Source organism: Chenopodium album, chromosome 2, assembly GCF_948465745.1.
Source record: "Chenopodium album chromosome 2, dcCheAlbu1.1, whole genome shotgun sequence".
NCBI classification, from domain to species: Eukaryota; Viridiplantae; Streptophyta; class Magnoliopsida; order Caryophyllales; family Amaranthaceae; genus Chenopodium; species Chenopodium album.
This window is the reverse complement of record NC_137835.1, coordinates 16,408,355-16,552,533: the sequence shown is the minus strand read 5'-3', so window position 1 is coordinate 16,552,533 and position 144,179 is coordinate 16,408,355. Positions and strand designations below refer to the sequence as shown.

Genomic DNA, 144,179 nt, shown 5'->3' with positions numbered 1-144,179 from the left:
GCTTGTACTTATGAGTCATTTGGCAATGAACAAGCAAACCATCTCTTTTTCCTTGGGGGGATCCACCAAGAGCGCAGCTGTTTCCCTCCACCTGCTTAAGTAAGATGTGAAGCCTTTATTTTCTTTTTGTTTGAGAATGGAGAGTTCACGTTCAGAAGTCTTGGCCTGAATGTTATACTTGTAACCATTCATGAAGCTTTCAGCAACATCCTCCCAGGTCACAACATGCTTGGATTCTAAAGAGTAGAACCATTGTTGACAGGCGTGCTCTAAGGAAAGAGGGAACACTGTAGGGAAGAGTGTCACATCTACTCCCTTAAGAGCCATGGTTGCAGAAAAAGCCTTCAAATGGAAAAGCGGATTATTAGTAGGCTTAAACTTGGGAATGTCAGCAGTGGAAAACTTCTCAGGAAGCTTGTCCCTTATGGACGAAGAGGCGACTGGTTGCTCCACATAAGTGAATTCTTCAGAAATCTTACTCATCTGTTCCTTGATCTTGTCCATTGCAGCGGCAGTGACACTGTTCTGATTGTCTTGCTCTACCATGTTGACTCTAGTAGTTAGTGTTTGCATCATGTTAGAAAACATTTCAATTGTCCTGTTGATGTTTTCGATATCTTCCTTAGTAGCCATTGGTTGAAAGTAGACTGGAGATGGACCTTGTGGAGATGATTGTGGTGGTTTCCTTGTACGCCTCTTTGGTATAAGAGGTTGTTGAGGTATTGACTCAAACCGTAACAATCTACCCCTGCTTCTTGACCAAGTGCTGTGACACCGAAACAAACACACCTTTAATGACCAAACTTAACCTTAACCCATCTGGAAAAATAATTAAAAATTTTGAATTTTAAAAATCTATAAATTTGAAATTCTATATATATATATATATATATATATATATATATATATATATATATATATATATATATATATTTAAATATGGGAGGATACTATCCGACTTACTCCGAAAAAAAACGACACAAAAAAAAACTACCCTAAAAAACCGGTCAAAAAGTGGTGCACGACTAACGAAAAAAGTGTGTGAACACGACATGTGAGTGATTAAGTGAGGTTATGGACGCGTGTTATGAACCTACAGCTAGACATGACACCAAACTGGACACATACGTACGCACAAAAACCGAAAAAAGACTAACGGGACAACTTGTTCTGGGCACCGTGTCACGGTGCTGACTGTCGTGACACGGTGCAGTCCATCGTCAGACGGTAGAAAGCGCCGTGTCACGGCACTGTTCACCGTGGCGTGGCAGGACTTGTCGTGACACGGTGCGAAGTTCTAGGTCTTTTTTGTGATTTTTCCAGATTTTAGTCGATTTTAGGTCTGTACTAATTACTATGTGGAAATAAAAACCCTCGGTCATGGGTTAAACAAAAAGAGTAAACACATGAAGGTTAGCACCAAACAACCATGTAGAATTTAGTCACGATGATGTAAAAAAGTTTGCAACCTAGGGTCAAAGATCTATGTTCAACTATTGGTCAAGTTTTGGGTGTCAAAAGGGTACCATGGTTAAGAGTTTGGACGCGTTAGCAAGGCAGCCTCCCTTGAGGGTGTATGCCAACGGGCGACTCCGCAAATTCGTGATGAAATCGAACTCGACTCCATGGTTTGGGTGGATTTAATAACTCGGATGAACCCTTATTGCCATGAGCGTTTTTGGGTTGATAGAGCTTAAATACCCCGGGGCTAAGATGCATGTAGAACACACACGTTTTTTCAGAAAAATCGAAGGAAGTTGACTGTGAGATGATAAAACAAGCCACCGGGCTGATTTTAGGACTGTTGTGACACGGTAGAGATTCCCATGCCACGGTACTGCACACCATCATCCGGTGCACTGTACCGTGACACGGCAGATTCTACCGTGGCACGGCAGTCAGAAAATCTGACTGGTGCCCAGTTTTCCTTCGTACGCAATCAAGTTATTCAATTTCTCCTACGGGACAGACCTAAATGCGATGTTAAAACATCTATGCTTATGCAAAAATGCCAAATTAATCACATGAATATTTTTCAAAAATCTTTCAAGTCTCATCCACTCATCTTAATTAAATACCGATCACTCAAATCGATAAATAACCAAGAATCCTCCCCAGTGGAGTCGCCAAATTGTAGGCGTCGCTCGAAGTGCGCCTACGTTAAAGCATGTGGTGAATATGTTTGGCACTCATAGGAAGTGGGAATTGACATAATACAATTAGGGACAAATAAAGTAGGGAGCCACCAACAAGTTTTTAAGGAACTTGTACACCGTTCACGGATCATAAAAAGGCAACCACAATAAAGGGACAACGAAAGGCAACAACGATTGACCCGTGAAGGTTACACCCCATTCATAATCCATGAGATTACTAACTCCATATGGTTCGGAACCACGAAAGGAGGATTGGGGATGATGGTACGAAGTGAGTCATGGAGTCACATTCGCCCGTATTGGCCTCTACTTGATTCTTATAGTGAAAAGCATTCCTGCGATCTCAAGGAATACAAACAAAATATTCAATTTGCTTCAAACTATTATTAAGCTAAATTGGTTTAATATTAATGCAACACATAATTCTATAAAATTTGTGATCACTTGATTAAACAACAAGATTAAAAAGGAACCTAAACCGGTTGTCCAAATTATCTTATTAGGCGTGATTTTTAATTAAATATTCCCTTTAAACATGCAATATGGTGATCAATAAATATAATAGAATAACATCAATATTGGAAGCAATTTAACAATAATTCTAACAATACAAAATTGTTAGAAGAATAATAGAAATAAAAAGAACATATATAATTCTTACTTTGATTCTGTTTGCTTGCAACTATAAAATAATAAACGAGTTAGTAACTTCAAGGAAATAATAATAAAACAATAATTAAATTAAATTAAATAGAATTGATTTGGGGACAAACCCTCAAACAGTTCTACCTTTCACGCCTTGGCTTAAGGACAAAACCACGAGTAAAGTATGGACTCTTGGGAGTGCTTGAAGAAGGAATTTTGAAAGAATAAGGGTAGGCTAGTGTTTAGGCTAGAGCATAGAAGAGAGAAAAAACTAGAGAAATTAATTGATGCCACATACATCAGAAATGAGGGGTATTTATAGAAAAAATGTGCTGAGGGAACACACGGAACCCTAAAATGATAAAAACTCTAAAAAAGTATCCCGCGACACGACAAAGTGTACTGTGACACAGGAAATCCCACCGTTAGACGGGAAAAATTCCCATGACACAGTGCACATTTTGTGTGACGCGGGAAATATTTAGTGAACGGGGAAGAAAACGCGTTAAGGGTTTACGCGGAAAGGACACGGAAATTCCTGTGTCACATCAGGTTTCCTGTGTCACGGGGAACCCCACCGTCAGACGGGAAAGTTTCCCGTGACACGGTGGACTGTTGCTGTGACGCGGGAATTTTCAGTCCGCTTTACCGTCTAAATTCATTTTTAACCCTAATTTCGTTCAGCATTTTAAGTGTCGATTGATAATTTCGGGCCATTTTCTGATTTTATTATTATTTGGGCTAAAATAAATAAAAATTTTGGGCCAAGATATATAATAAAAAAAAAAAGTTTGGGCTAAAATTAAGTAATAAGTTTGGGCTGAAATTAAAATAATGCTTTGACCAAACATCAAGACTAATCCATGGACTATTCAAAAATTGAATTTAATTAAATACGATTTTTTTAAGCACTCTCGGGATTAAATACTGAACCCTACCAATAGCGGCGGTGAAAGGTTGTTCATCATCGGGTTTGGTTTTGGGGAGACATTTTTAGGTGTCTACAGTAATTAACAAACTTAGCTAAATGACAGCAACTAATTACTTTGAATTAGTCATTCAACAAAACGACCTACAAGCTAGCTCAGCTCGCTAGGCTCGGCCGCTAAATAGGCCAATAGTGTAGCACACTAACAAAATAAGCTAAAGAATAGGGAGCATAATCCCACTTCCTAATTTTACTGCAAAAAATTACTAAATCACTTTATTGGCATCCTAAGCTACTGTTAATTAACAAACTTAGCAAAATAATAGCAGCTAATTACTTTGAATTAGTCATTCAACAAAACGGCCTACAAGATAGCTTTCTAGGCTCGGCCTGTAAAAGGTCTGTGGGCCTACCCATCACTATTATAGTTGTATATACCTACACCCTAGTGCATGTAATACTACCTACACCCCCACTACTCATTTTCCTACTAAAGCACAAAAAAAACGGATACAGTAATGTAGACACCTATATTGTGCCTCCCCAAAAAACCAAAATCAGTGATGAATATCTTTCACGTTATTTGATTATCGAACAAGGTGAAATGTGAAAAGTCTTGTGATGCAGTTGTTTTAATAAAAATTCTTCTTTATGTTTTTTTAAAACATTTATTTTCTTACTCTATTTATGAAAAACGTCCAATCCAGTTTAGTTTAGTCCATGATAAGGGTCCAATAATGGTGTAGTTAGATTGGGTTTGAAAAGACCTTTCCAACGATATATTATAAGCCCAATTCCGATGAATAATGAGGAAGTTATGGTCCGAATACTAATCGGGGTCTGAAATGGTTTTATTGTCCAATGATCTACTGGAGGGCCTATTAAATGTTATTTCTAAAATTATTAGGATTGATTATAATCTTCTAGAATAGTCTAGAAGGTTATGTTGAGTTCTAATGGCATTAGGATTGATAATTAGTATTTTTAGAAAGATGTTTGAATTTGGTTTGAAATAAAGCAAGTGCTTTATTATGATAAATCTGATTTAAAATTGATAAAACGGAGTTTTTATCAATTAATTATATTAAGAATAGGATTCCGTACAAAAGAGTGCTTATCTTTTCAGCTGTCGCATAATGACAAGCCTGTCGCCAAACGACAGGGCTTGTCGCCATGCGTGATTCCTGTCTGCATGTCGTGAACGCCAGAGCCTGTCGCCATGCTACAGGAATCACGCATGGCGACAGGCTCTGTCGTTCACGACATGCAGTAGTTTTATTACGATTCAAATTCTGATTTGTTTCTATCGATTCCAGACTATTTTCTTACAAATAAAGGACGTATCTCCCCGTTTTTATTCATTCACAATCACCAACAATAATCTAATTCATTTCTTTTCTCTCTTTAAGCTAGAATCTTATTCTTTCTCCCTTTTTCTCAACCTTTCCCTCTTACAAAATTCCACACTCACAAGTTCTAGACACAGCTAGCCAAGTTCGAAGTTGCCTTCGCCCTAGACGTGAAAGGTTGATAATTTATGAGGGTTTAGTCCCAAATCCCTTTGTTATATTCCTTGAAGTTACTAATGAATGTATTTTGTTATTAGAAAGAGATACGAGGCATCCAAGTAAGTTGTTTTAATTGCTCTTTATTTATAGAAATCATGCTTTAATTATTTTAATTCCTAGTATCATGTTAGGATGTCTTTATGATTCCTAGTATCATGTTTAGGGTAATAACTAAGATTTCTAATATCATGTATGTTTCTATGATATTTCCTATTCTTTCATTCTATCATGCTAGTATCATGTTAGAGATAAAGCTTTGATCTTGGATGTTTAGTGACATGTTAGGATTTGTTATTAATCTTGTTAGTATCATGCATGGGGTCTTGCTAATATTATTATGCCTTGAGATTGAGATTATTATGATGATGATTGTTGTTATGATTATGTTGCTTGATATTATATTATTATTATTGCTTGATCACGCCTTTTATGCAAGTTTAAAAGGAATTTGTACTTGTAATCACGCTTAATAAGATAATTAATAATCTTTTTTAGGCTAATATGATTATAATTCAAGTGATCTCCAATAATAGTTTTGTTTGTGCTTTAATATTCAACCAACATCGATTAAACAGGTTTAGGGTTAACCTATTAATTGCATGTTAATTAGAAAGCGCACATGAATATGAGAAGAATAAAGTAAAGACATATTTTTAGGGCAGGTTCAATCTCTTTTAGGTTGGATTTATACCTTCATCCCCGAATATCCAGTCATGGTTCCAGACCACTATGGAGTTAGCAATCTCATGAATCGTGAAGGGGTGTAACCTTCACCCTGTGAACGGTTTAAAAGTTCCTAAAACTTGTTGGCGACTCTTTTGCTCTAGCTTTCTTCCCTTTGGATGCCACCATGCTTAAGTGTATGATCACAGTGGGGCTCAAGTGTGGGATATTTGAAATATTCCCTACAGTTTTTTTGCCACTCCGGCCACTGGGGAGGATTTCTATTTTAACCTAAAATTAATTTTGTTAATAATTTAGAATGAGTAGATGAGACTCTAAAAGTTCTAAGTATTCATGTGCGTAATTTTGATTAACATTATTGGCATAAGCATAAAAAGGTCCACATTAAAAAGACCAACCGTAATGCGTCAAAAACATAGGATTTTTACAAGTAGGAAATTTGGTAAATATCTTTCACAACTAGGATCGGAAAAACGCTACGAAAAATTAGAAAATTCAAAGAACAGAAAGCTTCTGAGGCATGTAGGAACCTGCGCCGAGAAAACAGAGCTAGCGCCATGCGATGGCTCTGTTGCTGCGCGACAACAATTTTGTTTGATGACAGAGCTATCTCTTGGCGCCAGACTCTGTTGTCTTGCGCCATGTTCTTCCAATACTAAGCCATAAATCCACCTTCTTTGTTTTGACCGATTCTAGTACCGTTCGCTTGATTCTACTTCCTGATTAAGTTTTTCTCACTTTTCTGAACCCATATGTGCTCTACATATGGCCATAACCCTTTAGGAATTTACGCTCCATCTACCTAATCAAACACTCATGGCAACAAAAGGTACATCCGAGTTTGTTGAATTCACAAAACCATGGAAGCGAGTTTAACTCGCGGGGTCCCTGTAGGAGTTTATAGGTACTAATTGCGGAAACATGAATCACATTCATAATTCACCTAATCTCAAGATCATGCATAACACATAAAGAATAAGAAGTAATACCTTTGTAGCGTGATTCCACGTATGATCGAGCAAGAACAAGGGAGACAAAGAACGTCAAATGTGATTCCTCTACTTGGTCCAAGGGCACGGATTAAGACCTCAAATAATGCTAGTTAGTTGCAATTGAACCCTTCAATTGACCTTTATGGAGAAGAATGAGCAACGAACCACCACACGCGCCACTAAGGGTGGCCGGCCGTGAGTCCAAAGGGGGGAGGAGAGAGTGCCGTGAGTTTGAGAGAGAATTTGGGGTTTTGGGATTTGGTTGCCTTGTTTCACAATCTACTGTAAGTTTATTATGACTTAATTAATCAACCTTAGGCATGGATCTTATTTATAGATCTCATCTCTAAATAAGATTCCATGACAAAGCCCAAAAACCTAACTCCAATCTTACTATGCTAGCCCAATCCATGTCATGATTAGTTACTTGCTCATGAAGCCCATAAATGGGCCTCTAACTTGCTTAACCCAATACCCTTGTGTGTGACCTCATAATATCCATTCTAGCGGGCTTTGGAATATTTGACTAGCCTAAAGATCATTGATCATAGTCTAGCAACAGATAATGACGACCCAAAAGAACGAACTTATTATCTCCATAATATTGATCCTTGATATATCTAGTAATTGCACTTATCGAAGACATAACTCCTTCAATCTCCTACTTGTCTGAGACAAGTGCGCAATATTCAAATTCCTTAAGTCAATGTGTGTTGATTCGATAATATGATTGCATCTCATGTCGTGATCATAGTGATCTACAAATATTTTCTTGAAATCCGAGTTAGAATTACAAAACAAATGATTACTATGTAATCCATTTGAGCACGACCATGCATTTTCTGAATTCTCCCTCTTCAAGGGGCCAAGACACATTCCTACTTAAATAGGTAGACTCAATCCAATCTTGTGGCAACCAAGGCTCCCACTCAACTCATGAAGTAACCAAGAAACACCCTTTATAATCTCCAGTTACGGGTAGACGTTTGAGTGTACACAGTTATATCAATCATTGAATGGTATCAATGTTCCACTCATGTCAAAGGAATCCACTAATATATCCATAAGCTCTATCTTGAACTTCAAAGTAGGTCTATAGTTCGATCATGCATCATTCAAGCATATCATATCCATGTGATTGATTGAGCTTCACTACGCTCCTATAGCCCCTGAAACTGCGTTATCCAATCAATCATACATTCTAGTCCATTTAATGAAATCATTTATGTCCACTTTAATGATTCCGATCTAGGAACTTAAATATTATACGGATTTTGTTCACCTGTGAGGTTTCATTCACCAGGTCATCAACCTGATGAGCCCATTAATCCATAATTATTTTGGACATTTTATTTAATATCAAAAACCATAATTAAATAAGAGAAATAATGAATTGCTAAATAAACATAATTCTACCAATGAATGTATTACATATGTAATAAGTTTTTCTATTAACAAATACAACTTAAATTACATCATTAGCTTCAATCCAGTTGCATTAGCATGTTTCTGATGCTTAGGCAATGGAAGGGGTTTAGTAAGTGGATCAGCGATATTCTCATCCGTATGAACTTTTGCACATCTTGACATCTCCTCTGCCAATGATCTCTTGAATGATATGATACTTCCTCTCAATATGTTTGGATTTGAAGTGTGAGCTAGGCTCCTTTGATTGAGAAATGGTGCCATTGTTGTCACAATACAAATCATTTCCCTTTTAAGCACTTGGTACAATTTCCTTCTCAATTAGGAATTTCTTAATCCAAACTGCTTCCTTAGCTGCTTTAACAGCAGCCAAATACTCTGATACTGTCGTAGAGTCTGCGACAGTGCTTTGATTCGAACTCTTCCAGCTTACTTCTCCTCCATTCAGACAGAAAATGTACCCAAACTGGGATTTGAAATCATCTCTTTCTGTTTGGAAATTCGCATCCGTATAACCTTTGACAACCAACTCATCTTCGCTGCCATATACTAGAATCATTCCTTTAGTCCTTCTCAAGTACTTAAGGATGTTCTTGGCAGCTGTCCAGTGTGCTTCACCTAGATTTGCTTGAAATCTGCTACACATGCTTAAAGCATATGAAATATCCGGCCTTGTACAAATCATGGCATACATTATCAACCTTACTGCCGAAGCATACGGTATAATAGCCATACGTCTCATCTCATTTAGCATAAATTAACATTGAGATTTAATGAGCGTAATGCCATGGGACATGGGGAGAAATCCTCTCTTGGAGTTTGTCATCTCAAACCTATCAAGAACCTTATCAGTATTAGTCTCTTGACTCAGTCCAATCATCCTTCAAGACCTGTCTCGATGGATTTTGATTCCCAAAATGTACTCGGTGTCACCTAAGTCTTTCATGGAGAAACAACTCTTCAACTATTCCTTGACCGATTCAAGCATTGGTATGTCATTCCCCATGAGAATTATGTCATCTACATACAAGACTAAGAAAACTATGTTGCTCCCACTGTACTTCTTGTACACAAGGTTCCTCTTTGCTTTTAAGAAAACAAAATTGTTTGATCGCTTCATCAAAATGAAGATTCCAACTTCTCGATGCTTGCTTCAATCCATAAATGGAATTCTGAAGTTTGCATACTTTTCTAGGATTTTCTGGATCTTCAAAACCCTCAGGCTGTGTCATATACACTTCCTCCGTCAAGAACCCATTCAAGAAGGCGGTTTTGACATCCATTTGCCATATTTCGTAATCGAAAAATACAGCAATCGCTAGAAGAATCTGAATGGACTTAAGCATTGCTATTGGGTAAAAGGTTTCATCATAGTCAATACCATGAATCTGTCTGTACCCTTTTGCAACTAGTCTTGCTTTATAGATGTAGGAATTTCCATCATTGTTTGTTTTAATCTTGTAGACCCACTTGCAACCAATGGGTTTTACCCCATCAGGCAATTCTACTAGGGTCTACACATCATTTTCAGACATTGATTCCATTTTGGATTTCATGGCCTCAAGCCATTTATCTGAGTTGGGGCTCGCCAAAGCTTGCTTGTAGGTTGCAGGTTCCTCATTCTCGAATAGGAAGATTTTAGAATCCTCAGTTAACAAAACTTCAACAAACTGTTTGTTTTTAATTCTGGCAGACCTACGTGGGGTAGGAACAACAATAGAAATGTTCTCTTCAACTCTTTGAAGATTTTCGTAAGAATTAGATTAAAGTGCGACGATAGGAGTCTAGCTAGTTGAATTAGATTGCTCTGACACATGATTATGCGCCCTCGCCTCTGATGTGGTGTTATCCACATCCAATTGTTGCTCGTTTTGAATTTCTTCGAGAACTACTTTACTCCCACTTGGATTTCTAGAGAGGAATTCCTTTTCTAGAAAGACACCATCGTGAGCAACAAACACTTTGTTATCTTCGCGATTGTAGAAGTAATTCCCTCTTGTCTCTTCGGGGTAACCCACAAAGAAACATTTTTCTAATTTAGGGTGTAGCTTGTCACCTTGTAAACGTTTTACATAGGCTTCACATCCCTAAATCTTGAGAAAAGACAACTTTGGAGCTTTTCCATTCCATATCTCCTATGGTGTCTTTTCAACTGCTTTAATTTGGACGGGCTTCTATTCAGTACTTTAGCAGCCGCTTCTAATGCATATCCCCAGAATGATATGTGAAGATCAGTAAAGCTCATCATGGACTGAACCATATCCAGTAAGGTCCTATTCCTCCTTTCTGACACACCATTTGACTATGGTGTCCCTAGAGGGGTTAACTATGAAAGTATTCCACAATTAATCAGATATTCATCAAATTCTTGGGTTAAATATTCAGCACCACGATCAGATCGTAATGCTTTAATTATTTTCCCAAGTTGGTTTTGTACTTCATTCTGGAATTCCTGGAAATTTTCAAAGGCTTCCGACTTTTGCTTCATTAAGTAAATGTAACCAAATCTACTTAAATCATCAGTGAAAGTAATGAAGTAACTAAATCCATCCCTAGCTTTTGAACTCATTGGTCCACACACATCTGTATGTATGAGACCTAAAAGGTCACTAGCTCTTTCACCTATACACGTAAAGGGTGACTTAGTCATTTTACCAAGCAAGCATGCCTCACAATTTTCAAATAATTCATAATCAAATGATGAAAGGAGTTCATCCTTATGTAATTTCTGGATGCGCTTTTGGTTAATATGTCCAAGCCTACAATGGCATAGGTATGTTGGGTTTATACCATCTGTTCTTTGCTTTTTATGATCTATTTTGTAGGCATGATTTGTATAATTTAAGACATACAAGCCATTAAATAATTTCACTTTAGCATGTAACATATTATCTTTGGAAAAAAAAAAACAACACTTGTCTCTTGTTTCAAAAGAAAAACCTTCAGTATCTAAAACTAGAACTGAAATAATGGTTTTGGTAATTGTTGGAACAAAATAACAGTTATTAAGCACCAAAACAAGACCAGACGGAAGTCTCAAATGATAATCTCCAATAGCAAGTGCAGCAACTTTTGCTCCAATTCCTACTCGAAGTGTGACTTCCCCTTTTTCTAAGTTCCTACTCCCTTCTAGGCCCTGCATGTCATTAACAATGTGAGCACCGCCACCGGTATCGAATACCCAAGTTGAAGAATAAGTAAGATTAATTTCTACAACAAAAACATAGGTAACTCTTTACCTTCCGTTTTCAATGGTGTATAATGGGGACACCCAAGCGTGTGGCAAGACCACCTACCGCAATAGAAGCACTGGCTTCCCTCCTTCTTCAAGTACTCCTCTAAGTGGTTGACCAAAATGTTAACTAATGTCACTGTCGAGCCTTCATTATCATGAATAAGCTTGACTAGATCAAATCCATCATGGAGCGAGAACAGGATAGTATCATGTGCAGAGTCATCATCGATCGGTCTTCCTAGGATATCCATCTGATTGAATAAAGCAATCAGTTCATTAACATGGGTCCTAACTGACTGACATTGAGTTTCTTAGCCATAATCTTACAATGGATATTGTAAGTCTCAAACCTTACATTGTCGGTCCAGGAGTAGTAAATCTGAGGGATCGAATTAACGATCTCTCTTACATTATGGTCGTTGATGCCTCCACTTCCTAATGCCCCAATGCCACCTCGATAGATGGCACGAAGACATTCTTGCAGATTGGTCAACTCATAGTGCCTGAACCTTCTTTTCCAACAAGTTGGAATAGATTCTAAAATGAGATTCCTGATTTTCTCTGCATTCGAAACATCTTTTGCATGCCTTTCAAGAGTAAAACCAACAGTATATCTGCACTCAATTGGTATATATAAACGAGCTTCAAGCTTTTGACTTTAGAGAACATTTTTAACTCGTTTTCCATTCCCTGAAGTTTCTGAGATTTAGCATTAAATTCAATTTGTTTGTCAAAATAGTGTTGTCGTAAAAGTTATTCATCTACAAACAAAAACAAAATGAGGCAAAGTTCAATAATTATGTTTAATAAATTTAAAGTACCATAAGCGATATAATATTGGTAACTTTAAAGCATTTATTCAATATTAATTGATCCCTATTGAATTAAATGATTCCAAGACCTTTTATTTGTTTAATAGTTGACCCGTATGAGGCCCTACCATCAAGCATTACATTTTCAAGGTGAGTAAAGTCTTTACTGACTACAACTCTTGTAATTCTTGTTTGAATAATTACCCATCACATGTTTAATTATTACCCTTAGCTTCAAGGTTCTAAATGCTTTAGGTAACCTTGTTGAGTATAACCAATTAAATATATAGAACGTGATCTACCCCACAATCCTAAAATAACAAGTGATACTCTGCGGAGGCCGACCTATCACTCACCATCTAAGAATTGTTGAGTATTCAATTGGAAAAGCAACCTCATTATTACTGAGACCTAGATTTATTATGTTGTGATTATTTAGTGAACTCTAGCGCATCATCAAACAACATAAAATAAATTTAACATGCGTAATATACTAATGCATAAATAAAACATGACATAGTGTGGCCCCTTAGTCCTAAGAAAACTAATAAAGCAGAAAAGGCTCCCACTTGAATCTTCATGGATCTCATCCATCTTATTCCTTTGGGCCTCCACTCCATTGGCTTCTTGGATCAACTGCAACTTGTAATATTATTCTATTCTATCTACTACTTAAATAAAATAAAATAAATTACAAAAATACTTAACGATACGCAGACCGTATTTAGATTACAAAAATACTAAACGATGCGCAGAACGTATTTAGAATCTATGGGCCATACTAGTCTATATATAGCAATAAATAAATCATATATTATAAAGTGCCACATAATAAATCACTCATCATGCTTTTCTAAACTACAACATCAAATGTTCATAATTAAAGAAACATGGCTCTAAATATCTCATATTTTAATTAATTACTGCAATTAGAGAATATTATATATTATTTCTAACCAACCACAAAATATCATATAATCTATTTTAGGTAAGAGAAAGAATCAAATCATATTTTAATTATAGAAGATAAATCATATTTATTTTCCATGATTATCCTAACTAATTTAGGAGATTATATCATAATTGCCTAGCCAATCACATGATTTTAATTCAATTATTACCCAAAAATAATTATGGGATAATCTCATTATTTAATCAATTATTATCCCCAAATAGAATCTTTTGCTCCATAATTATCCAATCTTAACAAAATTAACCACTAATCTCTTTTAATTTTAATTTTGAAAACAGATTTTTATTAAAATAAAATAATTTTTTTTAAAACCTTGCACCAGCCACCGTGGTGTAGCCAGCCGAAGCCGGCCACGGTGGTCGTACACTGTGAGGTGTAAACTGCTCTACAGCGGTGCACAACAGCAGCAGTAGTGCCGCACAACCTTTGCACGGTGCTGCTGTTGCTGCCCCTTGTTGACGCGCCCTACTGCCCACCCCGACCCTCCCTTCGGACCACCTGCAGCGACAGCCGCCGTGGCTGCGCTACCCAATCGCGGTTGCCGCGCATAAAAACCTTTTTTATTTTAATTTAAATAAAACAAAATGATTTTGTTAAAATTAAATTAACTTAATGTGGTCCAATTAATTTCAAAATTAAATCATATTCAATCTTGAAATTAGGGTTCTTCATGAAATTAATCCCTAATTTAATTTAACTCTTATATTAACTAATTTGATCATGAAAATTCATAATTTACATGAAATCAAATAGATTAATTTCATTAATCACATAGCAATCGAATTAAATCAAAACCAAAACACAAATTTCATAAATTAGGGTTAAGGGTTTCAAAATTTTCAAAATTAGGGTATGGGGGGTCGAAATTTTCGAGTAAATTAGGGCAAAATTCGGATCTTTTGATGGCATATTTAGAGCAAATTAAACAACTTTTAATGATTCTATATTGTTAAATCACTTTTAAAATAATAATTGACCCATAATTAAATTATTTTCCCTCCTAATTGAATTTAAATTGTGGACTATCAAAGAATTAATATTCAATATATGTACATGTATAAGCTAAATGATACCATTGTTGGAGTTTATAGGTACTAATTGCGGAAAACATGAATCACATTCATAAAGCACCTAATCCCAAGATCATGCATAACACATAAAGAATAAGAAGTAATACCTTTGTAGCGTGATTCCTCGTATGATCGAGCAAGAACAAGGGAGACAAAGAACGTCAAATGTGATTCCTCTACTTGGTCCAAGGGCACGGATTAAGACCTCAAATAATGCTAGTTAGTTGCAATTGAACCCTTCAATTGACCTTTATGGAGAAGAATGAGCAACGAACCACCACACGCGCCACTAAGGGTGGCCGGCCGTGAGTCCAAAGGGGGGAGGAGAGAGTGCCGTGAGTTTGAGAGAGAATTTGGGGTTTTGGGATTTGGTTGCCTTGTTTCACAATCTACTGTAAGTTTATTATGACTTAATTAATCAACCTTAGGCATGGATCTTATTTATAGATCTCATCTCTAAATAAGATTCCATGACAAAGCCCAAAAACCTAACTCCAATCTTACTATGCTAGCCCAATCCATGTCATGATTAGTTACTTGCTCATGAAGCCCATAAATGGGCCTCTAACTTGCTTAACCCAATACCTTTGTGTGTGACCTCATAGGATCCCTTCTAGCGGGCTTTGGACTATTTGACTAGCCTAAAGATCATTGATCATAGTCTAGCAACAGATAATGACAACCCAAAAGAACGAACTTATTATCTCCATAATATTGATCCTTGATATATCTAGTAATTGCAATTATCTAAGACATAACTCCTTCAGTCCCATCCACTCATGCCAACCCTTCCAAAGGTAAGGCTTCTGCGTGGTGCATCCGGACTCATAACCATGGACCCTCTTTGACTAACCCATATCCTGAACTTTAGAGAACTAGATCCATGGTTAGGTTGCAAACTCGTTGCATCACACTGCGCCTACTTGACGACTTGCGCATTCTTTGCTTGTGCATAACCTATATGTGTTTACACTAACTGTTTGTTTGACTTGTGAGTGAGTTTAAATTAAACTAATTAATGAGTAAAAGACTTTGCTTAATTAAATTATTAATTGATATAAGTAATTAAAGTCTAAATAAATTGATCAAACCAGACTTAGTACGACTTTAGGCTTATCCCTTTAGAGTAAAGTACTGGAAACAGTCCCAGACTAATGTTCCAGCAATGGAGCAAAGGTTTAGATTGTGGCGCAACACACTGGTGTTTAGCGCCAGGCGACAATGTTGTCGTCTGGCGCTAGGCTCCAGCGTGTGGCGACTGTCCAGTTTTCTGCTCGAGTCTTCACGACAAGTCTAATAAATCAGTTTATTAATCGGTTTAACCAGTTTATTAATGACCGTAGTCATGTTTAGTTCTTAATTGAGTCTAAGCACGTAGTCACATGGTCATGACACGAGTCAAACATGTCATCTACACTCATTAGTCTTAGCACACACTTTGTGTATATGTCACCATGACCATGTTTAGGTTCATGCATGGGCCCTTTTTTGGTTCTTTGAGTTGGGGGCCTATTCTATTCCTAATTCTCCCATATTTCTCTATCAACATCATTTTTTTCACTCATATCATTCTTCTTTTTCTTCCATGATCTCTTCTCATTTATTGCATGTTGAATAGATCATGAGTCAAAAATAAAAATTTACCCCCAATTTCCCTTTCCACAGCACTTGGTCAAGGAGAGAAGGGCGTTTAACCAAGGATAACACATTTGTCCAAGTACTACTTTTTAATAAACCGATTCGACAAAAGAGAAAAGCTAAGAAGAAAATTGTAACACCCTAGAAATTCCTTTCTTTTAAAATACCTGTTTTGCCCTATTTAAAACTTTAAATAGGAATATCTAAGACATTAATGCCACCTTGAAAACGGCTAAGGCAACTATCAAAGACACACAGCGGAAGACTAATTTCAAAACCATTCAAAACAAGTCAACTTGAAAAGTCAACCAACAAAAGTAAAGTCAAACCAAAGTCAAACGAAGTAAAATATAATTAACCTGCAACTTGGAACCATTGTAGGCCCTTATTAATAAAACCAAACCGAACTCAAAACCCTTTTCGTTAGTCACGCATAATAATAATTTCATAAATAAATAAAGCAATAAACACATCATACACTTATAGAAACTAGCATGATTCGCTCTTCACTCATGTCCATTCATGAATATGCTTCATCACCTGAAAAGCTTCTCTCTACTTGTTTCCACTACTCTCCATTAAAAATGGGTCATCATAGGGCCAAGATAAAGACAAGGCCAACAAACACACAAAACACACACACAATCAGCAAAGCTGAGTACATAAGCGTAATTAACACACTAGCATATAATTTCATATCAACACACAACTTACCTCGTTGCACCTGTTTTCAAGCATACGAAAATCAACAAAAGTTCTCATTAGACACTACATAATTTATTTAATGTTGACTACGCATCAAACGGGTTTCCCCCTAACCTCCCCCAAATACATTGAGGTTACTAACACGAGAGCTAACCGTGCCAGCATCAATAACCACTCATAGGTGGCGAAATTCCTGCGCATAATAATAATAAAGGAATGTACAGCGTCCTGTACTCCGGTAGAATTTATGGTTAAACATAAAACCCCATAACTCCCCCCATATGTTCATACTCAAGGTATATACGTTCCAAGAGTTTTGGTGCGTAATCTCTTTCACTTTACGTTATTTACAGATTATTAAACTTGGTGATGACTCTCAAACCATAATCATTCAATCAACAATAATTATTCAAACAATCAAATATACCAATTTAATTCTTGAATAATTAGTGACCATATAATATTTAATGTTGAACCCCTTTTAATTCTACATCTGTGTCAATGACACCTTAAACGCATAAAGCGCCACAAAACCTATCCCTCGGTGTTAAAAACACCTTAAGTGCACTAAGGCACCAACATACAATTTATTCCTCGTGTACATAGACACTTATATAGCTCCTTTCTCATGCTTATAGCATCTATAAAAATTATATGAACCATACTAAAATTCCTTTTCAATATTCTAAACCAAATTAAACATTTAGTTTAACTAAACATGCTCTCTAACATGCCACAAATAAATATGTGGTTCATAAACAATATTCCAAAATATAATTTTCCATCCAATAATCCATCACAAATAAATCATGCTTCATAATTTAATCACCAATAGCATCCAAATCATAATTTCCATTCCAAATCTAGCATGATTCACTTGTAATCAATTAAACACATTTAGCATGCTACTACATCAATATAATTATTCTAAGTACGCGAATGTACCTTGTATACGACCTTAAAATCGCCATGACTAATAGAAATCGCTCACTTCAAAGTCTCCTACAATTTAAAATCATAGGAGAGTATTAAAATCCTCTATACACAAATTTCCTTCATAATTTAATTAAAATAAGCTAAAATTATATTTAAAACATCATACTTTAATCCCAATTAATGGGTAATTAAAATTCCTTAAAGAAACTTGAATTTTAATACTCTACCAAAAATTCCAGCACTATATTTTAATGAAAAGTTGATGTAATTAAGCCTTAAAACACTTTAATCAAAGGTTTAAACCATTATACATCATAACCCTTCAATAATTTTTAAATCAAGAACCTAGGGTTTCAAAAATTGGGGCTTTTTAATTAAAAACATAATCTGAAAATTAATTAACATATTACTCATAATCAAACATCAAAATCAAATCCCAAAACTCATAATTAACAATTAGATCTAGGATTAAATTGATTTTTAAATTAAAGTTTGCTGCTACCGGCGCCGGTGGCTTCCTACTGCCAGCGGCTGGCGCTGCTGGCTGCCGGTGGTGGTTGGCCGGCGGTGGGGGGGAGCCGAAAAAGGGAAAGGGGAAAAAGAGAGAGAAAAATAAAGAGAAAGGGGAAAGAATTTTACCTTGGGTTTTCTCTACTCTGGGCAAAGTTTGATTTGCCTCATGTGTTGAATATTTATACCCTTTCTCTAGAAACCCTTCACCCTAAACTTTCCTCTTTTAATTTTCCTAATGCCTTCCATAATAAAACTTTACTAAAATAAACTTTCCTTAAATTAAACCCCAAGTTAATTAAAATAATTACTTAAATAAAATTTCTTTTTATAAATATTTCCAAATTTATTTAAAATAAATAATTAAAATACTTTAAATAAAATAATTCAATTTAATTAAATACTTCTCAAAATACTTATTTTAATTAAAATGCATATAAAAATACGAGGTATTAAAAAAATGGCATCTCGGGAGGAAGTCAATGAACTTAGGCAAAATTTGGCCAATGTAACTAAGATGATGAAGGCTATGGCTCTTCAAATCAATGACCCTGTGAAACAACAACAAATGGAGCGAATGCAAGAAAGCTTGAGCAAGCTCTCCAACGACTATAGGTTCAAGGGCATTAGCTTACAAGGGGTTTCAGTGGACAAGGAGCTTCTTTTGCAGAAGTTCAATACCAATGACATCCCTAAGTTCATGCCAACTAACAATCCTAACTTTCACTTAAGGGCTTTTGAAACTATAATGAACATTAAGGGGATTGATAGGAATATTTTTCACTCTTTGTTCTCACTGTCTCTAGAAAACGTTTGTCAACATTGGTTCTTTTCTCTTAATAAAGAGAAGACCTCTTCTTCGGATTCCATAGTAAACGCTTTCATAGATAGATACAAGTGCAACATCCAAGTCAACATGGACCATAGACAACTTGAGATGCTAAAGCAAATAGAAAACGAAGGGTTCACCTCTTTCTTCAACAAGTGGAAGGAAACTTCCGCTAATATGGTTGAAGTTCCTACTAAAAAGGAGTCTGTAAGGATGTTCATCAAGAACCTTCAAGACAAGTATTCGAAACATTTGAAATATCAACATAGTTTGAATACTTTCAAGGCCTTCTATGACATAGGTATTGAAATCGAAGATGACCTTGCAAAATAGAAAGCTACCAACAATAGAAACAATAGTGGCTGGAAAGGAAAGAAGAACGGAAATCCTTCTTCTTTTGAAAACACCCACTCTAGCAACAACGTTAGTACCTTTGATCTCAATTAATTCTTAGCCATGGATAGTCAGAGACCTAAGAAACAACTAAGGAAAGAGTTCACCCTCATTGGGATGAACTACGATACCGCTTTAGATCGACTCCATGCCAAAGGACTCATCACTCCTATTGGACCTCTTCAAGATCCAGCACCCGAAAACAGGTCACCCAACTGGAATGCTGACGCTCATTGCAAGTACTATCAAGGTAGGGGACATACTACTGAGAGTTGTTAGAAGCTAAAAGAGGTCATCTACTATTTGATCGATAATAATAAGCTTCCCACACCTCCAGCTGGCAAAAAGAGCGAGTGATGATAAGGCACAAGACAAGTGGCGAGCTTTAACGACAAGATTTTGTGACCTCTTTTCCTATTTTTATTCACCATTTCCCCAAAAAGTCTAGCATAGGCATTTTTTATTTTCCTTAGATTTTATTTTGTAGGATTTTTCTTTCTCTCTTTAATAAAATAAGCATTTATTTTCCTGCATATGACTATCGCATTGCATTACATTAAAAAAAAGTCAAACTAAGCACAAGGTATACTAATGATTTGAGGCACCCCTTGTAGCCTATCATATCACCTTCACCTTTCAAATTAACAATCCTTTCTTGAGAAACCACTTTGAGCCTCGTCTAACGATAGACCTCTCTTTTTTCAACTCACATTTACCTAACCTTGGGATGGGATGGTGTGAAACTTATGCAAATAGAAAAGCTTGAGTGAATAAAATAGAAAAAAAAATAGAAACAATAAAAGTGTGCAAAAAGGCAAGTGTTCCAATGTCATTGATATGAACATATCTTTGATGTGAACACGTCTCAGATTGCGTCTCTTATTGAGTGCTCGGTAGTGTGCCTGAGAAACATGAATGCCAAGTGAGTGATAGACCGCATGATTGAGATTGCCCAAGCTTATCAAGATTTAAAAAAAATGCAAAAGCAAAAAAGAAAAAAAAAAGAGCAAAATATAAAAGAAAAAGAGTTCAAAAGTGAGAAACCTCGAGCATACAAATACAAAGATTCAAAAGCAAGGTTGCACACCTTGGGGGCTTATCTAGGGTCTTGAGCCTTTATCCCCTTCTTCTTCAAACCTTTAGCCTAACCACGTTACAACCCTTAAAAGACATCTTTGAGGTATACACACACTTGGGCAAGGTTCGGCTAGAGCTACGTTCGGCCTGATTCCTAACGGATACGTAGGCAACCTCACATTGAGGTGCGGCCGTAATAAAAATATATTCGCGTTCATGCATGATCATATCAAGGGATCTCCAATGCTCATCCCTGTCCATTAAGAGCTAGACTTGGGGGCTTGATCCCTACATTATTAGCTTACTTAGCCTAAGAGTCACCATTATTTGACTCTTTTAAAAATATATATATATTTCCATACACTTAGCCTTTGCAGCCTAGCTTTAGTGTCTTTTTCACACACATCATAGATACATAGACAAATAATCCTCCTCTTAGGAACCTTTTGTCATGAAATCTTGACACAACGTTGAAGTACGCTTTGTCAAATCAAAATCACTCATCATCATGCATGATCATCATTACATCACTAAGTATGAAGTACTTAGCCTCCACGCCTAAGTTACCTAAATAATTTCATCATTGAGTCAACAATTGAGATATTCTAGGCTGTTACGATCCTTGCACCATAAGCTACAACGATCAATACATACACTTGATTAAGCTCATTCAACATGCACCATCAAACACTAACTTCGATTCTTTTTTATGTATTTCTTTTTCAGGAGAAAGTCAGTACCCTCCACAAAAATGACGGAAAATTTTTGCTTTTCTGCATTTTGAGTCAAGCACATCACAATACAATACACACACGAGTCATGCACATTGAGTCATGTCATGTCATATCACATCAAGTTGAGTCTAACACACGTGTCAATTAGAGGTGTTCAAAAATACCCGACCCGTTTGACCTGACCCGCTGACCCGCAAAGTACCCAGCGGGTAATTTTGTTATTTATTCCAATTTTGCAAGTTGGGTACCCGACACGCTAAAATATCAGATTTGCGGGTCGGGTAATGGGCCGGAATTTGAGTGTTGCGGGTACCCATTAAATACCCGGATTTTTTTTCTTGGTTGTAACTCACATTAGGGTTACTTACTTTCATCTACTCTTCTCTCTCCTCACTTTCTCAGACAAGCAGTAGCAGACTAGCAGCCGCACTCTGTTTTCCCTCACTCCTATTCTCTCTCTCAATTCCCAAACAGTCAAACACACACTCTCAACTCTCAGGCGAACGTCCTTCCTCCCTCTCAGGTGAACGTCCTTACTCCGTTAGTTCCCCGTCCGCCGCGTAATGTTGGTATTGTTTTCGAATTTTTTTGGTTAATTTCTTTGCTTATGTTTGATTATACTCAAGTTATTTTGTATTACATTTTTAAGGTTTTTTGGTTGGTTTTTATGGGTTAATTTCGCTATGTACGATTGAGGAATACTAAAGTTATTTTTAATTACATTTCTTAGGGTTTATTTTTTCGAATTTTGTTGGGTTAATTTGCTGATTATGTGTGATTATAGTCATTATATTGAAGTAATTTTCAATTACATTTTTTGGGGATTTTTTTACGAATTTTTTGGGGTTAATTTCCTGATTATGTATGATTATACGGTTATAATTATACCTAAGTTATTTTCAAATACATTTTTTTGGTTAATTTCACTGCTTATATTTGATTATACTCAAGTTATTGAAGCTTTGCTTGTTAATTCTTTGATCAGAAAATGTCTTCTGGTGACTTGATGAGGGAAAAATCGAATCAGAATAATGGAGATGATGAATTTGATGACTTTGAGATCTTGGAGGAGGCTTCATCAATGCCTAAGAACATTATCACTTTTTGTTTTTAATGAAAAAAGTTAATTTTTTAATAAAATCATCAGGTTTAAGTCCATATTATTAAAGGTTTTTTTTTAAAAAAAAAAAAAAAAAAAAAAAAAAACATATATGTTAAAATTTAGGGTACCCGGTAAAAACGGGTACCCAATAAGCGGGTACCCGCTTTTAGCGGGTCGGGTAATGGGCCGATAGAATAACTACCCGCACTTCCGGGTACCCGTACTTTTGGGTACCCGCACTTTCGGGTACTTGAAAACCTGGGTACCCGGTTATGAGCACCCCTAGTGTCAATCACCTTGAGTCAACCTCAAGTCAAAGAAATCATAATGTCAAGCACAACAAACCTTGGGTCAACCCTAAGGAAAACATAAGCAAAGTCCTGTAGTCCGAAACATATATTCAAGTTCACTAAGTCCCAAACGGAAAAGTGATCTTTACAAAGATTTAAGATAGAAAACGCAAATTTTCAAAGACATGCAAAGCTATCACTTCCAAGGCGACAAGATGAGAAAATTTGAACAAGACGGCTCAAGGCATGGTGGTCTTTGACAACATTCCCTAGGATGCAAAAGTTGTCACCCTATTTGAGAAGATAGCTCAAGGCGAAGCAATCTTGGACGGCGCTCCCCAAGATGTGGAGGTTGTCAAATAAAACAACTTTGATTCAACAAAAAGTGATTATGTCCTTAGGCACGGACGGCTCGCGTAGCAAGTTTCTCAAGACGAAGAGACTCATAATTATCGGACAAGTTTTCCCGAGAAGAAAAGAAATTGTCTATTAATGCACACTTCCCGAGGCGTAAAAGTTGGCGATTGCATCCCAAGGCGTGGGTACTTAGCGGAATTTCACATAAGAGATATTCAAGGCGTAGGAGCTCACGACAAGATTCTCAAGGCGTGGAAACTATTAAACTATTAAAATTCCCAAGGCGTGGAAAATAATCATTCAGAAGACTGCACAAGATGAAGGAGTCTACGACATGAGGCAAGGAAATTTTTCATCAATCATTTGTGAGTTGCTCAAGGCTGAGAAGCTCATGATAAGAATTCCCAAGGCGCGGAAGACCGTCATTCGGTGGATCGCTCGAGGCATGGTGGTTTGCGATAGAATTCCCGAGACATGGAAGGACGTCACAGTAAAATTGAAGATAGCTACAAGCAGCGGTCTTCAACGATGTCCCAAAGTAGAGAGGAGATTGTCTATAGAGGCGAGGCATAGCAGTGGCAAGTCACTGCCACAACCCCTGAAGATGGCGAGGAACGGTCACCTTCGACGATGTTCCTATGATGTGGAGGATTGTCACAAATAATCGAAGATAACTACAAGCAACGGTCTTCGACGATGGCGTTCACGAGGCACTATGGAGGTCGTCACCAACAAATGGAGCAAAAGTCTGTTACCCCAGAGACGTGTGCTCGACGGTGCAAGATACGCGTTTCTTAACTCTTTTATGTGTTTAACTAACGCTAGTTTGTAGGTATCGGCGTTACAAGAATGGTTTAGGACTGCAGAATGTTCTGAATCTTCTCTGTCCCTATCGTTACTTTGACTTTTGTTTTCGAAACTTGCGTTTCTCCAAACTCAGTCAAAGTGGGGGCTTTTGTAGACACCTCATTGTGTCTCCCCAAAAAACCAAACCCAGTGATGAATATCTTTCACGTCATTTGATTATCGAACAAGGTGAAATGTGAAAAGTCTTGTGATGCGGTTGTTTTAATAAAAATACTTCAATCTGTTTTTGAAAACATTTCTTTTCTTACTCTATTTATGAAAAAACGTCCAATTTAGTTTAATTTGGTCCATGATAAGGGTCCAATAATGGTGTAGTTAGATGGGTCTTGAAAAGACCTTTTCAACGATATATTATAAGCTCAATTCCGATGAATAATGAGGAAGTTATGGTCCGAATTTGTCGTAAATGTTCATTTTCATTTTGGCGATAGATATTCATTATGATATTAGTACATGATCAATAACATTATTACCTTAGATCTACTTACCCTAGTTTGTTTATAATCATTCAAGTATTAATGAATGTTTACTGGTATTAAAATAAATGTTCATTATTTGATTTAAAATACGTACATGTTCATTCTCATATTGAAGATATCCACATAAAATATAATAATGCATATTTAACTTCATATTAAATTAATATATGCTCATGAGCGTCATTTGAATATAATACTACATATATACATTTTAATCTAATATTGTTATTGTTTATTTGAGTTTTATGCATTTAGATGTTCATTTGGATATGTGTATATTCACACATATATTAATGTATGTTCAATTGTTCAATCACAAGTTAAAAAATGTTCATAAATAAATCATATATAGTTCATTTATCATAGACCTTTGATAATTCCATTCTAAAATATAATATATTCTTATGGTATCATCCATATATAATATCAATCCACGTATTTTGATATATTGAATTATTATTAATTTTCATTTAGTATTAATATACATGCATTTGGATTTTGAAATATGTTCTTTTTTATATTAATAAATGTTCATTTAGAATTTAATAGATATTCAATTAGATTTTATACATTTTCATTCTCACATTGAAAGATTTTTATATCTTTATCGTGTGTTCAATTCTGTATTCTTAATTGTTATTCATGTGTTTCCCTAAAAAAAATTAAAAAAAAAATTGTTATTCATGTGTAAATATTCTTTTGTTTGGAATGTGTTGTTATTATTTTTTTTTTTTTTTTTTTTTGAAATTTTTTAATAGATCTCTTATTGTATAGGATAATCAAGTGAGGAAGTTAAATACGACATATATATTGTGCTCAAATTATATTTTTCATGGAAAACACACAAATATATGATTAGAAGTGCAACAAGAAAGATAGATATACACTTTATTATACCAAATATAACAAATAATATCATTTAATTAACAAGACACATATGTACATTTGGTACACTTTCATGTTTATAAAACTATTACATGTAATATTATTGTAATATTATAGCTGTATAGAAATGCATTATTATTGTAATCAAATTAAATTCATTATATAGTGGAAATTATTTTTTAACAACGTTTTATTTAAATAAATAGAATTCTAATATGTATGTATTTGCATACATCTTACTAGGAAACTTACACATAGCTCTTGAAATAAACATGTGATGGTATAAAAATGAACATTTGTTGAAACACGAATAAACAAAAATGAACATTGGATGATGCAATACTTCTTATAATAAAAATGATTTAAACGCAGCAAATTCTTATAAACAAATCAGCTCTCATTTTTATTTATAAAAAATTCTTGAAATTCAATTTAAAAAAATACATTAATTTGAACAAATAACTCCTTGTCATAAAAATGAACATCTAGTGTTACATATATGAACATTTACCAATACAGAAATGAACATGTTATAAAAATTTGTAGGAAATTCATAAATGAAAAAGGGCTGGGCCGGGGCACGCGCGGAGGGTGGGGGGGTGCAGGTAGTGTTCCCTGTCGTGGGGTATAGGTAAAAATTTGTATCACTATTATACGACAAAATATCATAATACAAAGGAAAAAATTAGAAATATTAATCCCAACTTTCACTAATTTATGTAGAATAATCTCAACTTTCGTTAATGCTGGAATAACCAAAACTTTATGGGGTCTTGAATTTCTTCAATCCCTACAGGTCACTTAACCTTCAAATGCAGGTAAAAGTCCTACGTGGCATTGATTTTGTTTATTTCTTTATTTTTTTTATTTGTTTACTTTTATTTTTATTATTTTACTTTACTTTTCCACTTTTGTCCACCTTTATTAAAGACCTTTCCCCATTTTAACGGCTACAAATTGTTTCCCCTTTCTCTTCTTTTTCTCTTTTGTTGCTCTGTTCTAGTTGCAAAGCAAATTCTGCGGTGTTACAAATCATGGCAAGTGGTAGGTCGTTTCAAGGTGGTTCATGTGGTTCGTCTGCAAACTCAAGGGGTGGAGGAGGTTGTTATTCAACAACTAAGTGTAGTTGCGGGTTGGATGCGGTGGTGCGAACTGTCAAGAAGGGGCATAATATTGGTTCGAAGTTTTATGGTTGTCCTAAATGGCCGGTATTTTCCTAATTATTAAGGAATTTGAATTGTTTGGAGTTGTAATGTGTTCTTAATTGAGTGTGATTATAGTATTGGTAAAATACAGAACTAGGGTTTCATTGAAGAATTTTTAATTTAATTTGGGATTTTGTGCAAGATACAAATTGCAATTTCATGAAGTGGATTGAAGCTAGCAATGAGGATGAGCTGCGATTTCAAATATTTGAGAAGGATACTACTATAGCAGAGTTGGAGTTTCAGAAGACACTGTTGGAAGAAAAGGTGAAGAAATTACAAGGGAGGAAGGAGAAACTAGAGGAAGAAGTGAAAGAATTAACAAGGGAAGTTGGGCAGCTTGGGATTGAACTCATGCATTGTTCAAGGGCAGAATCAAATTTCTCTAGGACTCTGATTTTTTTTTTTTTTTTTGTATTTTTGTTGGCATTATGGTTGTGTATTTGAATTAGGAGTATGTTGTTGTTGTTTGGTTTGTATTGAAGACTTGTACCCAATTTAGCCTATGAAATGAAATCAATTTAAGCTTTTATGTGCAAAAGTGTGGAATTAGTTCACTATTGAACTCAGTAAAAAATAGCGAATAACATCACTTCATAAACACATGACATACACTGTCATTGCCAAAGTGAATCCAAAATTACATATAATAATCCCACAGCCACACATAATGGCAAAATACTGACTGCGATATTGTTGTTCACAAAAAACATTGAGCCACCCTAATTACTACTGAGATACTGGCATAATTGTTTGCAACAAAAAACAACAGATTCACAAACATATGCCCCATTCTAATTATTCTACTGGTTCAAAGTTGAGTGTTGACTTGATTGGCTTCCCATAGTCAGGTAATTCAAGGCTCCTTGATTCACTGACATACTCCTACCACCTCTACTGCTGGTCCTATGGGTAGGAGCCCCCCTTCTGGCCTGTCACATAGAAAAGGCAAAGTAGAGTTACAAATCACAAAACCTAATTGCAAAAAAAGATTCAATCAATCATTACATCAGCAAATACATACATTGGTGATTGCAGAACCATCTTCTGCAAAGAGCACTCCAACTCCCTGTAGAAGAAGTGATCTTCCCCTACCTCTGCTACCCCCACCTCTGCTTCCCCTGCCACTCACACCTCTTCCCTGGCCTATACCACCAGTAGACTCTGCACCTCCAACACATGTTTGTTGTGGTTGGCCTCTCCCAGCAGAAGAATGAGCACCTCTGGACCCTCTTCCTCCTCTTATAGCTCTCCCACCTTTCCCTAACTGAGTAGGTTGTGCAGACATTGAAAGGTGTGTAGTCTCAGAAATTTGATGTTGGTGAGATGGCTCACCATCAGCCCTAGGCCTTCCCCTAGACCTTTTAGCTGGAGGTTCAGGTGGCACAATATTCCCCTTCTCAGGACATCTTCTTTTATTATGACCTTTCACTTTACACAATGAGCAGATCATTTCTACACCTGTTTTGGTCAACACACCAGGCTTCTTTGGGTTCTCATAGGGGTCCTTAACCCTTTTCTTTCTTGGCCTTCCTGGCCCAATTTTAATGGTTGGTGGCTGCAAAGGGCAAGTAACCTTAGGCCAATACCTTTCACCAACTAAAGGTGGAATTGAGCCTGGTTTAAATGACATTAAACAAGCATTAGATAGCTGAAAAACATAAGCAACTGATTAAACCTGTACAGTAAAATGATTTAGTCAGAAATTACCTGCATAAGCTTTCAAGTAGGTTTCCTTGGTGTAACATTGGTGCACAAATTCTTCTACTTCCCTGTTTAGGAAGAAGATGCAGGCAATTGCATACCTGCATGGTATGCCTAGCATATCCCACTTCTTGCAGGTACAGCTCATTGCATCCAAATCCACAACAACTTGATCTTGTCCACATGTGACATTAAATAAATGCATTGATGATGGGAGAACCTCACACTTTGAAGCTTTGTCTTTCTCTTGATTCAGCTTGGTCTGGATCCTTGGGCAAAGCACAGATGTGCACTTCTCCAGTCCTTGCCTTTTCTGAACCAATCTTTGCATCAAGCTTGTTCTGATATCCTCAAGCATGTGTAGAAGGTGCTTTGTCCTTGCATTTATAATATAGTCGTTGAAGGTTTCAGCCATTGAAGGTGCTTTGTGTAGAAGGTGCTTTGTCCTTGCATTTATAAATGCATCAAAAACCATTCCCAACTCAACAGGTTCTCCCCTTCAGTTACAGCCCATGCCACAGGGTACATCTGATCATTAGAGTCTCTCCCAATAGCAACTAGGAGCCCCCCCCCCCCCCCCAAAAAAAAAAATGTTTTAAGGAAACAACCATCAACAGCCAACACCCTTCTACATCCCTCAATCCACCCTTTATCCAACCACTCAAAGCAAATAAATAACCTCTGAAATACTGGGGGGGGTTGCTTAGGCATGACAGTCACTAATGCAGAGTGGGAGTCAGGGCTGCAACTCTCCAAAGAAGCCAAATACCCCCCTACTTTCTGGTAATGCTCAAACATTGAGCCATGTAATAGCTTGTGAGCTGCATATTTCACCCTATATGCAAACTCTCTAGGAACTAAGACCTTGTATGCTCTTCTTATGTAATCAACTATTTCCTTGGCAGGCCAGTGGGGTCTGGTCTTAAACACATCAAGGAATTGTTGTGCAACCCATTTTCCTTTCATTTGCTTGTACTTTTTCATTGTTCTATTACAAGTATGTTGTCCACAAACCCTCTTCACTATGTATGATGCCTTTCTAGAATGCCATGATGCATATATGTAAAAAGGACACTCACCACTGCACTTCACTCCCAACCTTTGCTGCCTATTCCTATTCCCAACAGTGAAGGTCAAATTTTTCCCTTGAACAACAGCATACTTAGCAACTGACTGTCTGAAATCTTCCCTTTTTGCAAACCTGTAGCCAACTTTCCATTGAAACTGAACGAAATCAGAATCTGGACTGACTAAAAAAGATGTTCTCCTCTTCCTCCTACCATCATCACCCTTTTCTTCACTAACATTTGGTGATAAAGCTTTATATTCACTCTCCTCATACTCACTTAGACTTAGACCCCCTTCATCATTTACAACACCTGTTACTTCTTCATCTGCAACCTTCTCCTTAGCAGCTTCTCTTTGCTTTTGCTGAGCTAGTTCCAACAAATGACTATTACAAGCCTTCATTCTCTCCTTAGCTGTAGCAAACTCCTCATCACTGACATCAGAATCACTTTGCAACTCCTCTTGTAACAAAGCTTCATCAAATTCATCCTCTATTTCTAGATCTCACTTCTCTAAGTCCACCTCTTCACCTATATCACCTTCAAACTCATCCTCCTCAGTCTCAACATCAGTATAAACTTCACCAAATATGCCTGCACCTTCTTTTGAACTCCCAACAGCTACTCCTTTCCCTTTGTCTACCCTAGAATCATAAGGTGGGTCTTGCTCATCACTGTCATCAGTGTAATCTGGAATAAGGTCATTTATTGGGATAGGAGAATCACGCCTGTCATTATACCAATCAAAATCAGGTTCCTCAACTGGTTCTTGGTTTGGGGAGGGTTTCTTTTTAGCAAGGGAAGAAGTTGGGTTCAGTGAGGATTTAATTGAAGTAGCAGGAAGCACAGATTTTAGATATAGGCCATGAAGATAAGAAGTGGGTGCAACATTAATATCTGGCTCTTTTATTTGGAGTGAGGTGGAAGATGCTCTCTTTTTTGGTGGGGAAACTCCTTTTGATATTAACTGTGGTTGAGTGCTTTGTTTCTTCCTAGGACTTGACCTTACTTTAGTAAAAATACCTTTTTTTTTTTGGCCCCTTTTTTGTTCTAATTTTGGATATTTAGAAGACTTAGGTGTACTTTGTGAAGCTTGTGCTACTAACAAGGGTTGAATTTGGATTGGCTCAATTTCTGGTTCTTCTGGGTCATCATCTACCACCTCTTCAGCATGTGAGATATACAGCTCAACACCCCTATACTTCTTCCCAACCATTCCCAACTCAACTGCATCATCATCAATATTAATTCTCCTCAACCTATCACTCATACTCAGTCCATGAATCAAATAAAACAGACCCCCAACAACCTTACCCTTACAACATTCTTTCCCCAACTCCATAAGGTCAAAGTAAGATAATTCATCAGGGTCCATTGACTTTGTCCTACCTGTACCACCCTCATATACCAGTTGACCATTGTGTAGGGTCTTAAATAACCCTCCATACCAGAATTTCAAACTGATTTTCTGGAAAAATGAACTCATTCCAACCTAATAATTCATCACAATCAAACAACCAGCAACAACGAAACAAAATTACTACAAATCTAACATTCAATTAAAGCAAATTCAATTAAATCCAAGCATAATTCAACACAATTAGTGGAGTATTGCTAAACCCAGTAAATCAAGAACAAATCCAAATCCAAACCACACAAAACGAAAACATACTCAACATAAACAATCAAAATCATAGCTTCCAGGAACATTTCACAACCAAAAAAAAAAAAAAAAAACCGACATTCGAAAGGTTTTAGGGTTACCTAAACTGTGAATCAAACAGTCCTTCTTAGTGTGGTCCTTCCTCTCGTCAAGTTCCAAGCTTTCCAAAAATCGCGATTCGCAAACAAGGACAATTTCAGAGTGGTTGTGTTTAATTATGGTGGAGAGTACGGTTTTCTAACTCTCTTTTATAGAGAATTAATGGCGGGTTTAATGTTGAAGTTGATGGGTTGTTGAGTGTTCCACGTCAGCTATTAGTTTGGGAGGGAAATGAAGCCCTTAAGTCAACAAAAGGGTCTTACTCAGTTAATTGGGTAATGTTTACCTACATAACCGGTACCAAGTCAACTGGGATTGAAGAAATTCAAGACCCCATAAAGTTAGGATTATTCTAGTATTAACTAAAGTTGGGATTATTCTACATAAATTAGTGAAAGTTGGGATTAATATTTCTAATTTTTCCTAATACAAATAATAGAAACATTGAACTTACTATGAGTTAAACACTACGAGCTTTATGACAAACCATCATTCATTGCATATATAGTCAACAGAGGCGGACCTTCATTTTGGCTCACATGGGCTTGGCCCCTGAAAGCTTTTTGAAAAAAAAAATGAATTGTTTGACAAAGAAGCCCAAAACAAGAAAAGCACCCTCAACTACCACATAAGCTTAAATATTAGTAAAAGGAAGAGTTTCTTTTAACAATCTGACAACTAATAATAATAAAGTGGGCCACTTTTACTGTTTTATTATTACTAACTCTCCTCACTCTATCTCTATGAGCATGCAACACTATTGCAATGATAGAGTTTTTTTTAACAATTTGACAACAAATTTGTGAATGATTGTCAATTCATATTATCAAAATTTACTCAATATATGGTATTGAAATTCTTTAGTTATGTAAAAAAATTGATTTTTTCCCATCAATTTTAACGTAAATCAAACTTTATACGGAGTACTATGTATATTACATATAAGTTCAGACACTACAAATCATAAATGATTATAAACGCAAAAGTTGATATTACAATTTTTCTTGTTTATCACATACGAGTAATTGCTTGGTAATCCAGTAATAACCAGTGTTATACTTTGTCACGTCTCATAACATGAGCCAAACTTATCAGATATTTGCTAGGTACGAAGTATTAAATTTAATTTATTTAATATGTGTGAAATGCCATGATGTATATTGTATAATAGAAGATGTTAAGAATTTTCGGCCCCTAATAAAAAATGTTTTACTCAACATCATAATTTATTGTATTTATTAAGGATAGCCCATGGGCATATGGGCTTTGTCATGGGCACAAGGCCCATGGACTCAGGTCATACCTTATTAGTACAATATACTACGTATAAACTAGTTTTGTGATACATTTCTAATGCACAAGAGGTTTCATAAGAGGATGAGTAGTGGCATCATTCCTTATACTTCCTTAGTTTTCAATCCTTCTTTCTTCTTACCATATAGCGAAAAAAATAAAATATAAAAAGTGCAAAACAAGAACAAAAACTAATGCCCAAGCACAGTGGCCATGAGATAGGTGCGCTTTTAGGAATATCTTACCTATAAAATTAGTCGTTCTACTCGTTCATATATTTTATATTGAGCACGACTAGAAAACATATTTTCTTTAAAAACAAAAAGAAGATATGTATTTTTTTTATATTACAAAATAAAAACACTGTTTGAAACTTGAGTCTAAAATTAGTATGCATACTAAACACATAAAATGCTTCTCATTTACACTCTTCTCACTTTAACATTTAAACTAAATTAAATCATGGTGCAGTATTAGTAATTTAATTATAAATATATACTTAACTCTACTAATTAAACTATTTTTTACAAAAAATAATTAACATTGAACTAGTGTAATATACGAAATAGGTGATTTTTTAATTATAATAAATCAAATTGATAGGGAAAACTAGTGATTGTAGCTCAAAAAGCCTCCAATTGAGTTAGGACTAGGTGATTTGCTTTTACTTCGGAGTGAAGATTGTTTTCTTTGTCCATTGTTAGAAGTGTTTGTCTCTTTTCTTTCGTCATTGAATTAGGGCTTGTATTTTTCTTTTTTTTTGAAGGGGGGAGATTAAATTCATTAATAATAAGCCATACGGCACTTACATAAGAGATTGTAATCGAACAATACAAAGACAACCGAACCAATTACAAGTTCGAAATAGAAGAAACTACAATTGCACACGCAAAATGACTTTCTTAAGTACCCTTGGCTCATATAACGCTGTCCTATGCAGCCTCTTGCAAGGGGGTCTGGCAATATGTTGTAATTTCTGACGAGAACCTTCATTGGCTCAGAATCCCGTACTCCTCGACCTGAAATCAAAATTGGTGTCGTACACTTCACCATAGACAAGACAAACTCCGATTCAAACACGGATATCGGCATGGAAGCAAAACCCTTTAGCCCAAACCAACAGAAGATCAAACCGAAGCCCCATAGCCAAAAAACCCGGCTTAAATCCTGCATCAGAAGATCGGTACACCGATCTGCAAGCCCCATATCACCCCAACACACCACACAAACAGAAAAAATAAAACAACTAAAAAGCACACCAATACTTCTAAAAGAAAAAACAGAACAAAAACTAAAACCTAAAACAAAGAACGAAACCCTAACATCCCACCCCGCCGCCAAACCGAGCCCCACCACCAACGCTCCGGGGTTCACCGACCCAGCCCACAAACCGCCACAAAGAACGCACGGACCACCGAGACCCGCCCGAGAAGCCCGAACCCCACACGCCCCTGAGCCGCGGCAACGACGGCCCTACACGAGGGACTCAGAACGGCCCTACACGAGGGACTCAGAGGGAGAAAACTCCCCCTCCCCATTCTCGTACTCAGCGTCGCGACAACGGCCAAGGAGGTGGGGCGTAGGCGCGGCGGGGAGGCGGTACAAAAAAACGGCGGCTGGCCGGCCGCATGGTCGGAGATGAACAGCGGCGGCGGACGAAGCGGCGCGGCGCAAGATGAAAGGCTGAAAAAACGAAAAACCATAACGGAAAAGGAAAGAAACAAACTAAAGGGGTAGATCGGAGGTTCGCCGACGCTGTGCCATGGGCGGTGAGCCACACGCCCGCCGGCGAGCCTCATAGCCGGAGAAAAAGAAGGGGAGCGGCGGTTTATGGGAGAGGGAGAGAGAGGTTTCTAGAGAGAGAAAGAAATCCCAACCAGTGGAAATTAGATTTGTTTTTATTATTAGCTGAACTAAAATTGAATTAGGGCTTGTATAGTTTAACTTATTTTTACTTATTTGAACTTATCTGATCTGATCTAATCTGATTTAATATGATCGTCAGATTTGACCAAACTTTATCATTAAGTGTACAATGATGCTATAAGAAAAAAAAAATTATGTAAAAATGTATCATGTGGGGTCTTGTTACATTTGTAATAATGTATACGAAGTATTTATTAATATGTAATTTTCATAATTAGTTTTTTTCATTACCAAATTAAAGATATTTAGCGATAAAAAAATGCACATAAAACGATGATCAAATTTGAACTTATTTTTTCAGATCTAATCTGATTTGAACTTATTTTTTCTAAATTTAATCTAATCTGAACTTATTATTCCATAAATAAATAAAAATAAGTTGAACTTAACAAGGCCTTAATCAACATATGTATCGCATACATTTAAGGTTGATTTTTATACTGAGTGTAATCAAAGTAAATTTATTTAGTAGTAGTTAACCATTCAAAGTTTTTTTTTTCTGTAAAAAAATAATTTCTTTTTAATTTTTTTTTTAAAGTTAGGAAAAGTCAATGTTAACATTTTGTTTATAGGAAATTGTCGATGTTACTCCCTCCATGTTTTAGGCCCCGTTCTCTTCACCTTAATTTTGCTGAACTGAAATTAATTTTACTGAATTGAAATTATTTTTGCTGAATTTAAATTATTTTTCCTGAACTGAAATTATTTTTACTGATTTTCTATTATAATTTTTCTCTAAAAAAACTGAATTTTACTGAAATGAAATTATTTTTACTGAACTGAAATTATTTTTACTGAACTGAAATTATTTTTACTTAATATTATTTTTTTAAGGTGAAGAGAACAGGGCCTTAGTAAGTGTTACACTTACCAACGTGTTTTAATTTTAATAAGTGTTACCCTTTCTTTTTTGGAAAAAAGTTACATTTAAATACTATATCTTTTTCCTCTTATGAAACCACACCCAAACCCGCTACCTTTTTTTAATATTATTATTTCTTCCCTTTTACATTCATTACTTATCAGTAAACTTTAATCCCATTCCTTTTCTTTTAGTAGTACTTATACAATTTTTGATACTCCAACTTATTTTATTTAAGTCAATTAAATTGTCTAAAAGTATGTGTCGGTTAAAATGTAACCAATAACAATATAGTAAAAGACACACCGGCAATGACACGTGTCATCTCCTGGTGTATCCTTAAATTTTTTTTTGTAAAACAATTTGTATTCAAATATTATGCAAATGTATGTAACAATATATACTTACTTATTCAATATTCTAGAAGATTTTATATGTTTTGCCAAAAAACCAAACATGTAAATACTAATATATCCTTCCAAAAAAGCAAAATTTTAAATATAGCAGTATACTTAGGGCCTGTTCTGATTGACTGGACTGAGCTAAACAAAAGAGCTGAACTAAATTAAACTGAACTTATTGGAGTTGAACTAAACTGAACTGAACTGAATATTTTATGAGAGAAGGAAATTAAGAACTGAACTGAACTGAAAATAATCTGAAGAGAACAAACCCTTACTATGTATATTAGAAAATCCCATATATTTTTCCAAAAAAATACACCATGAATTAATTAACTTAAATACTTAGTATTTTTTTTAATCCCTCCTTTCCTTATTGATAGTCCCTTATGGGAAATTTTCACGGGAATTAATAAGCATCATAAATAAGATGTAGTAAAAGTACGTTGGAAAGTAGAGAGAAAGTAATAAAAGTACATGGAAAAACAAAATTTACATGGGAAAGTTAAATTTGCACAAATATTGTTGCAAATTGGAGAGAATTTTAGTAAAAAAATTAATATTAATGGTACTTGAAAAAAAGCAAATGAGACTTTCATTTTTGGACTTAAATTTGGCTATAAAGGACTATTGATAAGGAACGGGGGAAGTATTTTATTTTATTTTATTTGAAAAAATTAACTTAAATATATTCACACTTAATAATGACAACTAAAAATATCGTTTGATATATCATAGCATGTAATATTATAGTTGACTCACATACAAATATAATGCTTTGAAAATCTGAATGAAAAAATGGTAATTACTCATACTACAATACTCTCAAGTATAAGTTAGCTTTTTTGAGATATATATATTCAAGATATGATTTACTTAATATCATCTTGATTGTATTAGTTGATATCTTTTATTTAAATATCATACTTAATTAACTTTATATTTTACTTACTTTTGGTAACAAGCTAAGCAATTAAGTATTCTATTCTATATGATTATGTATTACTACTATATTTTAATAGAGATGAGTATATAATTAGCTTAGAGAAAGTGAAATATTGTTATATTCAAATATTTGTGTTAAATATATGTCAAATCTTTATAATGTAACTTAAAATGAAAAATATTTGACATTCTTTTAATACAAATATTTATAAAGCTATGAAAAAAATTTCTTAACATAACTTTGATGAGTTTCTACATCATTTTATGTTTAACATATCTTTCATAATCATTCATTTTGATCCAAATTTGTCAACTATGATTTTAATATTTTTTTTTTATAAAAAAACTAATTAAAAGATAGTTTAATAATATTATAGAAAATTATTGTGCATGGCACGGGAATTAACCTAGTACTTATTAAAATACGGAGGGAGTATCATAATTTTGTTTTTTTGAAATAAAACTGATTCATAAATAAGTCATACGACATATACAAAGAGATTTAGATCTAACAAATACATAATAATTGAATCAAATAAAAACATTGTATAAGCAAAGCTACGATTGTTGTTGCAAATCATACATTCTTTATTCCCTCTTTCATATCGCTGTGAATTACAGCCTTTTTCGGCAAAGGGATCTATCTATCTGTTGTAGCCGTCTAGAAAATTTTCGTCTGATTCATTGGGTTGTCGAAATATTATTCTCTTTTTCAATCCCGCACAAAATTTTACCCATGAACAACTCTATAGCAATCCATGAAATAATAAAGCAAATCCTCCCTCAAAAGAGAGAAGAAAAACCCGGTCTTTCCAAGGAGCCAAATCCTCCTAAAGAAGAAAAAAAAAATCCTATCTTTCGAGGGAGCTGAGAAATATTCCTCCTAGAAGAGGAAGAGTTATTATAAACCTAAAACAAGAGAATAAGCACACAAAAACAACGATTGGGGCTTTCCATTGGTAAAGCCCCTTCAAAATTCAACAATGGAGGTTAGGGTTTTAGAGAGAGAAGAGAGGAGAGAGAGGCTAGGGTTTTTATGTCAGGGAGTATCATAAGAATCCATTGTAATGATATATTAAAATCTTTTCCTCCGAAAAAAAATTAAAATCTTGCTAAAAAAAATGAAGTAAATAATACTCTCTCCGTCCCTAAAAGTTCATGGGCAACTTTTACGGGCATTAAGAAAGTTAATAAGAAGCAGTAAAAGTACATTGCAAAGGTAATTTATATGGGGTTTACATAAAAGTAGAGGGTGAAAGTAATAAAAAAAAAATACGTGTAAAAGCAAAAATAACCTAGGAAAATTAATTTTCCCAACACGTCCTACTAAGGATAAGCAACTACATCATATCATGAAAGAAGGTATATATATATATATATATATATATATATATATATATATATATATGTATATATATATATATATATGTATATATATATATATATATGTATATATATATATATATATATATATATATATATATATATATATATATATATATATATGTATATATATAAATAAAATATTATCTTTGATATCAGAAACTTTATCTAAATATATAACAAATTTTAGCACATAAATATATATATACTAGATGAAGCCCGTGCGATGCACGGTTTGTTTGATTTTTTTTTTTGTATTTATGAGCCTAAAATTTGTTATATATTTAGATAAAATTCCTAATATTAAAAGATAATATATAATATTTAATTAATTTAAACTTAAATATCTCATTCGCCAATTTTGCTTACATGGCATTTAAATTATTTAATTCTAAAAGAAATTAATAATCTCTTATTTAATTGGCTACTACTAAGATTTATAATCCTACATGGCGCGCTGAGAAAATTAGATCCTACGTGGCTCTCTAAAAACTCGGGAAAAAACTCCCCTTTATATATATATATATTAGATTAAAAAAATTATGTAAATATATTCAAACAAACCATGCATTGCACGGGCTTTTCCCGAGTTCTTAGAGAGCCACGTAGGATTTAATTTTTTCAGCGAGCCATATAGGATAATAAATTATAATGGTAGCCAATTAAATGCGAGATTATTAATTTCTTTTAGAATTAAATAATTTAAATGACACGTAAGCAAAATTGGCGAATGAAATTTCTCAGTTTAAATTTATTAAATATAAAATATTATCTTTGATATCAGGAATTTTATTTAAATATATAACAAATTTTAGCACATAAATATATATATATATAATATTTTACAAAATTCAAACAAACCGTGCATCGCTCGGGGTTTATCTAGTATTATTACATATTGGAGGGTATTTTGATGCAATTAGAATGATCATTTTAGGACTAAATTTTTGTCGAAATTTTGGCCTTTTGGGGACGGGGTAGTAATATAAGATATACTATTGTCTTCAAAAAAAAAAAAAAAAAAAAAAAAAAGATTTACTATTACTCACTCCGCCCACATTTATCTGCACCAAAGACAATTTTTACGGACTCCTAGGCAAAACTTTTAGTGTAGTTTAATTAAATTTGGGTACGTTTAATTAAATAATAAAAAGGAGGGAAATAGGAGAGAGAGAAAGTGATCCTATATGTTTAAGTGTGATAGTGAGTTAAAGTGAGTGGGAAAAAGGAGAGAGAAAGTGATCCCATATGTAATTAAAAAAGGTTAAACAAATTTAAAATAAAAAAGTAAAGGTAAAATAGTCTTTTAGCACTTTAAATTTTGCTAAAAGAGGAAAGAAAAAAATTTAATAAAGAGCGCCCATTTATGACAAATGTGGGCGGAAGGAGTTATAAAATAATGAGTTTCCAAAGGACATGAACATGAACACAAAAGAGATAATGGTAATTTAATGAACATTAAACACCTTGCTTAGCGTTGCTTAACCTCCACCGTCACCGTCATAGTCAAATTTCTATATACCCTCCTAACCGTCTTTCCTTACTCACTAAGGAACTTTCCCAAAGAACCAACAAACAGATTTTGAACATGGGTCTGCTTTCTAACAGGTTTGATCAATCAATTTTTTACCCAACTTCTAATTTTGTCTTAAGTTCCAATTTTTATTTGTCTAATTATGAATTATCCTTTTCAGGGTTGATCGAAACAGTCTTAAACCTGGGGATCACATCTATTCTTGGAGGACCGCTTATATTTATGCCCATCATGGTAATTTTTTTGTTTTGTATTTAATTTGATTGTTTAATTTTAGAATTATGATGTTTTTTTTTTTATTTTGGGTGTTTGTTTATTTTCATGTTGATTTGATGTTTGGTATTTTATGAAATTAGATAAGGTTTGTGGGTTTTTGAGTTGAAGGGTTAATTTTTGGATTTGATAGTTGGTCTAATTATGTGAGATTTTCATGAAATATGAATTAATTGCTTAAAGGTATAGTGGATCAAAGAGGAAAACAAATTAAAGTATTGTTGGGAACTAATTAATGACTATTAAATGAGGTTATGGAAGGGTGGTTTTCTGAAGATGCTGTTAGGGTCTAGCCCCTTGTTTAACATGCTCGTCGATCAAGATGAAGTAGATCATGCAATTGAAGGTCAATGTTAAAGTGATTGAAGAAATTACACCTGCTCGAATCATTATAAGAAATGAAAGTGCTCTTTGGTATATAGATATCGAGATTTTTGATTTAATTGTCATGTTTGAATTCCCAAATGGTAGACATTGTGACTGAATTTGAGTTGGGGTTGGTAATGATGCCAACTATTTGATTGTGGTATCCTTATTATGGTGTTAAAATGTGGACATTTCACCTTTGGTCTAATATTTAGAATGGAAGGTTGATCTTTATCCCATCCTAGAGTCATTTTCTATTCTAGTATCTGTTTTCCTTGGCTCTTTCAATGCTGCCACTTCTGAACATTTTTGTCTTTTACAGTTCACTATTAAATGGATTGTATTTTAGGTTAGATTGGTGAGACATGTTAGTGGATTCTAGTTAGTTGGAACATGGGAGTGATCGTGGTAACTTAGTTGCCTCTAATTTAACAAACTATATTTATGATGCCTATCAATGCCCCTTCTCTATCGTTGTTCTTCTATATTGATGTAGATATGAAACCTGATGTAATGGTCTGTCAAAACATTAGGACACTAAAAATGCATATCCACCAATCTTCTTAATATGTTGTTACATAAGGAAGTTATATCTCTTTTTCTTAATGTGTTGTTACAAAATTGTTTTGTTAGTAGTGGCTAGGAATGAATAAGTTTTCCATGTGTGCGAATGTGATGGCTCCACGCCGTCGTTATTGTCATCAAATTTGCACATGTTCATGTGACATGTGCTGGTTGTCCATGTGCATTAGTGAAAATTGGCTCATGTATTAGACAAGTGACACGCTTAGTAATAACGGAATGGATGTAGTCATTTAAGTGTTAGTCATGTGGGCAGTATGCTCCCAGTTCCATGTTTTGTCGAGCTAGTATACACGTGTTATCTCTTTGTTATAGACTTGATGAAGACGATTGAGTTGCCTTTCTTTTGAGGTCGTCTCAAAAGCTCCTTTTCAGTATGCCCTGGCTTTCAGTGTTTATGGTGATCAGGTTTGTGCAATAATTTACAAGTTTGTGTGACTAGTTTATGTTGTTTGTAATACTTACTTAGTGAGAGCATAGTATGTGAATTCAGTTTGTAATAATTGTAGTTATTGCTGGGATTAAGGTTTCAGGCTCTCGCAGAATTGCAGATTTGAGTGGCTGTGGCCCTGTTTCATGTTAACTATGAAGTATTTTTCATTGTTTATTTGTTATGGAATTGTTATTTGGCATTTCTGGCAGACCAATTAAGCATCTGAAAGTTTTGTTTGAGCCTTGAATGAAGTAGTGCCACCATGGGCTTTATAATTTACTTTGAAATTTATGAGTTAATGTCTAGAAGCCTGAGAGGGGTATTTTATTAGGGTTAAACTTATGCGCATTGTATAAGGAGTTGAGTGTATCTATTAACTTGCCAATCAATTGATTAACTGACTGATAAGATCATGTCTATTTGATTCGATATTCTTCAGGGAGGAAAAAAAAAATTGATTTAGCAGGCATGACAGCACTTTTGATCAACTTAATTTGGGGCCTAGTGTAATAATTTTTTTTTTTATTTGTTTTTTAAATGGCTTGCGTGCATCAAGAAGTGGTCCTTAATTATGTGCTTTGAATTTTTAAGATGCCATAACTTCAAGGTCATGCCATCTTGTAACGGTCTTTGAAATCTATTTACTTCACTCTTATTAGTAGAGAATTTGACTTCTAATACTTATTCCTCTTACTAATCAATGTAGGTATTTTTGTTGGGGATAATAAAGTGATCCACTTCACTAGGCGTGGTCAAGAAGTAGGAACAGGGACTGTTTTGGATGTGCTGTTAGTAAGCTCGGGACCTACTCGATCCCATGTACCATGCCCTACTTGTATTCCTCCCGAAGAAGGCCATGGGGTTGTCTCATCTTGTTTAGATTGTTTCCTTGCGGGTGGCATCTTGTATCGTTTTGAATACGATGTCAAAGCCCCCCTTTTTGTTGCTAAAATGCGTGGCGGGACATGCACTCTCGCGGCATCAGATCCCAATGAAACTGTGGTGCATCGAGCAAAATACCTACTTGACAACGGCTTTGGCTTTTACAATGTCTTCAAGAATAACTGTGAGGATTTTGCTATATATTGCAAAACAGGGCTTGTAGTCATTGACCAAGTGACGATGGGCCAAAGCGGGCAAGCAGTGTCACTTATTGGGGGCCCACTTGCAGCTGTTCTTTCAACACCATTACGTTTTTTAACTGCCAGCCCCTATGGAATGGCTGCAATGGCGGTGGGTGTATACTGCACAAGCAGAGTTGCAGCTGATATTGGCATGAGGAAGGATGTCATGAAGTTGGAGGTTGAGGACCTAACGAGGCGGCTAGCAATTGGTGCTCTTCAGGTACTAAACCCACAACTTCCAGCTCCACTTGTCAGCTAGTGCACTGCTGCTTATCGTGATTGTCTTTTTAACATGGGATTTGTTTTATTAGTTTAATAACGCTGTTTAAACTCTTAAATTAAACCTGATACCGTGCTAATAGTGTTTCGGAGTGCAAAATTTTGATCGCTAATGATTATGTTATATTCAGTTGGCGTCATTCATAACTGTTGTAAGTAGTGCTGTCAAATTTTAAACCGAAACCGTTTAACTGCCCGAAACCGACCGACCCAAATGAGAACCGAACCGATTAAAAACCGATTTTTTTGAAACCGAAAACCGACTTGAACCGTATTTTAGTAAACCCGAAACCGAATCGACCCAAATAATGTTAAACCGTATAAGAACCGAACCCGTTAACAAACCGAACCGAATATAAACCGAACTGAAATAAAACCGAACCGAAAAAGAACCGAACCGTATCTAACCCGAAGCCGGTTCCAACCCGAAACCGTTTAAACTGGCAAAAAAACCGCTTACACCGAACCGTTAGCAAAGTGCTACCCGTTTGCACCGAACCATTTAAAAACCGAACTGATTATAAACCGAACTGGTTATAAACCAAACCGTTTATGAACCAAACCGCTTCTAAATCGAACCGTTTACAAACTTTTTTATATAATTAAATGGATTTTTTTTTTTTTTTTTTTTTTTGACGGGGATATAATTAAATGGATTAAATATTAGAAATCTTAGAATATTTTTTTTTAAATAGCAAGGCAAATCATTCATTAAGGTCTTAAGGATAATCAGTGTTCACAAACAAGAGCAAAACAAGCAGGCTCAGGCCCTGCCTCAAACTATTAGCAACACTACTGCCTCTAGTCATGTATACATTTGAGGTGATGAAACCAAATGAAAAAAAAAGCTTGTAATATTAAGTACCAAGGCTTGGCTGAAGGTGTAATAAATAAAATTAATTCACAGAGACTATTAAGCATATGATTACATTGATTTTGTGAGTAATAATGAAATAAAGATGGGAGTGTGCTAGTGACATGAATATACTATTAGGCTATGTTTTAATTCAGATTCAACTATAATTTAGTAAACTTGAAATGGAATCGATATGAATAACGTTAAAGTGGTTAAACAATCGAAGAACCGAACAAGTTATAAACTGAACTGAAAAAGAATCGAACCAGTTAAAAACTGAATCGAAAAAGAACCGAACCAGTTATAAACTGAACCAAAAAAGAACCGAACTGTTTCTAACCCGAAACCGTTTGAACCGGGATAAAAACCGTTTACACCGCACCGTTAACAAACCGCAACCCGTCTGCACCGAAGCGTTTACTACCCGGACTGTTTACAACCCGAACCGAATTAAAACCGCTTAAGAATAAACCGAAACCGAATCGAACCGATAACTATTTAAACCGAACCAAAACCGACCCGTGAGACAATTAAACCGATTCCAAACCGACTCGATTAAATACCGAACCGATTTCAAACCGAACCAAAATCGAACTGTAAAACCGTTTTGACAGTGCTAGTTGTAAGTGATGACATTTTGTTATATTTGTGATCTATCTAGTTTGTTTAATGAAACAGATATGCTACACTTTTACCTGATGTGGACGATTCATTTGGTTTTCCTGTGATTTTTGTTGAAATAAGTCACGGTTCAGGAATGTTGTATCGCCTTCAATATTAATACAATGTACAAAAGACTACAACGAATGTTAACAAATTCAAATCCACAATTATTACATGATCACACCCTCGGAGTCGAAATGGGAGTAAAGTATAATAAATTCAAATAATAAACTCAAAGTTGTTCATAGTATAAAGATTCAGCTAATAGTGCACGTGTTTCATTATGCTGCCATAATCATTTCATGATAAGGACTTTCAAAAGCTAAAATTAGTGGGCAACATAGGCTTTAATAAAGCCAATGTTCTCAAAGTATTTCTGCCTTAAAAAGTGTTCTCTTTTGTTTTTTTACTTGATCTGTTTCTTTTATCACGCTTGTCAATGCAAAACTTCAACGATTAATAACTTTAATTCTCCATAAGTAAAAATTATAAAAGTTATATATTATGATAGTACTTCTTGAGACGAATTCAAAATATTCAACATGAACATATTTTTCCTTACAAATTATTCACAAAAGACGGTCAAAGGAAGAGTGGTGAATAGTGTAAAAGTCAAAGCGGGTCAAGTAAAAAAGAACGGATAAAGTAAGTAATATCTTTAGATTACGTTTCAATTTATTTTTAGCTATCAGCATTGTAGCATATAATACTACTTACTAACTAGGTGTCTATCTTTCAAAGTTCAATTCATCCAACGTTGCTTGCTTGTTTCCTTTGTTTTATTACTTTTTGTTCAAATTGTGAATTTTTTATGTAAATTATTAGTATCAAGGGTTATACTAGACTAAGCATTTAGTATCTTTTCTAATTTGGTATTAATTTAGGACTGTATGACAAAATCACACGCAAATTACTGTAATTAATTTTACATTTTCATTTATTTATTTTTTTTTTTCATTTTTACTCCTTATATATGTAGCCCTAAAGGCTATGTATAACATTTTCCTAGTATCAAAGCCAAATAAGTGAATCATCTTGTTTTTTTAATTAATAAAGAGATGAGCATATATTACTTATAAACGCATATATGTTAAACTTCAATCTTGATTTAGGGTAAACTCCGTGTAGATTGAACACCAAGCTATAGAAGAAAGAAAACTTCTTGAACATATTTACATACTATGTACATTTTTGCAATTATAACCTAACAATAGAAATATAACAACTTGCCGCCTTAAAAGTTCACAAGGACATTCAGAGTCTCTTAAACTATTTAGGGGCTCAATGCTTATTATAAAGTTAGGCCCCTAGAAATAAAGTCATTATAAGTGCAATGTTAATTGATCATTCTAACAGTATATGTTATTATAAATGTTAGTCAATGTGAGTGTACGATTTGAAGATAGTTGATGAACATATGTGATGAGTATAAAAGAGTGAATTCCTCCCTTACTAAAAGTATAATAAAACGCTTATAAACAGTGGTATGACAACTATATATCTAAAAATGTCTATTTATATATATACCCCAATTTATGTAGTGAATCAGGACAAATCTAACTAGGTTTTGTTGCCTACGCCTCATTTTAATTACTTATTCTTGTTGAAATCATGTCCTATGCTACTTGGACTAGGGTATCCCATGTCTGACATGGGTACGTGTCCAAGCGTCCGACGCGGCTATTTTGTGAAAAAATTTCATAATTTTAACTAAAAGTGAAGTGTTTGGGTATCATACCCATGTCCGAGTGTCGAAGATCTGACACGGGTACGTGAGGTGAAATGAAGAGTCCGGTAACATAGATCATGTCAAACCAGATTAGATGATCTTAATTCCCTTTGATTATTTTCATATATCTTTAATTTGTAATTGTAAAAATAATTAAAAAAAAAATCCGTAATAGATTTTAAAAATAGAAGTTGCGACAGTTAGATAATACATATAAAAATAGATATTGTCAGATCTACCGAGATCTCACTTGATAATTATTTTTCTAATTTACGGATATTAATATATAATTAAGGTAAAATTTGGTCAAATTATAAAATCAAATTAAAGAAGATCAGAAAAATCCAAACCTCACAAAACTTTATGAAATTCAGACTAAAACATCTTATATCAAGGAAAGAGAACCAGGTCTAGATCACACATTCACACATGAGTATGTTTCCTTACATATTTTACATATAGCACAAAAAATGATCAAAAGATATTGCGTTAAAGTTCAAATGATATAATTTTAAAAAAATGGAGAAAATAGTATACACAAAGGATCATGGATGTTCCATTACAATAAAAAAAACACGCAATGGCCGTTAAGAGCACGTAAACCAGTTAGTGTAAAAGCATTAACTTCCAGAGAGAAACAGGATGTGGACGTCAAATGATAACAAGTGGCAATATTAATCCATAAATGATCCTAATAGCGCCACTTATTGCTCGAGTTATCCAAAGTGATCCGTCAAAACTCAAATTTAATTTGTAGCGTACTTGGGAGCATACATTGCACCCTGATAATATCTTGGATCTTGCTAACGAACGTCCTCGAAGAGTTAGATAAGCATTTAAAATATTACTTAAAATAGTATTAATTTAGAAAAGCTGAATAAAATCACGCGTCAATTGGTGTAATTAATGTTAATTTTAATTTAATCTTTCTACCTTTACCTAGCGCCCTCGGAGCGTTCGTTAGCTTTTGCCTAATATCTTTTACTTCATCTGCTTTCAAATAAAATGCTCTAATTAAAATTTTCAATATTTACCTACATAATTTTGAACATTTTTTTTTTACGAGGACTTCCTTTCTTATGCTTTATACTTTTATAGTAAATAAGATTAAATTTAGTTTTATAAATGTTTCTAATTTTTTTTATTAATATTAATAGTTATTGATAATTAAAGGTATTATTAATTAAAGTTTTGTGTTTTTATTTATTAAAGTTTTGTGTTAATAAATATACAATATTAAGTGCAAAAAAGTATACTATACATAACATATACTATGCTGTGTATGATTCCAATCAATAAGGCAGAGTTTGTAAGTGTAGTTTCTCCGAAAAGGGTCTATGTGTACCCCAGGTAGACAAATGTTTTTTATTGGCTGATGAGCTTGGCCCACTTGGTCCCACCCCAATAGTTTTGAAAATTTCATTCTGAAAAATTTTGAAAAGAAAATTTTGAAATTCAAATTCTAAATTTGAAAATAATTGTACTTTTGGGATGAATATTTGCGAGTAGAGACTTAGGATGGCCGACGACGGTGGCTTAAGGGTGAGGATCGAAGACGGTGGGTTTAAGGCGAGGGTCAACGACGGTGGCTTGCTTTAAGGCGATGGTCAACGACGGTGGGTTTAAGCTGAATAAAGTGGCTTCAAGGAGAACGACGGTGTGTTTAAGGCGAGGGTGGACGATGGTGACTTAAAGACAACGGTGGCTATAAGGTCAGTAAGGAGGTTGAGAGTAAAAGAAGGGACGATGGTTCGATGTAATGAAAAATTGATGTGGTTTAGAGTATGAATTGATGTTCGGCGAAATCATACACTGATGTGGTACATAAGATGGTGTAGAACAACGAAGGGTGAAATAAAAGGTGCCGGTGAGCAAGCGAAAGAGACGACGGCGATCAAGTGTATTGTTGTAGTATTGAAATTGTTTAGAAAAATTATGTAATGCATCATTTGTGTTATTTTAGTATAAAAATATATTGTTTTAGGAGTATATGTAATATATTTGTATAAAAAAGAAGAATGTTTTATTTTAAAAATTCATATCAAATTCTTAGTTGTAGTTATGGATATAAATGACAAAAAATGTTATGATGTATGTTGGTCAATTTTGTTAATTTAATTGTTAGACTAGTTGTATAATATGTGATTTTGAACTTGAGAATGAAAAGAGTTTATGAATGTAGACTACAATTAGTGAATTTAGAAAAGTTAATTATTGTAGATCTGTTAGATGATGAATTGTGTTTTAGTATAGAATTGAAAACATTTGAGAAGAAATGGTGGGCATGTGATTGTTGTTGAATTGGTGATATGAGTTGATGGTAGACATATAAATGGAGGAAGTGTTACCATTATGGTGGTTTCAAAATAGGTGTAATTATTGTTGGGTAACTAAATTATTATGAAAAATTGAATAGTGTAATGTAAATTAGAATTTGGACATGTATATTTGGTGAAAAGTTATATAGTACCTACAAGAGTACAAGGTGTGGAATGAATTGAATTGATTTGTGGGTTATTAGGCCTAATTAAAAGGTTAGTTATTATATTTGTGGGTTAGTGTATGTTCTCATCAGATTAATTAATTAGAGTTTAGTTCATAAGAGTTCAGTTTATGTCTAATGATATTGCTAATCATATAAAGCCACATTTCATACTTTTAATTTAAGATTTTATGATAATAATAATTATTATTATTATTATTTTATAATAATAATAATAATAATAATAATAATAATTATTATTATTTTATAATAATAATGACTATTAAAGTTTTATTCCATATTTCACTTAATGACAATTATACCATATTTCATTATTTGACGAGGTAGGAGTTAAAAACTTAAAATATGATCGAGTTAGTTTTTAACTAAGACCGGGCCAATTGTTTGGTTTTTTTTTTTATTTGTTACTAATTTATTTTTTTATTTCGAGAATTTTTTAAAAAGAGTTTTGTGTTCATTTGTCATTTTAATATTTGATTTTTTTTTTTAATTATGTAGTATATGTTTTTTAAATGTTTTGGGGTTCCAACTCTTTCAAATGGATGTTCCAATACAATGTTTTTTTTTTTTTTTTTGTATATATATTTTTTTGTTGGTAGTTTATATATGAAAGGGGAAATTCGTTGGATAGTTGGAAAAAGAAAATCGGGCTTAAAGTAATGGGTCGAAATTATATTCGGTTTGTAATTTGTCTTTTTGTTTTTATAACCCCAAACCGAATCCAATATGTAATCTGAACTTAGGGTGTGTTCTATATATGCACCTCATTTTGTCTATTCTGAATTTCTCTTAACTTATCTGAAGTTGCATGAACTTATCTGAACTTATTAGACGTTATTCAAAGTTATTTTAGATGTAATTTTACTTTAGTAATTCTTATCTAAACTTATTAAACTTGTACCGACTAATGTGAACTTGTTACACCTAAAATAAGTGAAAATAAGGTATACTAAACATACTCGTAACTTAATTTATCTAAACTTGTTACACCTGAAATACGTGGAAAAGAAGGTGAACAAAATAGATCTTAAACTTAGATAAGTTCTCTGAAGTTTAGATATGATAGTTTATTATTTTAGGTAAAATGAGTTTTGATAAGGGTTATCCATCCTTTTTACTAGACTCTATTAAACTCAGTAGAGGAAGCCGGTGCGATGTATCGTTTGTTTGAGTTCTTTTTATCATTCATTTTTGTTTATGTGCTAAAATTTGTTACATATTAAGATAAAATTCCTAATATGAAAAGATAATATTATATATTTAATTATTTTATACTTAAAAATCTCATTTGTCAATTTCCCTTAACTTAAAGAAATAAATAATCTCTTGTTTGTTTGGCTGCAACAAAAATTTATAATCCTACATGGCGCACTAAGAAAATAAAATCCTACGTAGAGGTGTTAATTCGGTTAACCGAATGGAGTTTGGGTCGGGTCTACTCGAGTCGGGTATGTTCGTATCGGATATATTTGGGTCAAAATTATTCTTTTAACTCGGATCGGGTCGGGCCGGATCAAATTCGGATCATGGTAAATTGATTCTGGGTCAGATATGAGTCTGATCAACTCTAGATCGGTTCACTTTCGGTTCGGATTCAAAAGGGCTTTTACCGGGTTATTTCGTGTCGATTGGATTTGTGTTAGGTTGATTTCGGTTCGGATGATTTCGATTCGGTCAAGTTCGGTTTGATTAAGATAAGGTTGATTTGTACCCTTGATTCATCATTAGTGTTCAATTTCAATTCAATTCCTTTTTGTGCTTGGCTGGATTTTGGTCGAGTTGACCAAATTCATATCCGAATAAGGTTCCTTTTAAACTAGAGTTATTATTGAGTTTTTACCTTATTATTGGGTTTATATGAAGTCGTATCATATAAGTGAAACGATAAAAAATATAATGAGCTAGTGATATATTGACAAATGATAGTTACATATAGTGGTATATAGTATACATATAAGAATGTCATCTTTTTAAGGTTATTATAAATCTTGAATTGTACAATCTTCAATTTCATCTTTTAGATGAGACAAATGTAAAGCTTAGAAAGTAATTTTATACAATTGGTATGTACATGAAGTAAACTTGTTACTCTGGAATATTTTTTTTGTAGTAAAATAAGTTAACTTATTTGTAATTAGTTAATATAGTAGTATAAGAACTAAAATAAAAAAGTCGATAATTAATTGTGATCGGGTTTTTCGGATCGGGTAAAAATCAAATTGAGTTAAAATCGGGTCGTGTTTATCAGTTCGGGTCAAAACAGATCGGATTTGATCAGTTATTTTTTGGGTCAACTTCGGATCGAGTTGTACTCGGGTCGGGTTAAATCGGTTCGATTTAAGTTCAGGTCGGGTCAAATCGGATTCGTGTTGTGTTCAGTTTGGATCAAATCGGTGCCGGGTTAAGTTCAGATCGGGTCAAGTTCGGATTCGGGTCGAGTTCGGTTCGGTTACTGATCGGGTTTGGGTGTTGATTTTATCGGATCAAATCGGATCGGTTACAGTTCGAAACCGATAATTATTTTTGAGTCGGTTCGGTTTTGACACCTCTAATCCTACGTCGTGGGTCTCTAAAATGAAATCCTACATTAGATTGGAATTTATAACACCTAATTTAGCTTTATTGGACCTTATTAAAGACCTTTTAGAAGTTATTAGACATTATATAACTTATTGGAATTTGTTAGGTGTTATTTATGTTATCATAACCTATTGGACTATATTGAAGTTATACCACTGTATTTATACTTGTTAGAGCTTATTAAAGTTATTGAAATTTATTAGACGTGAAAAAACTTATGTAATTATAGTTAATTTAATTTCCATGTTTAGTTAACAAATATCTTCCAAATTATTTTATTTGATATATATTATACCTTTCATATTAGGTAATTCTTAATTTTCAAAAATGATTAGATACAAAATCAACATCAACAATATAATATAAAAACAGACATCAGAAATGACACGTGTCAATTCCTAGTGTGGTATTTTCCGTCCAAAAAAACCCTTCTCTTTTTTGCTAACATTTTTTTTGAAAAATTTGGTACTCCATATAATATAATTATCATAGTATTATTTGAAATATTTTATACGAACTTTTTGTACTGACTCCGTTTTTACATACTTGTTCCACTTTCCTTTTGCGGCCGTTTTTAAATACTTGCTCCATTTTCTTATCTGGAAAGCTTTTATAATATGTAATTCATTTTTCTCAACTAGTAGGACCCAATTTTATTACTTTTAAATTATCTCTCCTTCAATTTACCTTCCACTAACCCCACTACCTCTGTATTTTAATACTTTCTCCAAATTCTCCTAAAACTCCGCGCATGGAGAAATGGAGCAAGTTTAAAAACGGAGGGAGTAGTAGATATATTGCTTTTATTTAATTGTAGTACAAATGTTATTATTGCAACCCAAATCATCAAAATATATATATTAAACGAGCATCAACAAACACTTTGCACCCTATGACGTTTGACCCTTTGCTTTGTTTATACCCCCCCCCCCCATTTTACATTTAAATCTTAATCGTTGCATCATATGGTACATTGTCTCATACTTCCCTACCCCTGTTCGAGTAACACCTTCGTCCTTGTACTCATCCATTAGTTTGCTAGTTTCAGTGAAGAACATGAAACCCTTTTTGAAAGCATAGTCGTGGCAAAACTGGGCATACTCTTCTCCTGATACAAAGGTCATTCCAACTTCTGGGTCATTTGCTATTTCCTGATCCTCTTCTTCACAGTCCTCAAACACCTCGTTTAGATCAATGTTTCTTTCTGAATTGCCCTCCACATTTGCCATTACACTACAACCCAACCCTGCACAGCACAATTAAACTCATAAATAATTCCCCACCACAATTAAATAATATACATGTAATAATACATAATCATACCACTATAATTATATTCATACTAAAAAAAATAATTTCACACAAAGATTGTTTAAAATCAATTTTATAAACTCACGATAAAGGTACATTATACATTATTAACTACAAATCAATAACTTTCATATTTTTTCATAATTTAAACCATGGATTGGAATTAAATAGCAAAACTATAATCATATCTATCTTCTTCAACCCAATTATATTTCCTTATAAACAACTTTTTCATCAAACATAACATATTACCTAATTACTCACTATAACTATGTCAAATCAAGAGAAAAACTTTCAATTAAAAATACTTACTGTCAATGCCCCCAATAAAGTTTTGAGCTTCTTACTTCAGCTTCGATTCAACAAATGACTTGAACTTCATTCGCCAATATCGTAGAAATTGTTTCTAAAACTATATTAACATACCTTGGTGGACTGAGTAATCGTACGCTGAGAAAGGAGAATACCCACTTCTGGTCGAATAATTGAAATTTTTGAGTAATACTTTTTAGCAAAATAGCGCCATCTAAAACTATATTAACATACCTTGCTCGACTAAGTAATCGTACGCTGAGAAAGGAGAATACCCTCTTCTGGTCGAATAATCGAAATTTTTGAGTATTATTTTTTAGCAAAATGGCGCCATAATTTCATCCTTACCGCTGCTCTCTTCTTAGGCGGGAATCTCACTCATTTTTAACGCTCAACTATCTCGCTCAACTCTCTTTCTTTCTTTTTTTACAAAATTGACGTGTCATCATTTCATTGGCTGTCTATGTGGGGCTACACATAGACTTTGTCTATGTGTATCACCTCCCTAGTTTCTCCCCTCTTTATTAGAGTCTTCATCCTAATTTGAATCAAAACCTTATTATTATTATTAAAAATTTGAAACCTCACCATACGTCATGCATGAGTCATTTATTACAAACTAGATGAAGCTCGTGCGATGCACGGTTTGTTTGAATTTTTTAAAATAATTTTTTTACATATATATTTATGTGTTAAAAATTGTTAAATATTTAGATAAAATTCCTGATATTAAAAGATAATATTTTATATTTAATTAATTTAAACTGGATAATCTCATTCGCTAATTTTGCTTACGTGTCAGTTAAATTATTTAATTCTAAAAGAAATTAATAATCTCGTATTTAATTGGCTACCACTAAAATTTATTATCCTACGTGGCGCGCTGAAAAAATTAAATCCTACGTGGCTCTCTAAAAACTCGTGAAAAAACTCCTCTTTATATATATATATATATATATATATATATATATATATATATATATATATATATATATATATATATATATATATATATATATATATATATATATATATATATATATATTAGATTTAATTTTTATTTTATAAAAAAGAAAAAGACAAAAGAAAAAGGAGATATTAAAAAAAAAAAAAAAAGACAGATGAATAAAATGGTCAAACATAAGCAGGAAAGTCACAATCACATTCAGAGCATGCCCAATGGTTAACCAATTGGGTTGGTTATTAGGAGAGAGAAACTGAAAAAATAATAAAAAATTGAAGAGAGAGAAAGTTGGGGGAATTTGTCAATAACCTGGTTATTCTCATAACCGGTTATTTGAGGTTGGTTATGCAATAGAATATTGCAAGTGGGTGGTTTTTATGACAACTCTTGATGACGTGACACAAAAGGATTGTGACACCTATTTCCTTAATCAATGGCTGAGATTTGCTCTGATTTTTATTATCGTTGTAATTTCGTAACGGCCATAACTTTTCAAATACAATTCTAAAAAAAAAAAAAAAAAAAAAACACCAACGGCTTTATTTTAGTTTTCTCTATAAAATGAGCCCAATATTGAGGTATTTTGAAACAATTTTTTTTTTAGTGAATATTACTCTCTTTATTATCAAATTGTGTAAGAAATGAATATTCCAAAATCTAATTAAAAAAAACCCACAAAATCTCAAAACTCATCACAACCCCAAAATAATCCAAATCTTCATTAATTAACGAATTTAGTAAAGTTGCAATTATTGTGTATTTCTTAATTAACGACTAATAACTTACTAATTAAATAATATAATACATTAATTTTAAACATAAGTCATTTTAATTAATGTATGCTAATAATAATTATCAGTTTTAATTTATTATTACCAAGTGTATTAGTTATATATGATAGGATTTAAGAGAGATATTGTGTGGTGGGGTTGGGTAAAAGTAGGAGAAAGCAAATGTATAACCAAAAAGTTGTGGTTAACTATTGGGAGACATTGGTTATTAAATGGGTATAAGAGTGGTTATAGATGAGGTGGATGATGTAGAAATTAATAAAATAAGCAATAACCACAATGGTTGTGGGCAACCATTGTGTTTGCTCTCACATGAAATGTGTCAAAATTTTCTTTAGAAAGGGCCACGCATGGTCGCCTGCCAACACTCGAAACGTGTAAATTAGGGTAAGATTATTTACAAAACACTTGCGCAAACTAACTGATCACCTCCTATTGGCTCACCATTGTCCCACATGTCGCCCCTTTACTTATTCTACCATTACTCCATTCCTCTTTAATAATTGACAGTGGCGGATCTAGGATTTTATGGGTAATAGGTCACTATTGTGCCTAGATAGCATACCAATCATCAATAATGCATTGTTTACAAAGATAAAAAATTAAAATTTTTGTTATTTACATTTGGTATTATTCGTGATGATTAAGAAAGAATATAGCGAAAAGCGGGTCTGTTCTTTTCAGCTTAATTTTCATTTCATTTCAATTCAGTTCAATTCGGCTCCAATCAGTTCATTTTGGCTCCAATCAGTTCAGTTCAGTTCAGTTTAATTCATTTCAATTCAATTCCTAATTTCCTTCTCTCATAAAATATTCAGTTCAGTTCAGCTCCAATCAATTCAGTTCACCCCAGCTCAGCTCAACTCAGTAAATGAGAACAGGCCCTAAGTACGAAGTACCACTTTTATGATAACGTACCTTAAGTAAATGAAGACAAGGTAAAACGTGGGATATATAACTAGATGAACATATGTAAAATAATGTTGACATTTTTTAGGGAAAGTATGAACACGTAAGGTTGGAGTATTATGTAAAGTTTTATAAAAGGAATAGTAAAATAAAAAATGCTCAAACCCGAATACGTAAAAGGAACCAAAAATGTACATATTACAACCAATTAGATGGATTGAACAATCCAATTTATCATATTAATAGATACTATACTCCATAGTAACAATTTGAATTAGATTAAATAATCAAGTTTATAGTGATTAATGATTATTGATGATCATATCTACTTATGTTGTATTAGATTACCTATTTCAAAAAAAAAAAATAAAATAAAAAAACCAAAACTATACTAAGTATTTTTTTGTAAAAAAAAAATGGTGGGTCTTGTGACCCACCATGACCAAGCTTGCATCCGCCAATGATAATTGATACAGTTAAATTTAGGAAACATTTTTATTATTTTAGTGGGGATTATTATAGAAAGAGGGAAATAATAAAATAATTTAAGTGAGTTTATTTTAAACTAAGGTCCCGTTCACTTCACCTTATTTTTGCTGAAGTGAAATTATTTTTACTGAAACAAAATTATAGTTGCTGAACTTAAATTATTTTTACTGAATTTAAATTAATTTTACTGAAGTGAATTGCTGAACTGAAATTTTTTTTGTTGATTTTCTATTATGATTCTTCTTTAAGAAAACTGAATTTTATTGAACTAGACTTATTTTTACTGAACTAAAATTAATTTTACAGAACTGAACTAAAATTATTTTTACTTAGTATTATTTTTTTAAGGTGAAGTGAACAGGGCCTAAAAGGGAAATAATAAACTATAATATGAAGTTACCAAATATAAAAGTGATGCACTTATAAAAACACCTACAAAATGAAAGTAATGCATTTAAAAAAATGGAGAAAGTAATACATTAGTTTAACCTTATTCTTATTAAATACACGGTATAAAATATTACTCCGTAATAAAAAGTATAGTATGGAGTACAAAATAAAGTTATATTAGAAATGTTTATATTAATATCTATCTAACAATGTATCTCATGATAACTAGTAGTATGATTTTATTACATTTATAAAATATTACTCCGTACAAGAATAATCAAAGTTAATACTCCCACTAAGTTTTTTTGTGTTAAGTGTTACATTTATCAAATGCGACCGTGTTTTAAATAGTGTTACACTTTTATTGTTGGCAAAAAGTTACTTTTAATATTTTATCTTTCTCTTTTCATAGCCTCCACCCAAACTCAATATTGTTTTATTATTATTTTTTTTCTCTCATATTTATTACTTTTCAATAAACTAATAACTTCATCATCTTTTTTTTTACAATTTGATAACACTCTAACTACCCTCCTTATCTCTTATTTTATATAAGTCATTTAAATTGCCTAAAAATATTGTCAAATTGTAACACTTATTAAAACACAAGGATATTATATAAATATTGACAAAAGTCCAACGTATTCAGTTATTGTGGAATGAATGGAGTAACTTTATCTCTTGGGAAAAAAATTGATCAAACATCTATATGGAGTATCAAAAACTTATATGTTCACTCGGTTTACAATAATATTAGTGTATATCTAGTCAATTTAGGTTTTTTTTTTTTTTTTTCTTTTAGGGTAACTTTAAGAGTCTGTTTTCTTCATCTTAATTTCAGTTCATTTCAGAACAGTTCCTAATTTCCTTCTCTCATGAATAATTCAGTTCAACTCAGTTCAGTTCAGTTCAACTCAGTTCAATAAATCAAAACAAGCCTGATACGATTTGAGGAAATTTAGTTTTAATCAAATTGGTGAAAATTTGCATTAAATGCAAAACAAAGGTCTTTTTTTTTTTTTTTTGAGGGAAACAAAGGTCTATTTTATTCATCTTATTTACACATATTTTATATTTAATAAATTCTAAAAAGTTCAGTTCAGGAAAAATAAGCTAAGAATGGTCTAAATTCAAATTACAACTAAAACTTATTTTTTCTGAATTGAAATTATCTGAACTTTTTTTTATTGAAAAAACAAATGTAACAAAAAAGTTAGATGACTAAATTTAGCTTTAATGCAGAGGACAAGATTAAGGGCCCTCTAATCAATCAATTAATTATTTATTTACTTATGTATTTTCTAAATTCAAATTTGGTTGGACAATTGGACCCACCACAAGGTCCACAAGACCACAACTATTTCAACCGCAAAGTGAAATTTCCACTCTTTCTATTCTAAAATTCAATGTCCCAAGCACACAAATTTTTAGCTAGACTCATGACTAACCATAGCTGGCTGATCCTGCGCAGCAAAAATGAATATGTATTAGAAAAAAATAAACATTTAGTAATTGAACATTGTAATATAAAAAAATGAACATTTATAATATAAAAGTAAAATAAAGAGACTACAAATCTAAAAAAAAAATGGTACATCTAATATTGTATAACTGAAAATTTCAGTTGTAAATAAAAATGAACATATAACAATGTTGCTTATTCACCAACATTTTTTTTAAGCTTCAAATGAAATACCTTGAGTTGTTCAATGCTCTTGAATGAATATCTTTCAATCTTTGATTGATTATACGAAGTACTACGTATGATTTAATACCAAATAAATAAATCAACAATATGTTTTTTTAATAGTGAACAAAATGCTAATGTCTTACATTATTAATGTTAATGTTAATGTTAATTAAACATCCTTTACTATAAAAACGAACATTGAATATAACTAAACAAATACAAAAATGTGTATTAATTAAAAAAAATGAATATTTATTTTGTAAGAGTGAACATCATACTACATGAAAATAAACATTTTGTTTTATGAGAATTGAGTATATGAAAATGAAGATGCAATTATAGAGAAATACAATATTAATGTAAAATATGATTAGTTAGAAAATGTTTATTTTTGTTATAGTAAATATTCATTTCAATGAAGGACTAGTTAAAGTTGGCTGGTCTTAAGTCCCAGCTATTGGCCCTGTTTGGCAATTGGTTGTTGGCTGTTGCCTGTTTTAGTTGGCTAGTTTGACTGGCTGTTTAGATTGGCTTTTGAGTTGGCTGTTTGACTAGAGTTGTAATGTTTGGTAAATTGGTTGCTAGGTGCTAGTTGTTGTTAAACAATATCAACACTAATGAACTAATATATTACTTTAATATTAATTAAAATAATAAATTATTAGTAATAATAATTGTAAATTAATTATTAATTATTTACAATAAGTTTACAATAATTTTTTAATAATTAGTTATAATTCAAATTAATTATTGGTTATTAATTAACAATAATTGTATATAAGTTATAAATTGATAATTATCAATAGTAATATACTATAAATACTAATATTACTCCATTTTAATACTAATTATTAAAAACTTATTATTGAATAATAATAATTATTTATTAATTATTAATTATTAAATACTAATTATGAATTATTAAATACTAATTATTAATTATTAAATACTAATTATTAATTGTTAATTATTAATTGTTAATTATTAATTGTTAATTATTAATTATTAATTATTAATTATTAATTATTAATTGTAAATTATTAATTATTAATTGTAAATTATTAATTATTAATTAATAATTGTAAATTATTAATTATTAATTAATAATTGTAAATTATTAGTTATTAATTAATAATTGTAAATTATTAGTTATTAATTAATAATTGTAAATTATTAATTATTAATTGTAAATTATTAATTATTAATTATCAATTATCAATTATCAATCATCAATTATCAATTATCAATTATCAATTATTAATTATCAATTATCAATTATTAATTATTAATTATTAATTATTAATTATTAATTATTAATTATTAATTATTAATTATTAATTATTAATTATTAATTATTAATTATTAATTATTAATTATTAATTATTAATTATTAATTATTAATTATTAATTATTAATTATTAATTATTAATTATTAATTATTAATTATTAATTATTAATTATTAATTATTAATTATTAATTATTAATTATTAATTATTAATTATTAATTATTAATTATTAATTATTAATTATTAATTATTAATTATTAATTATTAATTATTAATTATTAATTATTAATTATTAATTATTAATTATTAATTATTAATTATTAATTATTAATTATTAATTATTATTAATTATTAATTATTAATTATTAATTATCATATATTATGACTAATTATTAATAATCAAAAGTTAATTATGTCAAAAGCCAAAAGCCATTAGCCAAAAGCTGCTCCAACTAGCTTTTGGCTTTTGGCTTAAAAGTCAGCTTTTCAGCCAGTTAAAAAAGCCACTAATAAAACATGTTTTTTGGCTCTTTGACCAACTTGAACAAGCCAAAAGCTGGTTTCCAAACACCCCCATTATTTGCTGGTCCCAACCATGGCTTGTATCAAAGTCGAGTCAATTTTGTGTCAGTTTTGCAGGACATATTTGGATGCGTAACTTGATGCATATGAGCCTGATGAACCTCTAAAAATTTCGGTTAACTGTGAATAGCCAAAATAGGACACCATGACTGCTCGGGCGCCACGGGCAACCATGACCACAACTCTTAGAAGTAGGGGAGAGCTAAAAAGATTCCCACCTCTGATAACCTTCACTTGTTAAGATTCAAATTCGAAACCTTGCGCGATTTGGTACAAGCAGCTTCGCTCTACAAAAACTGAATACACATAGAAGGCATGCAAAATATTTCTGATGCAAACTATTAACACTAGTCAGACCAAGGTTACAATAATTGATGCTGGACAATTGACCATATTCAAATTACATCGATAGACTATCTACAAGATTTCTCTTCATAAGTGCGACCATCTTCTAATTCGAAAAAAATTCTATAAAATAAAATAAGAAAACCCAACTTTTGTAACGCAAGCTGAAGAGTAATGTCTAGTGCTAGAAGATCAAGACACGAAACAAAAAAAATCACTAAACGACACAACCAGTTCTACTGAAATATACATATGTAACAACCAAAAAATTAGAATTGAAACTGCAGATAGACTGGATTAAGAACTGCCAACTTTTATACAACTCCATGATGCTATCAGATCGAAGAAGTGGTTATGCTGGGTACCAGATGGGCATTAAATTCCAGATTAAAGCAACGTGGCTCAAGAATCTGGCAAAAGTTATCACCACAGCTTCTTCATGGACATTCTTGGGAAGTGATTTGAACTAGCAACCTCAACCAAGACTTGGCCACAATGAGCTGAGTTTTGCCGCAAGTTTTGCAGACTTGTAGTCATCCCGAAGCTGGATAAATCTGAATCGGAAATAAATGTGCACAATTAGGAGATAGCTGACAAACAGCTTCAGATAAGAGAGACAAAATATCTCTGTGAGCTTCTCTTTTTCATTGTAAAGGGGCATTCTAGGCTTAAATTTGCAGATTGCGTTACGTCTGTAATGGGCATATAAGAAATAATATCATGCTGCCAGGAGCAGTTTGATATCTAGGATTCAGAAACTAAAGCAACAAATGCAAGTGCAACTAGGTAAGACATATATATATATATATTATAAATATATATATATAAACAACTCTTTCATTATCTAAAGAGCCATTGGTAAGAAATGAAACACACAAGGTCAAAATTCTAGCGTAATCCTAACCATGGACATCATGACACAAAATATAGAAATTCCAGTACCTTTGTGCATCTTTGCGGATACTTGGGGTCCCCTCAAACAGAGTAGAGAGACTTTCAGGGGCAACAATGAAGACATTAGCCAAACTGGAGACAAAAAAAAAAAAATGTTAGCTGTGATTTGTGAACAATGTCAGATGGTATACTATATTGTTTCAGTCTCATGCATCTTACATTCCTAATACTTCAAAATGCTCATCGACAGAAGGAGCATTGAAGCTGCGCACAAATTCTCCATACTCTGTTATGTCACGCTTCAGCCGTAACCCCCCACTGGAAAGTAGAAACAAATTAAGGGAGATAAAAACATACGTTAATGAAAATTACAAATAAAACAGAAATAAAATAAAAATTAACCTAAAAAGGCACTAGAAAATTTCTGAATTGCATGTTAATATACTATCATAATTTCTCTAATAGCGATGAGATTGATAACAAGACAAGGAGAACATTCTGAGCTAAAACAAGAAAAATAACAATTACGCTTCACGCATACAAGTATACAACAAGGCATAAAAAGAAGAAAACAGTTAATTCTTTCTTCTGTACAGAAGCAGAAATGATTCACAAGTCAACACAAGAGAAGTATTGTGGATTCTTAAAATGTATAAACAATATTACCTCCTTACTAACACACGCCCCCCCCCCCCCCCCCCCCCCAAAAAAAAAAAAAAAAAAAAAAAAAAAAACACACATTAACAAAATTATTCCAAAAAAAAAAGAGAACTTTCTAAATAGTGTCCACGCCTACTCCACATTTCCTGTTTTTTTTTTTTAATGTCTCATCCTGTTTTATAGATACTGCACAGTATGGAGTACACCTTGGCCTTAGTAATTCATAAGAAACATAACTGATGCCTAGCCCCTTGCCATCAACTAGATGATAACTTTTGTTATAGATTACTAATATGTTGGACTTCCTGTGGTTCTTCCTTGAGCTAATGTTGCAGAAAGATGGGGTTATTTCAAGAAAATTAGTTTAAATAGGAGGTTTTCACGAGTTAATGATTCAGCTGGTTTATGTAAGAAGCTCACTTTGTTGTCGGCACAGAGGAAGCATGTTTATGGTTCAGCTATTTAAGTGAGGTGCCCTTTTAAAATTGTTGGCAATTAAGATGCATGTTTGGTTCAGCTTCTGACTATTGTACAGTTTTGTTTTGTAATAGAAGGAGCCAAGGAGGCAATGTAATGTATTGCCTGTCCTTAAACGCATCTGAAGTCTAGTTTATAGAAATTGTTACTGTTCAATTAACAGCAAAGACATCCATTACCACTTAAGGAGCACACAACAGAATAGTATAAAAGCGAGGAGACAACGTGAAGGAAAAGAACAAGAAACAAAGACAATACATAAAATATAAATAAACATCTGATTATCTTAGTTGAGACTTATAAACCCCACCCCCCACCCCCCCCCCCCCCCTTTTTTTTTTTGTGCTATTAAATATAAAATATAAGCATGGATTATGTATATAATATGTGGTGGCATAATGGCTAAGTATTTATGTTCTGTATTACTCCTCCCCTCCTCCCCCCCCCCCCCCCCCCCAACAACAACAAAAAAAATGTCAGGGCTCAGGGCTGGTGACTCCTAAGTACCATAGTAAAAATTTAGCTTTTACATTATTATTTGAAAGATAAAACAAAATTTCAAGTCATCTAGGTCAAAGCTTACTGGCAATCCAGGCATTATGTTAAGCAAAAATCAGTTACTAAAGGAAAAATGCTTTCAATCAGAAGAAAATACAAGGGGCTATAAGATGCCATACAAAAAATTACCTGGGATTAAAAGTGAACTTTTGCCAGTGACTGAGAAGCAACTTATGCAAGCGGTTTCCCTAAAAAAAGCAACCATCAAATTTAACGAACAGGTCATACTGAAAATTCTGTTAACAATTTAGTCACTATAGTAATTTCACCAAATTATCCCTCTTTATGATGTGAAGTTCTTGCATATATCATTAACAGGTCTTACTGCCAACTTATGAAAACATATTATAGGAACTGCATTATATGGATAATGCCTGCCTAACATAACACACCACAACTATAAGATGTTAAACACAGATTAAAATGGTACAAGGTTTTGCAACAGATGCAAAGCAGAATTTATTGTTCCTCTGGTACACTGTGAAGGATACACATTTTATGCAAAAAGAACAAACCCTCCACAGGGTTATAGGGAAGAGAGCAAGCAAAAAGAAGATCCTGAGAGTCCATTGGTCGTACCATTCATTACAGTGGTTTAACTTCTCAGGTTTTCATGATTGAAGATCTATTGAATTATCTATCATAAGATTCACAACATGTGATATGAAACACGGAAAAGAGACAAATGAAATGATGCACTACGCGAACTTGAGCACAAAAGACCAATAGGAAAATCTGCAAACCACATGCCAAATATGGAACATGGTGTAATAGACTAACCTAAAGGGTGGTAGTATGGGAATTTTAGTTATATTAGTTTGCTAGGTTAATAGTCCCTTAATATAAATAGAGAGAGAAGGGAAAGAATAGGCAGGCAGAAATTTGGAGTGATTTCTTAGGAGAGTTGTGACCTAAAGTCACTTTTTGGAGCTTTGTAGGCTAATCCTACTACTATCCTTTGTAAGAAAACATTAATATGTTTAATCAAATTTCTGAGCTTTCTCCATTATTGTACTGTTATTAGCGTGAGTTATTTCAGTTCATTACACATGATGGAGAAGAATCAGAAATGATAAAAACCAGTTCTTTCCAGGATTCTTATGAAACACACAATAGTACATCAACATAAAAAGATAGTTACAAGTTATTGTACCAATTCCGTAAGAAACGCCTGCTTGTTGAGACCCTCTAAAGCAGTGAAAGCAGACTCCAGGACACGTGAAAGATATGTAACAACTCTGCAGGAGTGAAATAATGACATAAAGAACATCACTAATGCATTAGCTTCAATTTCCAACTTAGCATATAAGATTCTCTTTAAAAAATAAATAAATAAATAAAAAATAAAAATAAAAATAAAGTTTAGTCATTAAATTTAAACAGCACAAGTTAAGTCCTTCTTCAAGACCTAAAAGAAATCACACCACTCTATCCAGAGCTAGAAAAAAGAGACAATCAACAGTTGGAAAACTTGAAATGCAGTTGTAGGTTTGTAATTGATATGTTATAGCTTGGTTCTGGTCAAAAACAACAGAAACAACCAAAACTTAGGAAAGAAGTACCTAGTACATGCACTAGTAGGCCTATGATCAGGAACGATCCCATCTTCAGGAGAACGGTAATCAGTTACTTTTTGCTCAGCTGACAACAATCTTTCCACCTGCACATGGGAAAGATATGAATTAATAATCATACCAGATAAAGAAACATGAAATAGAGATATTAGTCACGGTAAAATCAAAGTCTAGTTGAAATTTGGCAAACCAGAAAACTAAGCCATATTGACCTACAAAACAAGTATACAGCTGAATCTAACAAGGTGCTTTAAGTTGAAAGTAGGAATTTAATCAAGAATCAGATTCCAGACCTCAGCCATCACAGTGTCAATGCATTGTTGTAGGCCTTTATGAGCTGCAGATTCTGCCTTAGACATTGCTGTGGCCATCTCTTCACATGATGCAGCATGTGCTCCATCAACAGGAAGTAAAAGCCGAGATATCGAATTGGCAAAATACTGGAGAGAAAAATGGTGCTTGAGTAACGCTTCATAAGGAAATGAGGCAACAGTATAACCTAAATTGACATACTTGCTGGACTAAAGCCACACTACTGGCACAACGTTGTACAGCAACCATGAAAGATCTGAAACTGCTTTCACCAGCAGCAGCAGCTGCCTCTGCCTATACAAAAACAATCGAAGTCAATTAAGTCAAGAATGGGGATACCTAAAACAAAACATGTTCTTTCCAGTGTTGACGTCATGATCTACCAGTTGCAGATAAAAAGTACAATGTTTTCCTTATTGTCATTAGATTGTTATTATATTATTTAGGCTGTTCAGTGGACAAGGAATGAAATAAATACAGCGGAAGCAGCAGCGGCAGCAACTCTTCGACTGATATTTGTTCCCAGAACAAATCTTTCCCGCAAAGCTGCAGCCTCTGTCAGGCCTTCCCTAGCCCGTTCAAGGCCTTCAGTTAAGTATTGACTGACCTGAGCATCACAAGTAGCCATGAAAAATGAGTAATCATATTTTAGTAACCAAAGAAAATGCCACATAGCAAACAACAACCCACTTACTTGGTCCAAAAGACAGGTGAACACGGCTCTTACATTTGCTGCGAGGATAGAAGGCTGTATAAAGATAATTAAAAGTTACAATCATTTAAAAACCATCAACAATAATCCGCATAATTCAACGACTACTTTTTATCTAGGACTAATTAATTAATCATAATTCAAAAACCAAATGCAGATAGCAGCAGTTTCAACTATAATCTGAATCCCTTCCTAGAATGTAGCATGTTCTGCTACATGGAATGGGTACAGGAACGTAAATTAACACCAAACTTTGTTAAAATAGGTACTGAATCAGTGTACCATACCACAAACCAATACAAACTAGTTCATGGTTCCGTGGGTGATGAGTGAATTAGATAACAGCGTTTCCAACTATGCAGGCTTTGATCACAAGTTCTTGAATTAATTAAAAAAACTAGCAGGAAACGCATTCTCTAAGTCTTGAATAACTTCGAAAGTCACGATACACATATACGCCATATTGATTTCTCAGCTTTCAAAGGCACTCTGGAAAGCAGATATAGTGATTCATGAACCTTAGACTCTTAGAGGATACTAGCTTTTGGGGGTAGTCCAGAGTGGAATGTACTCGGTGCTCTAGTCAAGTAACCACCTTAAGTCAACATAATTGTATGGCATCCTCTGTTCTACATTAATAATGACACTAAATATGATACACAAATATATTAGACCAGTGAGGAAACTCTGTTGCACTTGAAGGAAAAATATTGTCAAAACTTGGTAAAGCATAACCAGAATATATTACGACTCCAAGATCAGATAGCCCATAATACATCAATTCATGAAAGTTTAAGATTTCAACTAGACAATGGATGCAGAAGATACTGGCATACCATAAAGTAACAAAGTCTGCACTTATATGCCTTCAAGAATACACAGATAATTACATCGATTTGTGGTAAGAAACAGAGAAATCAACAATGCTTAAAAATAAGGATTACCTGCAAAGAAAACAAATTGCACCTGGATACAGCTTCCTCATTCCAGCGTACAAATTCTGTGACCACAGCAACAGATATTTGTTGGTGATTAGATGCTATAGAGGCTCCTTTAGATCGTCCAATACTTCCAGTTCCACCACCTAATTCAGCAAGACTTTCAGCACGCAATTCTTCCATCTATATGGTACAATAAACATCACACAAAACCAATTAATACAGCATAACTAAAAGATTATAGTCTAATATTATTCTAGATACAAAGAAAAAAAAGGTTGCACAGGATCCAACCTTTGCTTGGTATAATTGTTTAAGAGAGGCCCGTTCATGTTCTGGGTATTCATCTTTATGTGCAGAAAATAGAGATTCCGTCAGACCTGAATACAGACAAAGATCAATCAGCTGTCACCTACAGACTTTAGAAGGTTTCAAGGCCTCTGTGAAAGCTTTGGTTTGATTCAACAACTAAGCCCTTTAGTGGGTCATAGAAAAATGACGAAATTTGCTAGCGCCTTAACCTATAACAACATTACAAGGCCCAAGCACTTTAATGTGTGACACATGAACATTACAAGGAGTATTGTAATCTTAGAAACTTGTTGATTAGCAGCCATTACTTATATATGGTGTCTTATCAGATGATACCATGTAATAGATATGGTGGGCATACATGACCACATACAAATCCCTTGCACAATTAAAAAAATTTATGGCACAGAGCTTAGCGAGATAGAAGAATTCTAGACAGAGAGCAGTAAGGAACTAGAAAAGACTGGTAATAGAAAGCAGGAAAGTATGTCATCTATGAGGATCCTCAGCTAGCCACTATCCATGACAACACAAACTCAAGAAAACGTGCAAAAAAATACAAACACAAAACAAAACTAAACAAAAAATAATAGAAAAAACAAAGATCAAAGTGCATTACCCTCGACATCCAAGTCTCCACAGCCCACTGCACGAAGGTCCCTAGCAAGTTCTTGTGTTTTCTCATATGCCACAGCTAACATTCTGAGGTACTGCACCAAACGTGGAAAAAGACTGTTGAGTAGCCCCTTTACAAAACAGCAGTAAAAAGAGTCTAGGATTTGGAATCACAAGTTACCACTAAGAGTCCACCCTCCTCCATCGGAGGTGGATGGTTAAGAGATGGCTTCCGCAACAGCTTGTCTAAAAGGGATGTGACTCTTTGCTCCAAAACTCTCTGCAATAAGTTACAGGAACAATCAACAAAAGGGCTTAAGGGGCTTAACAACACATGTGGTTCTCATGTACATATCTGACTGTTAAACAATACTAATAAGTTTCAGAATTTCTGAAATAATGACAGTAGGAGAATCAGAGAACAGAAAAGGAGAATTTGAGGACCCAACTCCTACACAATTACCTACATAAAGAAATATAAAAAAAATAAATAATAATTAAAAAAATAAAAAAGAAAGCATAGGTACCTGAACAAGGATCGCCATAACTTCATTTGGTGAAGGAAAAACAGCCATTATTGTGGCAGATTCTTTTCTCACAGTATCTGTAACAGATTTTTCAATTAGAAGAAATTGAGGGCACAAACTTTTCTATATCTTAGATAAAAATCAGGCTTCCAAAAATTTTCTTGGAACATCAGAAAAAGCTTCCTGTTACTTTTTTCCAATCCTCTTTATTTTCTTCTCATATTATACATATGATATTTACATTAAAGTGCATCAGGATTGAAACCAAACCTGCAATTTCCTTGTATAGTGAAGAAAGTCCTCGAGCAACATTACTAGGATTGGCTTGTGAACCTTGATCACCCAGAACCAATCTGCTATCTGCACTCATGATCTCCACATCAATAAACATTGGGCGTGTAGCCACATAGTGTTGCATGGCACTGCTACCCCGGTTAAACTGCTCAAAAAACGATAAAGTCAATGATATGGAAAATGACAAATCATCTGCAATCAATTGCAAACCAAACTGAATATCAAAATCAATTGCAAATCAAACTGAACATCAAATGAGCTGCAACAAGACAGAACTAATGCAACCTCTCTATAGCAACAATAAAAAGTTAAGAACATAAAGTATAGGTCACAAATGCAGTCTATCTCCCCTAAGATTTGTTCTCTTCACCTTAATTCTTATTAATCATTTCTTATTCTTGTTAAAATCAGAACAGGTCAGATTTTCTTAATTCCGTTTGCTTATTGCCATAGACCTATAATTTTGTATTTATAAAAATTATGAAAATTAGATATTTGAAAACTATACATCAACACAAATCTTACAAGACCCCGCTTGATAATGTCTTTCTTATACATTAACGTACTACCAAGACACCAAGATTAAAGTTTAGTCAAATTAGACAATCAGATCAGACTAGAAAAACTCATATCACATCAGACCAGACTTTAAAAAATTCAGACGACAACATCTTATTTCAGGTGAAGAGAACAAAGCCTAAGTTGTGATAGTGTAACAGATGAGATAGTGACCAATGATAGTAATGAAAGAGCTTAGCTAAACGCAATTGCAGAAGAGGTGAGAGATTATAGAAACATGGAGGGTCATAAAAACACAGAGACTAAGACTAATAGCCAAACAATGGCAAATGATTCAAGACTTGGCCTATAAAAAGGAAGGAACAAATGTCATGAAGTAAACTGTTAAAGTAGTACGTGTGGAGAAGATTTAGGGTATGTTCACATTTACTGAAGTAAACTGAACTGAACTAAACTAAACTGATTGGAGTTGAATTGAACTAAACTGAACTGTAATGAATATTTTATGAGGGGAGGAAATTAGGAGCTGAACTGAACTGAACTAATTGGAGCTGAACTGAAGTGAATTGAACTGGAATTAAGCTAAAGTGAACAGGCCCTTAAAGGAAATCGAAATATATTTTGATTCATAAAGTTGAAATAACAATATATTGAAGATAAATATCAAGTATTCCAGAAACTTTACAATCTCCCAAAGCTAATGAAGCAAAGCTAAAATAGTCTTCTCAATTTTTTTCATAATCCATTATCTTCTTACCCTCCTCTATTTATAGACTTCCTGATTCCTCTTTCCCTCCAAAGTTTATTTTCCATCTTTTCCTCAAGCTTTCCAACTGATTTTATGTGCAATTACAATCATACCCCTCCCTATTGTTTGCTACTTGGCTGATTATATTAAACTCCATGACCCCTGCTCAAGGTTTGAAGAAAACAGCTTCAGGGGAAACCAGAGTCCCAGATATTAAAAAAGGCTAAGGTAAAAAGAAACCAAAACAGGGCTTGCATGCGTTGGATAAGAATAATCACCAGCCAAGAATACATACTAAGTGATGCAAAAAGAGTTCTTGAAGGATACTTATTCTCATAAATACCTGACACTTGTTCCCTATATTAACTAGTATAATTGAAACTTGTCAATATGCCACAAATTAAAGAAAGCTTTTACAGCCTAGCGACACTAGGGCTGCTTACATCCCATCCTCCCTGGAACAGTAAGAGTGAATTGCAGCTCATTGCTGCTGTTAACCTTCACGAAATACCATCAGAGCTCTTCATGGTAAAACAAATTTTCAGGAAACAATAGAACTCGAATTTGAAAAGCTGTCTACGTATATTGATGCATGCTGAGATAATGAGAAATCCAAAAGCCCAAATATGTATAAAACAGAAAAATGCATCAAACATTAGCGATTATATAATAAGTCCACCTTATTGGTATAACACACAAAATCCACACTGCAAAAATTGATAAAAAGCAAATAAATCAATCAGAAATAGGAAAAATTAATTTCAATAATCCAGCCTTAAAGTGACTCACTAATTATAATCTAATCTTTTGATTATTTTTTTTAAGAATCCAACCTTTTACCCCTATTGACTTCTAGTAATCCCAAGGGCCATAACCTTGCCATGGGAGATTAATTGTCCTCGTGTCGCTTTCTAATTTGTCGAAGTATATATTTTATTTTATACTTATTATTAGAAATTAATACTCCTTCAACAATTACCCACCACCTCCCCGGCCTCCATTGCCGAACAGACATCCTACCTTCCACTTGCTGGCAAGCGCTGACTACCTCTCTCCCCAATGCCGGCAAGCTCTTTTACACTCCCTTCCACCACTCGCAAGTTCTCTCTCTCCTCCCCATCCACCAACACCTTCCTCTCTCCTCATCCTCTACCGAGAAACCACCATGATCAAACCCACCAAACCCTGCCCACCCACTAGAAAGCCTACCCACTACCTTTAAAAACCTAACCTTGCACCGGAAAACCAGCCCCATCAGCAATTAACCCTCACCAGCAGCTTCAAAACCCTTCAATGTAATTTCCCTATAGCTCCCGTTTGCTCATTTGCACTAGAGTTTTCGAGGAGTGAGGATAAAGCCTACCCACACCCTCCAAAACCCAGCTCCACCAACGCTACCCCTCCACATCCTTACTCTAGTTCTCCTCTCTCGCCAGGAAAATTGACAGTGAAGGTCGAATCATGCGTGGGTCATTTTATTCCGCGGTGTGGTTAGGTGGTCGTTTCACATCACAAAGACTTGAAACGGTGGTGTTGAAGTTGGTTTAGGCATTGGTTGTGGACTGTGAAAGGGAGGAAGAGGAGAGTGATTAGAGGTGGTCAAAAGGTGATGGCGGTCAAACAGTGTTAGTGATGGCCATAAGGTGTTGACAATGGTCAAAAACAAAAAAATGAAAAAAAAAATTAAATATGACCTATTCTTCTGGTAAACAGTAAATTGGGATCAATGAGAGCAGATATGTGCAAAAGGTTGGATTATTAAAAAGATAATCAAAAAAGTCAGATTATTATTTGCAAGCCAATTAAATGTTGAATTATTAGAATCAATTTTTCTTCAGAAATTAAAGAACCAAAATATTTTTTTTATAAAAAACAGATTGATAGCAAAAGAAAAGATACAAAGTAAAGAGACCAATCACATAGAGCAAGAGAGAGAGAGAGAGAGAGAGAGAACAACAGCGGTAAATCCATAGTCCCAAAATGATTCGAGGTTGGCTAACACCAATTGTCATAAGGAGTCATCCAAGAAAAATGGAACAAGAAAAGTGAAAACTAAGTTTACGGAAGCTAAAATAAAAATCAAAAACAAAAACAAAAAAAGGAAAATGAATGGAGGTGAGAAAGTGAAAGTAGAATTGGAAGAGAATGAAGGAAAGCATAGGGGAGCAAGATCATGAAAATGGAGTAAAGCAAAAACCCCCAAACACAAGAGGGTATATAGAGACAATTCAAAGGATAATGCCTCATGAGCATTTGTGATGAATTGTTTGAAATTTGGATTCTGGAATTCTTTAGTCAGAAATTCAAACTGCTTGCTCCCATAAAGTAACCAAGAAAGACAAGTGAATCGTCACCACAATGCTATCAAACTTATCCCACATTATAGGGAGGGGGAGGAGGCATATTGCCACAACTGAATGCCCCTTATGCCTTCAAAATTTCATACATGGTGTCAATGACCTCCATGAGTATACATCCAATGGATTCCAATGAAACTAATAAAGTATTCGTAGATGACAACCCAAAAAACAATGCTCCCTTGTCTCATCATTAAAAAGACGAAATGTACAAGTGAGGAGATAAAGTATTGTGTGGTCTTTGAGCCTCCAAATTATCACCAGTATTGAGGTTTGAGGATCCCCAAACTACTAACCTAGGCAAAAGCTTTCACACGCTTTGGAATTTAAGCCTGGATAAAAGTCAGAAGAGGGAAAAATTACAAATTGGCAATACTTGAAGGTGGTTGTAAATGGAACCCTGAGTAAAGAATTCCCCCAACACTCCTAAGGGTCCATTCTAAATTGGAAATCCAAGGAAGGTTATCACCATTCATAGATAATCATTTTCCAGAGAATCACCTTTTGCAAAATCAAATTATGAAACTCACTGAAATTTCCTATTTGTACATACTTTTTTTACGGGAGACTTAATAAGACCTTAGCTAGAATAGCAAGAAGCATGAACTGTGAATTTCCTCAAGACACCTTAGAAATGATTCCCCTCCAGTTTCTATAAAGCATTTTGCAGTATGCTGCTTTTAGCTGAAAAAGATTGCAGCATACTGCTCCCCATTCAGGTCAGATATATGTTTCTGCTCCTTGCAGCTCAAAATCTAAAAGCATTTCTACTTTTTAGTAATCAGGTCTCACGATCAGCAGTAAGGGACATATTAGTAATGAGAGGCACTGCCCCAGAGTTTTTAAGCAATCTCAGAGAGCTTGAAGAGAAATTCATCAAGAAAAGTGGCCAGGAGAGGTGCCTGAACATAGTCCACTAGGTGCACAAGGACGGGTGGTCTGGTGGAGCATGGAACAGGAAAAATTGTGTGTTCCTAAACAAGCTAAATTAATCTTAGCAGAAACAACTATCCAAGTAAATATTATGGCGTGTCAACTAGCTCTCTAGAGAATTTTACACTAACAATTAAAACCATCATTATCTATAGTAGTTGCTTCTTCTGCTGGGCTAAAGCCAGAAATGAAATGAAACAAGTATTAAAAAAGAGATCTGTTTGATCAACAAATTTTACAGACTAATGTGCACCAGCTTGCAACCCAGGAAAGAAAAGGTAAGATCAGGATTAATTTGTAATTAATAGCATTTTTATCTAGGGAAAATCTACCATTACTATTTCCCTTGGTTTTATAATAAAATGTAGGGATAAACTACACCTAGAACAAGAAGGCTTTTCTGCTACATCCATCCCATGAAGCTGATAGAAGCTCCTGAATCAAAGACCAAAATTGGACGAATAGAGCCTCTACGAGATGTACTAATCAGATCATCATATCTACATAAGTTCAAATCTCGGTCCTAGCTGGCATAAGGCCAATGAAGAAGGCATTTGTTTGTTGACTATACTATCATGAATCATGAGTCCAAGCCATGCAACTATGCAAGTAATCACAATCTTTAGATATCCATCAAGCGCGAAGATTAATTGACAGGTTATGGCAAAAGGAAAATGCTGTAACAATGTGGAGATGACCAAAAAAAATATAAACACAAGAACCGGCCCATCTAATGTCCTAGGAGCGAGGTACTAAATTATCTTATAAGAAATAAAAATGACTATATGTCAAAAATAATCAACTTACTACAGGAATCTCTCATCTAGATGATATACTTGCATTTATGTGATGATAGATGACATACTATTTCATGTAAACAAGGAAAACCACATGAAACTTTTTGGAAAGGCAATTAAGCAGATGTTACCTGGGACAATATTTTAGCACATTCTGCCATGGTTGACAGTTCCCTTCTCTGTGATGCAGCATCAAATCTTTGTAATAATCTATTCTCCAATTCTTAAGAAAAAGACAAACAATTAAAAGTTTATAAGAAGAAACCAAGACCCAAACAAGGTCCAGAAAATCCGGAGGCAGTTAAATTTAGAAACCATACAACAAAGGTTTGCAATGCTAAATATATTTCAAAGTTATAAAACAATATCAAATGATTCCCCGGTCTTAAAATAGCTCCACAACTCTTCTTGGTTCATAAGCAAGAAAGATATGAAAGTTATTACTTAAAATTGCTGCTGTCAAGTTCTCAGAAAAGACCAGGTGGTGTTTTATATGATTAATCAATGACATGTATTTAATAAAACCTGATTTCTTCAATCTTTTGTGAATATCATTAGTGACTAAACTACTAAAGCAGAATGCCTAAAGCAGAATAACAAACTAACCATTGCAGTACTCCTGGAGATTAGCAACAGCGACTTCTAATCCTCTACTGGCAGTGGCATTTCCTGTGGCCGTCTGTACTCCTATCCCCTGTCTTCCTATATCTTCTTCAGCAAATTGCCCTGTAAATACGAATGGGTGTTTAAAGATTCAACATGAATAGAGAATAGAATGCACAGATGTGACAATCCTCTGTTTTATTACTAAACAACACATGAATATAGAATATAAATTATAAGAAAATAAATTTATAAGCTCAACTTTATGGGTTAATGTGACATCTTACGTAGCTTCTGTGCAATTGAAGCTGCCTCAGCAACACGACTGTCATCGGAAAACAGAGGCGAAAGTTCCATAAGATCTCCAGGGGTGCTGTTAAACTCCATCAAATACTGTAAATTTTATAAAACAAATACAAATTAGGCCTGCGATGACAAACTATTCCAGAAATTCAAGCATCTAATATTACCTTAATAAGATCTATCGTTTGGCTTGCAGTTTCTCGCTGAGCATCTGCACTCTGGCAATAGAAGATATTACAAGGGTTAACATTGGCAACTAACCAAAACATATTTGGAAATTTTTAATTAAGAAATATACACACACATACACACACAAATTCAGCACAAAGTAAATTGGGGATCCAAAATGGACAAAAGGATAAGCCTAGAAGCAAATTCAAATACACTTCCAGCTGATACTTATTACATAAGCTTCAAATAAAAAGGCAATTCACCTGCAGATGATCTCCAATTTTAGCTGCAGTCTGTCCAACACTTGAGATTCGAGAATCCAACCTTGCAAAGCTATCAAATAGCCCATCCACACCTTTTTCCAGCTGAAAGCAATAAATAAGACAAATATGAACACAAACTCGTGCACATCAATAGTCAAATATTTTCACATGCAAAGCTCCACGGTATGCTATTCACTGTAGCAAAATCAGCAAAATTTAGGAAAAACAACACACTTCAAACATATCATGCTAGAAAAAGTTAGTGGGATTGGTAGAAGCTGATAATAGTCTCAATTGATAGTTGCTCATGACACATGATAAGCACTCATTTAATATGCATAGCATTATTTCATGCCATTATAATTTCTATTACTTTAAAAGGGAAAAATACTAAGCTAGACTAAATTATAAATCCAATCAAACAGAATTAAATTAACAAGCGAAAATATGATGCAATTAGAAAATTAGCATACAAACCTCGGCAAGTGTTTTTCGATGCTTAGCATCCTGTTGGGAAACCTCCTTTCTTAGACTGCTAAGCCTTGTATCAACCTTCATAACAAATTGCATATATAAGATAGAAGCTCCAATTATAACTTAAAAATACCATACTCAAGCACAATCACTAATTGATCACCAAGGCATAAAATTAACACCTGCTGCCGGAGATCGATTAACTCCTTGCAAGAATCCTTAAAGAGTGACAAGAGAGCATCAACTTCAGGAAACAAAGGCATGGAGTTGGAGACCCCTTTTGCCGCATCCGTATTTCGAAAATTCCCATTTGACAATGCATCATTGCTACTAAAATTACCATGACCATCGGCTGCTTCGCCGTCTTCCTCATTATAAGAGGGTAGCAACTCGTTTACCAAATTTCCAAACAATGCATCAAATGAAAAATCCCCCTACAATTAAAAAATATCCAATAAATTATAACTCAAAACCCTTATTCCTTTTTCTTCAACATCTAATATCAAAAAGTTGTAAGACAAATTGGCAATGCAATCATTCAAAATAAATTAACTACCTAAAATTAAGTAAAATATGAGTTGGGTTTTTCTTTATACCTTAAAATCTTCAATGTCCAAAATCAAAGGCCCATTTCCAGTACCCTCTTTCATCTCTTATTTCTGCATACAAAAATGAATCAATTACATAAACCCAAATGAAAATCAGCAAAATTACGAACAAGGGAGAATCTATTGGTTTTAATTGGTTCAACTAAACCCCCAAATCTGGAAATTTCCATGAGCTTACCAATGTAAAAATGAAGATAAAAAATGTTGAGTTGCAGCAGAAGAGAGAGAAAATACCTAAGAGTGAGTAATCCCAAATTGAGATTTGTGGGAGATCCGACGAAATTCTGATCGATTTGGTCGGAAAAGTTTAAAATGGCCGGAGTAATTTGGTTTTGAATGTTCTTATATGTTCGTCAAATTGTGGGCAGGTAATTTTGATGATGAAAGAAATTGAGTGCGATGCGCGCGTGTTAGTCTGCAGTCATGATGTATGCACGGGCTTTAGAGCTTAGCACGGGGTTCGGGAGGTGGTGCAGTGAATAGCACTACAGCTCATAGGATTGAGTCTGGTAAGACTCTTAATAGATGGTAGTCGGGTTGGTTCTATTCGAGTCGGACGATGTTTGAATGAGAACTCATTCAAGTTTGATCATAGTTGCTTGTACGGTAAATTGGTTTGTTACGATAAAATAGTATTAGTAGGGATATCAATGAGCCAATGTACCCGTGAATAGCTTCGGTTAAAGTCTATTTGTTTGATAAACGAGCTCGAACAAAGACTTTAAGCTTGTTTAGTATACAAGACTAGCTCCGAACAATTTAATAATCCACTCTTTCATGTTCATTTATATGCTCGCTTGTGTTCATTTATAAGTTTAACACTTTTAAACTTTGTCCTAACTTGACTCTTTAAAAAAAATAATAAAATAAAAAGTTAATGCCATTATGTTATTTTGAAATGAATTTATCTCTTTACAAGAAATTTATAATATATTTAGTTATTTACTCCATTTTCTTTATTTGCAACCGTTTGATTTTTACACTATTCACTTGCTTCATTTTGACTAGCTTTGATGATTCATAGCTAAGCAACAATATAGTCATGTGATATCTCATTAGATTTATCTCGATTTATATTATTAAAATGTGTATAATTTTTACATAGTGGTAATTAAAAATATTAGCGATTGATGAAATAATGCAGTAGCAAAAGAGAAAAAAGAAGTGTTGCACGTATAAAAAAAAAATTGACCACGTGTATTCTGTTTTTTTTTTTTTTTTAACACTATGAACAGTGTATATCTTTAATACTAGTGTGTTTATTAATATAACCGTTCATTAACTTGTTTATCAAAACTAGTATTAAAGCTCATATCTCGACTTGAACTCAAACTTAAACTCGAACTGATCAAGCTACTCGTGAGTCATGTTCGAACAACAAAATACTTCAAGCAAGCTAGAACATGCGAATTTAAAGCTAGATTAAGCTCAACTTGAGTTCGATCCGTGTATCTTATATTCTTATCAAGCCTAGCTCGAACATGCCAATACTCAGCCTGCAGACATCCTTATCTATTAGAATTGCTGATTGTAATGTCAATCAAGAATCTCATGATAAGGTCATGTCAAGTGAATATGAATTCCAGGTTGGGTTTGAGTTTCAGATACAGGAATAGGACAAGTTTGCCATATTTTGGTTTCACATAATTACATTTTATTTTGTTTTACCAAACTAACCTATTTTACCTTCACACTTTACTTCAATCGTTACACAACTCTCACATGCAACACTTTTCCCTATTTGAAAGCTTAAGTACCTAGTAGTTAAGTTTTATATTAATGGGCCAAGATCATGCTGGACCAAAAAGACAGAAAATCAACATGGTAAGTTGGGTCAGACCAAGGCTTGGGCTGAAAATGTTTGTCCAAACCTGTAAACTTTATCTAGTCCTAGTGTATTTCAGGCCATTTCGAGACAAGAAAAAAAAAACAACTTAAAAATGTGAAAAAATGCTTTGAACATAGCCTATTAATAAATAAATAAATAAATTGGGCTGAATTTTCATGTCCATTGCCTGCCCAAAACCGGGTTGGGCAGTCGGGCTTGATCACCTCTTTCACAATATACATACTGTTGAAAATAAAGAAAGGAAATTCAAAGGGTCAGATATGGGCACCCGACCGGGCGCGAGAAGACGTATGGAAAAAGGAATGTCCGCGCCGATTGGGCGCGTGTTTGTCCGTTGGACTCCAACGGCTCCCTTGGATTCCTCTTCTTGTTTGATTTCTTGTAACCCCCCATTTAAGAGGATGATTATGGTGTTTTAATCACCATAATATTTCTGATTTCCTTTCCTTGTTCATAGAAGATTCCTCCATGATCTTTCATCTTCTTCTATCATTCATTTCTATAAATTGGAGGATGTTTTCTGATTTTGATACACAAGAAATACATATCAAACACAAGTTTCTTTAAACACATACTCTATATTGGGCATAAGTTACTTGGCTCCAACCTTCCACCCAAAAGTGCCTTTGTGGGGAAGTGGTGTGTTAAACTTAGGGAACGTGCCGGCAAATACAATTGTTCACCCCGGTTGCGCCGGAATTTCGTTTTCAAGTCAGTGATTTGCATCACGACACACCGTACTCTTTCATTGTCATAAGATCATCTTTCAATCTTCTTATTTTAATTTCGATATAGCCTTGAAAATACTTCTTATATTACAACACATACTTTCATAAAATCAATTACTCTAAGGTCTTAAAATGTTGTGCACAAGTATTACAGTTTAGGTTCTCTTGTTAGGAACTTTGCATCATCAAGGAGATTTTGAGTTTAGTTTTGAGTGCTCTCCACTTCCAAACTAAAAGGATCAAAGAGTTGTTCCTCATTAATGAAGCTTGCTCTATCTTCTTTTCACAGCAACTATTCCTACACTACAATATTCACATGATGGAATGAATTTTTTTCAATATTATTTTTATTAATAGACAAATAGAAGAATTAGTAGTTTCTCGGTATACATTTTCAATCAAACTAATATACTTTAAAAAATAAATAAAAAATGAAGTAGTCGATAACATATTGCAAAATATGGTGACTATAGGACCAATTATGATTGGCCCTTCACCTCAACCTGGGCCTGGGCCTATCACTACCAAAAATTTTGACCCAATTAATATGAAAATTGTAAAAAAGCACATAAATATATGAGGGAAAAAAATGAAATTAAGGATTTGTTCACTTTAGCATTCAGCTCATTTCAATTCAGTTCAGCTCCTAATTTCCTTCTCTCATAAAATATTAGTTCAGTTTAGCTGTAATCAGTTGAGTTTAGTTAAGTTTAGCTCAGTTCAGTAAATGTGAACATGCTCTATGTAAAACAATTCTAAAATCTAGATAACGACCGGCATGTATTTATGTAAATAAAGCTCACAAATCTAGAAGGATGAAGTGGTGGGTTCATAATTATAATTGCCCACATAAACTCCCTAATTCAACTTATTCAAGCCTCAAGTATTTTATAAATTTATCAAAATTGGCCCTTTATTTTATCAACGTGCTAATATGACCAAATTGTTGATTATGATGTTTTTGGGTAGTTTCAGTACATTTTCTTTCATAATTTGTTTGTTACAGGGAAATTCCTTTTCAAATACTTTTACATCACAAGTCATGAAGTCAATGTTCATGTCGTCAAAAATTTCTTATTTGACATGTTAAGACATTTCTTTCAAGCAAACATATGATAACTTCATTAAATTCAAATGATTCATTGATTTTTGTAGATACTTATCCTAATCTCCAACCGTAACAATCCGTTGCAATCAATCATCATGAAACTATGAACTAAACTTGTACAGAATATATGTGAGAGGAAAAATTACTTTTCATATAAGTTTGGAAATCTTAATAGTGTAGCATGACAAATATTAATTTGAACGTAATTATATCTATCTCATTCCACTATGAGCCTGTGCACATTTAGTAAAATATGTTGAACTGAACTAAACTGTTTGGAGCTGAACTGAACTGAACTGAAATGAATAATATTTTATGAGAGAGGGAAATTAAGAGTTGAGCTGAACTGAACTGATTGGAGCTTAACTGAACTGAAATTAAGTAAATGTAAACAGTTATGATAAGGTTAATTTTAACATTACCACTTATTAAAGGGGTCAATATATTTTTGATGAGATAGTTTCCCCTTATGAGCCAGATTACTAATATATTGAAGCATGTTTTTAAATAAGACTATCTAGGTGTCAAGTGTGACTCTCCCTTTTCAAAGATGTTTTTTTTTTAGGAATTTTTCACTGTTACTACCACTCAAATATCCACATTTCACTTTTACTATCCATCTAAAATTTTATTTTATTTTGCTACCACCTAAAAATCTAAAATCATATGATTTAAATTTCACTACCACTTAACGGAATCCATTAGGGTTCCGTTAAGTTTATTCAAAAAATAAAATTTAAAAAACTCAACCACCCTCAACTGCCCAGCCCCCCCCCCCCCCCCCCGTCAACCACCCTCTCCCCTGCCGGCGGCCGGCGCCCAAAGATTTGGTCGGCACCGGTGACCCCTTTACTGACTCAAGGCAATGCTCATTTGTTAACCATGAAATCATTAATGTTGTTCCTTTGAATCAAAAATTTTATTACAAGTACGAAAAAATTACTAACTCAAGGCAATGCTCGCATTTAAAAGCTAGTCCCTTTATCCTCGTTTTTTGCACCATGTGACTCATAACGCTCTCACATAAAATGAGTCTATGGTGTAATAAAAAAAGGGGATGTAATTTACACAACACACGAACACTTGAGAATGGGATGCATGTACACCCATCGAGCAGGGGTAATAATTTCTGCACCCACCCACCTTTCTACCCATTGTTTTGTACTCCCACCGTTTTTAAATACTTGCTGCACTTTCTTTTTTCGGCCGTATTGCTCTATTTTCTTATTTGGAATGCTTTTACAATATTAAATTAATTTTTCTCACCTAGTGGATCCACCATGATCATATTTTATTATTTTCATATTCTCTTTCCTCCAATTCTCTCCACTACTTTTGTTTTTTTACAAATTTTATTCTTTCATCCACCCCACTGCTTTCATATTTTATTACTTTATTCTATTTCTCCTAAAACTTTACGGATAAAGAAATGGAGCAGGTATTTTAAAACGGACTTCAATTACATTTTTTCTACCCCCATTTATTTTAACTATGCATATAGAAACAAATACAGTAGTTTATTTCAACTCATCACGCATTAGTAAGCATAATCACATCCTAAAGCTTTCAAGCCTCACAAATTAAATCGTCGATTAGTCCACGTGCTTGATCTACCAACTAATACGATGTAACTGTCTAAATTTAGGAGTTTAGTGGGTACCCCGCAATGTCAATTGTGGCAAACAGCACATCATTTTTGAGCATTCTCCATATTTCTACATCCACCATATTCTACTTCCACAATTTTATATCCTCTCTCCTCACCCCAACCCCATATGGGTCAAATCCCTTCCACCCAATCATGTCCTTCCATGTCACTAGATCTTCCCACGTCATCATGCTAGGGTGTATCCTATTCAGCTCTCACTTGTCTACCCCATGCAATGGTCATCGAAACCAAGATTGATCCCATCGTTTTTATATGCAACCTTTCATATTCTTATAACAGATGCAAGAAAGATTAAAGTTATCAACAAATAAGAACACATTTTTCAGTGATGCATCAACAATAAGATAACTATGTCCATAAACAAGCGAGAGAAAAGTTTTATTAATAGATTTCAAAATATTCATAAAGGGAGTCTTTATAATAATAGTCCTAAACAAATAAGCACAATAATAGAAAATAGTGGCCCCATAACAAACACCCCTGTGATAGTCGTTTAAAGAGGGTTAATTGATTCAAGACATATTCTAACAAGTCCATTTTATTTCTTATGATAAATTAGAACAACACAATACAAGATTTACTTATTTTCTAGTAAAGAAATATAAAGCTATATTTATTTATTTTTTTATCGTTTTACAAGAATCATTGGTAGCCTTGCATCAAACTTCTCCATGGACATGCATTATTTATTTTAAACGACATAATGACTAGACACGTGTCTTCATAAGCCTTTGTCCAGTTAACACTACAACATATTTTATCACTCGATTAACTCTTAAATAAACACGATGAATTAATAAGAGTTAGAACCTGTTCACTTCAGCTTAATTTCAGTCCAGTTTAGTTCATTTGAGCTCCAATCAGGTCAATTTTGACTCTAATTTTCTTTTCTCATAAAATATTCATTTTAGCTATATTCAATTCAGTTCAATAAATATGAACAAGCCCTTAATTTCGATAATTACACAATAGTCCAACGATGCTTAACATCATATAACCACGACCATCGTCGACATGGACTATCGATAGCTACAATAGCATATACCAAGCATATATCTAAAAGAGGACTCTAGAGAAGCCATTGGTATAAGGCAACAATAACAAAACAAGTCAGAAGAGAAATGTGGTCACCAATACCCAACTATAATCTCCTCCATTTTTGGACGCCTCAATTTGTTGTTGTCGACATACAAAAATCCGTTAAAATTTCCGCCAACCTCTTCTCTTCTTCTCTCTCCTCCATCAATCAATCTTCTCTAATCTTCCATCTTCTCTCTCCTCTGCTTCACTACCAAAATCCCCAATTTATTCTTCTGCTCAAACCCAACCATAAACCCTAGATTCCCCTTTTTAGGGAAATTCGTAGGGCATAAATTCATCACCATGAACAATTTTATCCCTCAAGCCGTTACATCGGCGTCGACGTCGCGAACTTCACCGGCTACGGCCGCCGGAGGTTCACCAGCGAGCGCATTATCCTTCATTTCAAAGGGGTGGAGGGAGGTGCGAGATTCCGCTGATGCCGATATTCGATTGATGAGAGATAGGGCGAATTCCTTCAAGAATTTGGCATCTTCGTTAGATAGGGAGTTGGAGAATTTCATCAATTCTGCTTCGGCGTTTTCGGTTCCGGCGATTAAGTCGTATTCGACGAGTAATCCTTCGACGGAGATTGATTTTGTGAAGAAGTTGCAGCCGAAATTGTCGGAGTTTCGGAGGGTTTATTCGTCGCCGGATTTTAGCCGGAAAGTGTTGGAGAAGTGGAGTCGGCCTACGACACCGAGGATTCGTATCGATTTGTCGGCGATAAAGAATGCAATGTTGGAGGAAGTGGAGGTTGATGGAGGTGAGAGATTGAGACAGAGTAGGAGAGGCAATGTTAGGTTTACTGATTTTAGGTGGGATTGGAAGGGGGAAGGAGAAGAAGGTGAAGAAGGGTTTAAGGATTGGGAGCCGATTCGAGCTTTAAAGACTAAATTGAAAGATTTTGAGGTGAAGAAATCGCCTGATGAGATTTTTGGCGCCTGGAAGAACAGTGAGCTGGTTGAGAAATTCAAGGCTAGTTTGGTATATTTCTTGTTCATATATCTAATCTTTGATTTAATATTCCGAATTTTATAGTTTCATAGCTTTTGTAGTTTTTTTTTTATTAACTGTTATTATATTTATATGAATGTATGGTGATGTAGCATATAGGGCTTGATTTTGCTATTGTTTGGGAGTCGAGTTCGGACGAATTTATAGCTGAATGTTGATGGCTGAGATTTTTAGTTGTAGGCTTGTAGCTGAATGCATAATATTGTACGATTTTTGGTATCTAGTTGTAAAATGAATTTTGGTATCTAGCAAGAAAATGGTTACTTGCCCAACCAGTGATGAGTTTGGGGAAACTGTTGAGCTCCTACTTGGTTTTCTTAGCCAACTAAGTGAATTATCTATTCAACCTTCATTAATCTTCCTATGCAGATTGTATATTTTTCTTATTTCCTCTCTTTGTTGGAGGATAGAGAAGGGATGAAGAATTGGTAATTATATTATGGAGATAGAAATCTAACTTGAAAGAAATATTAGTTAATAGGATACGAAGTAGTATTTTCTTCTTAACTTGCTTTGGAATAATCTCAATGATTTAAAACTTGTCAACTGTTGAAGGCAGAAGGACAAATAAGATTGTATGACTATTATCTTTGTTGACAATAATAAGCTTGTCTTACCAATTTCATCATGAATATACTCCGTATATGTGTTGTTAGATAATGAATTTTTCTGTGTTTATTATGCAGAAAGCATTTCGGTGGGATCCCTTGGATTCAAAGGTTGGTATCTAGAATTTTTTGTCTGCTATCCTGTACAAACCCTATCAATGTTCATTTTTGCTTTTAATTAAATTGTCAGCCAGCATTTTACCTCTTGTTGGAAAGTACATGTTTGATCAGATTTTTTTTTTTAAAAAAACAAGCAATCTTGTGCAAATAGCAGCAGTAGTAATAATTTATTTTTTACTAATTCTAAAGTGCACGTTCTATGTAAAGAAAAAAATTGGAAAACTTGTATTTCCTGCAAAGCTGTGGTACATGTCACTGTGTCAGTGCTTATGAAGGCATGTTGTGAAATTGATGTATACCTTGTGCAGTAATTTAGTATGTATGTTTCTTTTGATAAGTTCAAGGAAGAATATAACAAGCTAGCATGTATAGTAGCACTGTAAATTATGTCTATCCTCTATGTGTAATTAACTAGTGAAGTAGTGAACACAATTCCCATGGCCCTGTTCCTCTTAAACTTGAAGAATTGCTTTCTATTATTGAGTCAAATTAATCTGTAAACTTAGGCGTAGAGTACAAAGCCTAAGTTGCTATTGCTAGGATAAATGCATGTTGTATTGTTGTGGTGCTTCCAAATTGAAGGTTTTTTTTCTTTGTTTCTGTCTTAATTTTATTATTTAATTTTTATTTTATATTTTTAATTTATATATTTTTTTATTGTGACAGTTCTGTTTGTCTCATAGACTCATGTTTGTGTCTGATAGTTGCAGGAAGTACTACCATTGGATGTACCTGAACTCCTGGCATATTTTGTTAGGCAGTCTGAACCCTTTTTGGATCAACTTGGCGTTAGAAAAGGTATCTGCTCTTTCTTAAATCTCTTATAAATTTCTTAATGTATGGGCGTTCTTAATAAATAAAAAATAATGGTTATAGTATGCCTGTTAGAACTTAGAAGTCATCATGATTATTGTATTTTTTTCTGAAGATGAGTGTCATTTAGTATCTGTTCGATAATCTATAATTAGCTTTTTAATGGATCTTGATTTGTTTAGTATGTTTCACAACGATTGTGCAAGGTGTCGCTATAGGTCAATGCCACTTCTTCTCTGTCTACCTTCGTTTAGCTTCAAATGATGTCTACAAAGGGCTGTCTGGTTGGTGATATCATGCTCATTTTTTGGCAGCTTAGGGCCCGTTCAGTATTACTGTAGTTTTCAGTTTTTTGTTTTTTCAAGTCATATGATATGTCATATAAAGAATAAAAAATTAGTCAGACCTATTTTTGGTAATTTTGTTTTCAAATAAACAAAAAACTGGAAACAAAAAAGATAACAAACAGGCCCTTAGATGTTGGTTTTTTAATGGACAATCATCAGAGTCAACACATATGCCAACCAAATGTGTAAATCTAACACCTAATATGCAAACCCATCATTTGTTGCTAGTCTATACTCTTTAGCCAGCAATTGTGATTAACAACATTGTTTCAAAGAAGTGATGATATTCTATGCTGAAAATGCAAGTTTGCTTGGTAGTTGATAGGATAACATTTAACCTGTAAAAATCGCATGCTGAAAATACAAGGTTCGACATTGGAGCTTGAGTTGCTGATGGGAAATTTCCATTGTGGCATCCCATCTGCATGTGTCAGCCTTGTGAGGCATATGAGACTTCAATTTGGCGTATTGGGATATGGAATAATATGTAACTTGAAAGTGAGCTGTAGTTGTTTCTAAGACTACATTTTGTTGAATTTCTATAATATTTCAGTTCCTGCTTTTTCATTAAACATGTTGGACATCAGAATAAAATGCTGATTCTTCCTCTTAATTTTTTACTTGCAGATTTATGCGACAAGATAGTGGAGAATTTGTGTAGTAAACGTAAGAATCAGCTTCTTCTGCACTCCGTATCAGCTGGGGAATCTTCTGTGGTTGAGGGTGATAATGTCAATGATGAACTTGATTTAAGGATAGCCAGTGTCCTTCAGAGTACTGGTCATCACTATGAAGGTGGATTTTGGTCAGACTTAATGAAGCAGAATCCATCTGAAAAGAAAAGACATGTTGCTATAGTTACCACTGCTAGCCTTCCTTGGATGACAGGAACAGCAGTAAATCCGTTGTTTCGTGCTGCTTATTTAGCTAAATCTGCAAAGCAGAAGGTTACTCTATTGGTTCCATGGCTTTGTAAGTCTGACCAAGAGCTAGTTTACCCAAACAAGCTCACATTCAATTCACCAGAAGAACAGGAGGATTATATACGGAACTGGCTGGAGGAAAGGATTGGTTTCAAGGCTGATTTCAAAATATCATTTTACCCTGGAAAGGTATGATTATACGACTCATGTCAATGCTACATTATGGATTTCATTAGTAGCAATCTATACTGTGACTTGACATTCTGGTATATTTGTAGTTTTCTAAAGAAAGGCGGAGCATACTTCCAGCTGGTGATACTTCTCAATTCATATCTTCGAAGGAAGCTGACATTGCTATTCTTGAAGAACCAGAGCATTTGAACTGGTATCATCATGGTAACCGGTGGACTGATAAATTCAATCATGTTGTTGGTGTTGTACACACCAATTATCTGGAATATATAAAGAGAGAGAAGAATGGTGCTATACAAGCTTTCTTTGTGAAGCATATTAATAACATTGTGGCAAGAGCGCATTGTCACAAGGCAAGATACACATTTCCTGTTATCTCTATGTTTTGGATTTGATCCATGGTGTGAGCTGTGCTCACCAGCTATTTATTTGCTGTTTAGCTGTTACTAAAAGTTTAAAGGGAAAAAGTGTTATCCTGGTTTTATTCTAATAGTTGCTTTCTGTGCCTCAGGTTCTTCGGCTTTCTGCTGCCACCCAGGATCTGCCCAAGTCTATTATATGTAATGTCCATGGTGTTAATCCAAAGTTTCTAGAAATTGGAGAGAAGTTGGCTTCTGAAAGGGCTGCTGGTCAGCAAGCCTTTCCCAAGGGAGCATATTTCTTGGGCAAGATGGTTTGGGCAAAGGGATACCGAGAACTAATAGATCTGTTTTCAAAGCACAAAAATGAGCTTGGCAGCCTGAATTTGGATGTTTTTGGTAATGGTGAGGATGCACATGAGGTCCAGAATACAGCTAAAAAATTGAATCTGAGCCTCAACTTCCAAAAGGGAAGAGACCATGCTGATGATTCCCTGCATGGGTATGTACCTTTTGCTCCATGTCTTTTTTTGTCTCCTTGAAAATTCTGAAGTATGTCTTTTTAATGCTTGCATAGATTAAGCCCGCATTCAAACCATAACTTTATATTTATGCTTGCAGATACAAAGTTTTCATAAACCCTAGCGTCAGTGATGTCCTTTGCACCGCTACTGCTGAAGCACTTGCAATGGGAAAGATTGTAGTTTGCGCAGACCATCCATCAAATGAGTTTTTCAGGTCATTCCCAAACTGTTTGACATATCAGACATCTGAAGACTTTGTTACCAAGGTGAAGGAAGCATTGGTCAAGGAGCCTGAGCCACTTACCCCAGAACAAAGATATAGACTTTCATGGGAAGCCGCCACTGAAAGATTTATGGAACATTCTGATCTTGAAAAAGTCCTAGGAATGGATCAAAGCAGCATCAAGTCCAATAAAAACTTCATGTCAAAATCAGTTTCAATGCCCAATTTGTCTGATATGGTTGATGGAGGGCTGGCATTGGCTCACTATTGTTTCACTGGGAGCGAACTCTTTAGGCTTGCAACAGGAGCAATACCTGGCTCTCGGAATTATGACAAGCAGCACAGCAAGGATCTGAATCTGTTGCCTCCACAGGTAGAAAATCCAATTTATCATTGGTGATGAATTTAGGCAGCTAGGGAGCAGTTCTAATATCTTGTGCATAACTGTATAGTAGGATGTCTTATTAGTTCTTAGAGCTCCTCTATGGTTTGTGGTTGGCTTACAGGTTGCCATCCAAGCTCTCTTAGCCTTGGGTTTGTAATATAGGAGAATCTGATAATAGTATATACGAAGTATGTATTTTTGACAGTGCTGTAAGCAATAACATAGAAAATATCCACGAAAGCTAGAAGCCTATTAGTTTACCTCGCAGCATTCCTTGTTACGGAGTATTTTGGTTGTAATTCTTGTACATCTCAATTTACTAATTAACATAGTAAGAAATAAAGTCCCCTTCAGAATTATTTTGGGAAATTCTTTCTGGTAATCACGAAATTTTGTTTTTTCTTAGTGGTAAAGCCTAAAACTTTTGATTATCAATGGTAATCACAAATTAATATTTTTAAACTAATGGTAACTTAAGTTAAACAGATTGTTAATTTCTTTACCATGGTTTAGCTATTGGACAATAAAAAGACATAAATACCCTTATGTCTTTCCTCCTCCATCTTCTTCCATTAAAGCCACCACCACCATTGTTAAACTGTTGTTAAGGTCGGAAAAAGAGGGCAGCGGCAGCACCAAATGCGGCGGCAGCAACGAATTCAACAAATTAGACCCCGAATTCAACAAAATCCCGACAAATTCGACTCAAAACCAACAAATTAAATCTTAAAATCAACAAAATCGACCACTAATTCGACCTTAAATCAACATATTTAACCAAATCGACTCCAAAAATTAACAAATTCGACCCTTAAAGTAGCAATTCGACCCCCAAAATCAACAAATTTGACCCCTAAATCGACAAATTCGACTCCAAAAATTGACAAATTCGACCCCAAATCAACAAATTCGATCACAAAACCAACAAGTTTGACCCAAACACCAACAAATTCGAACCCAAAACCAACAAATTCGACCCTAAAATCAACAATTTCGATAAATTCGACCCCCAAAATCAACAAATTGGACCCCAAAATCACCAAAAATAACCTTGAAATTTCAACCCAAATTCGGGAAACGAGACGGAATCAGGGAAGGGAGGAGGGTGGTTGATTCCGACAAGGAAGGATGGATGATTTCCGCGTCCCCGAGAAGCGGTTTTAATTTGGTGGTGATGATAGGAGAGAGAGGGTGAGTCGGGAACAAGGGAGGGGAACTCGTTTTGGGATTGGAGTGTTGGTGGTGGGGGTCTCCGGCGGGGTAGAGGGTTGAGACGTCGTCAGCCGCACCGAGCTGAGCGCCGGCAAAGGGAGGAGGGCTGGTGGTTGCTGGTGGTCGGGGAGGGGTTTGGATTTTTTGTTTTTATTTTGTTTAAAAAAAATAATTTGAATGGTATTAATGTAAATCTATTGTTACTGAACCTAAGATTAACCCTGGTTAATTGTTTAATGATGTTTTAATATCATTAATGTTATCATTAACTTAATTTTGTTAATTCGTGATTACCATTGATAATCAAAAGTTTTAGGTTTTACTACTAAGAAAAAAATAAAGTTCGTGGTTACCAGAGAGAATTTCCCAATTATTTTTTACTTTATCGCACATTAACTATTTTCCATTCTGGAGTAAACTCCAAAACGATTAGAGGCAAGTCAGGCAACTCCTAATCGATCCAAAAGATTGGTTTGGAGCCAAACCAAAACTGAGGAAAAGATGCGATACGAGGAAAAGATACGTAAAGAAAAAGGGTGAGATACGGATAATCAATCTAGGAGAATAGAGAAAAGATACTAGGCTGAAGAGACTACATTAATCTTATTGATCTTCTCTAAAAATTTCACACTACATTCCTTTCTTAAAGAATGTGCTTTCATTCAACAATAATAAATAACTCTGGAACATATGGATCAATAAGCATCAAACCATTCAAACTAAAATTAAAGTTTAATGTTACCACGCCTTTACTATTTACAAGCAGTTAAAGGACCTTTGTATGTAACAAAGTAATACTCTGTTTGAAGATTACTTTGCAAGCCCAGCCGCCTTCTTGTATGTGTATCGCTTTGAAATCCACAGATAAGCACAGAAGTTGAGAATACTAAGGATCACCAACAGCCAGAAGAAATAGTCCAGGTGACCTCTGTTGAGATTATCAGGGATCCACCCTAACTTCCCATGCTTCGTAGTCACATGAGTCACAATCGTAACGAGAAAAGAGCTTAGGTAATTCCCCAATGCATTGGTTGTAAGAGACAGAGCAGAACATAAACTTCTCATCGCATCAGGTGCCTGATCATAGAAGAACTCTATTTGACCTATAAATGTAAATACTTCTGCACAGCCAATGAGGAAATAAGGTGGGATTTGCCAGAAGATAGAGATAGGAATTGTTTTCAAATCGTAGTAGTTGTTTTCCTTCACAATGTTCAGCCTAACAACCTCCAGAATTCCTGCAGTAATCATAGCAAAGATGGATATTACTAGGCCAATTCCCATTCTCTGAAGCTGAGTGAAACCGCGTGGATTTCCAGTGAACTTCTTAGCAAATGGGATGATGAGCATGTCATAGACAGGGACCCAAAAAATGACACTCAGGGTATCAAATGCTGAGAGAGAGGCTGCTGATATCTTGAGTTTTGGGCCAAGGTGCTGGTCCATGGTATTGCCTTGTAATACAAACATGGTGCTCATTTGGCTATATACTGCAGAAAAAACAATTCCCGTGGCCCAAATCGGAAGTATTCTGATGATGGCTTTAAGTTCTTCAACTTGGGTAACAGTGCAGAGTCTCCATGAGCTTGGAGTTCCCTTGATGTCATCAGTTTCAGTTGGTACGGCAGCTTTATCAAAACACCTGAAATGGAAACATAACCATTTCACATAAGAAGCGGTACAAAATAGTATAGCAAGATGTAAAATATAATAGTAGACGAGATCCTGAAGAAACCTAACTTATAAACTAGTCAACAAAAAGAAATAGAGAATAACCATTTTTCCCATCAAAAAGTGTGGAACAGAAAAATTAAGCAAATATAGTCCTATATAAACATACCTAAATTTATCTGTATGTTCAAGCTTTCGGCTTCCGACAATATTGGATGCATTATCAGGTGTCTCATACAGGATGGATGTATCCTCAGGAACTTTCACCTTAATTTTTCTGAAGGTTGCGATCAAAACCTGAGCAATCCTTGTTACAGGACTACCACCTGGCTTCTGAAATCGATAAAATCTGGAACCCGAGAAAAAGGACACGACAGCAACAGCCATAGCAGCAGCTGGGATACCAAACCCCCATCCCCAACCAATATAGGTTTGGACCCAAACCAAGACTAAGGAAGCAATAAGGGCACCCACATTGATCGAGAAGTAAAACCAGTTGAAGAAGGAGCTCTTTTTCACCCTTTCTTTCTCATCAGTTTCATCAAATTGATCCGCACCAAAGGAAGAGACACATGGCTTGATTCCACCAGTACCAAGGGCTATTAAGTAGAGAGCTACAAATGCAAATGCCGTTGTATCCTTTAGTGCATTCACGGAAGCAGAGACCGTCAACAGAGCCATTCCCTACATCATACAAATCATCTGTAAGAAACTAGAGAAATTTAATATTAAAAGGGTGTGTCCCACACCATAAGAAAAGTTTAACATCATGTGCATAGCAATCCATAGTTCATCAAGATTTTCCAGTAACCCAAGATTAGAGGGAAAAAATACTAGTATAACAAATTTAAAACATAAAACTTACGTATACCAACAAAAACAATCACGACTTTACATCACACCTTCAACTAAGAAGTGCATATGGTATACAAAATTGTTGCAGATAAGACATCAAGTAGTCACACATAAAACGAGATAAGACTAGAAGACTAGCAAACTTACGATAACATAAATGATCGAAAAGAGGGCAATAACCCAATATCTTCCCAAGTAGGCATCAGCTAAAAAGGCTCCGAGAAGAGGCATGATGTAGCATGTCCCTGACCAATTACTGACATTCTCTGCTGCAGTAGCATTTCCTTGATGCATACGATGGATGAAATAGTTTACAAGATTAGTACTCATTCCATAGTATGCCAGCCTTTCACAGCATTCATTCCCTGACAAAATCACGATGTCAAATTTAGTAACTCAATGATGAATTGTCTTCAGATTAGAGAAAATAAAGTTAAATTCTAATCAGAGTGAATGTCATACCAAGGATAAAATAGCAAGCCCTCCAGTTCCCAGTTTTCTTCTTGTCAGCTGGATTTCCTTTCATGTCAAGAGTTCCATCCTTCACAATAGAATCTTCTCCCGTCTCAATCATTCTTCGTACCAGATATGGTATCTCTCCCTCTTACTGATGGATTTCTTACAATGCTACTTATGAACTGTCAAATGCAAAATGCTTCAGAATTCTATTGAACAGGAAGTATAAACTCTTTAACATACAAAGTACAAGCTAACGAAACACAAATGCAAACCAAAGCTTTAATCCCTAAAGGATTGGGTCGGAAGAACATCCATAACATGACTCGTCAAATTAACAGAATCACCAGGAAAAAACATTAAGTAAGTCGAACAATCAAAGAACACACCTATATAACAAGAGCAATCTCAAACAGCAGATGACTTCCTTCTATTATGCAAGGCCTTAAAGAAGTTATGCTTATAGAAAGTTTAAGATTGTTTGGTACATAAATAGTGTTAGCTTATTATCTTATCATATGCAAGTCCACCCACTAGCCAACTAAAAAATTTCACAAATCAAGAACAATTTGGTCCCAAATTCAATATTTCTCAGAAAGATAGCATTGAAAACAATGATAACATAGTTGCTCTCAGCAGTCAGCATACTGTCAGCATGACACTGAATTGTGTGCCATATATAGGTCCACAAATATTATTACAGTTTAAGATAGTTCATTTCATTAAATTTAAAATCATGAAATAGGATGAATTCTTGAATGGATCAAATTATTGTACTAATTCCACTCTTATTCTATTCACTACCAAGATCCACATCAATTTAATTCTATGTACTATGAAGATAACCACCTCGTGCATAAAACAATTGGCTAATTTTTAACTATCAATTAGCTCAATAAAAACCCACTAACCCCCTTTGTTAAAAACAACAATTTATATCCTACACCCGGGATTATGGGGCACGCTGAGGCGTGTATTTAAACGCAATAATACGAGTGCACGCGCTGGTGGGTGTTTGGCTCCGTGGACCCCGGTGCAACATAGAAGAATTGCTGAACTTCCGTCCAAGCCTCCACCCCAACAAAATTTAAAGAGGATAAATGTCCTACTACAATATTATACTGTACTTAGATTTTCCACCTACCACGACAAACAACAACAACACAAAGGTTATGGTAAATCTTAATATACAAGCAAAGAAGTGATGTCCACCAATCATAACGTATCCACTTACCAAAACATACACGCAATCTTTATGATTAGAACGTTGACTCTTAATCAACTCGAAGATGTGACATAAAGTAGAGAGGAAAAATATCTAATCGTTGCAAATAATATGAAACGGGTAGTAATTATACTTCTTTAGTTTCTTAATATACGCAACATTTTGCTAGACTTTGACGTTGCACCAAACTTTAACAATATACAGAGTATAATATTCCAATGAACCTTATTCAATAACAATCTACAATAACATTTTCCTCAGTCAAGGTTCCCTTAAAAGTTTGTCACTTTGATCTTTAAGATTCGTTTTGATGTATATTTTTTCAAATATCACCGGTATAATTTTTACTAAAATAAAAATGAAGGTATTTACGGTTTAAACGCATCAGTGGAACAATTTTAAGGTACGGAAGGAGTAAAAAAATTTAAATAATGTAGTATAATTATATAAAGCGAGAAACCTATTCAAAAAAATATATATAAAGCGAGAAACCGTAACATCATTGCACAAGCAAAAAAACCTGAGTATGATTTAAAAAATTAATCGAAGTCTTTAGAAAATCATATACTCAACGACTACTTTTCAACCTAAATTCAGGCACAATTAAGCTAATACAATAAATTAAACCTAAAAATCTAATCCAAAACATGATTAATTAACTCAAATTTGCAAACAAATTTGACACTAATTGAAAAAGTCCCAACAAATTTGTAAACAACTGCTACGTAATTATACTACTCCGTATAAAAAACAAAATTAGTGTCAAATAAATTAATTGTTTAAGCAAATCCGCTGCAAAACAAATTATTAACTTAATCTGAAAAAACAAAGATCAAATTAAAGTAAAATCAAATACGAGTAAAATTTAGAAAGAGTAGGAGAAAGAGTACCTAGGAAATTGATTCGCAGAAGAATTAGAGGAATCAGAGGAGAGAGAAAGTTGAAGTTTTGAGTTAAGATTCCAGTGATGGTAGATTGGTAGGACCTATTTAAAGGGGGTATTAATTGACTAAGATTTCGAATGAGAACTACCTTTTTTTTTGTTTTGTTCTTAGTCCTGAAAATTTGGCATGGTTCAATTTAATAGAATACATACAATTATGTATACATTCATGTTAGCTGTAATTTTCTATCCAAAAACATTAAAAAGGAAAAATATATTAGCTGTAAAGTCGCGTCAAAATTATTTATGAAGTTGTTTTTTATATATAAATGATGAAATTATTTATTTATATTCATTAATAATGTGAACTCAGAAAACAATGGGAAAGTCTTTTTTTTTTTTAAATTCCTGCTCAAGTTATGATTGAAATCTCATCGTATCGAATTTTTAATTTTAATGAAAATATCTCCCTTTGGTAATGATTTATGTAGCCTTTAGGGTTATAAATAAACATTATACGTAGTATATATATTCTTATGTAGCCTTTAGAGTATTAATTTTAGGAATCCATGACAAAATCACGTGTAAATCAATATAGCTAATTTTTTGGGTGTTTAGAGAGCCACAAGGGCGAGGGTGAGAATCGATCTCATAATCTCCTGAAACCAGGGAGAGTTTGTTATATACACTCAGCTGTACTGTACACTCATGTATATTTTGTTCTCATTTGGATGATTGTTTTTTTTTTATTTAATTATCAAATGAAGAGCAAAACTAAGCTTGGATTAGATGGGTGTACGGTGCACCTGATGACTCGGGTGTATATAACAAATTCTAGAAACCGAGAGATAAGCTCTAACCACTTGAGCCACTCTCTCAAATCAGTGTAAATTATGAAGATACTTTATTAATACTTTCCTCTTTTCACTTAAATTAAAACATAATAATATTAATATATGAATAGTTTAAAGAAAATACAAGTTTACAGGTATACATTATACAAAATATAAATTTTTATCTTAAAATAGGTTTAATTGGAAATGAATAGTTTATAAAGGAGTAGAGGACTGCCCTCCTTTTGTTTTTTTGCTCTCCTTACTGATAAGGATTGAATAAAATCTCCTTGCTTCTTGCTTATGAAAAAATAAAAAATAAAAATAAAAGGTGAAAATTGAATGTAATTGTAGAAGATATCTATACTAATCTATTAAAAGACGTTCCTAAGAACGTCCACGTGTTACGTAAGCTCTCCTTAGTACGCCACGTCACCTACTCAACTATTCATTACGCCACGTGGGTCTCCTTCCATTTGTTTTTCATTCCATGTCATGCATTCATCATAATAAAAAAAAAAGTTCTCCACAAGAATTGAACCCACAATATCTAATTCTAGAATTTAGTATCTTACCACCAAAATATGTGATTTTTTATGCACTCTTTGAATACAAAATATTAATATGTAGCAAATAACAATATGAACAACAAATTTTATTACAAGAAAATTAAATCATACATTACAACGTATATTAATGTTTAATTCCATGTAATAATCCAGGGCATCGCCCGGGCCCAAAAACTGGTGAAGTCAATGAAAAGCAAACCATTTTTTTAAAGGTTAAATGAGGTGACATGTGGCATTGGTGAAATATAAAGTTTACATGTGACACAATGAGTATGATGGTTTGTGTTTTTAACTACGGGCCTGTTCTCATTGACTGAACTCAACTGAAATGAATTGAACTGAACTGAACTGAACTTATTAGAGCTAAAATGAACTGATTTGAAATTAATATTTTATAAGAGAAGGAAATTAGGAGTTTAACTGAACTGCACTGAACTTATTAGAGCTGAACTGAACTGAACTGAAAATAATCGTATGAGAACATGCCCTAATACTAATGTATACATATAGATATTGAAATTGCATCAAGTGCTACAACACTAAATTTTCTCAAGTTAAAGAGCTCACGAAAAGTTGAAAACTAATTAACTCTATGTGTACTAGTATCTAAGAGGTTGTAGTGTATCATGTACCATTTTTTTTGTTGGTAAGGAGAAGTGTCCTATTGGATTGAAACCTCTCATATATCCTCCTCGGTTCAGACTAGGGAATCCTCACCCGTAAATGTCTCTAGTAAAGTTTAATTCCACAATCTCAAGGTTGGAAGACGCAAATTTTACTAGTACTAAGGCAGCTAATGCGCGTGCATAGCTAATCATATCTAGAAATTATTTTAGTTGGGGTAAATCACAAATTTAGGGCCTATTCACATTTACTTAATTTCAGTTCAGTTCGGCTCCAATCAGTTTAGTTTAGTTTAGTTCAGTTCAGCTCTTAATTTCCCTCTCTCATAAAATATTCATTTCTGCTCGGTTCAGTTCAGTTCAACTCCAATCAGTTCAGTTCAGTTCAGCTGCAATCAGCTCAGTCAGACCAGTTCAGTTCAACTCAGTTTAGTAAATGTGAACATGCCCTTAGTCATTTTTATACTATGTTTAGAAGTATAAAAAATGACCAAGCTAAGGCAACTAACATTAATGAGAAAAATAGAGTAAATAAAATTTGTTGAGGGTATAACTGTCCAAACACTACTCATTGAAAATAACTTGTACATATTAATAAGGGTATAAATATAAACACACGTTTTAAAAGATATAACTGACATCACACTATTTATAAGAGAAATATTATACCTTTTAAAAAGTAGGAAATTCAAGCTTTTCGTGAGCTTGGTTTTGCCTTTCATACAAGCTTGAAAACTACTTGTAATTAAAATGAACTAACTGTCTATGCTACACAAAACAAGCTAAGTTATTCCAAACTTTTCGTGAGCTGCTAAACCGCTCCCATTTTACATATTAACACTCCATTTTTGACATGGAAGGACGATATTGCCCTTTGTGTCAATTGCAGTGTATAATGGTATAATATCATTCCCGACCCCTCTACTTACTACCAGAGTTATTATAAAAAGTGGGTACTGAACTTTGCACTTTGTTGCAGATTGGGTACCGAACTTTGCATTGTTGCAAATTGGGTACTGAACTTGGGTACTGCCTGAGAATTCACCTGTTGCAACCGGTTACCAAGCATTGAACAACTAAATACTTAATAAAAGGAAATGTCCTTTAGTTTACAGCAATGTCAGAGCTTTTAAAAGTAGTTGTTATAGTGCTGTGCATAAATACTACAACTGAACAACTGAACTTAGAATTTTTTGGCATAATTGTTTTCTTCATACAAAAAATTTGATCAGGTTCTTCAAAAAACTAAGCTCCTTCTCCTGAAACTGCAAGAAGGTTTAAAAAAAATTAGTGGAGGGGTTTAGCAGTGTCATTACAGAAAGAGTATGTCAAGGCTAAGTCATGGCTATGTTCTTGGGAGTCCTTTAAGGTGTCATTGTGGACTGCTAGTGTCCAAGAGCAGGGGTTGGACTAAAAACAATCCTGGAAGAAGGTTCATAGCCTGCTCAGATTATGATGCAGAAACTGAGAGAAGGGGATGTAAATTCTTTAGGTGGCTGGATAGGGAAGAGCCAACAGATTGGCAAACTCAAGTAATCCTAGGATTGATGGAGGATAAAGAGAAGTTAAAAAATGAATTGATTGCAATGAGAAGGGAACTTACTGAAGCTAACCATGTCTGTAGGAAAGCAAAGGCTGAGTACACTATGCTGAAGTTGAAAAGGGCTGCAAAAATGAAAGTTGGGTTTAGTTGTCAAATGTGGGTAGTTGTTCTAGTCACGCTACCTTTGTTTGTTATGTACTATGTAAGGCAGTAAAATATGCTACCTGTATTAGCTATTTCTTTGCATTTCTTCCTTTTCTTTGTGTAGTTACTAGATCCTGTAATGGTCAACTTATTATCAATAAAATGGTAGCAGAAATTTTATTCTTGAATTTGGTCAGTAATATGTTTACCTGAAGTGCTTTAGTTGAAATGGTGTTGTGTTGACTTGTCTGACTTTCTTGAGTACATGGAAAGTGTTGACTGCTGATAGACTGAACTGTTTGTTCTCCACCACCATAATCTGAGTAATAGGCTCTCATTACATTAGTATTTTTTGGTGGTCCCTGTCATGATTAGGAGCAAGATGCAGATTATTGGCCTTTTAAAGGAAAAAAAAAAAACAAAAAATAATTACAGAGGACTTACAGTTGCTACTCTTTAATATCCACTTGGATATGTATAAACTCCAACACCCCTCATGTGCATTGGTAGATCATTTGCTGGGGGTTGTTGTTGCTTTTGTTGCCTGTGTTGATGTGCTGGTCTATCTGGTGCAACATTTTTGCACCCTTTCTTGTTGTGGCCTGGCACACCACACAAGCTGCAGGTCATGACAATCCCCTTTCTCTTAAGTTTCCCTGCAGATGTGACTTCTCCTGCTTGGAGTCTTCTTTTTGTTTTTGGTCTTCCCTGTATTTTCTTGATGGTGGGAGGATGTACAATTCCATCAGAAGTGGGCCATTGCTGGGGTCCATTTAAAGGCTCAAGCAGATAATCATAAGCCTTTAAATAGGTGGACTTGCTGAAATACTCATTCACTAAAGGTTCAGGATGGTCCCCTTTGTTCCAAACTGCCACAACCACATGTTTGCAGGGAATCCCACTTACTTGCCATGCCCTGAAACTACATGTTCTTTCTTGCATATTCACAACAAATCTGTCTTGTGTAGCACCTTCCCTCACACCATAACAGCACCCACCATCCCAGTAAGCATTCCAGCCCATAACACCATATCTTATGCTTCTCTTGTTTTTGTTGAATTCTAGGGCATAACACCATGTCTTTGTTCTTTATTTGGTCCCTCTTTTTATGCTTCTCTAGTTTGCATATTTGCATATTTTTGTTCAACAGTGTTTGCATATTTGCATAATTTTGTTCTACAGTGTTTGCATAATTTTGTTCAAGAGTCATTGCATATTTATGTCCTGTTCAAGAGTGTATGGTCCACATTTTCTTTGCATATTACTTGAATACAATATATGATCATTTGCTCAACATAAACATCAATATATGACCAGTTGCACATATATTAAACAACAATATTTGATCATTTGCACAGATAATAGACATCAATCATAACATAATAATAACAAGCTTCATTCATATTATATATTCAAATTAGATAATTACATCCATTTGTTCAAAAGGGTAAGCTTCATCCTATAGCTTACCAAAACACCTACCAAATATACTCACTGTCAAGGGAGTGACAAGTCCAAAAACCAACCTAGAAACCTTGTCACAATACCTTAATTCCCTTGACAGTGGAAATACCTACCATAAGTACAACTTAAATAAACTTAAAACATAAACATCATAAGCTTAAACTAGCAGCATGCCAACATCATCCCCAAAAAAAAGCCTAAGTCTGCTGCATCCACCCCCCTGCACCCACACCCCTATGGCATCTCATCGCCATACAACAAGGGGAAACCGTCGAAGTAGACAGTTATGTCCTTGCTTAGCCATGCATGGAGGTCACGACCGTTGTTGTACAGCAAATCCCTGAGCACCCACTCCTGAATTTGAGCCCTAGGACCATAGAAAGGGTAATGAAAGTGCAGGTGGCGCAGGCGCCACCACATCCTCCACCTCCTGCAGGTCTGCTCGACGCCTATCCTGCCAACCAAGTCCACCTTGGGGAAGATGTGAGTGACCAGGATCTCGTGCTGGCTCATGAGTGGGTGGGCCTCAGCAAGTGCGTCCATACCTAGGTTGGTCAAGAATTCCATTAGAAATGGTTCAGGGCTCTTACTACATACTTAAGCACTAGTTAATGGTATAATTAAGATAATAATAACAGCATAATCGATGTTAATTAAACTAATCAACAAAGCACCCCAAGCTTTACACCTTTAACCATTTCAGATCCCCAACATTAACATAAAAAAATCAATTTTACAACACCCCACACACATTATCTCACTTTCACCAACAAAAGACAAGCTTCAACTTTTCTAAAAAAGACAAGTTTTCCTTTTTTAAGTACGGAGAATAAACTACAAAAACGTGCAAAAACAAGCAACCAACAGCACAAAATCACAAGCATTTAACAGTATGAGACAAAGTCAAGGAATATACCTTCTCCTGAAGCAAGTCTTCGTGCTTTTCCAGCGTATCCCTCAGCTAGTCTGCAGTTAGGCCAAGACATTATTGGCGTACTCTGTTCTTCTTCTTACTCAAAGTAGTTTTTTTTTTTAGGAAAGTTGTTGTACAAGCTGAAGTACACTACTTCCCTTAAATAGACAGATGAGCCTTATTGGAGAAGCTTCTGGGAAGTTAATCCTGATCGCTCATTTCTCCCGCTCAATTTACTCTGTTTTGGGAGAAGTGCAGCCTCGGTTGTTGTTCCCTAGAAGCCATCATTACATACCTGCAGCATATTCTAATTTTTTTTTTCAATTAACTTGCTAATTACCTGCTACAATAAGTCACCCACCGGAAAAGTAACCTCCGGCCGGTTTCAGTACCCAACTTGCAACAAAGCAAAGTTGGGTACCCAATTTGCAACAAAAGCAATAGTTCAGTACCCACTTTTTATAATAACTCCTTACTACCATGTGGTAAAAAAAAATCCCGACACTACCACATCCAACCTCGGCCCACCACATTCGATCTACCACCAAAAATTCAAGTTTTTTTTTTTGTAAAAAAGAAATTATTAAGTATTAGTGACGGTTTAGGACGATGGATGACGACAACGTCTGGACACCGGAAGCTTCGTCGGAGGATTCTGTAAGTCGTCATACTTTTTTAAAAAAAAATTTTTGAAATAAAACATCCGCCTAAAAAATTAGGATCCAACTAAGTGGATCCAAAATTTTTGGGCGGATGTATGTAGTTTTTTTTTTTTAATTGATTAATTAATCAAATTTATTATTGTAATCTTTGTATTATTATTATTATTATTTTATTATGATTATTATTAATTTTGTGATTAATTGTGTAATTAGTATAAGTACTTTTATTGTTGTTGTGATCAATGTTGGGGTTTTAAAATCTGATTTTACTTATTTTTATTTTTAGAGAAATAAAATGAGAGTGAATGAGAGTATGAGAGTGAAGTATGAGAATTATGAGTGTCGTGGAGTGAGTCGTGGTCTGTGAATACTTATTTAATAGGGAAAAAGTAAAAAAATCCTAAATAAAATGCGAGCAACTATTGTCAACCCCAAACTTTTCGCAGCAAATAAGAACAAATCATATTTTAGAATTTTCTCTATCCCATTTGTTTTAATATTTTTTTTAATCCAATCTTACTTCACTTATCCAAATCCTCCGTATTGTTAATCCTTTTTTCTTTTTTTGTTTTTTCGGTAAAGGTGTAAAGAATGGGCCTAAGCGGTGTCTCATTGCGTTGGACACTGTCTACCAAATTAGCAATAGATCAAAAGTGTTTGCTATTTTTATGGGCTTGATTTTTTCTTAAGGACTTTACACTGGCAGTAGAGGAGTGCCCACTTGAAATATGAAGGTAACTCGATACGACGATATACTACCTCCGGTCCAATTTACTCGCAACAAAGGAATATTTTATGTCTCACAAATAATACCCCTTTGTTGCGAGTAAATTGGACCGGAGGTAGTATAATACATCCGGATGTACAGTACATTATCTACCGTTAATTTTTGTTTTCATTTGATAATTAGATGAATAACAATCACCAAAATAAGAACAAAATAATCATGGTATACGGTGGACCCAGATGTATATAACAATCTTTCATACTCTCTCTGTCACTTTTCTATGCTTATGGTTTTTTATTCGTATATTATTAAAAAAAAAATAATACAAGTTACTCAAGGGACACAACTGTCATTTCACCTGTCTAAGTAGGGGGCGAAATAGTCAGACCACAATTTAATTGCTTTCTTCATCTTCCCCATCTCAAATATCCTTTATTTTTTCTCCTCCATAGTCTAGCTTCCTCTACGCCTCCTCCATTTCCACCACCTAATGTGGTTAAAATTGTTGACGCGAGAAGATGCTTTCCCTAAGGGGTTGATATGACTTTACTTTTGACACTCTTAATTACTAGGGTTACGTTTTGTTCCGCCGTGAAGAGACATTGTGGGCTTGACCGCTTGAGAAAGGATGAAGAAGAGGAGGTCGGCGGGGGAAGAAGAAGATCGGAGGTCGACGTGCTTGAGAAAGGACGAAGAAGATTCGAGGTCGACGGGCTCGAGAAAGATTAGAGGTCAAAGAACTTAAGAAAGGACGAAGAGGAGGAGATCGATAGTGGTTGTTATGATGTGTTAGGCGTAGACAGTACTAGAAAACAGGCCATTTCTAACAGAAAAAATCCGTCGAAAACACCCTAAAATCCGTCGGAAAACATGTTTTCGACAGAAATTTCGTCGGAACTGGTCGTCGAAAAAGGGTTTATAGGAAAAACGACCTTATCTGTCGTAAGAGATTTTCCGGCACCGAAAAAGTCCGTCGGAAAATTATTTCATGAAATTAAAACAAACAAAAAAAAAAAACATGCCGCGCCACCACCGGCATAGCATATCACCACCTCCAACCACCCAAAACGCCGCTGTCAACCTCACCCCACCCAACTAACCGAACCACACCACCCACTACCCACCTTAACCGAAACACCACACCACATACCCTAACCGAACCAAACCCACCTCCTAGCCTTAACATAACCAGAGCCACCACCTTAACCCACCCCACCTAACCCTCCCAAACTAAACACAGATCTAAAACCACCCACCACGACCCACCTAAATCCAAATCTAAAACCACCCACCATGGCCCCCCTAAACCCGAACCCCCCCCCCCCCCCCTCACGAAAAAAATACAAAATAACCAAAATGTTAAAAAAAAAAAAAAAGCCACCACATCCACAAAACCACCAGATCCCTACACCACGGCACTAAGCCACCACATACACACCCACCAGCCAACAACCGAAAATATTTTTAAAAAAATTAAAGACTCGAAAAAATACCTTATTAACCAATATTGGGTTGAATTCTTGAATTTGGTTTAAATAGACCAAATTCAACCATGAAAAATCTAGATCTACATTGATCATGGTCGAATTTGACCAAAAAAAACCATTAATTTCGACCATATAAAACACCAAGAAAGAGAAGAGAAATGAGGAAAGAGAAGAAAGAAGGAGAAGATGGTGGATAGGAAGAGATAGAGGAGGAGAGAGGAAGAGAAAAGGAGAAGAGATAGAGAAATTAAAGGGGCGAAGGGGCCGGAGGAGAGAGATAGAAGGGGCGGAGGAGAGAGAAAGAGAAGAGGGGCGGAAGAGAAGGTGAAATGAAGGGGGAAGAGTGAGGTCGTTTAGGGTTTTAACAAGGAAGAAGTTTTTTTTAATATAATTATATTTCGACGGAATATTCCGTCGGAAGTTTTCAACGGATTTTAATTCTGCCGGACAATGAAATTTCCGACGGAATAAAGCCCTTTTACTTCTACGTATTTATATTCTGTCGTAAATTTCCAACGGATTGTTAAAATCCGTCGAAAATAACTATCCGTCGGATTTTTCGATGTTTCCAACGGAATTTCATGTCCGTCGAAAATTAGCCTATTTATAGTAGTGAGAGATGGTGGATGTTGTTGACCTTATGCTTTTGATGATGCCACAACCTAACTTATTTACAAACTAATAAAATCTTGATTGTTTGAATGTGTGGTCAGTTGCAATGACTAGAAGAATTGAGTGTCTTGCGAAGATTCCATGAGGAACAAGATAGCCAGGAACAAAGCAACCCAAAAGAGAAGGGTTCCCTTACAGTAACTGGTGCTTCAGACATGAAGACTTGAGAAGAGAAGTTTCCTCTCAGGAAACAAAAGCTTGAGAGTAGAAGCTTCACCAAAGAGGAGAAGCTTCACCAGAGAGGAGGAGTTCCTTACAAGGAACAGAAGCCTCGGAGTAGAAGTTTCATGAGAAAAATATGACAAAGACTAATATATATATTTATATTTTAGGATTTATGTAAGTATATATAATAATCATATTATACTTTAATTAAATTAGCTATGTGGAATTGGTCTAAAGGATGGAATTGTGCAATGCAACATGTTTTTAATTAGGAAACACAGTTGGTTTTTAAAAGTTTATCTTTTAATAAAAAGGATTTTTTTTTCTCTTATTTTTGAAATATCAGTTTAAAAAATGAAATCTGGTGTTAGTTTTCCGAACTTGCAGCCTACTCTCCACCACTTCCCCATGTCATGGTCTTGCACATTAAGGAGTTCGTGTCCTTAATTTAAGGACATGTTCTACTTAGTGGGTTAGAGTAGTGGCGACATGCATAATAGAGTTAATCTAAAGCGATTTTGATCTATAAATAGTCAGTTGATTTCAGTTGGAAAATCTCACCCTTGCTCAAATAGATTTCATGCATCTTTTGCTTTCTTTGATCTAGTTAAGAGCTCAATTCCACATTAGTGAAATAAAGTGTTCTTATGTTCTTATATTAGAGTTTATTCTTCCGAGTTGTATTTTGGGGAATTGCGAAGTTTGAGTGAACTTTTGTTTTAAGTTTGAGTGAAGCTGTGAGAAAGAGAAAGAGAAGAGAGAAATAGAAGAGAAGAGTAACAAGTTGGGTGACTTGTTGCTTGGGGCTTTGTGTTTTTTTGAGTAACTTGAAATTAGTGTCTTTAGTTTATAATTGGTCTTTTGCCCTATTCTAATTAAGATTCTTTTTTTATAATCTCAAGTGGTCGTGATTTTTCTCCTTGGTTAGGGTCAAGGAGTTTTCCACGTAAAATCTCTCTTGCACTTTCAGTTCCTTAAACTTACTTGTTTTTATTTTCACAAAAAGTTTGACAAATCTGTCATATTGCAATTCAACCCCCCTTCTTTTAGTATTCATTGAAACAACAAATGTGATGGCGGTGGACGTCGGCGGAGAGAAATGAAGAATAAATGATACAAATTTCAAGACCAATATTTACAAGATTTCCATTTGAGTAACAATATTTGTTACTCAAATTGAGTAACCTTGACTCTCTCTAAAAAAAATTTTAAGATTATGTACAATGAGAATATTTAATTTATAAATAGCTAAATATTTTAGTAAATTTTTAGGAAGAGAAAAAACCTTTTGTTAAATTAAAATTGTTGTTTTGGAATATGTAGATATTTTGATAGATAGGAATTGTTACATGGAAATATATAATATATGAGGGTAACTATATGAAGTGTGAAAAAATAGGGGTAGATGTGTAAAATTAGCATTCTATTTAAGGAATGTAATCATAAAGAGAATACACCTAACGTAACCATATAAAAGTGACAAGGTAGTAGTAAAAGTAACACAACATCTATCTATACTAATATATTAAAAGGCGTTTATAAAAGCGTCTATGTGACACATAGATCCTTTTAAATCATGCCACGTCATTTACAAGCATTTTATGATGCAACATCACCTACCCTACATCTATCTCTTATGCCACATTACGTCACCCAAGCAACCATATTACTTCATATAAAAATATAACGTTAAGAGCATGAGCAGTGGTGAGTTAGTAGTAACTCACAACACTCTCTCTCCTCTTTGTGAGTTAGCTCACCATTGTGGAAAGTGACCCACAAGTTACTCATGGCAAGAAGCACTCCCCACTGCTGAGTAACTGGTGAGTAACTGTAGGCGTCGTTCGAAGTGCGCCTACGTTAAAAGCATGTGGTGAATATGCTTGGCACTCATAGGAAGTGGGAATTGACACATACGATTAGGGACAAATAAAGTAGGGAGCCGCCAACAAGTTTTTAAGGAACTTGTAAACCGTTCACGGATCATAAAAAGGCAACCACGATAAGGGACAACGATAGGCAACAACGATTGACCCGTGAAGGTTACACCTCATTCATAATCCATGAGATTACTAACTCCATATGGTTCGGAACCACGAAAGGAGGATCGAGGATGATGGTACAAAGTGAGTGATGGAGTCACATTCGCCTGTATTGGCCTCTACTCGATTCTTATAGTGAAAAGCATTCCTGTGATCTCAAAGGCATACAAACAATAATTCAATTTGCTCCAAACTATTATTTAACTAAATTGGTTCAAAATTAATGCACACATAATTCTAAAATATTTGTGATCACTTGATTAAATAACAAGATTAAAAAGGAACCTAAACCGGTTGTCCAAATTATCTTATTAGTCGTGATTTTCAATTACATATTCCCTTTAACATGCAATATTGTGACCAATAAATATAATAAAATAAACATTAATATTGGAAGCAATTCAACAATAATAGAGTTAGTCAAATCAAATATAAAATAACCTAATCATGATACTAGCAATAAGAAAATAAAATAAGAGTAATTAAATTAATTAATAATTACTCACAGTTCGCACGTTCCTTTAAATTGCTACATCATGAATAAACTGTTAGTAACTTCAATAAAAATAATAAAGCAAATGAAAATTAAATTAAATAAAAAGTAGAATTGATTTGGTCCAAACCCTCAGTTATTTGTACCTTTCACGCCTTGGTTTAAGGACGGAACCTCGGATTAAGTATAGACTCCTTGGAGTGCTTAGGGGAATTATTATAGAAGAATAAGGAGGCTAGAAATTAGGTTAAAGAGGGAGAAGAAGATGATTTTTGGTGCAAGGTGAGAGAGAATGATTATTGCTGCCCCGAACTGCAGAAAGGAGGGGGGTATTTATAGGGAAAATGAGCAGAGGGAACACACGGAACCCTAAAAAGATAAAAACCCTAAAAAAGGCTACCGCGACACGGTCAGACCGTACCGTGACACGGTCAGACTCTACCGTGTCACGGGGGAAATTAGCGTGACGCGGGAAATATTTGACCTACGGGAGTAAAAACGCGTGAAGGGATTACGCGGAAAAAACACGGAGTTGTCCCGTGTCACAGCACTGGCACCGTGACACGGGAAAGTTTTAAGCACCGTGACACGGCAGCAACCCACCGTGACACGACAGAAAACGCCGTGACGCGGCAAAGTCCACCGTGTCACGGCATATGGCGCCGGGTCACGGTACTTATGCCAAGTCACGGGGCACTAAAAAACATTAAAATGCCCTCCAAATTACCGTGTCACGGGAATTTCTCCCGTGCCACGTCAGATCTTACCGCGTCGCGGCATTTTAGCTGCTGCGCGGTAATTCCAGTTTTTTACCCGTTTTTAAAATCATCATAACTTTTGATCCGTAACTCGGAATAAAGCATATAATATATCATTGGAAAGCTTATCAAGTCTACTTTTCAACCCAATTTGAATCAGGTCAAAATAATTTGTATATTTTAAGATATGGCTGTTTTAGTAGAAGGGTGTCGGTTTTGGGCCGAGTTTAATGTTTTGCTCATATCTTTTTCGTTATAGCTCGGAATTGAGATTATGATATATGGTTGGAAATCTTATTTAAAGGCCTATCCAAAAAAATAATAATTGGATCAAAATTTTATATCCATAAAATCAGTTTCTCTCCGTTTTGCGATGTGGACACGAAAAGTGGAAAATAGGTTATGGTTTAGGGAAATGAGCTAGAAATTGGATTGATTCATGAAATATATTGGATAGAACATGGATTTAAGCACTCCAAAGATTAAATACTCAACTCTATCAATAATGGCGGTGAAAGGTGTTCATCAACGGGTTTGGTTTTGGGGAGACATTTTTAGGTGTCTACAGTAACTGACATGCTCATAATTTTTTGCCTTGGTTTTGCTATTATTCAATTATAAGATGACAAGTGTCACTTACAAAGAAAAATATGTTTAGGAGAGAAAGTAGTGAGCAATCTTACCATTGTAGATAAAAAAAATAAGGTGACTCATAAATTTCATAATAGTAACTTTAAGATAATGGAAAGTGAGATGGGAGATGATTTGGAAGAGAAAGAAATAAATAAGGTGATTTATAATGGTTGTGAGTTACCCACCATTGCTCATGCTCTAAGGAGATCCGAACACTTAAGCACTTATGAAAAAATTGGCTATCTAACCATCTTTGCCCATCATCAAGCATGTTATAAATATGAAAAAAATGCATATAAGTATAAACTACCTGATTCAATTATTAGAAGAAAAAAAAAGCACATTCAATAATATTAATTGTATATTTAAAAATCCCAATTGCACGATAACAAAAGTAGCAACCCGGGGCATCGCCCGGGCTACACTAGTTACAAGTTATAATCCGTTCTCAATCATTTGATTGGGGGGGGGGGTTCTTTAGAACGAATGTAATTCCTCCATCTAGGAAAAATTGACATATTTGATTTTTATTTTTTCCTATTTATATACAAATACTTTGACCACAACTATTTAATAACATTTTAGAAACAAATTTTGTCATGACATATATTGTACATAAATATTGATATAAAGCTTTATAATATCAATTTAGTTATTTACTAATCCTCTTATATCTTTAAATAATTAAACTACTGCATTGACATGTGTGTCAAGTTTAAATATGTCAATTATTCTGACATGAAAATTATACTTCGTATGTGTTTTCTTTCTTTATAATTTTTTACTCCTTTCGTTTCATAAATTGTAACCACATTATATTATTTATAAAGTTGTAGGGAAATTATAAGGTGGGGATCAAACGGGAAATTTTATAATATATGTAGTAAATCGTACAAGTAATTTGTAGGATTATATATGTAATTATTAGTAGGAAAAATAAATATATGAAGTAAAAAAAAAGTAGTGTAAATGAGGTTGATAGGAAAGAGAAATTATAAAATATTTATTTAAATAGTTCATACCTACTGAAAAAATGTTGCAATTATTATGAATTGGACTAATAGAAAAGTGTAGCAATTATAACAAAATGAAGAGAGTTTGTTTTTTTTTTTTTAAATGTTTGGGATCTAATACTTTTGTCGATTTACACTAAGCTTATTATCTTAAATTGTATTTTAGGAAAAAAAAATATAAATATGAGATATTTTGGCATTACATTTGAGACAAGTCTAAACACATAACTATATTTTTTTTCCAACATATAAATCATAATAAATAGTTAAAATATATAGTGTGTGAATAGTGTAAAGTTCAAATTAAAAAAAAAAATATAAGACATACTAATCTTTCAAAAATTCTTATATGTGACTGACTATACTGTGTGACCAACCATTATAATGGTTATTTTGTTAGTGTTATAGGAGTTACTCAGTCAGTGTTATAGGAGTTACTCAGTCAGTGTTAGTGTTATAAGAGATACTCCCTTCGTTTCATAATGGTGTTCTTGTTTACGTAAATCAATGCAAATTTTTACCTATCTTTGACCGCATATATCTTTAGTATCACATTACTCCCTCCGTGTTTTTTAAGTGTTACAGTTTAACCGGCACATAAGTTTAGGCAATTTAATCGACTTAAATAAAATAAGAGGTAAGTGGAGTAATTAGTATTAAAAAATTGCAAAAGAAAGATAGTGAGGTTAATAGTTTATTGAAAAATAATGAATGTGAGAGGAATATAATAAAAAAGTAGAAGTGAGTTTGGGTGGGGACCATGAGAGGAGATAAATATAATATTTTAATGTAGCTTTTTGCTAAAAAAGGAAGTGTAGCATTTTGAAAACACGACCGAAAATGAGAAGTGTAACACTTAAAAAAACACGAAAGGAGTAGTAAAAATTATAAAAGTTAGATATTAATAAAGAGAGTACTTTGTTTGTGTTATAAAGGTTATTTGACCATCAAAGTTACTCCCTCCGTGTTTTTTTAAGTGTTACAGTTTGACCGGTAAATATTTTTAGGCAATTTAATTGACTTAAATAAAATAAGAGGTAAGTGGGGTAGTTGGAGTATTAAAAAATTATAAAAGAAAGATAGTGGGTTAATATTTTATTGAAAAATAATGAATGTGAGAAGAAAGATATAATAAAAATAATAGTAGTGAGTTTGGATGGGGACCATGAGAGGAGAAAGATATAATATTTTAATGTAGCTTTTTACCAAAAAGGAAGTGTAATGTTTAAAAAATCACGGTCGAAAATGAACAATGTAACACTTGAAAAAACACGAAGGGAAAACTGAATTACTTTTTTTAAAGGTTGTCTACCCGGTTCACCGGAGCTTAGCTCCGACTACATCCGGATCCGACTCGGGTACCACACCTGACTTATGGTGGATGAGTCTCCTAACAAGAGTTTCTGCATACGATGAGGCTCGAACCCGAGACCTCTCTTAAGGGACATCAAATTGCTTATTACTTGAGCCAACTCTCATCGGTGAATATAGAATTACTTTGTTTGTTTACAATGAGACTCATGCTGTGACTAGAGGCACGCATGACATGCAATTTATCTTTAGAAAAAAATTTATTAAAAAATAAAAAACTCAAATAAGAAAGGAAGTCACTTTTAGAGTTCGAACGTGACTTTCCCCTTTATTTTCATTTTTCACTCTCTTTCCCATCTCTTTTCCCCTTTACTTTCCCTCTCATCCAATTCCATTTCCTTTTTTCCCACCACCACCATTTCCCCCGTGAGGCCGTGACCATACATTTTCTCTCTCCTCTCAACTCTCTCCTCTCTCCTGCTCCATTAAACACCACTCCCTTTTCTCATGTTTTCCCCTCCTCAACTCTTCCTCCTTTCCCACCACCACCACCACCACCACCACACTCCTTCAAATTATGCGCTCTCCTCAATCTCATCTTCGCAACGGCGGCGCCGATAACCTCTCACCTCCTCCTCGTAACAATTTCCCTCCTTCCCCTCACGATATCCGATTCCAGTCTACCCTCTCTGTTCACAAACTCAAGCGTTTTAACTCGTTGATTTTGGTCTTTCGTATTGCTACCTTCGTCTTTTCTTTGTCATCCTTCGTCTTTATGCTTACTAATTCCCGCTCTTCTCCTCCTCACTGGTTCGATTTCGATGCTTTTCGGTATCTACTCTCTCACCCTTTCTTTTTATTTTATTTATTTTTTTAATTTCTGAATAAATTACTTCCTCCGTTGTTTTTTAATTGCAACCTTTACTTTATTCGGACAATGATTCTCTCTGTCCTGCACATTGCAAGTAAAAAACAATTTATTTTTGAATAATGATTGATTTTTTATTTTTGAATATTTAGGTTTGTGTTGGCCGCGAATGGAATTGTAGCGGTGTATTCATTGGTGGAGATGGTGGCGGCAGTTTGGGAAATAACAACGGGTGCTACGCTTTTTCCGGAGGTTTATCAAGTTTGGTTCGATTTTGGTCACGATCAGGTTTGTTTTTCGTGTCGTTTTATCAGGGTGCATATATCATTTTCCTTTTAATTTAGTGACTTTGTGAACATTTGCTGTCCATTTAAATCATTTAAATGTAGTTGTGTTGTTGTCGTAGTTGTTAAAATGTGGGGAATGTTGGGTCATGTTCTGGATTTTTATTGGTTTTTGGTCCATTTTTTTCTCTCCGCCTTTTTTTCTTCTTCTGAAATTCAAAATTTGAATTTAAGACATAACACTGTTGTAGGACTAATTGATTTGGGATTATTTGTGGCAATAATTGAGACTTTATCTGTTAATTGTCAATGGCCCAATGCAAAATTAGAAAGCCAGTGTACATTAATTTTATTTATAAAGTACTTGTACTAATTAACATTACAAAATTTGTTATACATATCTCTTAGAATTGTTGATCAAATTCATACGAAAAGCGTATTGTCAATTGACTTTATGGAGTATTGTTTACTCCCTTTTTTCTAAGTGTTCGTTTTAATTTTGACCATTATTATTGAATAACCAAACTAGCGACTGCGGTACGTTGTTACATGGTTACTATTTCTACTTTTAGGTGTTTAACGAGAGTTTCTTATATTCAATGATTATTAAAGATTTAACAAAAATCTTGTTATCAACCACTTACAAGTTGGTAAAATGGTACGTACTATTGCTAATTGGTATGTTAATTGAGTAATTATTACTTAATCAGTTCAGTCTTCTACGAATTCGGCAAAAGACGTAATCATTTGCAGAAGAGTGACTTTTTAATTTATTTTGTGTGGTTTGAATTATCGTCATGCAATTTGTACTATTCCATTCGAAAATTGTTTAGTTTGACTTGTACTCCATACAAAAGACATGTAAGACTTCGACTAGCTGACGTCAAACTTTGACTAGCATTTATACACAACCGTTTACTTCAGTATACCGTAAAACATGGAGTAGAATTCTTCGGGTCCAAATTTTCTGCTCTATAATTGTTGTATTAGAGTGTCATACCTCATACCTTAATTTTGGTTGATTATAACGTGTCTCATTATATAAATATTTCTCGGTGGGTCATAGTGATAATAGCTTATGTCTGATCGATACAACTTATTCAAATACCTGTTCAAGTGTTTGACTCGAGTATTTTATGAAAGCTTCATAATTTTGATTTCGGCCCAATCTAATGCGTGTTAGTCTGTGTTTTGCACTCATAGTTGAGTGTCAAGGATCTCATTATGAAGGGTATGAGTAACAAAGATAATAACAATCAATAAATTAGAGGCGCGTTAGTGATACAGTGGTACATGGATTGTGGACTTGTGGGATAAAATCTTTAATTTTGAATCTTTAGTACTCTTTGATCTTAGTAGACCATGCTACTTCCCAAATTTCATTTTTGAGGCAAGTTAATCTAGCATAAAATTAAAAGTTTAGCCAATTGCATGTTGATAGCTCATTGATAATTAGTGCCCTTAGTTAAATTGAGTACTTGAGTTCAATCACAGTTTAGGGCCTGTTCTCATACGTTTATTTTCAATTCAGCTCCTAATTTCCTTCTCTTATAAAATATCCAGCTCAGTTCAGTCAATGAGACCAGACCCTTAGTCATTAGATAAATGTTACTCCGTAGTATGTTAAGCCTCTTATTGGTTGCCTTAGCTCTTAATAGACTTGCAGCACTTGCTTATAAGATTATGATAAAGATAAACCGTTCTTATATTATGTTTGTGACCTCAGCATAGATGTATGTAAAAACTAAAGTTGGACGGAGGGAGTACATATATTATGTTTTTGTGACCTCGGGTTACTATTAGCTAGTAGCTACTGATCATTAGTAGAGATTGTTTTCTAAGAAAAGAAAATTGGTAAAATGAAATAGTATATGATAACAAATCTGTAAACATCTGATGCAGGTTTTTGCATACATGCTACTATCAGCAAACTCAGCAGGAACGGCGTTGGTAAAGACATTGAAAGGTACGGACACGTGTACGGTTACGAGTGCATTCTGTGTGCAATCCGACATATCTATAGCCCTTGGATTTGCTGGATTTCTATTCCTCGGCTTCTCCTCCTTGATGTCTGGTTTTCGGGTTGCCTGCTTTGTAATCAACGGTTCTCGTTTTCATCTTTAATTTCATCCTTTTTTTTCTTCTTTTCACATTTGTATTTATTATTTGTTCATCTTTAATTTCATCCTTTTTTTTCTTCTTTTCACATTTGTATTTATTATTTGTATCAATTATTACTCCCTTAGTTTCATAATATAAGGCATTTCACACTTGATGACCACTAAATTTTGATCGAATTAAGAAAAAAAAAAATGAATATTTCTTTGTACAAGAGTGTATGCATTATATAAATAGATTGCAATTAAAATGCAATGTCAAAGTGTAAACAACTTATATAATGAAAAATAAGGGAGTAAATGATTTTGTGTATGCTTTATAAATTTGAGATTAGAATAGAATATTTAGGTGACACAGAAATGATTCTGTTCACATTTTCTTTCTATCTTTAGAATCTTTTTTTAGGAAGACTGAAGAGTGGGATGTGCTTAGGACGACTTGTTGAAAACTTATTGGTTTGTTGTGCATATGAGGTTAGAATTTAGTATATAAAGTTTGTTTTTGCAAAAGGTTTTTTGTTCCACCAATTTTTATGCCATATTTCTTTGCTTTGTACACATTATGAGGTTGTAAGCGCATTTTTAAATCTACAAATGACTAAATGAAATATTAGAGTGACAAAATAACTCAATGGGTTAAAGGCTTAAAGCTACCTTCTTGATTTTAGAAGATTTTGGATCGATGCTAATCACTTGTCCCTATGACTCTCTAAAAAATAAAAAAACATGATTAAAAACCTATTATATTACAAGGTTGGATCGATGTGGTTTAGGTTCTCAACTATTTTGATTTAAAAACATGATTAAGCACTAATTTCTCATGGGCTGAAGCCAATAGAGCCGCATGTTACAAGTCAAGTCCCCACGCCCTAGAAGGCATCAACAATGTTACTTGGGCACTAGGCAACAGATCGGGCCAAGGGAGTTGCCTATGGATGCTAGGAAGCACCACTCCCCTAAAGTTCTTTATTTAGCTTAGGTGTTGTTTTCCTAGTGAACACCCAAATGACATTAACGCAATAATGGGCTATTTGAGGGCCCAAATGAAGCCCAAATGGGCTGAAACTTGGGGTCCACCGTTTTTAGGACCAATGAAGATAATGGCCGAGACAAATTTTGGAGATGGGCCCCACAACGTTTCAAATTGCACTGCAAGGTTAGTGAGTTCTCCAAGGGCAATCTTGTATATTCTTTGTAGACCGAGTAGTCTAGAGTATTCAAGGACATTGTACATAGAGAGAGTAAATTCGGGATGATGTAGAACTCTGTAGATTAATCTTGTTCTAGGATCCTCCATTTGAGGAGGTTAGAAGAAATCTCTAAGCCTTGGGGAGCACTATTAAAGGTAACCTCCCCTTATTTGTACATCCATCCACACAACTGTAAAGTTTTCTCAAGCAATATAAAGCATTCTTAAAGCAATTTTTCTTATTCTCTTTTGCTTGCTACTTGGCCATTTTTTAGTTTCACTCATTTAACTTTGAGCATCGTATTTAGCCTAGCGAAGGTAATTTGGGGATCCTTGACTAGAGTTACAGGGGATAGGACTCATGCAAAGAACTTAGAGAAAGAGTCAGTACGTGACACGTGGTATCAGAGCAATGTCGATCGTAGGGGCGGTCTGTTGCGGAGTGAAGCTTGTTACGATACAAGGTTTAGTGTGAAGTAGACGATGACAGCTCAATAGAAGGACGTTGTTGGCTCAACCATAGAGGAACTACAGACAAGCAAGAAGGTAAGTCGTACTTTGTTGCTTGAGGAAAAGGTGGCTTTCTTGGAGTGCTCTATCGTTGATCACCATGACAGCCTTCGGTACTGGCTGACACAGTTAGTGAACTCCCGAGAAGAGTGGACGACATCGAGCTAGATGTCGAGGGCCTCGAAAAAAGGGTCTAAGAGTTAGAGTCCGAAACATCAAATATGAAGGACGGGACGTAGCTCCTCGTCAACCAAATGGCTGATGCTATTCGGTCATAATTAACTCAACTTAAGGACACCTTAATGAAGGAGCTGCGCTCTATGAAGGAGAAAATCGAGTCCCTACAAGCCGACGTGGAGCTGTGCAAGTCGGCTGTGGCAGTGGGTACCACGGTTCGGGAGGGACCTAAGATTAAGGTTCCCGAGCCACCAAAGTACCATGGGAAGAATGATGATAGGGAGCTGGACAACTTCCTATGGAGCATCGAGAGGTATTTCGATGCAATGCATTTTAAGGATGTTATTAAAGTAAACACTGCTACAATGTACTTGGCCGATAACGTCATTTTATGGTGGAGGAGACAGGAATTCGACATCGAAATGGGGCTTGTCTCGCTCAACACTTGGGACGAGTTCAAGGCCGGTTTCAAGAAGCAATTTTATCCGAAGAATGATGAAGAGATTGCCATGAAGAAGCTACGTGGGCCGAAGCATATAGGGTCTATCAAGGAATACGTCAAGCAGTATAATTCGCTCATGCTAAAGGTGATGGAGATGCCGGAGAAGACCTAACTTCTCTAGTTCAAACTCTTGCGGACGCCATTGCTGTAGCCGAATCCTTGTTTGAGTATAAGCTAGACACGAAGAAGGATCGGAGTAGCATGACAAGTAGCGACAACAAGGGGAAAGATGGGGGAGCCAAACCCACCGATCGCAGCCACAGTGGGGGTAAGTTATCCGAGAAAAAGGACAAGGCAAAGGAGAAAGACAAATCTTTGGAAGGCAAGACAAAACATGGCTGATTCCTATGCGGAGGGCCGCACTGGGCTAGGGAGTCTCCGCAGCGATAGAATGTCAACGCTTTGATCGCTAACTCGTCCGGGGAATCTTTAAGGGACGAGGCGCATATGGGGACATTAAGCTTGTGCAACAGCGTCAAGGCTACGGTGCAGCAGCATAAGGAAGGTAACGACATGGCTAAGTACGCTACCCCGAACGAAGAAACATTTCCTTATGTTTGCGGAAGCTGAGGTAAATGGGAAGGCTTCCAAGGCACTCGTCGACACGGGTGCAACAAACAATTTTTTCACTCTTAAAGAGGTTACAAGGTTGGGGATTTCATTCACTAAGAAGACCTAGTCTTTGAAGAAGGTGAACAGAGATCCCACCCAATTCTTAGTGTAGCTAGTAAGGTGCCCATTCGTTTGGGAGAATGGAGGGGCACCCTAGATCTTACCATAGTAGATATGAATGACTTTTCTTTAGTGTTGGAACTAGAGTTTATGGACACGGTAAGACCCTTTACTTTTAAGAAGGATGGAACAATGGCTATTGCGAAAGATCAAGAGGCATGGTCCATTCCATTATCTCTTGAAGAGGTGGAAGCCAAGGCAATATCTGTTATGCAAGTGAAGAAAGACATTAACAAGGGACAACCGACGTTCTTGGCTACACTTGTAGAAGAGGAACCTCATGGGGGTGATGTTTCGTCCGAAGTATCCGGAGTGCTCGAAGAATTAAAAAGCGTTATGCCTCCAGCCCAAGAGGCTCACCCCTAGAAGGGAAGTTGATCATCAGATCGAGCTGGAGCATGGGGCAAGGCCTCCAGCCATGGCACCATATAGGATGGCACCATCGGAGTTGGAAGAACTAAGAAAGCAACTCAAGGAGTTGTTGGAGTCAGGGTTTATCAGGCCATCCGGGGCGCCGTACGGAGTACTTGTGCTATTCCAACGCAAGCATGATGGGAGCTTGCGAATGTGCATAGACTACCGGATATTGAACAAGATTATTGTGAAGAACAAGTATTCAATCCCGTTGGTCGTTGATCTATTCGATCGTTTGGGAAAAGCCAAGTATTCTCTAAAATTAATCTTAGATCAAGGTACATGCAAGTACGCATCGCCGAAGGCGACGAGCCTAAGACGACATGTGTTACTTACTATGGGTCTTTCGAATTCTTGGTGATGCCTTTCGGTCTCACCAACGTCCCGACTACCTTTTTCACATTAATGAACAAAATATTCCAGCCATTTCTTGATAAATTTTTCGTCGTATATCTCGACGATATCGTCATGTATAGCGATGACTTAACTAGTCACTTGGACCGTTTGAGACAGGTGTTCCAGGTTTTGTGGGAGAACGAGCTTCAGGTTAAGTGGGAAAAGTGCTCGTTCGCTCAGGAGGAGGTGTCTTTTTTGAGGCACCATATCGAAGTTGGGAAAATCATGATGGAGCATGACAAGGTGCGCTCCATCGTTGAAAGGGAGGAGCCCAAGAACGTGTTCGAACTACGGTCGTTCCTTGGGCTAGCCAATTACTATCGGTGATTGATAAAAAGCTATTCAGCTCGGGCAGCACCATTGACGGATTTATTGAAGAAGAAAGTGCAGTGGTGTTGGAGTGAAATGTGTCTAAGGGCCTTTGATGATTTAAAGGAAACAATCACTAGTGAGCTCGTGTTAGCACTACCTGACTATAACAAACCGTTCCAATTGCATAAGGATGTGTCCGACTTCGCTATTGGAGGAGTACTGATGCAAGAAGGGAATCCGATCGCCTACGAGTCACGCAAGATAAATGATACCGAGAAGAGAAATGTGCATGACAAGGAGATAACGCATATCATCTATTGCTTGCGCATCTGGAGGCACTACTTGCTTGGGAGTTGGTTTATCATTTACACCGACAATGTTGCCACAAGCTATTTTCGATGGCAAGACTTTTTAGCTGATTTTGACTATGCCATAGAGTATAAGCAAGGAAAAGTCAATTTTGTCGCCGATGATCTCAGTCTAAAGGCTATGCTTGTTGCTATCAGCATCATCACAAGCACCATCCTTGATCGGATCAAGGATTGCCTCTCTCATGACCCCATGGCCAAAGAACTTATGGAGTTGGCCAAGTAGAGGAAAACTCGAAGGTTCTGGGTAGAGGATGAGATCCTCTACACCACTGGACGATAGATTTTTGTGCCTAAGTGGGATAATCTTAGGCGGGACATTCTCAAAGAGTGGAATGACTCGATGTGGGCTGGGCACCCAGGCATTCAACGCAAATTGACACTCTTGAAAGACACTTATTATTGGCCTCACATGCAGGATGATGTGGAGGCTTACTTAAGGATTTGTCTTTGCCAACAAGACAAAATTGAGCAATGTGTGACGGCTGGGTTACTTGAACCCTTGCCTATCCCTGAGCATCCTTGGGAGAGCGTCTCTATGGACTTCATCTCCGCTCTTCCCAAATCTGAAGGTTGCGGTTCGATTATGGTGGTAGTGGGCCGCTTTTCAAAATATGGGACTTTCATACCAGTACCGAAGGATTGCAATGCCGAGCAAGCCGCCAAGCTCTTTTTCAAGCATGTCGTAAAATATTGGGGCTTGCCCAAAAGCATAATCAGTGATCGAGATACAAGGTTCACGGTGAAATTATGGACGGAACTATTTAAAGTCCTTGGGTCAGGGCTACACTTCTCTACAAGCTTTCACCTGATGGGCAAACGGAGAGGGTGAATGCTTTAGTTTAGCTCTATTTGAGGCACTTTGTTAGTGTCAACCAACAAGATTAGGCTAAGTTGATGGACATTCCCAATTCTCTTTCAATTTGCAGCGTTTCGAGGCAACCGACAAGAGTCCATTTGAGTTAGTCATGTGCGAACAACCAGGACAACAACCCTTGACTCCACAAGGGGTTGCATCAAGCCACACGGGAAGTAGACCCGCTGCATATAAGCTTGTTAGAGGGTGGCATGAGCAGCTTGATATCTCAAAGGCCTACTTGGACAAGGCAACAGAGAAGATGAAGAAGTGGGCTGACAAGCACAAAAGGCCCCTTGAGTTCCAAGTTGATGACTTGGGTTATGGTGAAATTGATACCCTAACATTTAAAAGTCTTTCGTAAAGTTTACAAGGGCTTTGTGCGGAAGTATGAAGGGTCATTCCCGGTTGTAAGGAAGGTTGGGAAGGTTAGCTACAAGCTTGAGTTACTGCCCAAACTTAAAATACACCGGGGTTCCATGTGATCTTACTTAATTCCTACCATGACGACAAAGAAGATCCAGCAAGGGGCGAGTCACAATGGGCGCCCGCGACGATTGTGACTTCTTTCGATCGAGACGTTGAGGTGATCTAAGCAAAAGGGTCATAAAAAGACGGGGCGTACCAAGCTACAATGAGTAAATTGTCCGTTGGAAGGGTCTTCCGGACAGTGAAGCATCATGGGAGAAAGAGGAAGATCTATGGTTGGTCAAGACTTAGGTGGGGGAGCAAGTTACAAGTCAAGTCCCCACACCCTAAAAGGCATCAACAATGTCACTTGGACACTAGTCCACAAATCGGGCCTAGGGAGTTGCCTATGGGTGATAGGAAGCACCACTCCCCTAAAGAGCTTTATTTAGCTCCGGTGCTGTTTTCCTAATGAACACCCCAATGATAGTAACGCAATAATGGTCTATTTGGGGACCTAAATGAAGCCCAAACAGACTGAAACTTGGGATCCACCATTTTAAGGACCGATGAAGATGATGGTCGAGACAGATTTTGGAGATGGGCCCCACAACGTTCCAGATTGCACTACAAGGTTCGTGAGCCTTCTGGAAGCTTCTAGAATCTTTTAGGGCAATCTTGTTGTAGGGAATATTTCAAGCATTATCCCTAGCTTGAACCCTACTGTGATTAGAGCTGCTCATTTGCGGGTTTGGGCCGAACACGGGCCGGGCCAAACCCTATAATTTTGTCCAACGGGCTTAATGTGGAAGTCCAAGCCCTTTTAAACGGGCTTAATATGCTGCCCACACCCGTCTATTTACCGGGTCGGGCTTTCCCGCGGGTTAACGGGCCTAATATTAACCTTCATTATTTTTCAACTGATTGGTGGATTATTTTCTTAAAAATTTGTAACTTATGATTGTTATGGTTTAAAACCTTAACTAATAAGAGTATGAACCTTAAAATAGATAATGCATTAAGCAAAATATTAACAGGGCATGTTATAAATTTAATTTTTACAAAATAGTATATATTAATTACACAAAATTAAAACAGGCTTAATAGTCCAACTTTGCAAGCAGTAGCGTATGCCATTTGCTCATTCTTCTCTCCAGCTTACTAGTTTAATCCAAAATCCAATGTAGACCCCTTCCCACTATCAAAACAAAAATTAAAATTAAATTAGTAGTTAGTTAGAAGATAATAAGAAATAAATAATAAGTAAAAAAAGCATTATTAAATGTGTAGACACACTTAATTAAATAATTTTATTCAATAGTAGTTTAATCCTCGTCTTTGGATTCATAATCATCTTCATCTTCTTCTTTTTCCCCAAGAGCTGAATTCCCATAACTAAAAAAGCTCGATGAGCCTCCTACGAAGGTAAAGACAGATAATAGTTAAAGGATAAACAAATATGAAATTAACATAATATACAAAAGATGATTTTTTTAAAATAAAGTTACCTAATGTAAAGCCTTTTGCACGTAACCAATCTTCGTAACATGCAAGAACCTCAATTGTCTCTTCCCCCAAGGAAGCTCTCCATGGATTTATCAATTTTTTACTCATACTAAAAGCAGATTCAGAAGGAACAGTAGAGATAGGAATGGTTAAAATATCACGAGCCATGCATGCAAGTTTGGATAACGAACTGAGCTCTTATTCCAATAGGCTAATACATCACATTTTTCCATGACATCAGAATTCTTCTCTTCTAAGTAGAGCTCCAGTTCACTCTTCTCACTGTCTACTTTTCACTTCTTACTTAAGAACATTTTATACTCCATCATTTCATTCATTTGATCACCAGAACAACTTACACTGTTAGAAATATTGGTTTTCCTCGAGCTTGTGGCAAAAGTAGGAGAAGATGAGCCATGTGCAACTCCTTTATACTCGTCAAACAAATCAAACAATGTAATTCTAATACGTGAAACCATCTCACTAGCATATATTTCCCCATACAACTTCGCAAAGCAATATTCTACCCTCTCCAACTTAAAACGAGGATCTAAAACAGCAGCACATGAAAGAAGAATATTATATTCAGACCAATACTTATCAAACTTTACTTGCATATCCTTAGCCATGGAACACAAGTTACCTAAAGGTCCTTCTGCAACCTCAATTAATTTCTTATGTACCCTCCACACACTATCAAAAAATAGATTTGCAGTGGGATTCTTGGAAGCTGAAAATGTATTAGTTACATCATAGAAAATATTCAAGAAAACATGCAACTCAACAACTCTATCCCACTCATCCTTTGTGAGACTAAAGCTTTTCAGATCTTTATCTCGACTTACTACATGATCAATGACATCTTTAAAATATATAAACCGATCAAGCATCAAAAAAGTTGAATTCCACCTTATGCAATTATCTCCACGCAATTTTTTAGTTGATTTTATGCCAAAACTCGTTTCACAATATTATAAAAATTGTTCTTCTTTGGGATCGAGTGTCGAAAATGCTTAACTATACTTCTGATTTTAATCACAACATCGTCTATAAGCTTTAACCCAGCTTGCACCACTAGATTAATAATATGACAAGCACAACGACAATGAATATATTCTCCACCAAAAAACAAACAATTTTTTCTTTGGAGATAATTTTTAAGAGAAGAAATCATGCTATCATTATACGATGCATTGTCCACGGTAAAAGTATGTACCTTGTAATCAATTTTCCATTCACTCAAACATAATGCAATCTCATCAGCAAGAGACACTCCATCAAATGGGGGTGTTAAGGCCCCAAACTTAATTATTCTCTTCTGCAATTTCCAATTAATATCAACCCAATGAGCTATTATGCACATAAATTCATCTTGAATATGCTCACTTCTCCAATTATCTGTTGTAAAACATATTCTGCTAGGAGCCTTTTGCAAATCATCCATAATAACTTGTTTCTCATCATTATAATATTTGAATATATCTCTCCTTATGGTGTGCCTACTAATATTATTGAATTGGGGGCACATAACTGAGATCATATACCTAAATCCAGGTTCCTCACAAGTAGTAAAAGAATGAGCACCCGCCACAACATAAATCCCAATAGCTCTACGAACCTCCTCAAAATCAATACTAGGATTTTTTAATGACAAGTTGCTACTACCACCCACTGATGGAGTACCAGAAATGCAAAAATTTCTAATGTCATAATTCATTCGTTTAGGACACTTGCCTATATGTCTTGCAAGATGAGATGTGCCACTATTACTATTAGCACTCATTACAATCTTACAATAATTACAAGTAGCTTTGACACTCCCATCTTTTAAGACTTGTCTTGTCATATTTTGCCAAACAGGGGAAGTTAACTTCCTACCTTTAGAATTAACTAGAGGGCCTTGATTATTGCAAGGAAGTTCATCTTCATCATCCAACACATCTACCGGAGAATTAACACTCCCTTCCATGATTATTACACAAAATCTGTTAAATTGGGCCGACAAAAAAGAATTAAATATTACACATACAATTATACTCAATAGCACAACTGTAGGGAATTATTTCAAGCCTTAAAAATCCCACTAGCTCGAACCCCACTGTGATCATACACTAAAGTACGGTGGCGTCCAAAAGGGAAGAAGATAGAGCAAAAGAGTCGCCAACAAGTTTTTAAGGAACTTGTAAACCGTTCACGAGGTGAAGGTTACACCCCTTAACGATCCAAGAGATCGTCAACTCCATAAGGTCATGAACCAAATAAGGGTTCGGGGATGATGGTACAAATCCAACCTAAAAGAGATTGAACCTGCCCTAATAATAGGCCTCTACTTTATTCTGCTCGTATTCATGTGCGCTTTCTGATTAACATACAATCAATAGGATTAACCCTAAACCTGTTTAATCTATGTTGGTTGAACATTAATGCACAAACAAATCTATTATTGGCGATCACTTCAAATTATAATCATAATAAACCCTAAACAAGATTATTAATATCTTATTAAGCGTGGTTGCAAGTACCAATTCCCTTTAACATGCAATAAAGGTGATCAAACAATAAATAAATATCAAGCAACATAATAAATAATCATTATGAAGAATAATAATAATCATATCATTATAATAATCATAATCATCATAAATAAAATAATCATCATCAAAATAATAATAAATTATAACAATTATAATCATAATCATGTTAAAGCATAGCAAGATCCTAGGCATGGTACTAACAAGATTAATAACAAACCCTAGCATGTCACTAAGCAATAAAAATCAAATCTTTAACCCTAACATGATACTAACAATCATAAATATTAGGAAGAGAATAAAAGGTATCATACTTTTAATCATACTTAATACTAAAGTTACCCTAGACATGATACTAGGAATCAAAATAACAATCTAAGCATGATTTCTATATCATAATATCAATAAAACCATTAAAGTACTTACTTGGATGACTCGTACCTCTTTCTAATAACAAAATACACACGTTAGTAACTTCAAGGAAAATAATAATCAAAACAATTAAATTAAATAATTTAAATAGAGATTTGGGACCAAACCCTCATAAATTAAAACCTTTCACGCCTAGGGCGAAGGCAACTTCGAATATGGCTAGGTGTTTCTAGATCTAATGAATGCGGAATTTTGTATGAAAACCAAAGTTTAGAAAAGAAAGAATGAATGAAGAGATGAATGAATTCAAAGAATTTGATGAACGATTGAGAGTTGATGAAGACTTAAGAATCGAGAGAATTGGTGAATGATAGATGTAGATGATGAAGATAGTTGATGAAGACTTAAGAATAAGGAGAATTCGTGAATGAAAACGGAGTTTTTGATACGATATTTATAGAGAAAATCATCCAAAAAAGATAATTTATCAAAACAGAGTATGAAGACCACAAATCCACCTTGGCGCCAGACCTGGCTCATTGGCGCCAGGAACTGTGGCTAGCGCCAGGCGCCAATTCTGGCGTCTGGCGCTAATCTTGATTCCAGGCGCCAAGGCCTGGGGTTGGACGCCAAACTGGATTTTAACGCGTTATCGAAAATCTGATAATTTTACCGTATTGGAAGATAAAATAATATAATTTCGGTCGAAAATGCTATTTGATCTAATTAAAACTCTGAAGAATCCTAATTGAATTAAAAATGATAAAACCTTCTAGAATGTTCTAGAAGACCAAAACCATTCCTAATTACATTAGGAATGATAAATCATATTAGGCCCTCCCCTAGATCATTGGGCCGTACTTAAAACTCAAACCGGGCCCAGTTTAGTAAATTGGCCATAAATTCCTCAATATTCATCGGAATTGGGCTTATAATATATCGTTGGAAAGGTCTTTGCAAGCCCCATCCAACTACACCACTATTGGACCCATATTATGGACCAACCAAACTGGATTGACTGTTTTCTTAAAAATAAAGTTTTCAAAAACAGGGAGAAGAGAAAAGAAAAGAAATAAAACTTTCCGCAACACTAGACCTTTCCATACTTTCGTTTCATTCGATTATGATTCAACGTGAAAGGTACTCATCACTGGGTTTGGTTTTTGGGGAGACACAAATGGGTGTCTACAACAACAATATAATTAGCACAAGAAATCAATAGGAACAAGTTGAAACTACATTATATAGTTTTACTAAACCAAATTAACAAAGTTATATATTAATTAATTGATTACAAGACTTACAACCCCATTAAATACTAGGGGACTATTAGGAGCCATAATATGAACCTTAAAAGTTGAATCGGTTGTCGAATCGGAGTAAAAACAAATAAATTCACATGCTATTATCTAATTTAGTTCACATTAGTAAAGAAAAAAGTTAATAATAGAAAATTAGACAATTATTCAACCAAATTACCTAATACTAGATAATTAGAATTACCTCACTATTCACGCCGTAGATCTTGTGCTTTGAAAGATGATGCCTTTCACTATGATTAGTATGATATGAAGATTATGAACTATGAAGTAAAGAGAGATGAAAATGTAGATTGTAGATCTAGGGTTTTTTTTTTGTTTATGTTGTGGAGAGAGAGAGAGTAAATGGCAGTCAAAGAGACAAAGACTCTTCTAGATAAGTACTTGTACAATTGTACCGACCGTATTTTTTTTAAAAAAAATTCAGACTTTTTGTAAAAAAAAAAACAACGCTGATTTAATTTGCTAACGGGCTGACGGGCCGGCCCGAAATTTAAATACCATTGTCCATGCCCGCCCATTTTCACAAACGGGTCGGGCCTGGCCCGTCCATTAATTTATTGATTTTTTAAAAAGGTGTCCAGGCCCGAATTTTAACGGGTCGGACGGGATGGGCCTATCGGGTCGAACTGCCCATGAACAACTCTAACTGTGATCATACACTAAAGTACGGTGGCGTCCAAAGGGAAAGAAGATAGAGCAAAAGAGTCGCCAACAAGTTTTAGGAACTTGTAAACCGTTCACGAGGTGAAGGTTACACCCCTTAACGATCCATGAGATCGTAAACTCCAATAGGTCTGGAACCATGACTGGTAGTTTGGGGATGAAGGTAGAAATCCAACCTAAAAGAGATTGAACCTGCCCTAATAATATGCCTCTACTTTATTCTGATTGTATTCATGTGCGCTTTCTAACTAACATGCAATCAATAGGTTTACCCTAAACCTGTTTATCTATGTTGGTTGAATATTAATGCACAAACAAACTATTATTGGCGATCACTTGAATTATAATCAAATTAACCCTAAACAAGATTATTAATTATCTTATTAAGTGTGATTACAAGTACAAATTCCCTTTAAACATGCATAAAAGGTGTGATCAAGAAATTACAATAATAAGCATCAAGCAACATAATAATAATTATAAATCATGACATAAATCATAATAATGACCATAATAATAATAATAATAATAATAATAATCATAATTAAATAATCATGTTAAAGCATAGCAAGATCCTAGGCATGATACTAACAAGATTAATAACACACCATAACATGTCACTAAACATCAAAGATCAAATATATAGCCCTAACATGATACTAACATGCATATTAGGAAGAAAAATATGAAGCATCGCAGGAATCATAATAAGCATATTTGATATTATAACCTTTTCCCTAAACATAATACTAGGAATCATTGTAACAACCTAGACATGATTTCTATATCATAATATCAATGCAAACAATTAAAGCACTTACTTAGATGCCTCGTACCTCTTTCTAATAACAAAATAAACACGTTAGTAACTTCAAGGAAAATAATAAAATCAAACAATTAAATCAAATAATTGAAAGAGAGAATTAAAGAAAGTTTAGACTAGATTTGGGACCAAACCCTCGGGAATTAAAACCTCTCACGTCTAGGGCGAAGGCAACTTCGAATTATGCTAGGGGTGTCTAGATCTTGTGAATGCGGAACTTTATACGCGAAAAGCTTGTTTAGAAAAGAGAGAGAGAAGATATCAAGAGATTCTTGAAAACTAGAGAGAATAAGAAAATTAATAGTTGTTGATAAGAATTGTTGATGATTCAAAACGGAGGTTTTAGGAGGCTATTTATAGAGAAAATCAGCCGGATGGATAAAAAAACGAATCAGAGTTTCGACGAGAATAAAATGACTTAGCGCCAGACGCCAGACATTAGCGCCAGACGCTAAGGCTAGCGCCTACGCCGGACGCCAAGCATTAACGCCAGGCCCCAGACGCCAAGCATTAACGCCAGGCGCTAATCCTGTCGTCAGACGCTAGAAAACAATTTCACGCGTTTTCTTAATTTGATAATTTACCCGTACAGAAGGGCAAAATCGTATTTTCCTTAAAACACTTCTTTTATTCTGATTAAAACTCTAAAAAGTCAACTAAAGTCAATTTATCAATGCTAATTAAATTATAAAATTAGGAATGAAAAGAACCTTCTAGAAGAATCTAGAAGACTATAATCAATTCTAATTGCATTAGGAATGATAAATCATTATTTCCTCTAGATCATTGGGCCGCATATAAAGATCAAACCGGGCCCAGTTTAGTAATTTGGCCATAACTTCCTCATTGTTCATCGGAATTGGGCTTATAATATATCGTTGGAAAGCACTTTTCGAACCCGACCCAACTACACTATTATTGGACCCTTGCCATGGACCAAACCAAATTGAATTTGCTGTTTTCTTAAAATAGGTTTTCAAAAAACAAAGAGAAAGAAAAGAAATAAAAACTAACCGCAACACTAGACCTTCCACACTTTCACTTCATTCGATTATGATTCGACGTGAAAGGTACTCAACACCGGGTTTGATTTTGGGGAGACACAAATGGGTGTCTACACTTGTATATTCTTTGTAGACCAGAGTAGTCTAGAGTATTTAATGACATTGTACATAAAGAGAGTAAGTTTAGAATGATGTAGAACTCTCTAGATTAACTTTATTCTAGGACCCTCCATTTGAGGAGGTTAGAACTTTATAGATAAGAGATCTCTTGGCCTTGGGGAGCACTATAAATAGGCAAACTTCCTTCATTTGTACATCCATCCACACAATTGTAAAGTTTTCTTAAGCAATATAAAACATCCTTAAAGCAATCTTTCTTGATCTCTCTTGCTTTCTACTTAGCCATTTTCTAGTTTCACTCACTTAACTTTTAGCATCGTACTTAGCCTAGCTAAGGTACTTTGGGGATCCTTGATTAGAGTTGCAGGGGTAATTCTAGTAGGATGCGTGCAAAGGATTTAGGGAAAGAGTCAGCACGTGACACGCCGCTAAGTGTCTTCTCATCTTCTTGTAGAATTTGCAAAATATGGTATGACTTTCACCTTGTTTGTTGAATAATTTGGGTGGGATTCGAGATTTTGTAATTTATTAGGGGTTTTGATTTGTATGATCAATTGAGTAATGAAGTTTGTTGAAAATTTTCTATTGTTTAAATGGAGGATGTAGCAAGTATAATTACGGAAGGTGGAGTACTGGAGTAGTTCCTTTATTGGTAATGCATCTTAAGGAATCATCTTCGCTGGTGGAAAATGATGGCTTGAAGCAGTATGAACATGAGGTTGAGAAAGCTAGTGCCTTTGCTCATGGGCTTCTTGCTATAAAGTTCGCCGATGGTGTTATCGACGATGTCATTATTGATGATGGTGGTATGGTGTTGTTGACAATGGTGGTGTTGATGATGGTTCAAGTATGGGGGGTGTTTTTGGGGATGGGAAAGGGGGTGGCCGGTGGGAAAAGGGTGGTGGTGGTGGGTAAGGGGCTGCCATGGAAATGATGAGAGAGAAAGATTCATGGAGGGGAGGAGAGGGAAAAATAAATATAAAAAGTAATAGAAACACCAATTACATTGTGACACATGACAAGTTTACTTGTTAAATCAGTTTTTAACAAGTCAAGGCCTATAAAAACAAATACTTCCTAAAGTTCAGACTATTCAATAATAATTCAAAGCTGAGATTATATATGATGTATATTACAACAAAGGGAAGGTAGTAAAGACCTATTTTCTCTTATTATTTTCTATTCATTCTTGTTGATATTGCACTTCACTTTGATTAGTGATAGCTTAGTTTTTATTTGAATCATACATGTAGCGATTGAGTTTTTTTCTTTTACTGCTATATACATCATTGTAGGTGTCGTGCGAAGTGCTTCTACTTTAGCATATGTGAATATGCTCGGTAGTTGTAGGATGTAGGAATTGAAATGTATGATAGGGACAAGAGATAAAGTAAGAAGCCACCAACAAGTTTTTAAGTAATTTGTAAATCGTTCATGGATTTTATCGAAAAAGACAAGGTGTAGGGAATATTTCAAGCATTATCCCTAGCTTGAACCCCACTGTGATCATACACTAAAGTACGGTGGCGTCCAAAGGGAAAGAAGATAGAGCAAAAGAGTCGCCAACAAGTTTTTATAGGAACTTGTAAACCGTTCACGAGGTGAAGGTTACACCCCTTAACGATCCAAGAGATCGTCAACTCCAATAGGTCTTGAACCATGACTGGTAGTTCGGGGATGAAGGTACAAATCCAACCTAAAAGAGATTGAACCTGCCCTAATAATAGGCCTCTACTTTATTCTGATCGTATTCATGTGCGCTTTCTGACTAACATACAATCAGTAGGATTAACCCTAAACCTATTTATCTATGTTGGTTGAATATTAATGCACAAATAAAACTATTATTGGCGATTACTTGAATTATAATCAAATTAACCCTAAACAAGATTATTAATATCTTATTAAGCGTGATTACAAGTACCAATTCCTTTTAAACATGCGTAAAAGGTGTGATCAAGCAATAACAATAAAAATCAAGCAACATAATAAATAATCATAACAATAAAAATCATAATAATCATCATAAACATGTTAAAGCATAATAGCAAGATCCTAGGCATGATACTAACAAGATTAATAACAAACCCTAGCATGTCACTAAGCAATAAAAATCAAAACTTTAACCCTAACATGATACTATTAGGAAAGAACTGGAAGCATCATACTTTTAATCATACTTAATATTAAAATTACCCTACACATGATACTAGGAATTTAAAATAACAATCTAAGCATGATTTCTATATCATAATATCAATTAAACCATTAAAGTATTTACTTGGATGTCTCGTACCTCTTTCTAATAACAAAATATACGCGTTAGTAATTTCAAGGAAAATAATAAACAATTAAATTAAATAATTGAAAGAGATTTGGGACCAAACCCTCAGAAATAAAACCTTTCACGTCTAGGGCGAAGACAACTTTGAATATGGCTAGGTGTATCTAAGTCTTGCGAATGCGGAATTTTGTATTTGAGAAAAGGCTAGTTTAGAAAAGAGAGAGAGAGAGAGAGAATAATCAAGAAATTCTTGATGAGAGTTGGTGAATTAAAACGGAGTTTTCAGAAGGCTATTTATAGAGAAAATCAGCCAAAAAGATAAAAAATCAAAACAGAGTTCTGACGCGTAAAACGAGGTTAGCGTCAGACGCTGACATTAGCGCCAGGCGCTAACGCTAGCGCCAAGCTTAGTGTCAGGTGCTAATGCTGGCGTTTAGCACTGACTAAAATATTGACGCGTTTTCTAAAATCAGATAGAAATTGATCGTACAGGAGGATAAAATCGTATTTTCCTAAAAAACGTTCTTTTATTCTGATTAAAACTCTAAAAAGTCAACAATGTTATGAAATATTTGTGGATATCCATTATCCTCCTTTGTATCATTTCGGAACAATCTAGATCTAAGGTTTATATTCTTATCCAATCAAACTCTAATATATTGTATGTATATATACACCTTATCATATGGAATACTATACACAGATTTATTCTCTTTCAATCTCTCATCTTTCCCTTTATTTTACAACACGTTATCAGCACCAAAACTCTAATCAATATGTAAATTTTATTGATTGTTGATTTCTTAGGTTAATGATTAATTCGTTGTATACTGAATGTGCTAAATTATACTCATTATTATCTTGTTGTGTCGCATCTTGGGAAGAAATTAGAAGGAGATTAATCTTGATCATGGGTTTTGATCTTTTAATAATGAAATCACACGTTTCAAGAATGTCATATCATTCACAATCCTCATTAATTAATTTAGGACTAGTACAAGGAGTCTCACGGTATTAATAATTTGGTTACAAAGAACTACTCGTATTATTTTTCGATTGCATTGGTTTGTTAATCTTGAATCATCTTTCTCATCTATCCATAATATAATAGATTAGCCTTAATCAAGGGCTATACTTTATTTTCTTTTCATTGACGTTTTCATGAGTTACAGGCTAGCAGATGACGTTGATAACATGAAGTTGATGATAAGGCTGGTTTTTATAGTGGGAAAGGTTTTGATATCAGGAAAGTTCATTCTCAACTATCCTGTTATTGTTAATTTTAAACCTTTACATAATATGTTTATATTGTTTCCCAAATTTTCGTATTTTTATTATTCCTGGAGTTCAATGAGCAATTTGGGAATAGTTGAATTTGATGCAGAATAACTAATTAGTAGTTTTGTTTTGACTATGAGTTTTGTTTAGTTTGAATCTAAAAGGGTATTTAGAATTATTATTGGGGTTAATTTTATGAAAGTATGGTTTTCATGAAATTGTATTACATATATTTGCTAGATTTTGGTATTACTTTTCCTATCCGTAAATGAGTTTGGTTATTTCTCTATGCTTGATAGCAAATATGAATGGTTTGATTTAGCAATTAGTTACCCATATAATTTGTTTGTGAAATCTTATGTCTAATGCCTTGAATGTTTGTAAATTGTACGAAGTAAGCCTAAGATACATGTGAAACTATTTATAATTTATGTATTGAATTATGTTTTTATATTTCAAGTATGATATGAAACATGTGGTTTTCCACTAACGTGAACGTGTTAATTTTGGTTGCTTATGTGCTTGTTTCTATTTTCTAATTAAGCTTTATCAGGCAATATATTGATATAATTGACCCAACAATATAGTTGATTCAATCGATTCAGGTATGTTTTTATTAAAGCGTGAAGTAGTAGGTTTTCATATTTTTACCTTCTCATTCAATTATAGTATTATGTACCTACTTGAAGTTTGATTATTGGAATAAATGTAAATTGAATACGATGTGCGGACCTGAAGTTCCTTATATTTATAAAGAGTATTCACACTAGCTTGAACATATCCCTTAAGGATAATACAAAGGAATGTGCATGATCTACAAAGCTAAAACATATTGCTTAGATATCCACTACATACTAACGTGATTCTATAAACACAATGTCATGTTTACTTATGTTTCCAATGATTAATTTTAATTTGGCTAGTATAGTTGAGTGGATCGAATAAGGTATGTTTTGATTAAAGCTCGAACTGATTATGTCATGTCTTATTTTTACCTTCTGTTTGTGAAAAATGTAGATGGATTGGTATATATTCTCGTACATATGGACTTGAAGTTCCTTAATTAATTAAATATATAGCAAAAAGTGTGTTATGAGTTCAAGTAACTAAACATGACATTGTGAGAAACTATACATAATCAACGTTTTATTATGCCCATAAATATAAGAGGTTTTGTTTTTTTTAAGATGAATGTAATTGGGCATGAGGAACATGATAAGTGTTCTATAAATATAATTTTATATAAGCATGTTTTTGCTAAAAGGAACACGTTACTTGATACATGACATTGCCAAAAGAATTGGCAAAAGAATTTATGGCTTAAAAGTTGCAAGGATTTTAAAGGTTGTTGGATTGATTCATTCCATACCCCCATATGTAAGGATTAGGGGGAGATTGTATGTAACCCTTGCATATAAATAATAAAATATATTGATAGTCAGTTTGATACATACAATAACTTAAATATCAACGATTTATTTAATAGAAGTGACCACATGTTCATTAAATATTTTGAAATGATACCATCCTGAAGATGGATATAAACAAATGACATTTATCATATACTAGTTGTAAATGCTCTAATTTAAAATTGATGTCCTAAGAGTACAATATCAATTGTTGATGGACCTATAGCATGCCTGAAGCGTGATAAATCAATAGGTTCTAAAGATAATTAAGTATCTTTGAAAAGGAAAGGAGTCACTATTGACAATGACAAATTTGAGGAAGTGGTAAATATCATTACATTTCTAGAAGAAATCACTTTTAGTAAAGTTCATATGTTTCATGACTATATGAAAGACTCCAGAAGAGTATGAAATATCCAACAAGATTAACATGTATCAAGTTTATAAATATTAATTGATTGTCTCGCCAATTGTATAAAGAAACACATGTTGGTGTTCTAAAATCACATCACATTCATGGCCATGCATATAGTAAGTTTAATAAAGTGATCACTAGTGTTGAAAACTGACCAGAGTTCAAATTTAGAGAAGTGATTGGATGTGATAATTAAATTAGGCTATCCGGGTTTAATAATTACCCGTTATGGAAACCTGAAGTTTCATTTGATAATGTGCTGACGCTTTCTCAATGTTAAATATATAAAATGAATTGAATGTCAAGACGTAATATTGAGATTGAGTCATATTTGGATTGTGAGTTATAATAATTTGTATTGATGAAAATTTCAAGATTTAATATGTTTTGCTTTTTTTTTTAATTTTTTTTTTTTATATATATAAAAGAGTAATGGATGATAAAGGAGTAATGGCTGACCAGAAGTTCACCAAAATAACGTATATATTATTGTCAACTATCAAGTGATTAGAAGCTCACCAAATGCACTATTTAAGTCTTTAACGATCCAGAAGATCATCACCTACTAGAATTACGAGCAAGTGATTTATGCTTGTATAACAATTCTTTTGATTGGGGCTATTATATGTCAGCACATATTAAATTGGAGAAGAAAGAAAAACGTACAACTGCACAACATGTGTCTCCCCATTGACATTGATCTCCAGAAGAGAAAATATTATTGAAAATTTAATAATAAATACACATGAAATATAAAGTTAATGAATAAATGATTCTTCATCGAAATTGTTCTCCAGAAGAGATAGATTTTGATTGTGATCCTCCCAATGAAATGAATTTTAATGCAAATTTATATACTAAGTTGGTATAGAATTAGACGCCCCTATAAAAGAGATATATTACCAACTTAGGGGGAGAAGAAATAGCAAAAGTTGGGAAAATCGAAATAAATAAATAAATAAAGAATATATATTATCCCTATAATGGTAGTTTGAAAAGTTATATATATGCCAACTTTTGTATATATATTATCAAGATATGTTGCACATTTATGATTTGATTTGTATTCAGTTATGACTCATGTTGCATAGCGTTGAAGATACATTTTGGTCATATTAATTATGTGTATACATTGAGATAAAATCTTTCCAATTGTACTTGAATCACTACACCTGAAGTGTAGGTTGTATATGATCGGTTCCAAAATAAAGATATGTTTAATAGATATGATATTTGGCAAGATAGTGCAGTTGACACTAATAATGTAATAGTATATAAATACCATAGTGTATGAAATACCCTAAAAGTGGTATAGATATCTGAATTATTATAATAGATGGCCTATGATGTAAGAAAAATTATGATGGTTCAGATATCATAGTAAAATAGCATGCGGAATGTAAGTTAAAGGAATTTTATGATACCGATACATAATGGAACCGATGAATAATATGCATATGCATAATGGAATGGACTAATATGTAAGGGATCTGAAATATATGTACATTTTGATGTCGACATAATGATAATGATCATAAGTTTATCATGGACCCGAAGTCCAAAGAAATATGGATTTTCAAAATCCACACTGTATAGTGTCTTGCATTATTTCGAGTCTTATGTATGTTCATATGCATGTGTGAGTCATAGGTTATTGGATTATTCATTGCATATGTTCGAAGTTGTGAATGCATAACTCATTGTATAATTTGTTTATTATGTTATCATATTTTTATATCTCATATTGTATGCTTTAATTTCTATATAATAATTGTGGTGTATGTCAATGTTCATTCAAAGTATAGTAAGACATATTTACAACTGTGATGGAAAATTAAAAGGAACTACTTATGTTCCAATGGGCTTACACTTGTGATGAAATTATTGATGACGTCGATTAAATAACATATTATGAATCATATAAGAAGAGTTCCGGAAGAACTTATGTACGACGCATTTAAATATTCAACCCTACAAAGTTTATATCTTGAATATTGCTATTCAATTATTATCAAACTCTTAATAAGTCAATGTGACTACTGACATCTCAACCTGAAGATTGAGCATATGAAAGTTAGTGAGAATTACTATTTGCAAGAGAACTATCATGTCAATTATGAATATTCTAAAGAATATCAACGGAATGCTTGTGCGTGAAACTATTTTATTATGGTCTAGAAGAACCATGATAAATGTATATAATTACATGTGTTATATTATAATTCATATGAAATTGAAGAATACATTAATGATATCAAGTTTTGTCATCATATTATTATTAATGAAGTTTGATCTATCAAATAATGATCATCAATTTCTATCATTAACGACTTCCAGAAGAAGTCATAATTGTATTCGTTTATTTTTTTTTAAATCAACTACAAAACAGATCGAGATTTGAAAAATAATATTAGAGATAAATACATGTATGGTGAAATGAAGACACTTCACATGTTCACGTGAAGACTTGAAGAATTGAAGATGCAACTTCAGTTTTAGAGAATTGAAGATCAACTAATGATATTTTACTTACTACATATGAGAAGATATCCAAACATATTGGATTCATCGTTGCGGCACTAGAAGATCTCAAGTCATGTATTCATCGGGGGGAGAAAATACGCGCTGCACTCTTTTTCCCTTGACCATGGTTTTGTCCCAAATTGGGTTTTCCTGGTAAGGTTTTTAATGAGGCAGCATCTCGAGCGTATTACGAAGAATGATGTACTCTTTTTTCTTCACTATATTTTTATCCCACAGGGTTTTTCGTAGTAAGGTTTTAATGAGGCACAGTCTTCGATAATGGACATCCAAGGGGGAGTGTTATGAAATATTTGTGGATATCCATTATCCTCCTTTGTATCATTCCGGAACAATCTAGATCCAGGGTTTATATTCTTATCCAATCAAACCCTAATATATTGTATGTATATATACACCTTATCATATGGAATACTATACACAGATTTATTCTCTTTCAATCTCTCATCTTTCCCTTTATTTTACAACAAACAAAAGTCAATTTAATTTATCAATGCTAATTGAATTAGGAATGAAAAGAACCTTCTAGAAGAATCTAGAAGACTAAAACAATTCCTAATTGCATTAGGAATGATAAATCTATATTAGACCCTTCTCTAGATCATTGGGCCGCATATAAGGCTCAAACCGGGCCCAGTTCAGTAATTTGGCCATAACTTCCTCAATATTCATCGGAATTGGGCTTATAATATATCATTGGAAAGCTATTTTCAAGCCCTATCCAACTACACTACTATTGGACCCATATCATGGACCAAACAAACTGGATTGACTGTTTTCATAAAATAGGTTTTCAAAAACAGAGAGAAGAGAAAAGAAATTAAAACTATCCAACTACACTAAACTTTCCACACTTTCACTTCATTCGATTATGATTCGACGTGAAAGGTACTCATCATTGGGTTTGGTTTTGGGGAGACACAAATGGGTGTCTACACAAGGCAACCATGAATTTTTCTCCATGAAGGTTACACTTCATCCATAATCCATGATATTATTAACTTCATATGATTATGAACCACAATTGGAGGATCAGAGACGAAGTTATGAAATTTAGCCAAGGAGACAATTTTGCCCATATTGGTCTTTACTCGATTTTTATTGCAACAACTATATTTACCGATTTAATAGACATAAAATCAAAATTCAGTTCACTCCAAAATAGTACTTCGTATTACTAAATTGGTTGAATATTAATGCACACATTATTTTAAGATATTGTGATCCCTTATTTAGTATGTCCAGAAGCTTAAAAGGAAACCTAAACTAGTTGATCAAATTATCTTATTAGGTGTGATATTCAATTACGTATTCTTGATCAAATATGCAGAAGGGTGATTAAAATAATGAATCAACAACCAACTCATAAGTATAAGAAGCAACATAATAAATATTAATATGAATTAAAACATCCAACTCAAAAACCTAAACATGATACTAACTAAGTAACTAAATAAAAATAAGCAATTAAAATTACTTACATTTTTAATGCACTTCCTTAAATTGCTAATTAAAAACTGTTAATAACTTCAAGAAATTATAAACTAAACTGAAAAATTAACATCAATAATAGTGATGATTATAAGAATAATAATAATAATAGTAAAAATTAAAATAAGAAGAATAGTAGTATTAAATATAGAGATATATTTATTAAATAACTCTTAGAATTCAACTTTTTGCCTAGGTTTAAGAAATACAAAGGGACTTCAATCTCCTTAAAAGGAATGTGTCAAATTATATAGGTTGCATGATGATAATAGACTTATAATATGGTCGAAATGCTCTATTAATCCCCTCTGAAATTTAGCGAAAAGTCCATAGTTATAGGATAGAATGAGGAAAAGATAAGGTTGGTGCTAAAGAAATACAATTGGGCGATCAATTTGTTGAAAATGTTAATTAAGACGAGTTTAAAATCATCTTAGATAATGATACTTATTTTTATTTATCAGGAAAACATTATGGTAGAAGTGACACATGTTAATAGAATATATATTCCATTACTTTAATGTGATTTGCAATCCGTTTACAAGGGAAATGCTTAATAAATATATAATCTTTCAAAACTTTCAACATCATTGTATATACACTTTAAAAATAAATATATTTTCTTCAAGCATATTTGAACTTTCCTTAATATTATGAACGAGTGATAATAATCATAACTATAAAATAGAATAATATCAAGGTTATTTTTATCATAATTAGCTCCAAATCTGACCCAATTTTAAGAAAAAAGTCATATTTGAGACCAAAAAGAAACTTCAAACTTCGAATAAGATTTAGGTCTAACTCTAAACTTACATAGAATTTAGTTTGGGCCTAGCCCATACATTTCAATTTTGCATTCCCAATTCTATATATGTGATAAAAACATAACTCTAATATACTAGAACAGCTCTTCGCCGCTTTTGTCACTTTTTTGCCTTTATCTTTCTTTCTCTTTTCTCTGCTCCAATCTCAAATAATTTTTTTTTTTGAGTTTTTATAGGTAATCGCCATTTTATTTAATATGTTAAATCTTATTTCTTTATATTCTCTCTTTCATCATTCAATAACAAGCCCTAGAATTGAAAATTACGCTAGAGAACATTATGAAATAATGGCAGCATATATTCTTGAAAGACGAGATTTCACATGTCAGTGATTCAAGGTTTCTTTTTTTATTTGTTTTTTATTTTTATATTCAAATAATACTTGTTGTTATTGTTGTTGTTAATTCAATTTTTTTTTTTCGCTCAGCTACGGTCTCCATGGTTGCAATCCATCTTTCTTGGTAATTTCAATATCTTTTTTTTTTCTGAGCTATACGATCTTCATTCATACTTGCAATCCATTTTTTTTTGGTAAGTATGCTCCCACTTTTCCCTTGTAAATCTTTATTTGATTCATATATATATGAATTCTTAGAATACGAAGGATTAATGTCTAAAAAATATCATTTAAAAGGAGGTTTCGGTTAAATAATACTTCGTAAATATTAATTTTAATAGTCACATTATCTGTGAAATTACAAGAAATAAAATCATAACATTTTCATGAGTAATTTCAACTTTTTCAAGGCCAATTATCTTGAATAATAATTCAAAAATATAACAAAAGACATTATCATAAAAAAATTTAGAGCAAGTTGTATCTAAAACCTTTGATAATTTAATTCATAGACAAGATACAATAGAAAGTAAAAAATATATATATTTTTTAAAAAACAGTCAATTAATGGTTGCTTGTATTAGTGAATTTGAGAAATAGAAAATTAAGTGTAATTTATGTAATAAAGTAAAGATAAAAAAGATATTTAAATATAAGTCATAATTTATTAGATAGTAGAATGAGAGAGAAGCAAAGATACTTAAGATAACTTAAAGTGTATAGAAAGAGAAAGAGAAAAAAAAGTACGACTTCCCTTTCAAAATTGATCACTATAACCAGTAGTCAAGGAGATTTTCTATTCTACTTATTACTCATAATAAAGGAAAAATAATAAAAAAAAAAATCCCAACTTTCATCAATTTTGGTAGAATAATCCCAACTTTAGATTATTCTGGAATAATCCGAACTTTAGGGGGTATTTTTTTTCTTCAATCTCAAACCGATCAACAAAAGTCAATGACCTGTTGTAACAGGTTATGTGCCACGTGTCAAGCTACATTGGTAATAAAAAAAACAAAAATTAATTTAAATAAATAAACCACAAACCCTTTATTCTCCTACCTGACCACCGTAACCCCCACCCCCACCACCACCACCTGCATCGCCGGCCGCGCCTACTCCTCCCTTCCCCTGCCCCAACGGTGCGCCGCTTTCTCCCTAAACCCCCTGTGCCGGTGCTACGACCCACTTCCACCCACAAGTCCCTCATTTTCGAATCCTCCCCCACTCGAAAACTCCCAAAACCCACTTTCTCACCGTCGAAAACCCTAGCGGCTTGGGTTTTTGATGGTGTGGGAAGGGTATTTTGGGGTTTTCGGGAGGGTTGGGGACAGTTTTGAAGGGAGTTTCGAGTGGTGTCGTGGTGGTGGTGGGTCGAAAAGGAATTTGAACTGGTGGTGAGCGGCTGGAAATCGAGTGATGGTACCAGCGGAAAAGGAGGGAGGAAGGTGGGTCGCATCACCGGTGTTGGGAGAGGGGGAAAACCGGCACGGGGGGGGGGGGGGGGGGAAGAGTAACGGCGACTGCTAAAGATAAGGTTGAGGGTGGTCCGATTGGTTTGGGTGGTGGATTTTTTTTTCTTTTTTTGTTTTAATTTTTTTAACCAATAAACGCGTGACACGTGTCATTTTAAAAAAAAAGAAAGAAACCCATTCAACCGATAACCGGTATTTGGGATTGAAGAAAAAAAATACCCCCGAAAGTTTGGATTATTCTAGAATAATCTAAAGTTGGAATTATTCTACCGAAATTGACGAAAGTTGGGATTATTTTTTCTAATTTTTCCTAATAAATATGTATCCATTTTGAGGCCCCAATACTTTAGGGGGCCCGTGTGGTCGCTCAAGTTGCACTACCTGTTTAGGGTAATTTTACCCTGCCACGTGGCCCAATCAGTGGATGACACGTGTCAGCTTCAGAATGGTCCAGAGTGGACAAATCCCTGCTTGACACGTGTCACTCCAGAAATAAAGGGAAAAATGGCGGCCTTCAGGCCCAAATCCCGAGAACGCCGCAAAACGCACAGCCCACCAATGATTAGGGTTCAGTGACCTAATCAGGGGCACAATTTCCAAAGACCCTATAAATAGGGAGATGTCCCTCATTTTGAGGGCACGTTTTACCATTTATTACACTTGCATTCTCTTACATCAGAGAAACACCTGAGCTTGGAATCCGAGCAGATACCCACCTTAATTTCCGTCCTCTTTAGTCCTCTTCAGGTTACTAACTTGACCGTCGGAGGCGGAGCTCCAACCACCCGGAGTCTCCGTTATTTTTGCAGGTATAGCTCGGCCGGATCAGACTTCGTGACGTAACTCTCCCGAGGGACAAAAACACCCAAAACATTTGGCGCCGTCTGTGGGGAGGGTCCCTCGAAGATGGTTCAAGAGTCTGTACCATCCCCTAACCGTCTGGGCGATGACCCAGAAGTTTTTACAGATTAGGAGGATGAGGATCCTCAGGTCGAAACCTTTACAGCCGAAGACGGCTCTCTCAGAATCAAGCGCATCCGGCCCAGAGAGACTCTGGAGCGGGGTGCCTCCCAGGCGGGTCCGAGCAGACCCACTAGGCAGCCGGAAGGGGAAACCCAAACGGCCGCTGGATCAGCCCCTGTCACCCGAGACGAACTCATGAGATTCATGACAAGTTTCAAGGGTGAAATTAAAGAGCTGATCACCAAAAGCCGGGCTGGCCCAAGTAAAGGTCAGTCGGCGAAGAAGACTCCTCCAAAGAAGGGGAAGTCAGTCAGAAACCGGCAGCCCACTCCTCATCCAAAGGAGAAGGCAGCCGGGACCATTGATTGGTAAAAAATTCTCCTTCCTGGGAAGAACACCAATAACACTCGCCGGACTCAGCAGCCGGTGAGAAGTAAAAAATCAACTGTTGATGCCCGGGAGATCATAAACTGGAAGAGAAACCAATCGCTTTCTGAGTCGGCTTCAACGTCGAACTTTCCAGACAGCTTCAACAATATTTCTGCATGGAGTGCACCCTCTTTGCATGAGAGCCAGACAGGCGGTAATACCGTCCATTCTGGCCCTCACATGATTGGAGCTGTACTGTATGTGCCTACTCAGGCTTACGGACAATATCCTCCTCACTTCATGCAGCCGACCTTCTTTGGAGGTCAGGCGGCATATCCAAATGTCCAGCCATTGGACTGGCAGCTTCGTCTACTGCGCCTGGGTGAACAGCCTTCTGCGTTCACCCGGGAGATAACCGAGGCGGCCTAGCCGGCCAAGGTTAAGAATGTATTGGTTGGTACCTATGATGGTACCACCAATCCGGAAGACCACCTCATGGCATACACCAACCTCATGTATCTGCAGGGGTTGGATGATGCCACTTGGTGTCGGTGCTTCCCGGCTACATTGAAGGGCATTGCCCAACAATGGTTTGGCAATTTGCCAGCCGGGTCCATCGATAGCTTCAGGAAGCTCGCCTTCCTGTTTGCTTCCAAATTCTCAATGAACATCCCTGCTAAGAAAACAAGCCTTGATTTGAGCACTGTTAAGCAGGGAGAGAGAGAAGGGCTGCGCTCATATGTCAAGCGGTTCAATCTGATAAGAATTCAGATTCAAGGACTGTCTGACGAGGTAGCTTTTACAGAATTTTTCTAAGGTCTGAGAGACGGGTTGACCTTTAAGTTCGACCTAGTCAGAAAAGGGGCTTTCACCTTACAGGCGGCCCTGAGGGAGGCGGAAAGCTACATCCAAGCTACCGACCTCTGCTCGCCTGGTAACCAGTCGGACTCCAAGAAGTCCGACAAACAGAAAGACAACCGGTCTGCTCAGCCGGCCAAAAACAAAGAAGAGAGCAAAAAAAGAAAAGAAGTCTGGGCGGTTACTGACTCTGACCAGCCGTCCCAGAAGAAAAAGAAAGAGTTTAAACCGTACGTCCCTAAGTACCAGTTTAATAAAGACTGCAACTCCATCCTCATGGAGGTAAAGGACCGGCTGTCCATTGAGAAGCCGAATCCTATGAAGAGTTCTGTCCAGTCACGGAACAAAAATAAATTTTGTCAGTTCCATGAGGAGGTCGGCCATGACACCAACGACTGCTTCAGTCTTCAGCGGGCGTTGGACCGTCTGGCTGACAAAGGGCTGTTGAAGTCCTACATTTCTAAGTCCCTAGCCGGGGCAAAAAAGAAAAACAAGGGTCAGTCCTTCAAGACTACCCCCAGCCTGCTAGTAGCTCGGATACCGATAAGGAGTCGGTCTACACAATAGCAGGCGGGTTCTCTTGTGGTGGCCCTACCATCCGGGGCACCAAGAGCCATCTTCGAAAGATGGACAAGGATGATGACGAGCAGGCGTCTGCAAGTACCTCCTTCCCAAACGTCTTGATTACTGAGAAGGATAGGGGCAGCGTCCGCCGTCCGCATGATGACCCGGTTGTCATTGAATGTAAGGTTGCCAACCAACTGGTTGGAAGAATCCTTATTGACACCGGCAGCTCATCAGACATCATCAGCCTCCGGTGCTTGCAAAAGCTGAAATATAACGTCAGCAGCATGCATCCGGTCACCCACCCCTTGGTTGGTTTCGGGGGTGGGATGGTCTACGCAGCCGGAAGAATTGACTTACCCATCCGGCTGGGAGAGAAGGGCCAAGGACGACATATTGTCGTCAGATTCTTGGTCGTTGAGGAGTTAACCTCCTACAACATTATCCTTGGCCGGCCGACCCTCAACGTAGCCAAGGCAGTAATCATCCCATCTCTCATGCTCATCAAGTATGAGAGGGATGACGGCACTGTAGGTTCCCTAAATGGGGATCAGAAGACGGCCCGAGAGTGTTATCTCTCAGCCGTCAGAGACACTGTGGCCCCAGACGGCCAGGAACCAATAGACCTTGACAATGTCAAGGATGCCGACCCTGTGCCTGTCCCACCAGCAGCCGGGAAGAAAAGAAAGGCACCTCTGCTGGTGGAGGTGAAGAAAGAGAAAAAATAGCAATCACTGACCGGTGAACGGTCAGATGAGCTTCGCCCTCAACCGGCTGGTGAAAGTATTGATCTCGTTCTGGATGAAAGCCGTCCAGAACGTACTGTGAAGGTTAGGACGGTTGCTCATGCTACTTTGGGTGCAAGCTTGCACCTTCTACTGAAGGAATTCAAAGACATTTTTGCCTTTGAAGTGGAAGAGATGCCAGGCGTCAGCCCGGATCTCGTTGTCCACAAACTCGCCGTGGACCCCAAAAAGAAGCCCATCTGGCAAAAGAAAAGAAACCACGGCGAGGAAAGAAGTCAGGCGGCAGCTGCTGAAGTCAAAAAGCTGCTAGACGCCAGGTTCATCCGGCCCTGTAATTTTCCCGACTGGGTGGCCAATGTGGTCCTTGTTAAGAAACCGAATGGGACCTGGCGCATGTGTGTTGATTACACAGACCTCAATAAGGCGTGTCCAAAGGACAATTACCCGCTTCTAAAGATCGACAGTCTGGTCGACTCTACAGCCGATGACGCCTTGATGAGCTTTATGGATGCCTACTCCGGCTTCCATCAGATACCCCTGTGGAAGAAAGATCAAGAGAAGACGGCCTTCGTCACTGATCAGGGGTTATTCTGTTATACTGTGATGCCGTTTGGCTTGAAAAATGCGCCTGCCACTTTCCAACGGATGATTAATACGGTCATCATTAATCAGATTGGGAGGAATGTGGAGGCGTACATTGATGACATGATAGTCAAATCCAAGCTACAGACGGATCACCTTGCTGATCTCCGAGAAACATTCACCACCCTCAGGCGGCATAGGGTTATGTTAAATCCTAAGAAATGCGTCTTTGGTGTTGAGTCTGGGAAGTTTCTTAGATTCCTGATTGATCAAAGGGGGATAGAGGCTAACCCTGAAAAGATACAGGCGGTGATAGACATGAAGTCACCCCGTTCTGTCAAGGAAGTGCAGAGGCTCACCGGCTGCCTGGCCGCCCTGGGGAGGTTCCTCAGCCGGTCAGGCGACAAGTGCCTCTACTTCTTCCAAGCAATCAGGAAGAAAACCAGATTTGAATGGGGGGAGGATGCTGAGGTGGCATTCCAGAGGTTGAAAGAGCATTTACATTCTCTACCTAGGTTGGTCAGTCCTTTACCTAGGGAGACGTTGTACATGTACTTAGCCGTCTCAGATCATGCCCTCAGTGCCGTTCTCCTTGCTGAGCGAGACGGCGTGCAGCTCCCGGTTTACTTCATTAGCCATGTTCTTAAAAATGCTGAACTCCGGTATCCCATGGTTGAAAAATTTGGATTTGCTCTGTATATGGCTTTCAAAAAATTGAAGCCCTACTTTCTGGCACACCCGGTGGTGATTTACACCGACCAGCCACTCAAGCGGCCAATGTCTACGTT

At 35.0% G+C, this 144,179-nt stretch overlaps 6 protein-coding genes across 10 annotated transcripts; 3 read left to right on the top strand and 3 right to left on the bottom strand.

The window, feature by feature from the left end:
• The first annotated feature begins 39,308 nt into the window (after window positions 1–39,308).
• LOC145583846 (NC domain-containing protein-like protein) lies at window positions 39,309–42,553 on the top strand. Its single transcript, XM_081640812.1, has 3 exons — window positions 39,309–39,446; window positions 39,533–39,606; window positions 41,733–42,553. The coding sequence occupies exons 1-3, from the start codon at window positions 39,427–39,429 to the stop codon at window positions 42,407–42,409; spliced, it is 771 nt and encodes a 256-aa protein (XP_081496938.1). The 5' UTR covers window positions 39,309–39,426; the 3' UTR covers window positions 42,410–42,553.
• Window positions 42,554–59,801: 17,248 nt separating this feature from the next.
• LOC145583839 (exocyst complex component SEC10b-like) lies at window positions 59,802–75,896 on the bottom strand. The gene is made up of 25 exons (XM_081640804.1): window positions 75,714–75,896; window positions 75,468–75,530; window positions 75,054–75,305; window positions 74,875–74,949; window positions 74,398–74,499; window positions 74,131–74,181; window positions 73,948–74,053; window positions 73,664–73,783; window positions 73,189–73,280; window positions 67,680–67,848; window positions 67,410–67,486; window positions 67,064–67,162; window positions 66,887–66,977; window positions 66,250–66,335; window positions 65,962–66,138; window positions 65,000–65,053; window positions 64,784–64,912; window positions 64,507–64,599; window positions 64,287–64,433; window positions 63,982–64,079; window positions 63,573–63,657; window positions 62,549–62,607; window positions 60,944–61,042; window positions 60,773–60,856; window positions 59,802–60,384 (listed from the first exon to the last, which is right to left on the bottom strand). The coding sequence occupies exons 2-25, from the start codon at window positions 75,519–75,521 to the stop codon at window positions 60,306–60,308; spliced, it is 2,478 nt and encodes an 825-aa protein (XP_081496930.1). The 5' UTR covers window positions 75,522–75,530; window positions 75,714–75,896; the 3' UTR covers window positions 59,802–60,305.
• Window positions 75,897–81,922: 6,026 nt separating this feature from the next.
• Window positions 81,923–87,664, top strand: LOC145596897 (digalactosyldiacylglycerol synthase 1, chloroplastic-like). Of its 2 annotated transcripts, none has more exons than XM_081653096.1 (7): window positions 81,923–82,900; window positions 83,617–83,649; window positions 84,369–84,456; window positions 85,446–85,930; window positions 86,020–86,286; window positions 86,445–86,794; window positions 86,914–87,664. In XM_081653096.1, the coding sequence occupies exons 1-7, from the start codon at window positions 82,217–82,219 to the stop codon at window positions 87,437–87,439; spliced, it is 2,433 nt and encodes an 810-aa protein (XP_081509222.1). In that variant the 5' UTR covers window positions 81,923–82,216; the 3' UTR covers window positions 87,440–87,664. The 2 variants fall into 2 exon arrangements, with proteins under 2 accessions (XP_081509222.1, XP_081509217.1); XM_081653091.1 differs by having other exon boundaries at window positions 84,363–84,456.
• A 1,548-nt stretch (window positions 87,665–89,212) lies between these two features.
• Window positions 89,213–93,849, bottom strand: LOC145596881 (protein NRT1/ PTR FAMILY 8.1-like). Of its 4 annotated transcripts, none has more exons than XM_081653078.1 (5): window positions 93,734–93,849; window positions 91,625–91,800; window positions 91,310–91,527; window positions 90,477–90,991; window positions 89,213–90,278 (listed from the first exon to the last, which is right to left on the bottom strand). In XM_081653078.1, the coding sequence occupies exons 2-5, from the start codon at window positions 91,734–91,736 to the stop codon at window positions 89,447–89,449; spliced, it is 1,677 nt and encodes a 558-aa protein (XP_081509204.1). In that variant the 5' UTR covers window positions 91,737–91,800; window positions 93,734–93,849; the 3' UTR covers window positions 89,213–89,446. The 4 variants fall into 4 exon arrangements, with proteins under 4 accessions (XP_081509204.1, XP_081509211.1, XP_081509197.1 ...); XM_081653085.1 differs by lacking the exon at window positions 93,734–93,849 and adding an exon at window positions 92,530–92,734; XM_081653071.1 differs by lacking the exon at window positions 93,734–93,849 and adding an exon at window positions 92,008–92,172.
• A 16,262-nt stretch (window positions 93,850–110,111) lies between these two features.
• Window positions 110,112–113,074, top strand: LOC145583831 (CASP-like protein 4C2). The gene is made up of 3 exons (XM_081640798.1): window positions 110,112–110,609; window positions 110,799–110,934; window positions 112,833–113,074. The coding sequence occupies exons 1-3, from the start codon at window positions 110,356–110,358 to the stop codon at window positions 113,052–113,054; spliced, it is 612 nt and encodes a 203-aa protein (XP_081496924.1). The 5' UTR covers window positions 110,112–110,355; the 3' UTR covers window positions 113,055–113,074.
• Window positions 113,075–119,908: 6,834 nt separating this feature from the next.
• Window positions 119,909–122,398, bottom strand: LOC145583827 (zinc finger BED domain-containing protein RICESLEEPER 2-like). The gene is made up of 2 exons (XM_081640794.1): window positions 120,420–122,398; window positions 119,909–120,328 (listed from the first exon to the last, which is right to left on the bottom strand). The coding sequence occupies exon 1, from the start codon at window positions 122,384–122,386 to the stop codon at window positions 121,364–121,366; it is 1,023 nt and encodes a 340-aa protein (XP_081496920.1). The 5' UTR covers window positions 122,387–122,398; the 3' UTR covers window positions 119,909–120,328; window positions 120,420–121,363.
• Between the last annotated feature and the right edge of the window lie 21,781 nt (window positions 122,399–144,179).

Bases quoted from the DNA above. Each gene is read 5' to 3' on its own strand.
- LOC145583846 (XM_081640812.1), top strand. From the start codon at position 39,427: ATGGGTCTGCTTTCTAACAG. The intron at 39,447-39,532 runs GTTTGATCAATC...TATCCTTTTCAG, and splicing joins ATGGGTCTGCTTTCTAACAG to GGTTGATCGAAACAGTCTTA. The intron at 39,607-41,732 runs GTAATTTTTTTG...TAATCAATGTAG, and splicing joins TTATATTTATGCCCATCATG to GTATTTTTGTTGGGGATAAT.
- LOC145583839 (XM_081640804.1), bottom strand. From the start codon at position 75,521: ATGAAAGAGGGTACTGGAAATGGGCCTTTGATTTTGGACATTGAAGAT. The intron at 74,500-74,874 runs GTTTGTATGCTA...TATTGCTTTCAG, and splicing joins ATCGAAAAACACTTGCCGAG to CTGGAAAAAGGTGTGGATGG. The intron at 73,281-73,663 runs GTTAGTTTGTTA...CTTTTTCTTAAG, and splicing joins TCTCCAGGAGTACTGCAATG to AATTGGAGAATAGATTATTA.
- LOC145596897 (XM_081653091.1), top strand. From the start codon at position 82,217: ATGAACAATTTTATCCCTCAAGCCGTTACATCGGCGTCGACGTCGCGA. The intron at 82,901-83,616 runs GTATATTTCTTG...TTTATTATGCAG, and splicing joins AGAAATTCAAGGCTAGTTTG to AAAGCATTTCGGTGGGATCC. The intron at 86,795-86,913 runs GTATGTACCTTT...TTATGCTTGCAG, and splicing joins GCTGATGATTCCCTGCATGG to ATACAAAGTTTTCATAAACC.
- LOC145596881 (XM_081653078.1), bottom strand. From the start codon at position 91,736: ATGATTGAGACGGGAGAAGATTCTATTGTGAAGGATGGAACTCTTGAC. The intron at 91,528-91,624 runs GTATGACATTCA...TGATTTTGTCAG, and splicing joins GGCTTGCTATTTTATCCTTG to GGAATGAATGCTGTGAAAGG. The intron at 90,992-91,309 runs GTAAGTTTGCTA...TGTATGATGTAG, and splicing joins TTTCGATCATTTATGTTATC to GGAATGGCTCTGTTGACGGT.
- LOC145583831 (XM_081640798.1), top strand. From the start codon at position 110,356: ATGCGCTCTCCTCAATCTCATCTTCGCAACGGCGGCGCCGATAACCTC. The intron at 110,610-110,798 runs GTATCTACTCTC...TTGAATATTTAG, and splicing joins TTCGATTTCGATGCTTTTCG to GTTTGTGTTGGCCGCGAATG. The intron at 110,935-112,832 runs GTTTGTTTTTCG...CATCTGATGCAG, and splicing joins TCGATTTTGGTCACGATCAG to GTTTTTGCATACATGCTACT.
- LOC145583827 (XM_081640794.1), bottom strand. From the start codon at position 122,386: ATGGAAGGGAGTGTTAATTCTCCGGTAGATGTGTTGGATGATGAAGAT.